The sequence below is a fragment of the Pituophis catenifer genome, unplaced genomic scaffold, assembly GCF_029215685.1.
Source record: "Pituophis catenifer annectens isolate HBS135680 unplaced genomic scaffold, rPitCat1.0.hap2 SCAF_9, whole genome shotgun sequence".
Lineage (NCBI taxonomy): Eukaryota > Metazoa > Chordata > Lepidosauria > Squamata > Colubridae > Pituophis > Pituophis catenifer.
Window position 1 is genome coordinate 3,962,968 of NW_027256889.1, and position 143,004 is coordinate 4,105,971.

Here is a 143,004-nt window from a genome sequence, read left to right on the forward strand (position 1 = left end):
ATATAAGGAGCCACCTTCACCATTTTCCTTGCTTCTATCTGTGAATATTCAGTGAATATAGAATGCCTGTTATAATTAAAGAGAAATATATTTAAACCTCTAACTCTTATTATCATTATTGAGTCTGATCCTGAAAATATTGCAACACTTAGCTCCTCAAAGGATGAGAAATTGCTTCCCACTTTAAGCAAACCCTCTCGGTCCTGCCTGCGTCTCACATCTTTAATCCCTTCTCCCCCCACCACTCCAATTTTTTTTTTCCTTAAAAAGGAATTGTGTTTTGATGCTTTCTTCCTTTTCCCAAAGCTGAAGTGCTTGGGCAACGGAGCTGTTTCCCCTGGAAAACCAGTCAAAGAAGACAAAATGTAATCAGAGATGCCAAAAAATTTTTTAAAAATCCTTTTTTTTTTCCTGCTGAACAGAAAGGACTTTGATCCTGGGGGATTGAAAAACTCCCAGATTTTGGGGGTGGGAGAGTTACTGGAAGGAGAACAAGGCAAGATTGTCTTTGGCTTTCCAGTTATAGGAAATCAGAAGGACGCAGCAACTCGCTCAGGGTTACAGAATGATTCAGAAGAATCCTTCCCTTCCCCACCCACTCACCCAAAACAGAAACCTGGGGAGCAGAAGTCAAATCAAGAAACCATTCACAGCAATGAGTTTAGTTTTTACGATGTGCGTCGACTCCTTCTGGGGGGTCTTGGAGTCCCAAATCCATCACTCCCTGCTGAGGTGGCCCTTAGTGAGGGATGTTCTAAGGCAGGGGTCCCCAACCGTTCGAACCTCAGGGACCACTAAATTCATAAGTTTAAATAATTTTCTCTCTATCTCTTCTTTCTTTCTTTCTTTCTTTCTTTCTTTCTTTCTTTCTTTCTTTCTTTCTTTCTTTCTTTCTTTCTTTCTCTTTCTCACTTTCTTTTTTCTTTCTTTCTTTTTCTTTCTGTTTCTCTCTCTCCAGCTCTCTTTTTTCTTTTTCTCTTTTTTCATCTGTCTCTATTTCACTCCCTTTCTCTCTCTCTTTCTCTCTTTCTTTTTGTCTATTCATTTTCTCTATCTCTTCTTTCTTTCTTTCTATTTCTATTTCTATTTCTATTTCTTTTCTTTCTTTCTTTCTTTCTCTTTCTTTTTTCTTTATCTCTCCCTCCCTCTTTTTTCTTTTTCTCTTTCTTTCATTTGTCTCTATTTCACTCCCTTTCTCTCTCTCTCTCTTTTTCTTTTTGTCTATTTCATTCATTCTCTATCTCTTCTTTCTTTCTTTCTCACTTTCTTTTCATTCTTTCTTTCTTTCTCTTTCTTTTTTCTTTATCTCTCCCTCCATCTTTTTTCTTTTTCTCTTTCTTTCATTTGTCTGTTTCACTCCCTTTCTCTCTTTTCTCTCTCTTTCTTTTTGTCTGTCTATTTCATTCATTTACTCTCTATCCTTTCTTTCTCTTTCTCTCTCTTTCTTTTTCTTTCTCTCTTTCCTTTTGTCTGTCTATTTCATTCATTTTCCCTCTCCTTCCTTCCTTCCTTCCTTCCTTCCTTCCTTTCTTTCTTTCTTTCTTTCTTTCTTTCTTTCTTTCTTTCTTTCTTTCTCCTTCTCCCTCTCCCTCCCTCCCTCCCTCCCTCCCTCCCTCTCTCTCTGTCTCTGTCTCTGTCTCTGTCTCTGTCTCTCTCTCCAAACAAATATAAACACCAGACTAAGACACACTAAAAAAAATAAAATTTGACTTTTCATATCCAATCCTGTTCCTCTTTCTAACCCAACAGTCTGGGTCGCACTGCCACCAAATCCTGCCGAGGCATGGGGGCACTTCCCCAGACAGCTATATTTAGAAAGCAGAACCATGGGGGGTGAGGGGGGGGGGCGGAAGGAGATGACTTGCGACCATCCATGTTAACCACAGGGGTTACAAGTTTAACTGGAGGCCTTTGCTTTCCATGGTGGCTTAATAAGCTGATAAGAGCGGTCTTTTATGTATGTCAAAAGTGAAAAGAAGAAAGGAGGGGTTGAGAAAATGAAAAGCAATGACCAACTGCAGATTCAGTTCTGTTGAGTAATGCTGGACAGAGATTACAGGACTAGAAAAATTGGACTGACAGAGGAAAATCCACCATAGATAAGTCAGTACTGGGTCAAAGTTCTCCTCCATGTGAACAGAAAGCACGATAGATGCATTTTCTGGGACTTTACAAGAGGGATGTGACTTTTAATACAAGCTACATATAGTTTACCTTCAAAAATTTTAGCAAGGGGTTCTCTGCCCGGTTGCTGGGTGGGTGTGGCCTAGTTGGCCTCCTGCACCACGGCAGAGGGGGCATTTTTGCCCTCCCCGGGCTCTGGAGGCTTTCCTCAAGCCTCTGGGAGGGCGAAAACGGCCTCCCCAGGCTCCAGGGGCCCTCTGGAGGCTGGAAACGGGCCGGTTTCCAGCCTTCCAGAACTTCCGGTAGGCCCGTTTTTCACCCTCCCTGACACACACCCGCACTTACCTGAATTCAAAATGGGGCCGCGTGGGGACTCCTGGGAGGGGAGGGGTGGGCGGGGCCAGACAGGAGTGGGATTTGGGGGTTCTCCAAACTGCACAGAATCTTAGCTAGAGGTTCTCCCGAACCCCCAGCATTTACTCCAATGTTCTTAAACGCTTGGCAGCTTTTAGATGTATAGACTTCAATTCCCAGAATTCCCCAGCCAGCCATGCTGGCTGGGGAATTCTGGGAGTTGAAGTCCACATGGCTTGAAGTAGCCAAGGCTGAGAAACATAGGCCTATTCTAAAAAGATTTTTTTAAGGATTTAAGATTTGTTTTGCTCTATAAGTGTCCCAACACACAAACTTTGGCCTGTTGAGCAGAATTACTCAGTAGCTTATCCATTGTTTTTCTTGGCAATCTCATTTCTGGATGAGTCCCCAGATTGCTGGCACAGCACCTACATTTTCTATACCCCCCCCCCCAAAAAAGCGTTATGAAATCAACTTTACAATCTAGCTAAGACTCCTGATAAACAAGTCAATAAAAGGAGTAATTCATAGCGGTCCTGAATAGATTTTTAGTTGTTATCAGCTGATAGCTGGTAGATCTTTCTAGATGGGGAAACTTCCTGCCAGACAGAGAAGAAACCACACATCGCAACCCTGTTAGGCAGTTTCTGCCTTGCAACAAGACTAAAAAGAGAGGTGGCGGAACCAGAATATTTGACTAAGCAAAAAACAGCTTATTTTGCGTGTTATATTGCAGTTGTGAATAAGTTTCATTGCCTCATTTTCGGCTGAGAGGGTCCTGATAGGTGACCAGGGATCTTCAAAAGCAGAACTGGAAAATCAACGCAAAATGTTTGAGGTGTTTAAGAAAGGGGCCAAACGATTTTGTACATTGACAATTTCTTTGCTAAAAAAAAAAAAAAATTGTGAACTTTCTATTTTGGGAGGGGATGTGTGTCTGTTCCGTTGTCTCTAATATGTACAGTTCTGCCATCTATGATATGATATGACGAACAGAGTTGGAAGGGACCTTGTAGGTCATCTAGTCCACCCCCTCACCCACCCAAGCAGGAGACCCTACACCGTTTCTGGCAGATGGCACTCCAGTCTCTTCTGGAAAGCCTCCAGTGATGAAGCTCCCACAACTTCTGAAGGCAATTTTTTTTTTTTTAATTTGATTTATATGCCGCCCTTCTCCGGAGACTCAGGGCATCTTACAATGCACTAAGCAATAGCCTTCATCCTTTTGTATATTTATACAAAGTCAGCTTATTGCCCCCACAAACTGGGTCCTCAATTTACCCACCTTAGAAAGGATGGAAGGCTGAGTCAACCTTGAGCCTGGTGAGGATTGAACTCGCAGTAATTGCAGGCAGCTGGATGTTAAATGCTGCCTTAGGAGGCATTAGCCTCCTACGCCACGCAGGCTCTTCTTTTCCATAGGTTGATTTCTCTCACTGTCAATTTCTAGGTTGAATCTCTCCTTGGTCATTTCCATCCATTATTCCTTGTCTGGCCTTCGGGTGCCTTGGAAAATAGCTTGACCCCCTCCTCTCTGTGGCAGCCCCTCAAATATTGGACTGCTATCCTGTCTCCCCTAGTCCTTCTCTTCACTTGATCAGCCATGCCCAGTTCTTGCAATCGTTCATTGTATTTTTCAGCCTCCAGTCCCCTAATCCTCTTGGTTGCTCTTCTCTGCACTCTTTCTAGAGTCTCAACATCTTTTTTATAGTGTGGTGACCAAAACTGGATGTGGTATTCTAGGTGTGGTCTTACTAAGGCTTTATAGAGTGGAATTAGTACCTCTCTTGATTGTATCCCTCTGTTAATGCAATTTAGGATTACATTGGCTTTTTTGGCTGCCGCTGCACACTGCTGGCTCCTATTTAACTGGTTGTCCACTAAGACTCCAAAATCCCTCTCACAGTTACTGCTATTAAGCCTGGTTTCACTCAGTCTATATTGTACTTTTGGTTTTTCTTGCCTAAGTGTAAGTCTTTACTTTTCTCTACACTGATTTTCATTTTGTTAGATAGGGCCTATCAATGTAGCTCAGTGCAGTTTTGGGCATTTGTATGCAGTTTTGCTTACAGCAAGGTTTTCCAAACTTAACAATTTTAAGATGTATGGGCTTCAATTCCCAGGATTCTCCAGCCAGTATGTGACTTTTGTTCTGCTATTCAGCTACCATTTTCATTTTTTTTTCACCCTGACAAAGAGATTATCTCAAATGTCATCTGATATTTGCAAAGCAGTTTCCATATGTCTGTCCTTGGATTAAACTGGATTCCATCCAGGCAGTATGGAATTAACTCTTGCAAAATATATAGTTCAATTCCCAAAATTTCCCCTGCCAGCATCCTGGCTGAGGAATTCTGGGAGTTGAAGTTCACAAATCTTACTATGCATTAATATAGTCAATCCACTGGTATTCCATACAGTCACAACCACTTGGGGTTGAAGGCTTTAAATATATATTTTTTGAAATAAATAGAAATAAAATGTGTATAGAAGGCTAATAAAGAAATGAGGGGAACTCTGGTATATTGAGGCAGGATGACCTCAGTCTTCAGCGCCCTCTGGTGGTGGATAGCTTAATTTAACATTCAATTTATTTAAACAATTTTTAGAAGTTCTCAGGTGCGATAACAATTGAGCCCCAAAGTTCTGTGGCCAAGTTAGACATTTGTTAAGTGGGGTTTGCTCCATTTTACGACCTTTCTTGCCACAATTGTTAAGTGAATCACTGCAGTTGTTAAGTTAGTAACATGTTTGTTAAGTGAAACTGGCTTCCCGGTTAACTCTGTTTGTCAAAAGGTCTCAAGAACTCTTGACATGACCCCGGGATTCTGCAACCATCATAATTACGAACAAGTTGCCAAGTGTTTGAATTTTGGTCACCTGACCACAGGGGTGCTGCCACAGTTGTAAGTGTCCTTGTGCCATTAGGTAAAGGGAAAGGGAAAGGTTCCCCTCGTGCATATGTGCTAGTCGTTCCCGACTCTAGGGGGCGGTGCTCATCTCCGTTTCAAAGCCGAAGAGCCAGCGCTGTCCGAAGACGTCTCCGTGGTCATGTGGCCGGCATGACTCAACGCCAAAGGCGCACGGAGCACTGTTACCTTCCCACCAAAGGTGGTCCCTATTTTTCTACTTGCATTTTTTTTTTTACATGCTTTCGAACTGCTAGGTTGGCAGAAGCTGGGACAAGTCACGGGACCTGACCCCGTTACGCGGTGCTAGGGATTCGAACCACTGAACTGCCAACCTTTCGATTGACAAGCTCAGCATCTTAGCCACTGAGCCACCGTGTCCCTTTTTGTGCCATTAGACCTTACACCAATTTCCCCATCCCAGGGGTGAAATCCAGCAGGTTCTAACAGGTTCTGGGGAACCGGTAGCAGAAATTTTGAGCAGTTCGGAGAACCGGCAAATACCACCTCTGGCTGGCTCCAGAGTGGGGTAGGAATGGAGATTTTGCAATATCCTTCCCCCAGGAGGGGAGGGAATGGAGATTTTGCAGTATCTTTCCCCTGCCACGCCCACCAAGCCATGCCCACAGAATCGGTAGGGAAAAAGTTTGGATTTCACCCCTGCCCCATCCCCTATCTGTCGAACTGAGTGGCCCTTCTGCAATTATGAGGGCCCTTAGTCAGCAATGGTGGCTTCCAGAAGATTGTTTGTGATGAAGCTCATTGGTTGTATGGAAGATGTATTTGGTGGAATTGAATTCCAGATGGAAGACACAAGGAATCCTACAAATGTTGGTATTTGCAAAGATTGACTCATAAGGTTGATGCTTAACATCTCCAAGGTTATTGCTTGGTGGAGATAGAATGGACAAAGAAGGTGGATCTGTGAAATCCACCTTCTTTGATGTCCTCTTACGTTCCTTATCAAAGATTCTTCTCGTTTATTGCATCCTCTTTTGTATTCCAGTTGTCCTAAGTAGAGAAGACCTTCTACTGTCCCTCATCCAGAGACATCCAGATCCTTGCCTTGTGTTAATGAATGACAGGAAGAAGAGATGGAAGTGTTCATTTAAGCTCCCCCTTGGCACTCCTGCTACTCATACAATATCTGCTTTCCTCTTGGTAAAACATCTCAAGAAGTTCCAGGAGCCACCATGAAGTTCCTCATTCTGGGTGTTGTTGTCTTCTCAGGTGAGTGGAGGATTTGGCCAAGGCTGAAATGCTGAAACTTCTTTTGGCTGGGGTGACAATCTCTTTTCCTGGGTCTCCCCTTAGGAGTTCACGCAGTTGATATATCTGAAATGTTTCATGCTTGTAAAAGTGTGTTTAATCTTTCTTCGTTCCCCCCAAATGCACCAATAACTATAGGGATGACTTTGAAGACCTTTCATGTAATCTACCCATTTTGATAATTAGATATCTGTGTTTTATCATTTCTTTCCATTCTTTTTCTTTGATTTTACTATCTCCAGACATTGCAACATCTACCAACATTCCTCTTTTCTTTTCAGTTGTTGTGTGCTGTGTTGTAGGGGGCAGTCGGTTTGTTGTAAAAATCCAATCGTGGTAGTACTAGTGATAAAATTACGATTATCTCTTTTATTCATTAAACATGAAACTCAGACAACTGAACATTTAAAAATGCATCGCAAATACCATTGACTGGTGCTAACGGTTGATACGGGTTGCTGCCAACATCCCAGGTATCAACCAAGTACCTTCTTAAGATGTACCATGTTCCAAGTAGCGCAGTTTTATGCAGTTCCGTGTTATTGCAGGAAGCTGCAATTTCTTATAAAATTCTTGGACATGGTACCAAATGCCCCGATGACAATGGGTATCACTGGGTATTATTATTATTATTATTATTATTATTATTATTATTATTATTATTATTATTATTTAATCTTTGGTGAGATTCACAGCCTTTGAGGCTGGTTAATAGCTCAGCAGCTCGAGTCCTAAGCAAGGACCTAGGAACTGTTAAGGTATCGTCGGAGGATGTAAGCTGTTCCGCGTAAGGTAGTTTTTTGTACAGTCAAAACGTTCAAGTCCGGTAAATTTAGAATTTCTAAATAGCAGGGTAGCCCTTTGGGTATTGCCCCAAGGGCTCCAATTACAATCGGGACAACACACAATTTCTTTTTCCACAGTCGCTCAACTTCAATTTGCAAGTCCCGGTACTTTGTGATTTTTTTCTTGCTGCTTATCTGCTTATCAATGAACCAAAGTATGGTTCATTGACATTGCAATACCTGGTGATGCACAGATAGAAGAAGAAGAAGAAGAAGAAGAAGAAGAAGAAGAAGAAGAAGAAGAAGAAGAAGAAGAAGAAGAAGAAGAAGAAGAAGAAGAAGAAGAAGAAGAAGAAGAAGAAGATTATATTAAACAATTATTATTATTATTATTTAATTTATTCATTAAACATGAAACTCAGTCAACTGAACATTATTATTATTGTTGTTTTTAAGTGTTTTTATAGTGATTTTTTGAGTGTAATGTGAGCCGCCCTGGGTCTTCGGAGAGAGGCGGCATATAAATTGAATTAATTAATTAATTAATTAATTAATTCTGGGAGTTGAAGTCCACCCACCTTAAAGTTGCTGGGATTTAGAAACTCTGGCCTAACATCTAACGAAATTGTGTATATGTTTTAAGTTAAATTTTTTGAAATATATGCACCCTCTCAATTAATTGAATCAATTTAATTAATTCCAACAAGGATCAAGCGGACAGAGATGTCATACCTGCTCCCAAATCCTCTACTTTTTTTGCAGTTGAAACAAGGTTACATTCATTATTATTATTTTTTTCTCGCGCAGCATCCCAAGCGTACGTTCTCCGAGATGAGCCATATCCTCACCTGGCCAAGTTAAACCAGGAGCTCCTAGAGTACATGCAGAATGTCACCAGGATGGTGAATGAAAAAATGGACTACATCCAAAACCTGGAGCTTAGCCAATCAGTGCTGTAAGAAAACCGGTCGTACCATGCTGGGGGGTGGGGGGGTGGGCTGGGGGAGGAAAGACATAAAGAAAAGCTCATCTTATTCCTTGCTTGCCAGCAAAAAACAGGGCAGTTGCCAACTACTGGCTGGGGGTAAAGCGGTTGCAGTTTGGTGCTGGATTTTTTTTTTTTCTGACAAAGGTATAATGAAAGCTCCTTCCTTTTTGTCCTATCTTCCTTCCTTCCTTCCTTCCTTCCTTCCTTCCTTCCTTCCTTCCTTCCTTCCTTCCTTCCTTCCTTCCTCCCTCCCTCCCTCCCTCCCTCCCTCCTTCCTTCCTTTCCTTTCCTTTCCTTTCCTTCCCTTCCTTCCTTCCTCCCTCCCTCCCTCCCTCCCTCCCCCTCCGTCCTTCCTTCCTTCCTTCCTTCCTTCCTTCCTTCCTCCCTCCCTCCCTCCTTCCCTTCCTTCCTTCCTTCCTTCCTTCCTTCCTTCCTTCCTTCCTTCCTTCCTTCCTTCTTTCCTTCCTTCCTTCCTTTTCTTCATCCATCCATCCACCCATCCATTTATCATATATCTCTATCATCTCTTTACTTATCATCCATGAGCCGCGTTGGCGCAGTGGTGAGAGTGCAGTATTGCAGGCTACTTCTGCTGACTGCTGGCTGCCTGCAATTTGGCAGTTCGAATGTCGCCAGGCTCAAGGTTGACTCAGCCTTCCATCCTTCAGAGGTGGGTCAAATGAGGACCCAAATTGTTGGGGGGTAATAGGCTGACTCTGTAAGCCACTTAGAGGGGGCTGGAAAGCACTGTGAAGCGGTGTATAAATCCAAGTGCTATTGCTATCTATCATCTTCCTTCCATCTATCCACATTATCTATCTATATCTATCTATCTATCCATCACCGCTATCATCTACCTACCTATCATCTACAGTATCTATCACCTTATCCTTCCATCAATCCATCTACTGTCTGTCTGTCTGTCTGTCTATCTAGATATTTAGTTATCTAGCTATCTAGCTATCTAGCTATCATCTATCTATCTATCTATCTATCTATCTATCTATCTATCTATCATCTATCCATCTTATCTTCTATCTCTATCTTCTATCTTCTATCGTCTGTCTGTCTATCTATCTATCTATCTATCTATCTATCTATCTATCTTCTATCGTCTATCTGTCTGTCTGTCTGTCTGTCTGTCTATCTATCTATCTATCTATCTATCATCTATCTAGATATTTAGCTATCTAGCTATCTTCTATCTTATAGTTATCTAGCTATCTACCTACCTTCTATCTCTATCTTCTATCTATCTTCTATCTAGCTATCATCTATCTTCTATCTCTTCTATCTATCTTCTATCGTCTATCTCTATCTATCTATCTCTCTATCTATCTTCTATCTCTATCTTCTATGTATCTTCTATCTATCTAGCTATCATCTATCTTCTATCTTCTATCTTCTATCTTCTATCGTCTATCTATCTATCTATCTATCTATCTATCTATCTATCTATCATCTATCTATCTATCTATCTATCTATCTATCTATCTATCTATCTATCTATCTATCATCATCTACCTCTATCTTCTATCTATCTCTATCTACCCACCCATGTATCTATTCCTCCTTCCCTCCCTTCCACCTTCCTAGGAATAGGAAAGAATTTCCTATTCTGTAAGGTAGCTCTTCTCTCTCATCTGGGTCTCCCTAAAACCATTTTCCCCCCTCTCTCTCTGTCTCCCTCTCAGAGACCGGCTTCGCCACACCTACTTAAAAATAAGCGAGCGCTTGAATTACTTGGAGTCTAAATTGCCTCCTGATGTCCCGAGAACCTATTATATGGCCATTGCGACGTCCATGGGCTTGGTGGAGAAAGGTATCGATACCTTAAACAACTTCAAGGGACATGTGACCCCAGTTACGGACAAGGTGGCCGAATCCCTGTACTCCATTGTGGCTCCCTTTGTGGACTCGGTCCTGGAGAAGGTGGGGCCCTATTCCGAGGCCCTGCGTCGGGCCGTCAGCTCCCCAATTGAGAGACTCAACCCAAGGTTGAGCGAGAAGCTCAAGAAGCTACTGGAAAGGCTGACCAAAGAGCTGGCTCCGTTACTCCAAACCCTCCAGGACGAATTGCAAGAATTCAAGGCTTCCTTACAACCAGCTACGGACCACGTCCAGAAGAAGATGAAGGAAGGCATGGAGAGAATCAATCAGCAATTACAACCGTATATCGCTCCAATTCTTGAAACCCTTGAAAAATACACCAAGGGCTCTCCAGACGAATAGGGATTGCGTTTCTGCAAGCAGAACCTTGGCTGATCTCTACGGAGAAATTAGTAGCTAATAAAATATACGGATATGGCCATTTTGATTACGGCGGTTTGTAATTCCCCACTTTTTCAGGCCCTTAGAGCAGGGGGGTCAAACTTTATTTCATTGAGGGCTGCATCAAGGTTGTGTTTGATTTTGGGATGGGGTGGGGGAGGGGCATGGCCAGCCCGCTGTCACTCATGTCGGGGGGCACCTGTGGAGGCCCGAGCGCTCTGCCAGCGAAAATGGGCTCCTGAGCTGCGTTTTCGGGTGTGACGGCCTCCTGCAACCCTCTGTTAGTGAAAACGAAGGCCGCGTGTGGCCCGCCCGAACTCCGTTTTTGCTGGCAGAGGCACCATGGCCTGGTCTTTTGCTGCTTCCAGGGTGGCCCCACGGGCCAGATCTAAACACCTCGCAGGCCAGATCTGGCCCCCGGGCCTTGAGTTTGAAACCCCCTGCCATAGAGTAAAGCAGGGGTGGCAAACGACGTCCTGCTTTTATGACTTGTGGACTTCAACTCCCAGAATTCCTGAGCCAGCATGGAATCCTGGGAGTTGAAGTCCACAAATCATAAAAAGGGCCATCGTTCCCCACCCCTGCAGTAAAGGAATTATATCCAGAAATGACGAGCTGGTGCTGCGGTTACAAAAGTCGTGTTTCTTATTCCGTGATGAGCGCTACTACCCTGTTTCCCCTGAAAATAGGACCCAACCGGAAAATAAGCCCTAGTGTGATTTTTCAGGATGCTCGTAATATAAGCCCTATCCCCAAAATAAGCCCCAGTTAAGATTGTCAGCCAGATGAATGCATTTAGTACTGTATTTCCCCCAAAATAAGCCCTAAGCAGAAAATAAGCCCTAATGCGTCTTTTGGAGCAAAAATTAATATAAGACCCGGTCTTGTTTTCGGGGGAAACACGGTATTGGGTAGACACCTAAGCAAATTGGAACAGCATGAGATAACAGAGCAGGATTTCCTCCACCTGATGTCTCCTCTCAGATGTAACAGTAATAGAGTTGGAAGGGACCTTGGTGGTCATCTAGTCCAACCCCCTACTCACGCAGGAGATCTATACTAGGGATTCGAACCGCTGAACTACCGGCCTTTATGATCGACAAGCTCAGTGTCTTAGCCACTGAGCCACCTAGCCAGGTTATGTGTGAGGACTACAACCCTGCAAAGGCTCTGCTGGTGGTAACCCAAACACTTCAGGAGGCCATCAGCTTGGAAAAGATTGTTCTACGTTTTTCCTATCTTATTCTGCTTCTAAGTATTTTCTATGTACTAACTTAATACGTAGGGTAACCTCTCTTCTTTAGACTGCTGTGTGTAGTTTTTGCAGAGTTCTTTGTCTTTGCTGATAAATATGTATAGATAGATAGATAGATAGATAGATAGATAGATAGATAGATAGATGATAGATAGATAGATAGATAGATAGATAGATAGATAGATAGATAGATGGATGGATGGATGGATGGATGGATGGATGGATGGATGGATGGAATAGATAGATAGATAGATAGATAGATAGATAGATAGATAGATAGATAGATAGATAGATAGATAGATGGATGGATGGATGGATGGATGGATGGATGGATGGATGGATGGAATAGATAGATAGATAGATAGATAGATAGATAGATAGATAGATAGATAGATAGATAAATAGATAGATGTTGGATGGATGGATGGATGGATGGATGGAATAGATAGATAGATAGATGATAGATAGATAGATAGATAGATAGATAGATAGATAGATAGAAGATAGATATTTTATTTTATTTATTAGTCATATTTCTATGCCGCCCACTCTCTGAGGACTCTGGGCGGCTTACAACAATCGACAGTATACTAAATAGCATATTGCCCCCAACAATCTGGGTCCTCATTTTACCCACCTCGGAAGGATGGAAGGCTGAGTCAACCTTGAGCCAGTGAGATTTGATCCGCTGATCTGCTGAACTAGCAGTCAGCTGAAGTTGCTGCCATACTGCACTCTAACCACTGCGCCATCTCGGCTCTATGATAGAGAGAGAGAGAGAGAGAGAGAGAGAGAGAGAGAGAGAGAGAGAGAGAGAGAGATGGATGAAATAGATAGATAGATAGATAGATAGATAGATAGATAGATAGACAGACAGATAGATAGATAGATAGATAGATAAATGATAGATTGATGATAGATTGATAGAAGATAGATATGATAGAGAGAGAGAGAGATGGGATAGATAGATAGATGATAGATAGATAGATGATAGATTGATAGAAGATAGATATGATAGAGAGAGAGAGAGATGGATGAGATAGATAGATGATAGATAGATAGATAGATAGATAGATAGATAGATAGATAGATGGAATAGATAGATAGATAGATAGATAGATAGATAGATAGATAGATGATAGATTGATAGAAGATAGATATGAGAGAAAGAGAGAGAGAGAGAGAGAGATGGATGAAATAGAGATAGATAGATAGATAGATAGATAGATAGATAGATAGATAGATAGATGATAGATTGATGATAGATTGATAGAAGTTAGATATGATAGAGAGAGAGATGGAATAGATAGATAGATAGATAGATAGATAGATAGATAGATAGATAGATAGATGATAGATAGAAGATAAATATGATAGAGAGAGAGAGAGATGGGATAGATAGATAGATAGATAGATAGATAGATAGATAGATAGATAGATAGATGATAGATTGATAGAAGATAGATATGATAGAGAGAGAGAGATGGGATAGATAGATAGATAGATAGATAGATAGATAGATAGATAGATAGATAGATATAGAGATGTTCATCATTCTACGTTGGTGAACATTGGAACCATTCCCCTATCCTTTCCCAGAATAACCAAGAACTGCTGCTGATGAGCACACAGGTCCCTTGTTTTGGCAAACTGGAGCCCTGTTGGCTTCAGCAGCGTCAACTGAGTTGGCCATTTAGGGCAACATGACCAAGAACCTCAAGGACATAACGAAAGCCGTCCACATTACCCTCCATTAATGATTGACAGAAGGTAGGCATGGAAAGGACATAGCTTATCTTCTCTGGAGCCTTCAGAAGCTCAGAGTCCATTGTGCCTTCAAACAAGCAGATCCTGTTGGGTCATTCAGCCCAGAAAAGCACATACAGTAAGCTAAGGGTACACCATATTTTTATCTGAAATAAGGCTATATATATATATATATATCTTTTTTCTTTTTTCATAGGCTTTTATGTGCATATTCTCTCTAGCCAGGTTTTACCTAACTAAGTTTACATAGGTAAAACCTGGCTAGAGAGAATATGCATATATATATATATATATATATATATATATATATATATATATATATATATATATATATATATATATATATATATAAGGCAGGGTCTTATTTTCAGGGAAACGCGGTATGTCTTTAGTCTTTTGTATCATTTTGCCTGAAAAATATTTTCAGAAATATTTCAGTATTCAATATTCAAATATTTCAGAATATTTGAAGAAAAATGCCATTCCGAACTCCCCAGTTCTCTCTAGTGTGTTTTTTTCCCCCCACTGGGTCAAACGATTGTAGTCTGTTCTAACTGGAGATCTTGCCACGTCAGCAATCAAACACTGATTAGTTGATATTTCTTGGGTTCATCTTTTAACCTGGGAAGGCAAAAACTCACTGGATGTGAGCTCTGTTGACTCGGGGTCTCCTAACTTGGCAACTTTAAGACCGGGGGGACTTCAACTCCCAGAAATCCTCAGCCAGTTTGCTGAGGGATTCTGGGAGTTGAAGTCCCTCGGTCTTAAAGCTGCCAAGTTAGGAGACCCCTGCTGTAGACGCACAAACATATCAAAATGCCCATTGCTAAAGCATTGTGCTATTTTAATACAGTGTTCCTCAATTTGAGCAATTTTAACATACGTGGATTTCAACTGTCAGAATTCCATACTAGTTGGGGAATTGTGGGAGTTGAAGTCCACATACCTTAATGTTTACTAGCTTTCTGACTGGGGAATTCTGGGAGCTGAAGTCCACACACCTTAATGTTTACTAGCTTTCTGGCTGGGGAATTCTGGGAGCTGAAGTCCACACAACTTAAAGTTTACTAGCTTTCTGGCTGGGGAATTCTGGGAGCTGAAGTCCACACAACTTAAAGTTTACTAGCTTTCTGGCTGGGGAATTCTGGGAGCTGAAGTCCACACAACTTAAAGTTTACTAGCTTACTGGCTGGGGAATTCTGGGAATTGAAGTCCGCACACCTGAAAGTTTACTAGCTTGCTGGCTGGGGAATTCTGGGAATTGAAGTCCGCACACCTGAAAGTTTACTAGCTTGCTGGCTGGGGAATTCTGGGAATTGAAGTCCGCACACCTGAAAGTTTACTAGCTTGCTGGCTTTGGAATTCTGGGAGCTGAAGTTCACACACCTTAAAATATACCAGCTTGCTGATGGGACTATTCTGGGAGCTGACGTCCGCACAACTTAAAGTTCACTAGCTTTCTGGCTGGGGAATTCTGGGAGCTGAAGTCCACACACCTTAATGTTTACTAGGATGAGTTTGCTTTTTTTTCCCCTCATGTAGAAATTCAGGAACAACGGAATTTCCCTCAACAAGGAGAACACGGAGACAAGGCTTGTGCATGTCACGTTATGTTTATTGTTCCAGGAAGTGGATAATGGTTACAATAAGGTGCAGGGCTGGATCGGCAGACCCATGCCACGCTTCTTCCTCAAGCCTCCCCATTGTTACCCAAGTTTACCATGCCCTATGGCCACGCTCTCATGGGAAACTTCAGAGGCTGAACTTCTTTTGCACCATGCTGGTCACGCTAGCAATGCTTTGGTCACCCATCCAGTTGGCAAACCCTTGGCACCTCTTAAGGAGAGGGTTGACCATTTCCTCATTCAGCGCCACCATAGCGGGATGCTTCTTCGCCTCCTCTAACATGTCCATCATTTTCTTATAATGATCCTTTATTGCTTCCTTGCTTTGACCGACAGCATTGTGGCTAAGCCCTAGAATATCCCTTAAGATCAGATGGAACTTGCGGTTCGTGTTTTTCGACGAGCTGAGTCTCTTCATCGAGTCCACAAAGTCAGAGGCGCTCTCTCTGTGGAAGAGAAGACTTAGAATAACTTTAGCGTCACTTGAAACGGACACCAATCGGCATACATTAAAATTGAAAGTTCGTTGCTTTCAATGTCAGCTTTGGGAGCCATATTAAGCCGGAAGCTCCAATGCTGCCACCTTCTCATGTGTGGGAAAGTAGGAGAGGGGATTAAGGAGAGGGGTTGTTAGTAGACATAATAGCATTCTTCCTGTCGGTCAAGGTCAGCATCTGGAGAAGGAGTGGTCAGGGGACTGGATCGAGATGGAACGGACGTTGATTGGAGCATGTGATCGACTGGGGAGAAAGGGGATAGTTTTGGGAGCTTTGACTTACTGAGGGAAAACCCGGGCTTTTCAGATTCGGGTTTTCTCAGGTGTGCCAGTTTACCTATTCTAGTAAAGAGAACTTTGGAAAAATGCTTGCTTCCACGCCTTTACTTGGAGTTGGGGTTTTTCTGGAACGCTGACATTCAAAGGATCACCACCTCCAATAAACACTACATAACCATGATGAAAATATCAATCAACCAACCAACCAATCAATCAATAAAATAAATAGATAGATAAAAGATTATACATATACCCACATGCCTACATATACTGCTTTTCCCTGAAAATAAGACCCAACCGGAAAATAAACCCGAGCATGGATTTTTTCAGGACATATAAGCAATACCCCAAAAATAAGCCCCAGTTAAGATTGTTAGCCAGACGAACGCATTTTAGTACATCCGTTGCAACATAAAAATAATAAGACATCACCTGGAAAATAAGCCCTAATGTGTCTTTTGGAACAAAAATTTAATATAAAACCCGGTCTTATTTTCAGGGAAATACGAGTGGTGCATTGGCCTAGAGTTGGAGCTCTTGCCTCACAATCAAGAGGCTGTGAGTTCGATCCTGGGTAGAGGCTGATATTTGTCTCTCTGGGCACAGTGGGAATATACAGTATCTGCTGAACAAAATTCCGCATTGGCGACAGGAAAGGCATCCGGCCATTTATTAAAACACTCTGCTAGCTCCATTCAGTTGCCCAGACTCTACCCCACAAGGGATTATGGGGTCATTAAAAGAAGATGATGATGATGGTATTATTTGACACAGAGAAATACCACAGTCTCGTTCGGTGGTATACGTGCACATGGCAAGAAAAACGAATCTTGCAAGGTTACCACACGGATGGAAAAGGGAACAAAGCTGGTACAGCATCTGGTAGTCCTGCTAGAAATGCTTGGAAACCTCCTCTCAGAGGGAAGCAACAGAAACAGACTGTGAAGTGGGCGTGTGGGGTCTCTAGCGATGATTTGAGCATTCAGCACATAGCGCTTATAAGGCACAGATAAGCAGAGAGGAAGGGGCAAGATCAGGGGTGGGCTTCAAAAATTTTAGCAAGGGCACAGAGGCTCCAAAATCACATGTGACACGCGCACACGCGCTTCTGAACCAGTAGGGAAGATAAGTAGATTTCACCCCGTCCCTAAGTGAACTGTTGGAAGTCGAAGTCTACCTGTACCTGGTTTCATTTGACGGACTCCCAAACGTTCTGAAAATATTTGGGGGTGGGTCATAAGACAGGAGAAGGGAGTGGATCAAAGCCCCCTCCCTCCCCTCTGGAAGTTAATTCTATCCTTATCGAGGTCATCATGGCCTTTTGGGGGCGGGGGGGATGCCAAATTCACTCTGGGTCAGAACAACCTGTGACATCAAGCGGAGGGCAGGAGATAAAGAGGGAAGCTCTTGCACAATGTTTGCTGGTGAGATGTTTGCTCACTTACTTTATCTTGTCCAGACCTCCGTTTACGGTGTTGGTAACTTGGGTGGAAACTTTTCCAAGATGCTCTTGCAACTGTTCCAGAATGGATTGGTTAGGCTCCGGGATTGGTGGAGGAGGCTCCTCACTGAGGACAGCGGCTTGAAAACCTAGGAAGGGGAGGGAAGCACGGATGAGGGCCCCCCAAAAAAACAAGAAAGAAAACCGATCCCTTTGTAACAGATGAACAGAGTTGGAAGGGACCTTGGACTGTATGTCCTCTGGTCCAGAGGTCTCCAATCCTCCAATTCTGGGAGTTGAAGTACACAAGTCTAAAAGTTGTCAAGGTTGGAGACCCAAAGTGGGGGGAGCGCGGGGGGGTGGGGTGTCGAGTGTGCCCACACCCATAATTCAATGCAGCCCCCCCGTGCATATGCGCAAGACCCCCCTGCACTCCCCCCGCTTTTGGCACGCAATAGCATGGTGGGCCTGGTAGGCCCATTTTTTGCTCTCCCCAGGCTCCAGGGCCTCTCTAGGAGCCTGGGGAGGGCGAAAACAGCCTTTCCTACCCACCCGGAGGCCCTCCGGAGGCCAGAAACAGCCTGTTTTCCTACTTCTGGTAGGCCCAGAAGGACCAAAAATCAGCTGGCTGGCACGTGTATGCCCGCTGGACCTGAGCTCACGTGCCCACTGATAGGTTTGTCATCACGTCCCTACACCATTTCTGACCAACCGCAGCCCAATCTCTTCTTAAAAGCCTCCGTTGATGAAGCCCCCCCAACTTCCCAAACTCTTTTTACTGTATGGAAGTAACGTACACAGGGGATCTTGGACTTACAACCACGACCGAGCCCAAATCCCTTCCGTCGCTAAGCGAGACAGTTGTTAAGCGAGTCTTTTCCCCATTGGGAGACCCTTCTCGCCTAACCTTTAAATGAATCGCCGCCGTTGTTAAGGTAGTCACCCGGTTGTTAAGTGGATCTGGCTTCCCCATTGACTTGGCTTGTCAGAAGGTCGCAAAAGGGGATCGCGTGACTCCAGGATGCTGCAACCATCATAAATGTGAGTCGGTCACCAAGTGCCCGAATTTTGATCCCCAAAGCATGGGGATGCTGCAACGGGGCTAAGTTTGAAGAATGCAAGTCACTTTTTTTTAGTGCTGTTATAACTTTGAATAACTACTGGTAGAATTAAATAAAAGCTTCTATCTATTTCCAGAAATCTTAAGTATTGATCAGTCCTTTTTTCGCCTTAGCACTGAAAACAGCCAAAGCGAACAAAGAGCATTTGCTTCCAAGCTCTACACTCCATTGTCATTCCACCGACAGTTACAGGTAGTGTTGTGGCCCGTACGCAGCCTGTGCAGCTAGTAGCTGATTCCGACAGTGAGGAGGCTGGTGTGGTGCTGCGCCAGCAGCCTGTGCAGCTGGCACTCGAGTCAGACAGTGAGGAGGCTGGAGAAGATGTGGTGCCAGAGGCAGGGATTCAGCCAGGGCCCTCAGAACCTCCAGAAGCTCCCTTAAGTGAAGAGGACGAAGAGGAGGAGCCTCTTCTCGATGCACGGGCGCTCAGAGCTGCCAAAAGGCAGGAGTGGCTCCTCAAGAGGAAGTCTCCTCAAGAGTAAGACTTGGGGCTAATTGGCCACTCCCTTAGCCTATTTAAGGAGGAATGCCAACTGAAGCAATTTGCAGGGAACAACTTCGTTCACATACCTTCCTGTCTTGTCCTGCTTATCTTATCAGCTTCCTGCAAATTGCTTCTGGGCATTCTGCCAATCATAGTAAGCTTTCAGTTATTATTCTTTGAATTCTTGGCGGAATTAACAGCCATTGTTGTAAAGACTGGTTTATTTAGTAAACTAAGGTTTGAAAAGACTTTGTGTGTGCTGCATTCTTTGGGGTCCGTAGCTGGGGCAGAACAGGTAGTCCTCCACTTACAACAGTTCATTTAGTAACGGTTCAATGTTACAACAATGCTGGAAAAAGTGACTTACGACTTATTTTGTCACAGTTAGGACCAGGGGTGAAATTCACTTGCCTTTCCCTAGTGGCTCGCAAATGTGAGCGCACGTGCCTCCTCCACCCATGTGCAGAGAGGGTGAAAAAGCACATGTAGCTCATTCTCCCTTTTTTCCCCGTTCCCCCTTTCTAGATTCCTTGCAAGCAAATGTAGCTCAGTCTCCTTTTTTCCCCCGTTCCTCTGCTGACCAAATTATCGAAACAAATTTTACTTTACGGAGCCTCCCAATTTGCTCCTTAAATTCGGATGCTTTATGAAGCAACAGCTGGCGAATCCATTCCTTATCAGCTAAGGTAGCTAAGCCCAGTTGACAGAATAAATCAAAACCATTACCAATTATTAGAGCCCCGGGTGAGCCTTAGCTCAATCTTTGGTATCCGTGCGGCAGGCTGAAATACAACAGGTGCAGAGCTTTTTGAACCCCGTGCCTGGCAAAAAATATTCTCTACCTTAAGAGAATTGGGGGGGGGGTTCTGTAAGATTTAGGGGCTGGAAAAGGATTTCGGAAGGTTGATCTGTAGGATTTAGCAAAGTGGGTCACCATACCTGTATGAAAGTTCTCCTACAGCTGTCTGGTAGCATCTCCTTCTGATCTTGGGCTACCCAGAACCAGAACCTGGTTCTCCTCCTGCAACAATTGCAGGTAAGGAAGAGATGGGAAGCCACCTGAGAAGACTTACCTGTGAGGAAGACCAAGGTAAGGAAAATTGAAACAGACTTCATGGTGGTATCAGCTCAGGTTCTTGTGAAGAATGAGAGCATTAAGACAGCTTGCCAGGGAATTAAGGACCAATTTATGCATTGTAGGACAAGGTGACCATCTGGTGCTATAATTTATTAACCTGGGCTCCGGAGTGGTGGGACAACGAAGGGGATTTTTTTTAGATGTTTCCCTACCTCTTCCTTGCCAAATCATGGTTTCATAACCCGAGATGTATAAGCACACATACCGTCATTGATTCTCGGAAAGAAAAGCCACACGAAGCCCTCGATGTCAAAAGAGTTTTGTTTCAATTTTTTAACCACCCCTCGAAGTCCGCACATCTTACAGTGCTGATGGAAGAGAATCTTTGCAGCTCGGGGGTGGGCTGGAGCCTGGAGGGGGTCCTTGGTGTTCTCTGAGCTTGGTGGTTTCCTTGGAGACTTTTCATGACTCAACTAGGGAGCATCATCAGTGTTAGAAGAGAGAGGGGTTTGCAGAATGGAGGAGGAATTTAATTTAATTTAATTTAATTTAATTTAATTTAATTTAATTTAATTTAATTTAATTTAATTTAATTATTTAATTTAATTTAATTTAATTTAATTATTTAATTTAATTTAATTTAATTAATTTAATTAATTTAATTTAATTTGATTTAATTTGATTTAATTTAATTTAATTTATCGCATTTCTATGCCACCCAACTCCCAAGGGACTCTGGGTGGCTTACAGCAAAAATAATGCGAACAATGAACATTAAAAAACATTATAAAAACATTAAAAGCCCATTCACACCATTCATGGCCGGATCTCACAAGATTGCAACAGCGAGATCAACGGCCCCAGGCCTGCTGAAAAAGCCAGGTCTTCACCGCTTTCCGGAAGGCCAATAGGGTGGGGATGGTCCGGATCTCAGGAGGTAACTGGTCCCAGAGAGCTGGGGCAGCCACAGAGAAGGCCCTCCCTTGCGAGCCCGCCAGCCGGCATTGTTTAGCTGATGGGACCCGGAGGAGACCAACTCTGTGGGATCTTACCGGTCGCTGGGAGCTATGCGATAGAAGGCGGAAGAGGAGGAAGAAGATGATTGTGGGGTCCTTGGTGCTCTCTGAGTTTTGTTGTATTCCCACAGACCTTTCATTACCAAACTAGAGAACATTATCAATGCTAAAAGGGAGAGAGATTTGCAGAGAGGAGGAGGAGGAGGAGGAGGAGGAGGAGGAGGAGGAGGAGGAGGAGGAGGAGGAGGAGGAGGAGGAGGAGGAGGAAGATGATGATTGTGGGGTCCTTGTTGCTCTCTGAGCTTTGTTGTGTTCCCACAGACCTTTCATTACCAAACTAGGTAACATCATCAGTGCTAGAAGACAGCATGGTTTCCTCTCGTTTTACATACTAGCATAGAAGCAAAACTCATTCTTTTCTAGCGCTGATGAAATCCACATATCTTAAAATTCAGATGCTTGACAACTGACTCAACTTTATGACGGCTGCAGGGTCCCGGGGGGGAGGTCACGTGATCCCCTTTTGCGACAAAGCAAAGTCCAAAGGGGAAGCCAGACTCACTTAACAACCGTGTGACTAACTTAACAACTGCTGCGGTAATTCACTTTTAACAACGGTGGGAAAGAGAGTAAAACGGCCCAGGACACGGCAAATGTCATAAATACATGCCAGTTGCCACATGTTGTGTGCTGCAACAGTCATTAAGTGTGAAAAACATTCTTTTCAGGGATGTCGTATCATTGGACATCACTATATGATTGGTCATTAGCCAAGGACTACCCTCATTGATGCCACCTAGGATCAGGACCTTGCTCAATCCAATTTAGGCACAGGTAAGTCGTCAATTTACAACGGTTCATTTAGTGGCTTTTGGACTGATCTAGAAATGTGCTCGAACAAGAATAACAGAATCGGGAGGGACCTCAGAGATCTTCTAGTCCAACTCCCTGCTCAGGCAGGAAACTCTATACCAGTGATGGCTAACTGGTGGGCCCGGCAGGCCTGTTTTTTTTGCCCTCCCCAGGCTCGAGAGGCTTTCTTGGAGTCTGGGCAGGGTGAAAACAGCCTTCCCCACTCACCCCGGAGGCCGGAAACAGCCCATTTCCTGACTTCCGGTGGGCCTGGAAGGCCTGAATTTCAGCTGGCCAGTGCGCGCAGGTGCACTGGAGCTGAGCTAGGGCAATGCTCGCGTGCCCACAGATATGGCTCCATGTGCCACCTGTGGCACACGTGCCATAGGTTCGCCATCACGGCCCTATACCGTTTCAGACAAATGTTTGTCTAAATCTCTTCTTAAAAACTTCCCGTGTTGGAGCATTTACAACTTCTGGTGGCAAGTCGTTCCACTGATTAATTGTTCTGTTAGGAAGTTCCTCCTTAATTTACAGGTTGGTTCTCTCTAGAGAAGCTTCACTAGAGGGTTACTCCAATCCATTGGTTACTAATAGGATTAAGTCCATTTTCTGGACGCCTGTTCCATAAATCAACCAGATTAACTTGCCTGCATCCATCACGTGTTTGCGGCGTTGTAACCTCAAGCCAACCAAATCTTGCAGGCTTTGTCAAACATAGACAGAGTTGTGTACCCAGACATTGTACAATCACTAACACAATTAACTCTGGGCAACTTGGAATTTTGACCGTTCATCTCCGGGACCACTGTGACTTTATTTACTTAGCTTATCACCTGGACGGCTTCCATTTGAAGTTTCACACTCTACCTTTGATCGAGTCTCAAAACATTTTGAAAGCGAGTGGGAGGGAGGGCGATATTATTATATTATTCCACAAGTCCATCCGAGGATAATGAAATAAAGAGCGCGGTTATCATCAGCTGCGGAATATAAATCGATGCCCTGCTTGAAAAGTGGGCCTTCAAAAGCCAGCTTGGATTACCATCTAAGCCAGGAATGAAACTAGGGTTTGTTTTCGGTAGGATCTGGAGACAAGTCAGTCCAGAGTTGGCCCTTAACCCCAACGACACAACATCGTTTCTCACTTGCTACTGTTCTCTCAAGTCAAAATTGAACACCCAAAGGTGCTTTTTCCAAAAGGCATCTGAATTTCCTTGGTTTTTTTTTCTCTTGGAAGACATTTCGCTTCTCATCCAAGCAGCTTCTTCAGTTCTGAGTAAAGAAATCGCGTCAGAAGTTCACTCAGAAGTGAAGAAGCTTCTTAGATGAGAAGCGAAACCCCTTCAAGGAAAACAAAAAACAAAAAACAAGTCCAGTTGCCTTTTGAAAAAAAGCACCTTTGGGACAACCGTGACCTGGATGACTGAGAATCTCCCCAGATTTTCTCCTCAGCCCCCGAGGTACCCCGAAAATCAGAACGAGGGAAGGACCAGACGGGAAGCGTTGTAGACGGGTTTTATTGAAACCAGATATTCTGAACTTTGCAGAGGAAGGCGGCAGCTCCTCTTTTGAGGTTGTTTTGTTTTCCATTTGTAAAAGATCCTTTTTTTTTCTTTGGCCCCCCCCTCCCCATAACTTATAAACATGATTTACACGCAGTCTCTGGTGGCGGGAGGGAAGGGCAGTGCAGACATTTCCCCCATAAACTCCGTAGGGCCTGGGAATAACAGCAGGCAAGGCAGCTCTCTCGCACTCTCTTGCTCCGATGGTCCCTTAAAGCTCTTTCATGCACAGGACAGAGGCTTCTACTGAAGAGGGGTGTGTGTATCGGGGGGGAGGCGGGGGAGGTCGGAGAAACACTGTTTTTGTACATCCAGAAAATGCAGAGAGACCACGGCAGTTCCTGCACAACTTGAGGGCTGAGGGAGGGAGGGAGGGAGGAAAGGTGCCCCCAAAACAGGCCTGATAAAATCACAATTGCTGTTTACCTTTTGGCAAACTCAACAGAAAGGGGGGGAGGGAGGAAAGGAGGGAGGGAAGGAGGGAGATTTTGAAGAGGGAGGGAGGGAGGGAGGGAGGGAAGGAAGGAAGGAAGCCCCCAAAACAGGCCTAATAAAATCACAATTGCTGTTTACCTTTTGGCAAACTCAACAGAAAGGAAGGAAGGAAGGAAGGGAGAGAGGGAGGGAGGGAGGGAGGAAGGAAGGAAGGAAGGAAGGAAGGAAGGAAGGAAGGAAGGGAGGGAGGGAGGGAGGGAGGGAGGGAGGGAGGAAGGAAGGAAGGAAGGAAGGAAGGGTGTCCCCAAAATAGGCCTGAGAAAACCACAATTGCAGCTTACACCTTTTGGCAAACCCAACAGGAAGGGAGGGAGGGAGAATGTAACCGGGGGCCCACAAAACAGGCCTGACAATACCAGGATTGCCCTTCATCTTTTGGCAAATCCATCAGGAAAATGAGAACCCTGCCCCCCCTCCCCCCAAAATATATCCCCAATAGACAAAAACAAGGGAAGGTTCTGTAGAGTAGGAACGGAAGTTTTTTTTTTTAAAAAAAAACACAGGTCCGATGGATTTTTCTCTTTGGAAAACCGTCAAAGTTCTCTCTCTCTCCTTCCTGGATGGAGGGGGGAATAATGGAGGGGGGGGGGGAATGGGAAATAGGGGGGTGGGTGGGGCTAAGCTCCCCTCAGCCTCAGACGTCTGGCGCCCCCATCCCTGGGAAAGGACGCCTTTCCCCATTTCCAATGCTAGAGCGCCCCCTGGTGGCAGGAGGCAGCCAAGCATTGCCCCATAGATCTTGGGAACCGTATTTTGGGCCAAAGCCCCCTCCAGTTCCTCCAAGAACTGCCAGCCTCTCCTTGTGGGTGGGAGGAGGAAGGCATCCTTCCTGCTCTCCACCCCCCAGGCGACCTCCCTTCCCTTCCTGCCCCACCAAGGGCTACCTCTGGCCAGACAAGGATGCGGGTGGGAGGAAAACGGGGCCACGAACTGCACTGAAGGTGGTGAAGAGGAGGAAAGAGGAAGGAGGAAGGAGGAGGAGAAGGGCAGTTTAACCAATGGTCAGGCCAAAGCCGCACTGGAATTTGTTCTTGCGGTGGTTGAGGAAGGCGCCCATGGCTAGCGTTAGGGGCAACGGAATCAGCTTCTTTTCCAAGGCAGCCCCCACAATCCAGTTGCTGTCGATGGAGCCTGGAGACGGAGAGGAATCGGAGTCAAAAAAAAATAAAAATAAAAATATGCGGGGAGAAGGGCCCCTTCCCCGAAAGGAAGGAACGTGTCACGAAGCAGCGATAAATGATTACAACAAATAATTGTCATAAATGTATTCTTATTGTATAATATACTAAAATAAAGGGGGGAGATAGAGACAGACAGACAGACAGACTAGATACGATAGGCAGACAGACGGAGATGGATGGATAGATAAAGATCAATGTAGATAGACAGGATAGGACAGGACAGGACAGGACAGGACAGGACGGACAGACGGATAGATAGATAGATAGGCAGGCAGGCAGAGAAAAAGAGTGGGAGATAGATAGATGATAGATAGATAAAATAGATTAGATGATAGCTAGATAGCTAGGCAGGCAGAGAAAAAGAGTGATAGATAGATAGATAGATAGATAGATAGATAGATAGATAGATAGATAGATAGATAGATAGATAGATAGATAGATAGGCAGGCAGAGAAAAAGAGTGGGAGATAGATAGATAGATGATAGATAGATAGATAGATAGATAGATAGATAGATAGATAGATAGATAGATAAATGGGTGGATAGAGATGGATGGATGGATGCATAAATGGATAGTCAGATAGGAGACAGACAAAGATGGATAAACAAAAAGAGATAAATCAGTGTTTCTCAACCTTGGAAGCTTGAAGATGGGTGGACTTCAACTCCCAGAATCCCCCAGCCAGCAGTCCACCCATCTTCAAGCTTCCAAGGTTGAGAAACACTATGATAAATAGATTAACACAGATAGATGGGATAAACAGACAGAAAAACAAAGATAGATGGGTGGGTAAATAGATGGATGGACAGAGAGACAGACAGAGATTGATGGAGGGATGCAGGGGTTGGCAACCTTAAACATTCAAAGAGCCACAAAAGTCCTAACCGGAACCCTCCCGTTTAATTCTGGAGCCGACCAGAAGTCCGGTTCCCCTACCATAGAGTCTCCTCCTAGCGTGGTGTCCTTTTTCCTCTACCTGTCTAACTGAAAGCCCTATCAACTGTGGAGCCGACCGGCGACAGGGAGCCGCAGAAGAGGGATGAAAGAGCCACATGTGGCTCCAGAGCTGTGGGTTGCTGACTCCTGGGATAGTCAGATACATAGGAGACTATTGTGGCCCATCAGCAGCCTGTGCAGCTAGTAGCTGATTCTGACAGCGAGGAGGCTGGTGTGGTGCTGCGCCAGCAGCCTGCGCAGCTGCCACTCGAGTCAGACAGTGAGGAGGCTGGAGAAGATGTGGTGCCAGAGACGGGGATTCAGCAGGGCCTTCAGAACTTCCAGAAACTTCCATGGGTGAAGAGGAAGAAGAGGAGGAGCCTCTTATCAATGCACGGGCGCGCAGAGCTGCCAAAAGGCAGGAGTGGCTCCTCAGGAGGTCTCCTTGAGAGTAAGGCTTGGGGCTAATTGGCCACTCCCTTAGCCTATTTAAGGAGGAACACTGACTGAAGCAATTTGCAGGGAACAACTTTAGTTCACTCTCCTTCGCGTCTTGATCTTAGTTCTCTGCAAATTGCTTCTGGGTTTTCTGCCAACTATAGTAAGATTAAGATTATTTATTCTTTGGATTCTTGTAGGCTGTTAAGAAAGTTAATTAACAGCCTTTGTTTGAAAAAGACTGATTTAATTTAGTAAACTAAGGTTTGTACAGGCTTTGCGTGTGCTGCGTTCTTTGGGGTCCATAGCTGGGGCAGAAGAGGAGACAGACAGACAGGGATGGATAAACAGAGAGAGATAAATGGAGAGAGACGTGGATGATCAGAGAGATAAGATAGGCAGATAGAAAGACAGAGGTAGATGGATGGACGGACAGACAGACAGACAGACAGATAAAAGTGCCTTTTTTTTAAGGGTCTCCCCTCTTTCAGTAGCCCAGCCTGGCCATTGTACAGGTGAGCCAGTTGCCTGGATTTTGATCATATGAACTGTAACAGTCCTAAGTGTGAGGACCAGGTTATTAAAAGCCCTTTTTGCCAGGGCCGTAACTTGGAACGCTCACTTAAAAAAAAACGGTGATAAGTCGAGGACTGCCTGCCGTTATCGTTTTGTTTCATTTTACTGAAGAAATGGAAAAAAAAAACCCTTCAAAAAAAAAAATCAATCCCAAAGAGTTCCATACCTTTGAAAAGGAGGTTGGCTTTGGGTAGATCCAGCTGGTACCCAAAGGTTGCACTCGTGTCTTGCATGCGAGAGCTGGCTTCAAATTCCACCCCCACCTGCAACTGGAAAGCCGGACCAGAGAGAAGATGTGAGATCCAGGTCCGTGACGCCTGGGTCCCACTGCGGCCCTCCCCTCCCCTGCCCTGCCCTCCCCACCCACCCCCAAAGGCACGTCCAGCTAACTTTCTGCATCCCTTCAGACCACAGGCCTGATGAATTTCAATCAGAGATTATTGGAGCCCTGGAGGAACGGAAACGACGATGTTATAGGGCCGTGATGGCGAACCTACGGTACCTATGGCGAACCTACGGCACCTATGGAGCCTTATCTGTGGGCATGCGAGTGTTGCCTTAACTCAGCTCCATTTTTGGGCCTTCCGGGCCCACCAGAAGTCAGGAAACGGGCTGTTTCTGGCCTCCGGGGGAATGGGGAAGGCTGTTTTCGCCCTCCCCGGGCTCCAAGAAAGCTTCTGGAGCCTGGGGAGGGCGAAAAAACAGGCCTACTGGGCCCACCGGTAACCTTTTTGCGGTCGTATGCTAAAAGCAGGGGGAGTGAAGGGGAGGGATTGCACACGCATGTGCAGGAGGGTGGGGGGCATTGAATTATGGGTGTGGGCACGCATGCGCGACCCCCCCGTGCTCCCCCCCCGCTTTTGGCAAGCAACAGCAAAAAGGTTAGCCATCACTGCTATAGGGCACTGTATGCCAAAACAACTACACTCAAGGACAGTTTTTTCCCCCCATGCCATCACTCTGCTAAACAACTAATTCCCACAACACTGTCTTATGCCCTGGGAAGCCAAACCACCTAATTAGTAGGACCGTATTACTATTATCTTTCTCATAGTAATAGCAAGTAGATTTATATACCGCTTTACAGTGCTTTATACAGCCTTCTCTAAGCGGTTTACAGAGTCAGCATTATTGCCCGTGACAATTTTGGGTCCTCATTTGACCCACCTCGGAAGGACGAGTCAACCTCAGGATCGAACTGCTAGCAGTCAGGCAGAATTAGCCTGCAATGCTGCATTCTAACCACTGCGCCACCGCAGCTCTCAACAGATCAATTTGTACTAGGAAACGGATTGATTAGGACACTGGAGTGCTAAATGTTAAATTTAATTACAGTTTTTCCTTTTTTTTTTTGTACAGTTTCCCTCCCCCCCCTTTGTTGTTGTTCTTGAAATTCATTTAATTTTTTTTTTTAAAAAAGGACACTGGAGTGCTTTGGATTCGGATCATCATTGCGTGGGATGCTTACAAAACGATGAGGGATTTGACCGCAGCTCTTTTAAAAGCAAGCTGCACCTTATCCTGGGATGATTCAATTCTACAATCTCCCTTGGGGGTGGGGGTTGGGGTGGGGGAGGAAAGACGCAGCTGCTTTAAAGAGAGGGCTTCCACCTTGTTCCAGGTGCCGTCTCACCTGGTCGCTGGCTTTGTGGTAATATGTGGCGTGGGCTCCAGCCTGTCCTACTGTCAGCGTCGCGACCCAGTTTGGCGCTGTGAAGGGTGGAAAAGGGAGAAGATCTTCCTTGGAGATCTGCCTTGATCCCCCCCCCCACTTTCCACAGACCAGGGGTCTGCAACCTTAAGCACTCAAAGAGCCATTTGGACCCATTTCCCACAGAAAAGAAAACACCGGGAGTCACAAAACCTGGGTGGGCGTGGCCAACTCGATGTCACTCACTTCCACCAGTCACATGACCTCCTAGCCACACCTACCCAGCCGGTCATTAGGGCAAAGAACCAGTTGTTAAAAAACACCGGGAATGACAAAACACTTTTGACATATCTCTCTCTCCCCTCCCTCCCTCCCTTCCTCTCTCTGTATCGCTCTATGTCTCTCTCTCTCCCCCTCTCTCTCTCTGTACTTCTCTGTCTCTGCCCTGGCTGCTTCTCCATCCCCTTATCTTCTCAGGCCAGGCGAGGTGTGACTGGGACTGGGAGGGCCAGCCAGTGGTGGGATCAAAAGGGCCCAAAGAGCCGCATTTGGCTCTGGAGCTGCAGGTTGCTGACCCCTGCCCCAGACTGAGTGGCCTCCCTACTATAAGTAGTCCTTGATTTACAACCATAACAGGGACCGGAAAATGTTTTCATTAAGCGAAGTATTATTTATTTGTTAGGTCTCCATCCTAGTTTTGTTGAGGAGCTCAGAGTGGTGTAACAGAGGGTTCCCTGGAACGCCAACCCTGTCAGGTAGACTAAGCTGGCCCGGAGACAGACAGGGAGTTCCCTTGGCTAAGCAGAGCCTGAATATGTTAACCTTCCCCATCCGACCCCTCCTTCTTGTGGAACGGGACAACTCGCTGCGGCCAATTTGCCACGGGACAATTCAACCAAATTCAATTAATTTGAAAAGGAACGGTGGCATATAATCATAAAAAGAAAGGAAGGTCAATCCAGAAAATATAGGTAGTCCTCGACTTACGACAATTGAGTCCAAAACGTCAGTGTGCTAAGCGAGACAGTTGTTAAAAGTGAGTTTTGTCCCACGTTACGATTTTTGAATTTTGATCACGTGACCCTGAGGATGATGCAGCAGTCATTAAGTGTGAAAAGCTGGCCATCGGTCACTTTTCGGTGCCGTCGTAACTTTGAACGGTCACTAAATGAATTGTTGTAAGCCGAGGACTACCTGTACAAGAGTTACAATCATTTCAAGTAAAATGTGGTCACCAGTAATAAAAGTAACTGAATGAATAGTATATACCATGTTTTCCCGAAAATAAGACCCTGTCTTATATTTCTTTGAACCCTGAAATAAGCACTTCGCCTTATTTGCAGAGAGGTCTTATTATTTTGGGGCGCATTGAGCAAAACAGAGCTCCTCTTACTGTCTTACCTGATTTCCAGCTCTGTCTCCCTAATCCTTACCAGACCTACCCAGCACTGTTTTGGGCACCTGTGTTAAAATTAAGCCCTACTCCCCAAATTTGGCCCTATTTAAACGCATGGACGGCCAGGCTTGCCGGAGTGGACGACGGCAAGCTTTTTCGGGTGGACAGCTACCGATAGCTGGAGTGACCGTAACAGCTAGGCAAGGGTGCGTGAGGTGTGTGGGTTGTATCGCTCTCTCTTTTCGGCCGCGAAAAAAGTGGCTCGATGGCCAGGCCAGGTGCGTGGGGGAAAAATTAAGACACCCCTCGAAAAGAAGGCCTAACCGTTTTTTCGGGGCTCAAAAGAAAATAAGACCCGGTTGTATTTTCGAACAAATCATCAACACCATAAAAAAAAGCAGAAGTTAGAATATTTCGGACAGGTGATGTGACACCCGGAAAAACACGTCATCCTTTACTTAATCTTCCAAGGAAAGATGGAAGGCGAACGAGGTCCAGGCAGAAGAAGAAGAAGAAGCTCGTGGCTTCAAAATCGAAGGGACCGGTTTGGACAAAACTCAGCAGCCCTTTTTCGTGTGGCTGTTGATAAAAATAGGATTGCCGACAACATGATCGCCAAAATCTGGTGACCAATATGGCACAAGAAGGAGAAGAATAGTATAGGGTTGAATTGTCCTGTGGCACGTTGGCTGGGGCGAGTTATTCTAGATCCCCATTCTTGGGACCTCTTGGGAGACATTAATCCCGCTGCCAAATTCCACTTCCCCACTAAACCACAAACGTATCCTGAACCCCCAAAGTCCACAAATGGCTGGGTTCAGGCAAAACACCCCAAAAATTGTCGTCGGTACCTGTGTATTTTCCAGCCAAAGACACGACGGTTCCCTCTTCGCCTGCCCGTCGATGGTACACCAGCTCCCCGCCCAGTGCCAGGCACGGCGTAATGCTCTGAAGGTAATGTGCCACTAGGATCCCTGTGGAATGCAGATGGGGAGGGGGGGGCTGTTTAACACCATTCCTGGGGGGGGGGCTTTCTTGGCCCCCCACTGGGCAGCCCTGCCAGGAAAGGAATCAGAGGGTGGAGTTTGCTCACCTGAGCCTACTAAAACGTCGGGGTTCCCTAGCGTGACGGCAGCGGTGAAGTCTGTACCTCGGTATTCGCTGTCCACTTGCCAGTTCACAAATTTGGCTTGCTGCGTCTGGAGAGGGTAAGCAAAGACGGCTTGTCGGCATTTGAAGGTTTACAGGGAAGAATATCTGGAGCTCAGGATTAAACTGTGGGGTCCTTGGTGCTCTCGGGAGCTTGTTGTTGTTTTCTTAAGGGACGTTTCGGGACCCAACTAGGTAACGTTATCAGTGCTAGAAGAGAGTGGGGTTTATGGGGAGGAGAAGCAGGAAGGAGGAGGAGGAGGAAGACTGTGGGGGTCCTTGGTACTCTCGGAGCTTGGCTGCTTGTTTGAAAGATATTCAAAAATTGACCAGCAGGGGGTGCCAATTAGACGTCTTGCAATAAACAATTAGACACAATTACGAATGTACAGTGCGATTCCCGCAGGTGTTTCGGAAATGGAAGGTGGCACTTGTGTACAATCCTGGTGAACAGCCCCTGCGGCTTAGAAGGGACGAAATCAGCGTATCTGGAAGAAACGATCCTCGTGGCTAAATTTTACAGGAAAGAGGGGATCGGCCCGAAGGACACGTACCTGAAAAGCCACCTTTGACCGAATTTTATTTGTGAGCTGGTGGATAATCTGTGCATTAAGGCTGCCGCTGTTGTCCATGTCACCCACTAGTACCGGGAAGGCCTGAGAGAAAGAAGCAGCAAATTTGAATAACGGAGTTGGAAGAGACCTTGGCAGTCTTCTAGTCCTCAAGGTCCCATTTTAAATAGAATAGAATAGAAATAGAAATAGGATTAGGAATAGAATAGGAATAGGAATAGAATAGAAAGAGAATAGGAATAGGAAATAGAATAGAATAGAATAGAATAGAATAGAATAGAATAGAATAGAATAGAATAGAATAGAATAGAATAGAATAGAATAGAATAGAATAGAATAGAAATAGGATTAGGAATAGGAATAGGAATAGAAATAGGATTAGGAATAGAATAGGAATAGGAATAGAATAGAAAGAGAATAGGAATAGGAAATAGAATAGAATAGAATAGAATAGAATAGAATAGAATAGAATAGAATAGAAATAGGATTAGGATTAGGAATAGGAATAGGAATAGGAATAGGAATAGGAATAGGAATAGGAATAGGAATAGGAATAGAAAGAGAATAGAAAGAGAATAGGAATAGAATAGGAATAGGAATAGGAAATAGAATATAGTAGAATAGAATAGAATAGAAAAGAATAGAATAGAATAGAAATAGAAATAGAAATAGAAATAGAAATAGAAATAGAAATAGAAATAGAAATACAAATACAAATACAAATAGAGAATAGAATTCTTTTATTGGCCAAGTGTGATTGGAAACACAAGGAATTTGTCTTTGGTGCATACACTCTCAGTGTACGTAAGAAAAAATAAAATACATTCTTCAAGAATCATAAGATACAACACTTAGCGATAGTCACAGGATACTAGTAAGCAATCAAATCATACTAGGAACCATTTGATATATCGATATTTGCGATTGATTATAATCCATGATTCTCCAGGACAGGGCCTAGAGCAGAGGTCTTCAAACTTGGCAGCTTTAAGACTTGTGGACTTCAAGTCCCAGAATTCTCCAGCCTGCATAGCTTAACGTGCATCTTAACATGACCCAGGTTGAGAAATACCTATAAGAGGCTGGCTGGGGAATTCTGGGAGTCCACACATCTTAACGTGACTCAGGTTGAGAAACATTACTCTGAAACTGAAATGAACAGACTGGAGGAAAAAAAAGAGATGCTAGCACAAGGGAAAACAGACATCCAACTAAGATACTCAAAGTAGCATAAATCACATCCTGATTAGGTATTATATCGACTTACCTCTGTGGGGCTTAGTTGCTTTGTCCCGACATACGTCGCCCCGAAGTGATAATTGGAGTCCCCGACTGTGCTGAGGGCCACCGTATGATTGACCTGAAGAAAGAAACAGAAAAGGTCAGAAAAGGACACCTAGAAGCAGGGTGTCTAAGCAGACATGCACCAGGTTAGCCGAGGCGAGGAAGAAACACCACCAGGTGATCGCACAGCAAGATCCTTGAAACGAAGCGTTGCTTACGTAATAAGCGGATGCGCCCAAAATTGAACGACGTAGACAAACACGCTGGGGGGGGGAAAAAAAAGCCCCAACGATTTGCTCACAGCAGTGTCAGCGCAGAGATGTAGCCGTGTCTACATCGGAGCTCGCCAATTCCTTCGTGACTTGCTTCCGAAAAAAAAGCGGTGTAAGTGTCAAAAGAAATTAAAATGGAGGGGAAAAACCATCTGAGACTGGAAACCATCACCTCTGTTTTGAACTCCCTGGCCACGTGCGAATACTTACTTGTGAGTAAAGCCACCCTAACCTCATTGGTTTTTTCAGTAATTGTGCACAGGAGTCCACTGGCACGTTATTTCCCCCGTTGTGCAGTGTAAATGTGGAACCCTGAAAGCAGAAATGGGCAATGCATGGCCCTCCAGAGTTGGATGGCCAAGCCTATCGTCCTTCTAGAAGACCTCCAAGGTCCTTTCCAGCACTATCCTGATTGACGGATTGATTGAAATGGTGTAGGGTCTCCTACTTGAGCAGAGGGTTGGATCAGGAGATCTCCAAGGTCTCAGAGTTGGACTACCAAGCCTATCATCCGTCACCCCTGCTTGTGCTGACTACAGCTGATAAGATATAAAAATAATATACCAACTGGCATTGAATAAATGAATTTATTTATTTTATTTATTTGTTTCAATTTGTATACCGCCCTTCTCCAGCAGGACTCAGGGCAGTGAACAGCCAGAATAAAACAGAACATACAAAATTTAAAAACAGTTTAAAAATGATTCAATATTTTTGGCCGCAATTTAAAACAACCCAATTAAAATCAATTAATTTAACCAAAAACAGTGGGATCGAGCCAGCCTGGCTAGGTGAAATAAATAAGTTTTCAGGGCCCGACGAAAAGTCCGGAGGTCTGGTATTGTACGTATCTCTGGGGGGGAGGTTGTTCCAGAGGGCGGGCGCCGCCATAGAGAAGGCTCTCCCCCTGGGGGTCGCCAGCCGACACTGTCTGGCGGACGGCACCCTGAGGAGGCCCTCTCTGTGCGAGCGTACTGGCCGGTGGGAGGCTATTGGTGGCAGAAGGCGGTCTCGTAAATACCAGTGAATGAATATACCAGCTCTATTCTGATTGACTGATATGATGTAAGGGGGTTGGACTGGAACAGGGGTCTCCAAACTTGGCCGCTTTTAAGACTTGTGGACTTCAACTCCCAGAATTCCTCGGCCAGGAAAGCTGGCTGAGGAATTCTGGGAGTTGAAATCCACAAGTCTTAAAGCGGCCAAGGGTGGAGACCCCTGGACCCGAAGACCTCCAAGGTCCCAGAGTTGGGACTACCAAGCCTATCATCCGTCACCCCTGCTTGTGCTGGCCAGAGCTGATAAGATATAAAAATAATATACCAACTGGCACTGAATGAATGAATGAATGAATGAATATACCAACTGGTTGGTGATATATCATTGCATTCGCTTGCTTCACTCTGTTTTCGTTCTTTTAAATAATTTTCCTGGCCATTGATGGAATAAATATTATTGGTTGATCAATGAATTGAAGGCCTTGGTCAAAAGCCTAGAGGGAAGGGAAATATTAAGGAGAAGGAACCCGGGGCCGTTTTGACGACACTTTTTAAGAATGCTGCGTTTTTGTTGAGTTTACGAGGGATTGTTGATCCCAGGCAGACAATTGTAAGGAAAGCAAGACTATTCCAAAGCTGAATGCAAATAGGGAAAGAATTTAATCCTTCCTCCAGGCACTGGGAGCCGCGCCCCTCTAGATCTTGCAACATCTGCTAAGCCCCTGGTGGGGGACGATGGGCGGAACTGAACATCTGGAGAGCTACAGGTTGCGCACTCTATCACTGATTTGTCACGCAGTCCCACACTCTTACCTGAAAGTGATTGCTGAGACCTTTGTTTACCGTTAATTTCACCCCCTCCATTTGGATAGGAAACAATTCTGCAAAGGAAAGAAGGAACTGCTGTCAGCAGTTGTTTTTCTCCCGCTGAGCTCTTTTCTTCTACAAAATCAGGTCTTGGTTAAAACTAGAGGAAAGGAGGATCAGTGGAAACTGGAAGTAATTGCCGAAATGCCTACCCTATATATAGTCCTCGACTTACAACCACAGTTGGAACTAGATTTTCTATTCCCAAGTAAGGAAGAATTCCGGCAGTTGAAGTCCACACCTCTTAAGTGGATTGAGGTTGAGAAAGGCTGTGGCTGAAAATCTGGAACTTTTCAACACTCTGTTGTTCGATTCGAGAACCATCAAGCAGGATGCTAGGCAGGCAGTCCTCAACTTACAACAGTGGTGGGATTCAAATAATTTAACAACTGTTTCTCTGCCCTAATGACCGGCTGGGTGGGCGTGGGCGTGGTGGGCGTGGCCAGGGATGTGACAGGCAGCACTCGGCCTCCAGCACACACCCCCGGGAGCCAAAACGGGCACATGGGGACTCCTGGAAGGGGCAGGCCCAGCCAGCAATTTAACAACTGATTTGCCCGAACCGGCTGACTTACAACAGTTCGTTCAAAGTTACAAGGGCACTACAAAAAGTGACTTATGACCCGTTTTCACAGTTACAACCTTTGTAGCATCCCCGTGATCACACAATCAAAATTCAGATGCTTGGCCACCGGTTCATACTTACGACCGCTGCGGTGTCCCAAGCTCACGGGATCCCCCTTTTGGCGATCTCCTGACAAGCAAAGTCGGTGGGGAAGCCAGATTCACTTAACAACCGGGTTACTAACTTATCAATGGCAGTGATTCGCTTAGCAACAACAGCAGCAAGTAAGGTCGTAAAATGGGACGCGACACGCTTAACAAATTGTCTTACTCAACGACAGAAACGTTGGGCTCGATTGTGGCCGTAAGTCGAGGACAACCTGTAGTCTTCTGTTTCCTGACCTGGTTGACCTCACAAGATTGACACATACAGATTTGCTTCCCCAGCTCTGTAAGAAGCACAAGAGCTTCAAAAAGCAAGTCAATCTTTTGCTCTTGAGATGTGTGGACTTCAACTCTCATCCTTCTTTTTTTTGTTTTGTTTTTTTTTAATTTGATTTATATGCCGCCCTTCTCCAGAGACTCAGGGCAGCTTACAATGCGTTAAGCAATAGCCTTCATTCTTTTGTATATTTTATACAAAGTCAGCTTATTGCCCCCACAAACTGGGTCCTCAATTTACCTACCTTAGAAAGGATGGAAGGCTGAGTCAACCTTGAGCCTTGGAGAGATTCGAACCAGCAGAAATTGCAGGCAGCTGTGTTAATAACAGGGTGCACTAAACCCCTGTACTATCAAGGCTTCTCAATCCTGGTTGCCACTGCCGAGAATTCTGGGAGTAGCAATAGTACTTAGACTTATATACAGCTTCACAGTGCTTTTACAGCCCTCTCTAAGCAGTTTACAGAGTCAGCCTCTTGCCACCAACAATCTGGGTCCTCATTTGACCCACCTCGGAAGGATGGAAGGCTGAACCAACCTTGAGCCAGTCAGGATCGAACTGCTGGCAGTGGGCAGAGGGAGGGAGGGAGGGAGGGAGGGAGGGAGGGAAGGAAGGAAGGAAGGAAGGAAGGAAGGAAGGAAGGAAGGGGAAAAGGAAAAGCAATAGCACTTAGACTTATATACTGCTTCACAGTGCTTTACAGCCATCTCTAAGCGGTTTACAGAGTCAGCCTATGGCCCCCAACAATTTTGGGTCCTCATTTTACCCACCTCGGAAGGATGGACGGCTGAGTCAACCTTGAGATGGTCAGGATCGAACTCCTGACTGTGGGCAAAGTTAGCCTGCAATACTGCATTCTGACCATTGCACACCACAGAAGGGAGGGAGGGAGGGAGGGAGGAAGGAAGGGGAAAAGGAAGAGCAATAAGCACTTAGATTTATATACCACTTTACGGTGCTTTATAGCACTCTCTAAGCGGTTTACAGAGTCATTATTACTGCCCCCAACAATCTCGGTCTTCATTTGACGGTCTAAGGCCGAGTCAACCTTGAGCCTGGTGAGATTCGAACTGCCAAATTGCAGGCAGCCAGCGGGCAGCAGAAGTAGCCTGCAGTACCGCACTCTAACCACTGCGCCACCGCGGCTCAGAGAGGTCCATGCATCTGGATAAAGTACGTTAAGGTTGCGGTTGATACAGCTGTCGCGCTGCATGACACCCAAATGCGATTTACCTTTGCATTTCCGATGACATTCCTCAAAAGTGCCGGGGTTAGGGAGCTGGTCGCATTTTTCTTCTGCACTGCGATCTTGCACGGGGGGAACCAATCCGGTGACAGGAGGCATGGTGAAACCCGGCGGGTACCGATACTAGGCCCGAGCCTGGCCCTGACACTGTAGGAGGGGGTGCCGGAGAGCTGGCAGCCAGGACGTTGCCCATGGTGTAAACTGGAGAGTAGGGAAAGAGTGGCTTATTATTACATGGCAGATGGTTTAGGCCAAGGGTGTCAAAACTCCATTTCATTGAGGGCCGCATCAGGGTTGTGTTTGATCTCGGGAGGGGGGGGACAGGGTGGGCGTGGCCAGCTCGATGTTAATCATGTTGGGGGCGCCCGTATGGCCTGAGTGCTCTGCCAGCAAAAACTGGCTCCCGAGCTCCGTTTTCGGCTGTGACGGCCTCCTTGTTGTGGCCCGCCAGCGGCCAGCAGCAGATCTGGACAGAGAGGAGGTTGGGGAGGAAAGTGGGCCAGTCCTGCAGTCTGGGGAGGGCTCTGCGTTGGAGGCAGAGAGGGGGCCAAGGCCATCTGGTAGTTATTATTTTTTTTTTTTAACGGGACGTGAGCTTTTGCAGGAAGCAATTAGTTCATCTGGTCGCTTCAAGCTCTGGAAAAGTTCTGTTTGACTCTGTGCTAAGTTTGGCCTTGCCCTGCTAGTTCTCTGGCAGCATTCCAAGAGAGATAAGGTGGGTGTTTATAAACATTCCCCTGAAAGACTGTTTGTGAAGCCTTGCGGACTGTGAAGGACAATAATTCACAGCCGTGTAAATAAAAGAGGTTTTACCTCTTTTATTTATGCTTTCTAAGGAAGCCTAGATCAGAACACTCCTTGCAACCCTCTGCCAGCGAAAAGGGAACTTGGGAGGGTCGCCCGCAGCCTTCCCGAGCTCCGTTTTCACTGGCAGAGGCACCGCGGGCAGATCTAAGCACCCCGTGGGCCGGATCCGCCCCCCCCCCGGGCCTTGAGTTTGTGACACCTCTGGTTTAGGTCTTCAGAAGAGCCCATGGTTTTGTGCCTTCCACAATGTGGGTCTTAAGCGCCATCCTTTTTCAGCTAAAATCACTTCATGCAAAACAACGGAGCAGAGACCGGCTTGGGAGCAGAAAGCATGGAGCCCCCTTTCTTTACTCTCGTGTGTGCAAAGCAGATTGCAAAGGTCCCCCCCCTTTCTAAAAAATGCCACAAGGATGCCGCACTATTGTCAATTTTGCATTGGCCCATCAAAGATGCAAGACGCTTATGCTGTACATTCAGGAGAAACGGCGGCCAAGGGCTGCCAATCAACTTAACTTCTCTGAGTTATGAGTTTTGAGATTTTTTTTGTGTTTTTTTTTTAATTTGATTTATATGCCGCCCTTCTCCGGAGACTCAGGGCGGCTTACAATGCGCTAAGCAATAGCCTTCATTCTTTTGTATATTTTATACAAAGTCAGCTTATTGCCCCCACAAACTGGGTCCTCATTTCACCTACCTTAGAAAGGATGGAAGGCTGAGTCAACCTTGAGCCTTGGAGAGATTCGAACCAGCAGAAATTGCAGGCAGCTGTGTTAATAACAGGGTGCACTAAACCACTGTACTATCAAGGCTCTTGTTTGTTCCTTCATTTTTGTTTCTGGGTAAATATAGAGGGGTGTGTGTGTGTGTATAGCGATAACAATCAAAGTGCGTGGACTCTGTGAAAATTACTTACTAGAAGCAGAACTGGAACGAAGGGCAAAAATCAAACTGGGAGCCTATTCATGAATGTGGCAGCCCTTCAAACACTGAAACACAACTATGTCAAAGAGATTCACCAAAGCTTTAAAATGCATTTGTGACCCTGAGAAACAGCTTTTGTCCCAGACTTGCTTCCAACACACCGCAACCACCCAACAGAATCTTAAAAACAATTAAAACGCACCATAAAACGCAGAATTGGACGGGCAGTCAAAAAGCCCAGCAGCAGATATTTTGCGCTGTATTGTGGTCGTAAATCGAGGATTATCTCAACATACAGACCTCTCACATCCTAGACATAAAGGCAGTGGTGGATTCCTCCTGGTTCTCTCCGGTTCTTGTAGAACGGTAGTAAAAGTGGCAGGAGGCTCTGCCCACCTGCCCAGATGTCATAATTGACGCTCTGTTCATGCGCAGAAGCGTGCGTGCACGCTCCCGTTGCAAACTGGTACTAAGGGTAAGTAGAACCCACCCCTGCATAAAGGGTTTCCACCACTCCTCCTGTTGGGATGCCACTATAGGGCATTGCATGCCAAACATCTAGACAGAGGGGCAGCTATTTCCCCTCATGCCACCACTCTGCTGAACACTTCATTCCCATACCGTTTTATGTCTTAAGGATATTTACCCATGGTGTATGGCTGTAGTATTATTTTTATCCTTCTCATCTTTCCTACTACCCCATTGGTATCATATTTTCCAAAGCACCAGAAGGCCAGGACAACAAACAAACGGATAGAAACTCATCAAGGAGAGAAGCAATTCTGGAATTAAGGAGACATTTCCTGACCGTGAGGATAAATCAATCAGTGGAACGCCTTGACTCCAAAAGTTGTAAATGCTCCAACACGGGAAGTTTTTAAGTAGAGATTGGACAAACGTTTGTCTGGAATGGGATACGGCAGTGATGGCTAACCTTTTTGCCATCACGTGCCAAAAGCGGGGGAGCGTGGGGGGGGGTCGCGCACATGCGTGTCCACACCCATAATTCTATGTGCCTCACCCCCTCGCGCATGCACGCACGACCCCCCCCCACGCTTCCTCCGTTTTTGGCACAGTGGGCCCAGTAGACATGTTTTTTTTATTATTATTTTTTTATTTATTTTTATATGCCGCCCTTCTCCAGAGACTCAGGGCGGCTTACAATGCGTTAAGCAATAGCCTTCATCCTTTTGTATATTTTATACAAAGTCAGCTTATTGCCCCCACAACTGGGTCCTCAATTTACCTACCTTAGAAAGGATGGAAGGCTGAGTCGACCTTGAGCTTGGTGAGATTCGAACTCGCAGTAATTGCAGGCAGCTGGATGTTAAATGCTGCCTTAGTAGGAGGCATTAGCCTCCTATGCCACTCAGGCTCCACTCAGTTTTTTGCTCTCCCCAGGCTCCAGAGCCTCTCTAGGAGCCTGGGGAGAGCAAAGAATTGGCCTTCCCCACCTTCCAGAGGCAGGAAACAGATTATTTCCCTACTTCCGGGTGCGCGCCAGAGCTGAGCTCGTGTGCCCACCGATATGGCTTCATGCGCCACATAGCTTCGCCATCACGGGTCTCCTGCTTGAGTAGGGGGCTGGACTACAAGACCTCCAAGGTCCCTCCCAGCTGTTATTCTGGAAAATCATGAATAGGCTCCCAGGGTGGTTTTTTGCCCTTCATTTCCAGTTCTGCTGCCAGTCAGTAATTTGCAAACCTTTTCAGAGACCCCAAACCCTTTGATTTTAATCGATATCGCTCTGCACGCACCCTCCCATTGATATTTAACCTGGAAAGAAAAGATGAAGGAACCAACAGAATCCCTGGCATGGAGGCTCTCGAAACTCATAACAAGATAGCTTTGTCGCTCCATCACTGGAGGCTTTTTAAGAAGAGAGAGGGCAGCCGCTCGTCTGGAATGGTCTAGGCTAGGGCCTCCTGCTTGAGCAAGGGGTTAGAGACGAGACGACCTCCCAAGATCCCTTCCAGCTTTATGCTGATTGATTGATATGATCGTAGAGTCTCTTACTTGTGCAGCGGGTTGGACTGGAAGACCTCCAAGGTCCCTTTCAGATTTACTCTAATTGATTTGGTCTAGGGCAGTGTTTCTCAACCTTGGTAGCTTGAAGATGGGTGGACTTCAACTCCCAGAATCCCCCAGCCAGCGCTGCTGGCTGGGGGATTCTGGGAGTTGAAGTCCACCCATCTTCAAGCTACCAAGGTTGAGAAACACTAGTCTAGGGTCTCCTGCTTGAGTAGAGGATGGACTAGAAGACCTCCAAGGTCCCTTCCAGCTCTATTCTCATTGATTTGATCTAGGGTTGAGCAGGGGGATGGACTAGACGACCTCCAAGGTCCCTTCCAGCTTTATTCTCATTGATATGATCTAGGGTCTCCTGCTTGAGTAGAGGATGGACCAGAAGACCTCCAAGGTCCCTTCCAGCTTTATTCTCATTGATTTGATCTAGGGTCTCCTGCTTGAGAGGGGGATGGACTAGACGACCTCCAAGGTCCCTTCCAGCTCTATTCTCATTGATTTGATCTAGGGTTGAGCATGGGGATGGACTAGACGACCTCCAAGGTCCCTTCCAGCTCTATTCTCATTGATTTGATCTAAGGTTGAGCAGGGGGATGGACTAGACGACCTCCAAGGTCCCTTCCACCTCTATTCTCATTGATTTGATCTAAGGTTGAGCATGGGGATGGACTAGACGACCTCCAAGGTCCCTTCCACCTCTATTCTCATTGATTTAATCTAGGGTCTCCTGCTTGAGTAGGGGGATGGACTAGAAGACCTCCAAGGTCCCTTTCAGGTTTACTCTGATTGATTTGATCTAGGGTTGAGCAGGGGGATGGACTAGACGACCTCCAAGGTCCCTTCCAGCTCTTTTCTCATTGATTTGATCTAGGGTCTCCTGCTTGAGAGGGGGATGGACTAGACGACCTCCGAGGTCCCTTCCAGCTCTATTCTCATTGATTTGGTCTAGGGTCTCCTGCTTGAGAGGGGGATGGACTAGACGGCCTCCAAGGTCCCTTCCAGCTCTATTCTCATTGATTTGGTCTAGGGTCTCCTGCTTGAGAGGGGGATGGACTAGAAGACCTCTAAGGTCCCTTCCACCTCTATTCTCATTGATTTGATCTAAGGTTGAGCAGGGGGATGGACTAGACGACCTCCAAGGTCCCTTCCACCTTTACTCTGATTCCTCCGGGGCTCTGCATGACCGCTTTCTGCACCCACAACCCCCCCCCCCCTTTGTGGCTCCCCTCAGACCCCCCTCTGGGCCAAACGAAGCATCCTCCCTCTCTTATCCGTTCCAAAAGCAAAGACGTTTTTCTACGCTCCGTTCCCGCCAAGGGGTCGCGCAAAGGGATTCCCCGACTCGGTGAGCCGATCTCCGGGCCGGATTCCGCGCCAAGGCCGCCAGTTGCTGACCCTTCCCCCGCGGCTGCAGGGCGGCTCGGCCCGGCCTTCTCGGCTGTCCTGAGGGCTTCCTGCTCCCTTCCCGCCCCGGGGCCCATTTTGGCTTCCTCTCCCCTCAGCTCCGCCTGGTCCCTGAGGGCTCCTCGGCCCCTGCAGGGCCTCCTCCGCTTCCCCGAGGGTGAGGCCTCCCTTCCCCGTCCAGGCCGGGCCGTCTCCCCCCCTCCCCGCCCGCTCGGATCCTCCTCCCCGGGCTTCCCCACTCACGCGGCGGCGGCGGCGGCGGGAGCAGCGGCAACGAGGGCTGGAGCCGGGAGACACCCGAACACGCTTGCTTCTCGGGCCCCGCCCCTCCGCCGCTGCCATTGGCCCGCGAGGCTCTCGGCCCCGCCCTCTCCCAGGCTGGCTTAATCGCTATTGGCCGCCTTTCCGTCTAGCCGCGCCCCTTCTCCGGGACCATGCAGCCCTCATGGAGTTTTTTAAGGCCTCCGCCGAAGGTCTCACCGCTTCCTTCCTTCCAAGCGGGGTTCCTATTGGTTGGCTGCCGGGAGGTCACGCGCCGCCGAGGCTTGGTCTCGATTGGGCAGATTGTGGAATAAATCTGGTTCCTCTCGGGCGATTGGTGGCGCCGGGCTGCGTTTTTCATTGGTCGCTTTACATGGCGGAGGGAGAAGTTGGGGCGCCACTCGGAGCTTCGCCTCAGAAAGAGGCGGGGCTGAAGAAACAAGGTCAGCGGTGAAGAGCGGGCGCAAGGTCAGGTGGCTATCCCGAAGTGCAGCGCGGGAACCAGTGAGTTTTTGGGCTAGAGGCGCCCCGCGGAAACCATAGAGAAGTGGGTTGCTCACTCTTTCGCCCGCTCCAATGGTTTCCATGGAAACCCTTTTAGACGGTTTCTAGGCTCCTCCTTAGGAGGAGCATCCAGGCTAAATATGCTTTTCTTTAGGAAATAATTTCTCTCCCGTCAATTTGATTGCAGCAGGTCTCATATTTGCAACCGCACGTGCAGTATGGGACTTTCACGGGGTTCTTCCACCCTATTTTCACTGCACCCCAGAAAATGATGGTTTCTAAGCCCCCCTTTGGGGGAATATCTCTATTCTAGTGCATCCTGCCCTCAGGGCAAGACCGCCACTCTCTGCCTGGCCCTTAGTGGAGGCAAGCCATCCTCATTTTATTTATTAATTCAATTTATATGCCGCCCCTCTCCGAAGACTCAGGGCGGCTACATGAGGACTACAACTCCCATCACTCTCAGCCAGACTGTTTTTTTAGGACTAGCTGTGCTTCCTTTCCCTATCAAAAAAACACATTGTGACAGCCACAGTAGATTTGGAAAATTGTATTTATTTATTTTTTTAACAAACATCCATCCAGAGTATAAAAATTTCCCTCTGTGTCCCTGCTGAAATTCAACCCCTCAAGGGTATCGGATTGAGGCACGTAAAAGAAAGCAGGGAAAAAAAATAAGGCATTAGTGTGCTTGTGTGCGACAATTGTTCCCTCCCGTTGACCCTGAGATTCAGGTCTTGTTAGCAGGATAGGTGAGCAACAGCTATGACAACAAAATCATAAACACAATTTAAAAAATCCCACAGTGCCAATTGGTACCCGCTTCTAGAAAAAAAACAGCAGCAGTGGCAGAGCGTAATAAGGCTTTGCCTCGGAATGCTAAATCAACTCATTTTTAAAAATTCATTTATTTAAAATGTAGTTTTAAAAACATCCAACTCGAGAACAGCGATCGGGAAAAACAAACAAACAAAAAAAAACCTTTCACATTTTCAGGTCAGGAGCCCAAAAGGATTAGAGTATTAACGGAGCAGAACCGAAGATCTGAGGATGTAAAAAAATCACAATTCAAGTAACGACCGGAGCCTGTGTCAGAATGCTAAAAAAAAGTCCAAAGGCAGGAACAGTTTGGCACACCCAATTTTACTAAATGGAGCAAGCTCTCCATTTAGAAATTTGGAAGGCTCTCCCCCTGGATTGGGAACCGCAGTGAGGGAGCATTCAGGTCAGACTCAGTGCCTTACAAGTGTCAGTGTACAAATCCCGTGATTTTTATATTTTTTTTGGCCACTTTTCTGCAATATGCAGGCAACCTTGCTATCTGGTTAATTCCCAACGATTTGAGGAGTGTATATGCTGGTGCCTCCAAGGAAATTTTTTCAAAGCTGCATCTTTAGGGTAAGCCTTTCCCTAGCCGAGTTTAATTGTGCTTTTAGCTTACTCCAAACACAACATCTCCATGCAATGCAGTAGAATTAGGGGCAGGATTAATAAGCAGTCTTACAAAACTATTTCTACATGATTCATTTCAGAATTCCCTCAATGCATCTGTTTCCCTTTTTTGGAAATTCTCCATGCATGGTCAGCTTGATGCTGGAAAGGCTCAGATGTAAGCTTTCTTCATATGACTTTTTTTTTTTAAAAAAATGTTTTTTGAAGGGTTCAAGAGTTAGTCTTAACCAGTGGTGGGATTCAAGTAATTTAACAACCGGTTCTCTGCCCTAATAAATTCTTCCAACAACCAGTTTGCCAAACTGCTCAGAAAGTTAACAACCGGTTCTCCCGAAGTGGTGCAAACTGGCTGAATCCCACCACTGGGCTTAACTCTTAGTTAAGCTGAGCCATCTTTTACAGAGATTTGGGTGGGGGGGCGAAAAAAGCCTGATGTCTGTGATTTCATGGCAGCTTTTAAAGATGCTTTGCTCAACCCTGCGATTCGGAGCATCGGAGTCCAGAATTAGTTTAGGCTGTGAATCTTTTAACAAGATTGCCTGGAGCTTCATGGTAGGGGATAAAATCTGGGGAAGATGGGAGACCCCCACTGAGGTGAAGGTGCAAGACACTTACAGGGTACAGAGCCTCACAGTACATATCAAGAGAGAGTGCTTCTACCTCACTGTAAACAGATTCACAAGTATTCAACTACATTCCCCGGATGGCAACATCCTTGTAGTGTTCAGAAGCAGCACAGGTCGGATTGGAAGATCAACTAGATCTCTGCCCTGGAGCCCTCTCGAGGAAAGATCCGCAACTGAAAGTCCCAAGAAGTCCAAAGCACAGATTGGTCAAGCTACTAGAAGGCTGGAAGAAATACTGATCCTGGCTGGATTGAAGTGGAAGGCACAAAGTAGTGAAAACCGTTCGGAGCAAGATACGGTCATGCCCACTTAAGGCATGTGTGAAAGCTGGAAGGTCCAGGAGATGGGTACCTAAGAGGATATGATGGAGAAAGAAACTGCTTCTCTCCCGGACCAACACAGGATATCTTTTTTAGCAGCATCCCCTTTTTTGGAGGGGGACTGTGGCCGTTGAGATTAGCCGGTAGATTTAGACATACATGGCTCTGGACATCACGAAGGCCTTATCGGTGGGCAGGGATGTCAAAGCCTCGTCTTCCTCCGTGGCCGCAAAGGAGAGGGCGTCGTAAATGGGGTTGATCTGGTCTAAATATTCATCTTCCAGACTGGGGCCGGCCTCGCCAGCCGTCTCTCGTTCCTCCAGCGTTGGTAGCTCGTGGTATCGCGGCACCTCCTGCAGAAGGGGCAAGGGAAGAGAGAGAGGGAAGGCGGTCACTAACCGGGACCGTAATGTAGTCCTACTAACGACGGGCAGCAGAGTGGCGCTGCTGTTTGTAGCACGGTGAAGATGGAGCACTCGGAGGTTACGTTCCCACAACCTGACATTTGATTATTTATTTCTTAGATTTTTTTCCTATCCCGCCTTTATTTTATAAGTAAGTCAAGGCGGAGGAAATACCAAATACCCCTTCCTCTGCCTCTTCCCCCCCCCCCGCACAACAACAGCCCTGTGAGGTGGGTTGGACTGAGAGAGAGAGAGGAAGTGTCCCCTAGCTGGCTTTGAGGGGTAAGACAGAACTAGAATTCACTGTCTCCTAGTGATTGGCCCGAAGTCACCCAGCCGGCTTTCAGGTCTAAGGCGGGACTAGAACTCATAGGTACCTGGTTTCTACGCCAGCACCTTCCCCACGACTCCCAGAAGAGCCTATGTCTGACCCGACTGTACTTGGCCTGGTTCACACAACCTCCTAAGGCAATGGCAGAAGTGTCGCACATTACACTGAACTACAAGGTACCCAATCACATTTTACCATGGCCAAGTGCGTTGTGTGAACCCGCCCAGCCCCACAGTGGCCTGGCCTGAACTGCAGAAATGCAAAATAATCCTTCTACAGCCTCTACACATACTTGGCAGAGGTAGATCTTCTTTCCCCCTGTCATGAGGACTAGAAACTTGTGTTACATAAGGAAAAAAGGACAGCCAGGCGTCTCCAAATTCTTACCTGCGCATCCCTGACTCCCCACACTTTTGAGGATTTGATTCCTGATGCGCAAGATGAAATTTGGGAAGGCTACGTTTATGTAGCGTTTGATGTAAAGATTCTCGGCGTAATGCCCACCCAGCTGTCTGCATTAAAACCCGTTTCAGGTATGATTTGTTCACCAGCTTCCCCCTCACCTCTTTCGTGGTGGTGGTACCGACCCCTCCAAAGAGATTGTCCGTGGCGTTGGGTTCAAAGTAAGGCGCTTTGAATGGGAGACTTTCAGCCCCAGCGGCGTTAGCAACCTGGAATAAACCAGAGAGGTGGTGAAAAGACAGGATCGCGCCTACGCTGTCAGGATACCGCTTTGCCTCGGAGAGTCTGACGGCTGCTGAAGAAGACCCTGCCTCGCACCCTATCAAGTCACTTCCGAGGAGGAATTTTAAAATGATGATTACATTTATAATGCGCACTGGAGATGGCATTTAATTTCATTGTATGAGGTGCAAACTAAATCAGGGGTCTCCAACCTTGGCAACTTTAAGACTTGTGGACTTCAACTCCCAGAATTCCTCAGCCAGCTTTGCTGGCTGAGGAATTCTGGGAGTTGAAGTCCACAAGTCTTAAAAGTTGCCAAGGTTGGAGACCCCTGAACTAAACTACAGGTAGTCCTTGACTTAACAACCCACAATCGAGCCCAAAATTTCTGCGGTTAAGTGAGACATTTGTCCCATTTTATGAGCTTTTTTTGGGGGGGGGGGGCACCGTTGTTAAGCGACTCATGGCAGTTGTTAAGTGAGTAACGTGGTTGGGGAGTGAATCTGGCTTCCTCGTTGACTTTGCTTGTCAGGAGGTCGCAAAAGGGGGATTTCGTGACACTCCCTGGTCCACCGCGACCGTCATAAAGATGAGCCAGTGGCCAAGCGTCTGAATTTTGTAGGAATTGGGTACGTCTACTTTAACCAAAAGAAGACCTAGGGGGTGACATGATAGCAGTGTCCCAATATTTGAAGGTCTGCCACATAGAAGAGGGGGCTTAACCTATTTTTCAAAGCACCAGAAGGCAAGACAAGAAGCAACGGATGGAAACTAACCAAGGAGAGAGGCAATCTGGAATTAAGGAGAGACTTCCTAACAGTGAGGACAATTAACCGGTGGAACTGCTTGCCACCAGAAGTTGTGGGTGCTCCATCACTGGAGGCTTTTAAGAAGAGACTGGACAACCATTTGTCTGAAGAGATTTCTGCCTTGAGTAGGGGGTTGGACTAGAAGACCTCCAAGGTCCCTTCCAACTCTCGTTATTTCGAAAGCAGATGTCTGCAGACCATGCTGGGAGCAGGGTTGATACTTACCGGCTCTGTTTCTTCCGACAGTTGGCAAGGAGGGGGCGGCTTGTACGCTGGGGGTCCTTCCAAACTGAAAAGACAGCAAGAAACGAGAGCCCGTTTAGCAATCTCTTTTGCATTTAGGCACGGTGGCAACCGATAGAGTGAGGTTGAGATTGGAGTGTTTGCTTTCAGGGGATGTGAGAATTGGGGGAATCTCAGATCTTCCCCTACTTATTTGAGCCTTTCGGGTTTCGATTGGGAGGATGCAAGACTTGTCCCGCCTCCTTTTGGCCCCACCCCTCCTGTTTACAGCTGAAGCCCCACCCACTCATATTAGGCAGCTCCACTCCAGGGTTTATGCTAGGAGTGGGCAACTGGCAACTTTGCATCTTTTGGACTTCAACTCCCAGAATTCCTGAGCCAACCGGGAGTGGGCAATGATGGCCTCTGTATGACCTGTGGACTTCATCTCCCAGAATTCCTGAGCCAATTGGGAGTGGGCAATGATGGCCTTTATATGACCTGTGGACTTCATCTCCCAGAATTCCTGAGCCAACCGGGAGTGGGCAGTGATGGCCTCTGTATGACCTGTGGACTTCAACTCCCAGAATTCCTGAGCCAACCTGGACTGGGCAATTATGGCCTTTATATGACCTGTGGACTTCATCTCCCAGAATTCCTGAGCCAACCGGGAATGGGCAATGATGGCCTCTCTATGACCTATGGACTTCAACTCCCAGAATTCCTGAGCCAACCTGGAGTGGGCAATTATGGCCTCTGTATGACCTGTGGACTTCAACTCCCAGAACTCCTGAGTCAGCCATGCTGGCTCAGGAATTCTGGGAGTTGAAGTCCACAATTCATAAAGGTGCTATATATAGCAATGCAATCTTTGACCGAAAGGGGGCCTGTTCCCACTGCAAGGAAATTCAGGGTGGGTGGGTGTCCCCTCCCCCCCGCCCCTCCCCCCGCCCCCACTATCCCCTCTTCCTGGTTTCCCCAGAGCCAACTGGCTCACTTACTCGTCCTCCTCAGGATCCATCCGGTTCTTTTGCTGCTGCCGACAGATCAGGATTCCGGTGGCCAGCACCGCCAAGGCCACGATGGTTGCTATGAGGCCTCCGATGATGCCCCCTGTGGTGCCTGCGCCAACCGGGTTGGGCTTCTCTGGACAAGGGAATAAAAGCATAAGCTCAGTAAAAGACAACCCAATTCTGCTCAACAAGGAGTCTGGGACCTATACATAGCATATTACAGTTGTAGTCCTTGACTTACAACTACAACTGGGAATATATTGTTGCTAAGCGATGTGGTTGTTAAGTGAGTCACGTCCAGTTTTACAGCCATGGCCGTCGCTTAATGACTGCCAGAACAAACATCATAAAATCCAAGTCAGTCCCTCGGCTGATCCTTTTTTTATGACCGCAATGGGCAAGGTCTGTGACAGTTGTAACTAGAGGATTACCTTGACTCCCAAGTTCCCTTTCTTGAAACCATGCCATCTTCAGGTAGTCCTCGACTTATGACCAAAATTGAGCCCAACATTTATGTTGCTAGGCGAGACAGTTGTTGTTAAGTGAGCTTTGTTCTGTTTTACGACCTTTCTTGCCACAGTTGTCAGGCGAATCACTGCAGGTGCTAAGTTAGTAAAATGGTTGTTAAGTGAATCTGGCTTTCCCCCATTGACTTGGGGGAAGGTCGCAAAAGGGAATCACGTGACCCCCGGGACACTGCAAACTGTCATAAATATGAGTCAGTTGCTATTTGATCGCATCACCATGGGGATGCTGCACCGGTCATAAGTGTGAAAACTGGTCATAAGTCACTTTTTTCAGTGCTGTTGTCACTTTGGTCACTAAACACACTTGTTCCATCTAGCTGGGCTGGCTTGATCCCATCCTCTTAGTTTTTTTAATCGAAATTCGGTTTTAATTGGGTTGTTTTAAATTCGGGCCAAAATTATTTAATTGTTTTTTTTAAATGTTTTTAAATTTTATATACTATGTTTTATCCTGGCTGTACACCGCCCTGAGTCCCGCAGGAGAAGGGCGGTATAGAAATATAATAAAATAAATAAATAATAAATAAATAAACGAACTGTTGTAAGTCGAGGACTACCTGTAATGGGTCCCGGGAAGCCAGCCTCCGTGGTCCTGGGGCCTCCCCACCAGAATATCTCCTTCCCACCCCCAACAGACTCACAATGTCCCACCTCTGCTGTCCATTAAGCGAGTCTGCCTCAGTTTCCCAGAATCCTAGACTTATCAGGGTTCACACCTGCCTGCGAGATTGTTTATCTGGCGTCGCCCAGAGTCAATTAAATTGGGCGGCTTTCTTAATTTGATTAGTTAATTCTTTCCTTCCCCGAGTATTGAGCTGTCATGCAAAATATTTCCGGCCGTTTCTTCACTGGCGCTGGGTTCAGCTCTCACGAAGCGTGTTTGATTCATAGCTAAACATGTTGGGTGATCTCAGATACTATGGCATCTCAGAATAACAGAGGGACCTTGGAGGTCTTCTAGTCCAACCCTCTGCTCGAGCAGGAGACCGTATATCAGGGGTCCCCAAACTTGGCAGCTTTAAGACTTGTGGACTTCAACTCCCAGAATTCTCCAGCCATCAATGCTGGAATTCTGGGAATTGAAGTCCACAAGTCTTAAAGCTGCCAAGTTTGAAGACCTCTGCCGTATACCATTTCAGACAAATGGCTGTCTAATCTCTTCTTAAAAATCTCCAGTGGAGATATAATTTAAACAAGTGTTTTTCAACCTTGGCTACTTTAAGATGGGTGGACTTCAACTCCCAGAATTCCCCAGCGAGCTATGCTGGTTTCAAGGTTGAGAAACAATGCTGGCTGGGGAATTCTGGGAGTTGAAGTCCACCCATCTTAAAGGGGCCAAGGTTGAGAAAAAAAAAATCCTGGCTGGGGAATTCTGGGAGTTGAAGTCCACCCATCTTAAAGGGGCCAAGGTTGAGGAAAAAAAATGCTGGCTGGGGAATTCTGGGAGTTGAAGTCCACCCATCTTAAAGGGGCCAAGGTTGAGAAAAAAAAATGCTGGCTGGGGAATTCTGGGAGTTGAAGTCCACCCATCTTAAAGGGGCCAAGGTTGAGGAAAAAAAATGCTGGCTGGGGAATTCTGGGAGTTGAAGTCCACCCATCTTAAAGGGGCCAAGATTGAGGAAAAAAAAATGCTGGCTGGGGAATTCTGGGAGTTGAAGTCCACCCATCTTAAAGGGGCCAAGATTGAGGAAAAAAAATGCTGGCTGGGGAATTCTGGGAGTTGAAGTCCACCCATCTTAAAGGGGCCAAGGCTGAGAAAAAAAAGCTGGCTGGGGAATTCTGGGAGTTGAAGTCCACCCATCTTAAAGGGGCCAAGGTTGAGAAAAAAAAGCTGGCTGGGGAATTCTGGGAGTTGAAGTCCACCCATCTTAAAGGGGCCAAGGTTGAGGAAAAAAAATGCTGGCTGGGGAATTCTGGGAGTTGAAGTCCACCCATCTTAAAGGGGCCAAGATTGAGGAAAAAAAATGCTGGCTGGGGAATTCTGGGAGTTGAAGTCCACCCATCTTAAAGAGGCCAAGGTTAAGAAAAAAAAAGCTGGCTGGGGAATTCTGGGAGTTGAAGTCCACCCATCTTAAAGGGGCCAAGGTTGAGGGAAAAAAAATGCTGGCTGGGGAATTCTGGGAGTTGAAGTCCACCCATCTTAAAGGGGCCAAAGTTGAGGGGAAAAAATGCTGGCTGGGGAATTCTGGGAGTTGAAGTCCACCCATCTTAAAGGGGCCAAGGTTGAGAAAGCCTGTTCTGGCTCGCCTTTTGCATTTCCTGCCACTAGATGGCGCTCCAGCTCTGCATGGCAACCTTTCAGCTTAGTTCCCAGCAGAGTTCTGGTTGAACCTGCCTTGAATATATATCAAATCGTCTATTATTCACCACTTTGCAAACAGGGAAGGCGAGAGAGTGGGCACAGCATGGAGATATGGTTTTTATTGGCTGCCTGCATCCTTTTACAACTTCAGCTGCTGGGCGTTGGGTGGCTGTCTGGTGAGAATGGGAATTCCCTAAGTGAATACAGATACCGTTCTAGAATACGACAGGCAAGGCGCTTTGGGAATTCAGAGGGAATCAAGTTTCCTAGTTTCTAAGCAACTGTACCACGCGCGAGCCAGCATTGGTGCTGGACACAGAGGTTGACATCATGCAATAAAAACCTCAAAACATAAAGCTTGCATTTTTCCTTTATTGAAATCAAGTTTCTAGTCCTTAAGATATACGTCAGCAGGGGAGGCATACTCCGAAAGCATAGATCAGTTCCCAGCTATCAGAAAATAGGGTTTCAAGTCGCCAAGCCATCTTTCGTGCCAAGGGCGGAACTAGAACTCACCGTCTCCTGGTAATTGGCCGAAGATCACCCAGCTGGTTTTCATGCCTAAAGAGGGACTAGAGCTCACCATCTCCTGGTGATTGGCCCCAAGTTACCCAAATGGCTTTCATGTGGGACTAGAACTCCCAGTCTCCTAGTGATTGGCCCAAAGTCACCCAGCCGGCTTTTCTGCATGAGGCAGGACTAGAACTCTCTGATTCCTGGCCCAAAGTCGCCAAGTCATCTTTTGTGCCAAGGGCGGAACTAGAACTCACCGTCTCCTGGTGATTGGGCCAAGATCACCCAGCTGATTTTCATGCCTAAAGAGGGACTAGAACTCACCGTCTCCTGGTGATTGGCCCAAAGTCACCCAATGGCTTTCATGCGGGACTAGAACTCCCAGTCTCCTGGTGATTGGCCCAAAGTCACCCAGCTGTCTTTCATGCCGAAGTGGGACTAGAACTCCCAGTCTCCTGATAATTGGCTCAAGATCACCTAGCTGGCTTTCATAGCTAAGGCAGGGCTAGAACTCCCAGTCTCCTGGTGATTGGCCCCAAATCACCCAGCCAGCTTTTATGTCTAATGCAGTACCAGAACTCCCCCTCTCCCGCTTTCAACCTGATGCCTTAACCACCCAACCAGGTGCAGGAACAGATACCTGCAAAACAACTCTTAAGCTCTTAAGTAACCGAAGACTATTATTGCACATCCCATTTCCTGTCACTCATCCAAGCCCCAGAAAACCAACGAAGAGCAAAGACAAGCGTCCCGAGGTCCATCCGAATTTCCCCTTTGCACGCGAAGACTTTCAGAAACTGCCACCTGGCACACCTGGAAACTGAAAGGCGACCTTTCCTGTGCCATTCGACCGCTTGCCAGCTTGGCATGTTCATCCCAGCAACAGATTCCACCCCCCACCACACACCCCGCAGTCCTCCTGGGGAAAAAGCCGTAATTACACACAGCCCCATACATTATGCATGGAGGCGCTGGGAGCAAATGGCCTCTCTCGCAGGCAGCTCCGAATTCTTATTTTTAGATTCGAGAGGAAGGTTTCCGGTGGAATTCTTTTTGACGCCAGCTCGAATGCCAAGAAGCTGAGCCGGTTAAGGGATACCGAAGAAAGAAGAGAAAGGGGAAACATGGAATGGCGGAAGACAGGTGGAGAAATAATTGCTTCCCTTGGTAGAAGAAGGATTTGACTATTTTTCTTTTTTTTTCTCCCCTAAGTCAAGAAATGAAGAAAATTGGACAGGCTGGCACATCTGGGCTACGAACCTGCAAGATCAGGGGAATCGCCCTACAGATGTGAGGGGCTTCACTGAGCCACCCTGGCTCCATCTAGGATGTCTTCATACAGCACATCTATCTGGGCCGGTAAAAACCCCAGTCTGTGTACAGCAGAGGTAGTATTAGCTGGTTCGGGCCGGTTCGCTCAAACTGGTAGCGGAAATTGTCCAATTTAGGCATGTTTTTTGAGGCCGGGTGCATGCGCGGAGGGCACAGACGCTCACATTTATCCAGTCTCTTCTTCAAAACTTCCAGTGTTGGAGCATTCACAACTTCTGGTGGCAAGCAGTTCCACTGCTTAATTGTTCTCACTGTCGTGAAATTCCTCCTTAATTCTAGATTGCTTCTCTCCTGGTTTAGTTTCCATTCGTTGCTTCTTGTCCTGCCTTCTGGTGCTTTGGAGAATAGCTTGACTCCCTCTTCTTTGTGGCAGCCCCTGAGATATTGGAAGACTGCTATCATGTCTCCCCTAGTCCTTCTTTTCATTAAACGAGACCAGGGGTCAGCAACTTGCGGCTCCAGAGCCGCATGCGGCTCTTTGGGCCCTCTGCTGTGGCTCCCTGTCAGGTGATCCCACCACTGGCTGGCCCCGCCCCTTGCCCTCCCCTCCCAGTCACTCGTCACCTGTCCTGAGAAGGTAAGGGCGACGCTGGGGGATGGAGAAGCGGGCAGGGCAGAGACAGGGAGATACAGAGAGAGGGGGAGAGAGAGAGGGAGGGAGGGAGAGATGTCAAAAGGATTTTGTGGTTCCCGGTGTTTTTTAACAACTGGTTCTCTGCCCTAATGACCGGCTGGGTGGGCGTGGCTAGGGGGAGTCATGTGACTGGTGGAAGTGAGTGACATTGAGTTGGCCACGCCCACCCAGATTTTGTGGCTCCCGGTGTTTTCTTTTCTGTGGGAAACGAGTCCAAATGGCTCTTTGAATATTTAAGGTTGCAGACCTCTGAACTATTTTTTTTTATATTTATTTATTTATTTATTTATTTTTATATGCCGCCCTTCTCCGGAGACTCAGGGCGATTTACAGTGCGTTAAGCAATAGCCTTCATACTTTTGTATATTTTATACAAAGTCAGCTTATTGCCCCCACAAACCGGGTCCTCATTTTACCCACCTTAGAAAGGATGGAAAGCTGAGTCGACCTTGAGCCTGGTGAGAATCGAACTCGCAGTCATTGCAGGCAGCTGGATGTTAAATGCTGCCTTAGTAGGAGGCATTAGCCTCCTACGCCACTCAGGCTCCTGAGAAACTAGACGTACCCAGTTCCTGCAACCGTTCTTCCTATGTTTTAGCCTCCAGTCCCCTCATCCTCTTTGTTGCTCTTCTCTGCACTCTTTCCAGAATCTCAACATCCTTTTTTTTTGGATTCAGTGTTCCGGTTTCTCCCAGTTTGTCCTCCCCAGCAAACTGGTCCCGAAAGGAGAGGTGCGTGCACACCTGCATTGGCGGTGATGTCATTTCCCACCCTTCCTTGTTTTCTGTCCTCATTGTCGACTTTCACCTTTCAGCATCTGCCCAGCATAGCTTCCATCCAGCTGGGCAGAGGAAAGGAAGAGAAGGAGGGAAGGAGAGAAGGGAGGAGAGCTGAAAGGGCAAGGCTGGTGCAGGTGACTCAACCAGCTCAAAGGCCATCTGGGAGGGACAGGAGATCATGCGTCAAGAGTCTGATCTGCTCTCGGCCTGCAAGAGGAAGCAAGGTCAATCCGCGGAATGATGGCTTTTAGCTTCCTGGACCCACCTGGGGGAAGGAGGGATGATGAGCTGGTCAGTGGCAGGAGGAAACATCTGCCTGGCATGTCTCTTCTTCTTCTTCCTCTTCGCATGATTACAGATAGTCCTCGATTTACGACCACAACGGAGCCCAAAATTTCTGTCGTTAAGTGAGTTCTGCCCCCCCCATTTTACGACTTTTCTCGCCGGCGTTCTTAAGTGAATCACTGCAGTTGATAAGTTAGTAACCCGGTTGTTGAGTGAATCTGGTTTCCAGATGTCAGAAGGTCACAGAAAGGGGATCGCATGATCTCCGGGATACAGCAAAGGTCATAACAATGAACCCGTGGCCCAGCGTCTGAACTTTTGATCACACATGATCATAGGGGAGGGCTGCAAAGGACTAGGAAAAACGATCACGAGTCACGTTTTTTTCAGTGCCGTTGTAACTTGGAACGGTCACTAAACGAAGGAAAACCTGTAGTTGCCTTTCCTAATTTGGGTGTTTCTCGACCCCGGCCACTGGAAGAGAAGTGGCTTTCAAATTCCAGAACGACTGTTTGTTTAAGAGACTATTCCAAGTCACAACGAATCGGTCGTGAATCTGAATTGAGATTTTGCTATAATCTTGTATATAAAGCAAGGGCGAAATCTAGCAGGTTCTAACAGGTTCTAGAGAACCGGTAGCGGAAATTTTGAGTAGTTTGGAGAACCGGGAAATACCACCTCTGGCTGGCCCCAGAGTGGGTTGGGAATGGAGATTTTGCAATATCTTTCCCCCAGGAGTAGGGTGGGAATGGATATTTTGCAGTATCCTTCCCCTGGAGTGGGGTGGGAATGGAAATTTTGCAATATCCTTCCCCCAGGAGTGGGGAGGGAATGTTGATTTTGCAGTATCCTTCCCCTGGAGTGGGGTGGTTTTGCAATATCCATCCCCCAGGAGGGGGGAGGGAATGGGGATTTTGCAGTATCCTTCCCCCAGGAGTGGGGAGGGAATGGGGATTTTGCAGTATCCTTCCCAAGGAGTGGGGTAGGAATGGGGATTTTGCAATATCCTTCCCCCAGGAGTGGGGAGGAATGGGGAATTTGACATATCCTTCCCCTGCCATGCCCACCAAGCCACACCCACAGAACCAGTAGTAAAAAAAAAATTAAATTTCACCACTGGAGCAAACCCACTGGCACTGATGACGGTACCTAGCTGGGTAACGAAACGTCTGCAAGAAAACAACCCAGCTCAGAAAGCACCACTGGGGAAAAAAAAAAGGACTTTTCTCCATGTTTCACACTTACAACCCATAGCAGCAGCCCCCATGGTCACGTGATTAAAATCCGGATGCTGGGCAACACATATTTATGACAGTCGAAGCATCCCGGGGGTTACGCGATCCTCTCCTGCGACCTTCTGACGAGCAAAGTCAACGGGGAAGCCAGAGTCGCTTAACGACCGTGTGACTAAGCGATTCGCTTAACAACGGCGGGAAGGAAAGGTCGTAAAATGGGAGGAAAACTCTTAACAACTGCCTTGCTTAGCCATGGACGTTTTGGACTCAAATGTGGACGTAAATCGAGTATACACTGGGGAAGGGGGGGCTTCTCTCATCGCCAAGCTTTGGCCCCCTCTGTAGGGGTTCACAGGTCCTCCGACGTGCCTCCCTGCGGTGCAGGCCGAGGCCCTGGCAAACCGGTTCCCTGCCCAGAGGAGCCGTTGGGTGAGCTGGGATCGAAAGGAAGCCTTTGGCTGCAGGAGGAAAAAACCGCCATTGTTGTCAAACAGGACAGACCGGAGCGATTAATTCACTTTATCTGCCCGGATAATCCACTCCTGTCAGGTGGTTCCTAGGAAACACGTTTTGGGAAGTAGAGTCAGGAGGGACTTGGGGGCCAGAGAACCAGGTGGGGCACGGGGAGAAGCCAAGAGATAGGTGAGTCAGACAGGTGGGGCAGGGAGGGAAGGAGGGGGAAAACGAACGGGAGCGAAACCTGGCCATAAATCCTGGCCGTTCTGGGAAGAGAAAGAGTTTCGGAGAAAGGTAGAAGAAAAGAAAGAAAAACGAGAAAGTCCGAAGTTCATTTCCGGGAGGGAGCAAGCTCAAATTCTCCAGGCGTGACAACATGCGTGTGCTGGAAAAGTTATGCCGATGCCCACCCACGCCCCAAACTGGGCACTAATGGGAAGGAGGGAGGGGACGGGGGGGAGAGAACCAAATCTTGGCTCCAGTTGCAATCTGCATGCTTTATTTTATTTTCTGTTTTGTTTTTGTTTTTTTGCTGCTTGCCCGCCCCGATGTCTGGCAGGGCTCCCAACGTGGCACCTGCCAAATTCTTTTCTTTTTTATGTTTTATTTGCATCCTGCTTGGTTATTTTTTTATAAGCAACTCAAAGTAAATATACCCAGCACGTCTTCCTCCTCCTATTTTGTCTGCAACAACAACCCTGTGAGGTGGGTGGGGATGAGAGAGAGATGGACTGGCTCAAGGTCACCCAGCTGGCTAAGGAGGAACTAGAGCTCTTAGTGATTGGCCTAGTTACCCAGGTGGCTTTCGTGCCTAAGGCAGAACTAGAACTCACAGTCTCCTAGTGATTGGCCCAAGGTCACCCAACTGTCTTTCATAGCTAAGGCAGAACTAGAACTCACACTCTCCTAGTGATTGGCCCAAAGTCACATAGGTGGCTTTCATAGCTAAGGCAGAACTAGAACTCACACTCTCCTAGTGATTGGCTCAAAGTCACATAGGTGGCTTTCATACTAAGGCAGAACTAGAACTCACACTCTCCTAGTGATTGGCCCAAAGTCACCCAGCTGGCTTTCATAGCTAAGGCAGAACTAGAACTCACACTCTCCTAGTGATTGGCTCAAAGTCACATAGGTGGCTTTCATACTAAGGCAGAACTAGAACTCACACTCTCCTAGTGATTGGCCCAAAGTCACCCAGCTGGCTTTCATAGCTAAGGCAGAACTAGAACTCACAGTCTCCTAGTGATTGGCCCAAGGTCACCCAACTGGCTTTCACAGCTAAGGCAAAAACTAGAACTCACACTCTCCTGGTGATTGGCCCAAAGTCACCCAGCTGGCTTTCATAGCTAAGGCAGAACTAGAACTCACAGTCTCCTAGTGATTGGCCCAAGGTCACCCAGCTGGCTTCCCTGCCTGGTGGGACTAGAACTCCCAGTCTCTAGCCTTGTGCCTTAACCACTGGACAAACTGTCTCTCTTCCTCCCAGACCATCATACCACCTCACTGCTATTTGGGAGGCTGATGGGAGAGACAGCCTAAAACTTCGGGAAGGGACCAGGTTGAAGGAAGGGGAAGATGCACTGGCCGGTGGTACACCTCGTTCTTCATTTAACCCTCACCCCCTCCCCTCAATTCTGAATTTCGTTTCATGCCAGCCCCGCGAGAGAAACCCGGACGAGGATCTCCCGGCAGTGCCAACCCTCCTACGGGCACGCCAGATAAAGCTGGATTCTTGCTGCATTTCCTTCCAGAGTTTCTGCCCCTCCCTCGGGAATGTCTTTGCCCGTGTTTACACGAAACTAGACAAAAAGAGGATAAAAAAGAAAAAAAAACAACAGGCTCTACTTTCGGCCTCTGGGAGGGAAAAATGAGCTCATGCGGCCACCGAACCTGAGAACTCATAAGCCTGAATCGAAAGCAACAAGTCCTTTCCCCCCCCCCACCTGCAATCTCAGTATTTTTTATTTTATTTTATATTTTATGGCCGTCGCAGAGGCAAATGATCCTACCCTGCAGAGACGATACGAGAAATATAGATAGATTGTGCATTGTTTAATGTGGCTTTTTTGGGGGGGTCGGGGTTGAGGAGGGGATGAGGAGAGGGAAGGATTGTTACTGGGTGCAGAATTTTCTCGAAGAGCCGTATTATCCCCCTTAAATAGCTAAGCCACAAGCAGAGAGGGGGGGAAGGAAAAAAAAAAAGGAAAGAAAAGAGGATGTATAGTCTATTCCTTTTTTTGTGTGTTTTGCCATGCCGCCGAGAGAATCCCTTTTAACCTGAATGGTGGAAAATAATCAGAAAGCAGCACTCAACTCATAATAGGATCGGGAGATCTTTATCTGAGCTCTTTGGAAATAGCGACGGGGACAAAAATAAGTTGGCTGTCACTAGGCAGGAGCGGAAAAATATTCTGCTTGGCCTACTCGTCACCCTTCAGAGGGGAAAAAAAAAAAAAAAAACCCAGCGTACAAATTAAGATTCTCCAACATGGCTTCCTTCTTCTCACCAGTTCAGCTCCGTCTGTCTCCAAAATGTTCAGGGCCAGGATTATGATTATGATTATGATTATTATTTAAAATCCTGATTTAAGAAAAAAAAAAATCCCAGTAATTTCACCTTTGCAATCCACCTTTCCGAAATCCGGCGTCAACAGTAGACTTCAGTTTTTGCAAAGAACGCCATTAAAAATTAACTTTGTGCTATCTTTTTTTTTTTTTTTTTTTTTTTGCCTTTCCAAATCTCGACCGGAACATTCACCGGGGTTGAAGCGAAGGAAAATGGCGTGCTTTGTAGATTTTTTTTCTGAACAACGGAGTTGGAAGGGATCTCGGAGGTCTTCTAGTCCAACCCTCTGCTCCAGCAGGAAATTCTATACCAGTGATGGCAAATCTTTTCGGCACCGAGTCCCCAAACCAGAATGCACATGCATGCATGCATGCATGTGTGTGTGTGTGTGCATGCTGGAGCGCCGGAAACCTGAAGACCAGCTGGATAATGCGCATGCCTGTTTTGGGGCTGGGTTTTTGGCCATTTTCAGGGTCATTTTTTTTTGGCCGTTTTCTGGGCCATTTTCAGGTCTGGTTTTTTGGGCTGTTTTCAAGGCCATTTTTGAACCGTTTTGCGGCCCATTTTTTGGGCTGTTTTCAGGGCTGCTTTTTTGGGCCAAAAAACAGCCTGAAAATGGCCTGAAAAACAGTCTGGTTTTTGCCCGTTTTTCGGGCCATTTTCAGGCTGTTTTTTGGGGCTGTTTTCAGGCCATTTTCAGGCTGTTTTTGGGGCTGTTTTCAAGGCCATTTTCAGGCTGTTTTTGGGGCTGTTTTCAAGGCCATTTTCAGGCTGTTTTTGGGGCTGTTTTCAAGGCCATTTTCAGGCTGTTTTTTGGGGCTGTTTTCAGGCCATTTTCAGGCTGTTTTTGGGGCTGTTTTCAGGCCATTTTCAGGCTGTTTTTGGGGCTGTTTTCAAGGCCATTTTTGAACTGTTTTGTGGCCCATTTTTGGGGCTGTTTTCAGGGCTGCTTTTTTGGGCCAAAAACAGCAAAAAAACCGGCCAAAAAACAGCCTGAAAATGGCCTGAAAAACAGTCTGGTTTTTGGCCGTTTTCAGGCTGTTTTTTGGGGCTGTCTTCAGGCCATTTTCAGGCTGTTTTTTGGGGCTGTTTTCAGGCCGTTTTCAGGCTGTTTTTTGGGGCTGTTTTCAGGCCATTTTCAGGTCGGTTTTTGGGCCAAAAACAGCCCAAAAAAGGGACTGTTTTTTGGGTATTTTCTGGCCCGTTTTCTGACGCTCCAGCACTTGTGAAGACCAACTTGCCGGTGCGCCTGTGCACACTGGAAACCAGAAGAGCAGCTGGCGGCAGCGCACGTGCCCACAGAGAGTTCTCTGCGTGCCACCTCTGGCACGCGTGCCATCGGTCCGCCATCACAGCTCTATATCATTTCAGGCAAATGGTTGTCCAATCTTTTCTTCAAAACCTCCAGTGATAGAGAACCCACAGCTTCTGAAGAAAAGGCATTCTACTTGATTAACTGTTCTAAATGTCAGGAAATTTCTCTTTAATTCTGCTGGGAGAAGTTTATGATAGACAATTCCTTAGCATAATGTTTAGGCTACTCTTCATATGTTTTCGTTCACCACACAGCTATGATTTGCTTTAAACCGGCGTTCTCAATACTGGGCGAGTTTGAGGCAGGTGGACTACAATTCCCAGAATTCCCCAGCCAGCCATGATGGCTGTGGAATTCTGGGAGTTGAAGTCCCTCCCTCCCCCCATTTCTAAACTTACCAAGGTTGAAAAACACTGGTTTAAGCCATTCTTAGTTGAGTTCACCAACTCTTAATCGACAGAGCACAAAGTGCCAAAGTTGTGCACTTTGTCCAGAGTTGCAAACTACGCTGTGTTGATGTACATTATATTTATTTATTTATTTATTTATTTATTTATTTATTTAATTAAATTTCTATACCGCCCTTCTCCAATAGGACTCAGGGCGGTGCACAGCCTAAGTAAAAACAGAGCATACAAAATTTAAAAACAGTATTAAAATAATTAAATATTTTGGCCGTAATTAAAACACCCCAATTTAAAATCAATTTAAAATTTAGCTCAAGCCAGCCCAGCTAGTTGAAATAAATAGGTTTTCAGGGCCCGACGAAAAATCCGGAGGTCTGTTATTATCCGTAACTCTGGGGGAAGGTTGTTCCAGAGGGTGGGCGCCGTCACAGAGAAGGCTCTCCCCTTGGGGGTCGCCAGCCTACATTGTCTGGCGGACGGCACCCTGAGGAGGCCCACTCTGTGGGAGCGTACTAGCCGGTGGGAGGCTATTGGTGGCAGAAGGCGGTCTCGTAAATACCCCGGCCCTAAGCCATGGAGCGCTTTAAAGGTGGTCACCAACACCTTGAAGCGCACCCGGAAGACCACCGGGAGCCAGTGCAGCTCGCGCAGGAGAGGTGTCACATGGGAGCGCCTCGTCGCCCCCATAATCCCCCACATGGCCGCGTTCTGGACCAGCTGGAGCCTCCAGGTGCACCCCAGGGGGAGCCCCATGTAGAGAGCATTGCAGTAGTCCAGGTGGGAAGTGACTAGTGCCTGAGTGACTGTGCGTAGAGAGTCCCGATCTAGAAAGGGGCGCAACTGGCGTATCAGGCGAACCTGATAAAAAGCCCCCCTGGCCACGGCCGTCAAATGATCTTCTAGAGACAGCCGTGCGTCCAGGAGGACGCCCAAGTTGCGAGCCCTCTCCGTGGGGGCGAGTAATTCGCCCCCAATAGCCAGCGATGGCGTCAGCTGGCTATATCGGGACGCCGGAAGCCACAGCCACTCGGTCTTGGAGGGAGATATATAAATACATCTCTTTAAGACAACTATTGGATGGCAACCAACAGGACGTGGGAGGTGAAAATCCAACAGATAAATATTTTGGAGACGTTGGGAAGCTTGCAATTTCACTTCCCCGTCCAAAAAACGTGAGAGCCTTGGCAACAATTTTCAATTCTTTTCAGCACGTTTTTCTCGACTGCCATATAGGCGTCAACGCTAAGAATTGGAAACCGTGCAAAAGAAATTGGGAAACTGTCTTTGAAAATCTTGATTCCTTCTACAGTGGATGACTGCACACTTACAGGAGTGACTCATATTAAGAGCAGACTCGGCCACTGCAAAATTGTCACCACAGCTTTCGTCTGCCCGTATCAAAAATCCATGTAAACATTGGTAGGATTTTTTTTCCAAGTCAGATTCCTAGAAGGGGCTGTGTTTGGAAAATCTCCAAAATCAACCTGTTGCCGGCTTTGCGATGACACAGGGCTAATTATAAACGCCCTCCTGATTTGGCTATTAATATTCCGTGAACTGTGCCACGCTTTGAAAGAAGAGGCCTGATTTCTTGTAAGTGGCCCACATGATACCCAATGAAATGCCACTGCGAGTGTTTATTACTCATCTATGGTGTTTGCATGCTGAGCCAGCCATGCATGGGGCTTAATTTTAGTTTCCTGGTGAGTAAATGCTGCTGTTGTTGGTGAAAGGGCACTTTCCTAAGATTTCAACTTTTCCTCCCGAGACATGAACCAACTCAAAATTTGCTTGTGAAGATTGGAGAGATTTTTTTTTTAAATGGACTGGGTTTATGCTTCACACTAAATTATCCTTGGTCGATCAAGTTTATTTAGTGGTTCAGGTTTGCATGTACTAAACCATGCACCAGGTTTTATAAATCACAGTGAGTGACTTGACGGACTTCTCCTCTTTGCAAATCCCACTCCCTTCTAGAACTGATGATGTTACCTAGTTGGATAATGAAAGTCTGCAAGAAAACAACCAAGCTCAGAGAGCACCAAGGACTCTGCAGTCCTCCTCCTCCTCCTCTTTGCAAACCCCACTCCCTTCCAGCACTGGCCCTGACCTTATTACAACCCCTCTCCAAAATTTAGGACTGTAAAGCCATTTTAATGGCCTTTTAAGCAGCAACAGCTGGTAAGCGTGTCTTCCCAGACCACAGCCCGGATGGGCCAAAGGAGGAAAATCATCGGTTTCAACAACACATCCAGAAATCTGTGGAAGGATTCACGATTCACAAGAAGGGTTTAGCGGGACACACACACACACCCCGATGTGGAAAGAGATATCAACAGCTGGGTGAGAAGGAGCAACTGGACCACATACATAGCACATTAGCCAAAACCTCCGGCCAAATCCTTCATAACAGGGATGCCTTTCGCCGGCCAGCAATTATGCTGAATTTCCCAGAGCTTTTTCCTGGTGGCAATTGCTTACAATGGGTATTTAAGATAACTGGATCGAGATCAGATGTAAAATAATCCACCGGGAATCTGCAAAGAAGGTTTTTTTTCCCGCACCCCCCAAAAAATTGCAAGCCATCAAAATCTTGGGCGGGGAGGATTTCTTCCGCTTCCATCTAAAGCAGTGTTTCTCAACCTTGGCCGCTGGACGATGAGTGGACTTCAATTCCCAGAATTCCCCAGCCAGCTCTGCAGAGCTGGCTGGGGAATTCTGGGAATTGAAGTCCACCCATCGTCCAGTGGCCAAGGTTGAGAAACACTGATCTAAAGCTTTCATCCCACCACCCAAAGTCCCGCCGACTGGGGTGACAGATAAAAACTTGAGAAAGAAACCAATAGGGAAGTCAATAAAAGAGGCGGTTTTCCTTCAATCACGGGGGAGGCCATGCTGCGAAGTGGAAGCCAGAACGGTTCGCCAGGCCAGGAAGGCGTGGAGAGAGCTAGGGAACGAACAGTGGTTAAGTACAGAGAGTCCTCGACTTACAACACTTCACTTAGGGACCGTTCCAAGTTGTAACGGCGCTGAAAAAAGTGACTTACGGCCATTTTTTTTTTTTTTTTACAGTTGCAACCTTTGTAACATCCCCTAAGTCACGAAATGAATGGCTATAAATCAAGGATTATCTGTGCTGTCCATTTTCTACCCTGTTGGACTGTTCGGGGATTTCATTTTGAGCCAACCCACTCATCCGTCCGTCCGTCCACCCATCCATCTACCCATCCATCCACCCCTTCATCCATCCATCCACCCATCCATCTATCCATCCATCCATTCATCTACCTATCCATCCATCCATCCATCCATCCATCTACCTATCCATCCATCCATCCATCCATTCATCTACCCATCCATCTATCCATCCATTCATCATCTATCTACCCATCCATCTACCCATCCATCCATTCATCTACCCATCCATCCACCCACCCATCCATCTACCCATCCATCCCTCCATCTACCCATCCATTCACCCACCCACCCACCCACCCATCACCTATCTACCCATCCATCCACCCATTCATCTATCCATTCATCTACCCATCCATCCATCTACCCATCCATCTATCCATCCATCCATTCATCTACCCATCCATCCATCCATTCATCTACCTATCCATCTATCCATCCATCCATTCATCTACCTATCCATCTATCCATCCATCCATTCATCTACCTATCCATCCATTCATCTATCCATCCATCCATCCATCTACCCATCCATCCATTCATCTACCCATCCACCTACCCATCCATCCACCCACCCACCCACCCATCCATCCATCATCTATCTACCCATCCACCCATCCATCCATCCATCCACCCATTCATCTACCCATCTATCCATCCAACCACCCACCCATCCATCCATCCATCCCCATTCATCTACCCATCCATCCATCTACCCACCCTCTGAATTTTCCCTGATCCTGTACCTCTCTCTTCCTTCATTGCATCACGCAAGAAAACTGGGTGACTCCAACTGTTCCTCAGCTGTTAACTCCAAACATCAGCCTTCACCCCTAACAGTGGGAGATGCTGGGTGGAAACAATTTAACATCTGGAGCCCTACAGGTTTTTTCAGCCCCACTTGTCCCCCTGCCACCTGTTAAGATCCCCCTTGCAAAAAAAACAAAACACAAAAAACACCGAAAAGGAGGCTTCCTAATTACGACGGTCGGTAAGCACAAAAGAGGTGCCACCCCCCACCCCTAATGGCTCCGTGTCTCTTCAAAACAGCCTCTCAGTCCCCCCCACCTGCCGATAAGACAAGAGCATTCGGCTGGCTGCTTTGAAGAAACGTGAGCTCCTTTCCGAGGCGAGACAGGTGGTCATGGAGACATGTTGGGAGTCGACAGCTCCGACGGTTCGCAAGCCACGGGCACCTGCTCTCGCCAACAGAAGGTGTTCTGAAGGTTGCTTAGATGTTGCTGTCATGTAATGTTTGAAGAGGGTTTGTTCAAGGCCCAGAAATACAGGAACGGGGGCGGGGGAAGGTAACTATGGCTTCGGCAGCCAAGGAAGAAGCCAAGTTGCGATTTATACCTTTCCAAGTTCTTTTTTTAAATTTAGAAAAAGATCTGCCAGCGAGTTTTAATTGGAAGAACAGACCGGCCTGTTCCAGAATTAAAATAAAGGTAAAGGTCCCCCTCGCACATATGTGCTAGTCGTTCCCGACTCTAGGGGGCGGTGCTCATCTCCGTTTCAAAGCTCAAGAGCCAGCGCTGTCCGAAGACGTCTCCGTGGTCATGCGGCCAGCATGACTCAACGCCAAAGGCGCACGGAGCGCTGTTCCCTTCCCACCAAAGGTGGTCCCTATTTTTCTACTTGCATTTTTTTTTTACGTGCTTTCGAACTGCTAGGTTGGCAGAAGCTCACCCCATTACCCCATTAACGACCACAATGGAGTGGAGATCTTCCACTGCTAAGCAACGGGGTTGTTAAATGAGTCACACCCTATTTTACAGTCGTAAAATTGACTTTGACTCACTTAACAACTGTCTTGTTTAGCAACATTAATTCGGATCCCAATTGTCATAAATTGAGGACTAGATACATACAGTTAGTCCTCGATCTACAACAGTTCATTTAATGACCGTTTGAAGTTCCAACGGCACTGAAAAAAGTTGACTTATGGCCACTTTTCACACTTATGACTATTGTTGCATCCCCCCACGGTCACACAATTTGCATTCAGATGCTTGACAACCGATTCACATTTATGACCGGTTGCAGCATCCCAGAGTCCTGAGACTTCCCCTTTTGCCGACCTTCTGACAAGCAACATCAACGGGGAAGCCAGACTCACTTAACGACCACGTGACTCATTTAAGAACGGCGGCGATTCGCTTAACCAACGTGGGCGAGAAAAGTCTGGTGGCGCAGCAGACTAATAGCCTGTTATTAACATTCAGCTGCCTGCAATTACTGCAAGTTCGAATCTCACCAGGCTCAAGGTTGACTCAGCCTTCCATCCTTTCTAAGGTAGGTAAATTGAGGACCCAGATTGTGGGGGCAATAAGCTGACTTTGTATAAAATATACAAAAGGATGAAGGCTATTGCTTAACGCACTGTAAGCCGCCGTGAGTCTCTGGAGAAGGGCAGCATATAAATCAAATAAAAAAAAAAAAAAGTCGCAACATGGGGCAAAACTCCCTTCACAACAAACATCTCCCTTAACGCCATAAATGTAGGGGGGCTCAATTGTGGTCGTAAGTCGAGGAGTCCCTGTATTCATCTTGTTTCGCATCGTGGCGGGGTGATGGTGGAGAGAAACTGCTCGGCTTACTTTCCTGCAGAAAGAAATAGCATTCGGGCATCTTAATGTCAGACTGAGGGCTGCATCAACTGGACTGCCACGGCTCCCAGATGCCTGGAGGACATTATTAAATACATGCAGAAAATGTCTATTCATATCACATTAAGGATTACAAAATCTGTTGGCAACCTTGGAGAGGTTGAGAGAGAGAGAGAGAGAGAGAGCTGCATCCAAAACCATTTGGGAGCGTGAGCAGGCCCAGGTGGTGAAGTAATGAGACTCCCTGTCAGTTCTGTACGGTTGTTGAATGAAATGTAAATGTGTGTTAAATCAAAGTTGGCTTTTTCTACTGTTATCGATCGGCCTTTCGGATGGCAGCCTTAGTGTCCGTTTGCTCCCCATTCCCCCCCAAAAAACGACCTGCACTTTTGAATCTCTATATCTCTCTCTGGACACAATGAGATTATATCTGCCGAACAAAACTCCGCATTGGCGACAGGAAGGGCATCTGGCCAGTAAATACTCGGCTTCGTTCAGTTGCCCAGACTCCACTCCTCAAGGGATTATCGGGTCATTAAAAGAAGATGTTGATACAGGTAGACCTCGACTTACAATTACAAGTTTATTTAGTGGCCATTCTAAGTTACAACGGTGAGTAGCAGCGTTGTTAAGTTAGTAGCACGGTTGCTCAGTGAATCTGGCTTCCCCATTGATTGTGCTTGTCGGAAGGGTTCACAAACGGGAATCGCAAGGACTCCGGGACACTGCAACCGTCATAAATACGAGTCGGTTGCCAAGCGCCTGAATTTGGATCGCGTGACCACAGGGAGATGCAGCTGCAACGGTCGTAAGTGTGAAAACTGGCCGTAGGTCACGTTTTTCAGTGCTGTTCTAACTTCGGACACTAAATGAACGATTGCAAGTGGAGAACTGCCTGTATTGTATACCATACCTAAACCTGAAGAGACATTAGATGCAGGGGTGGGCTGCTGGGGGTTCGCAGGGATTCGGGAGAACCTCTAGCTAAGATTCTGTGCAGTTTGGAGAACCCCCAAATCCCACTCCTGGTTGGCCTCACCCACCCTTCCCCACCCCTCATGCGGCCCGTTTTGGATGCAGGTACGTTCAAGGCGAGCGTGGAGGCTCGGGGTGGGTGAAAATGGGCCTACCGGAAGTTTGGGAAGGCCGGAAATGGGAAGGGCCTCTGGAGCCTGGGGAGGCCGTTTTCGCCCTCCCAAAGGCTCAGGGAAAAACCTCTGAAGCCTGGGGAGGGCAAAAACGCCTTCCCGCCCCACCGTGGTGCAGGAGGCCGACTAGGCCACACCCACCATGGCCACACCCAGCCAGCAACCAGGCAGAGAACCCCTTGTTAAAATTTTTGAAGCCCATCCCTGATTAGATGTTTTCCTGTCACCAAAATGTCATTTTCTCTTATACCAGAGATGGGAACTATGGCTCCTTCAGGACTTGTGGACTTCGACTCCCAGAATTCCTCAGCCAGCCAGCCAGCCAGCCCTGGCTGGCTCAGGAATTCTGGGAGTCGAAGTCCACAAGTCCTAACAGGGCCACAGTTCCCCACCCTTGTCTTACCCAGACAATTGCCATTTCTCCAGCTGACCTCCCAGGTCATCTCGTTTGCAAACGATCCTGCACCGCCGCTTTCGAAATCCAAGTTCATCCGCCAAACATAATAAGGTCGAGACAAGAGCCTCCTTGCCACTCTATTAAGAACCATTTCAATTTCACCTCCAGCAATGCTGATATTTATTTTTACACCATTCCAGGCACCCATCCAAGCCTTGCTGGCCAAATCGAAGGAGAGAGCGAGAAAGATAAGAGGTAGGTTTTTGAGACAGCATTTAATTACACACAAGCAAAGGCAGAATTGATGTTGAGATGGTGGGGGGTGTGGGGAGGACAAGGGAAGGCACAGCCAAACCTAGTATGAAAATATTATCTCTTTGTGCTTTTGCTGTTGTGGTGTTTTTTTTTTCTTTTTGTTTTAAATCTTGGGTATTTACAGACAACGGAGAGAGGATATATAAAGTGGAGCACAAAGGTAGCATGTGAACATGGATGACCCAAGAAATGGCTCGGTCCCCATTATGGGAGAGCCATTCCTTTCAGCCTTCCACCCGAGATCGTTCCAAGAGACGGAAAGAGGACGTGGTACACACAGCCAAACCACGGAATCCACAAGACGGACAACCTCAAGCAAATTCCTGGATCATTCCTTAACCCAAGAGTTTTTTTTAAAAGAGACCTCAGGGGGGAGGGGGGGCTCGCCGCCGGGCCCCCTCATTTCACCCAACCCTCCAAAGATGCTAGAAGACACCACAACAACAGGACATTTGAAGTCCCAGATTCCTGGAGCAAAGGGACGGCCGAGGGAAGCCTGGCCTTTGAAAGCAGCCGAGTCTCTTGCAAATCAAAGTCGAGAGCACCAATCTCAGTGGAGTCCCGTCAGAGAGGGTATCAAAGTCTCCATCCCTCACCGGGAGTCCCGTTTCATTCCTTTCCTGCACTGCTCGCAGTACCAGGTATTACCATCCAGTTCGCATCTCCTCCAACATTAAAAAGACAAAAGATTTTAAAATCCTTCTAAGGCAGTGGTACCGAAAAGATCTCTCCAGACGGGGCAGTTTCGAAGGCCTTGATAGTTTTCTCCTTAGTTTTTCCCTTTTCCCAGGGACAAACCCCGTTGGTTCTCCCTCCGATGCCCACCTGCCCTGACAGCTGCCTCTCGTTCCTTAAGCAGGGCTACTGTCGGCAGAGTCCGTAAGTTTTAAAATAAGACATTTAAAATCCTTCAGAGAGTCTTTGGAAGGGAGCACAGTTTTCTCGCTGTCCCCAGAACGGCTCACACGTAGACAGCCGTTTTGGAGATGATGGAGCCGTCGTGCTGCGATTCCATGTCGTCGTAGTCGTAGCCGTGTGGGTCGGGGCTGAACCGCAGGATCGGGCCCAGTTGGTCGAATCGTTCCTCCTCATCTTCCCGGTGCCGCGGGGCATAGCCGTAGGGAGGGTGCCGCCGTTCTTCGCGCTCCTCCTCTCTGTAATCGTCCTCATCCTCATCCTCCTCCGGTTTTCGCCCCGTGGCGGGTTTCAGCGGCCGGTCGAGTTCGGTGAAGTCGTGAGTCGGGGGCTGAGCGGTGCCGTTGCCAAAGGCTCGAGTCTTGGGGTCAAAGGAGCCTTTGGAAGCTCGGGGGTGCCGGCGGCGCAGGATGAAGAAGACTATGATTCCCAGAACTGCCAGGGCCAGGATCCCCCCCACGATACCCCCGGCCAGGGCTCCAACGTTGCGGCTCTGACTCTTCACCGGCTGGTCTGAGTAAAGAAAGGAAGACGGGGAAGTCACTCCGAGAAATGCCAGTTGTTAGTAATACCAGCACTGGGGAAGGGGCAGAGCCTCAACTGGATCCAGGAAAGAGAAGACCGGGGGGGGGGGGTCCTCTGGGACCCTGCCATCCACCACCACCATCATCAATTATCACCATCTCTTGCAGGGGGCCAAGAGGCCCCGAACGTCCAAAGAGAAACTAGGGTATCAGAGGGTTCAGAAAAGCACCATTTGTCCCATATGTGAGGCGCCCCAGATATCCTTCTCCCCATAAACTGTTCTACACCCACAATGCATCTCTGGCTCCGGGCCTATCTGAGCTCAGGCCTTTTTAACCGCCATGCCTTGGACTAGTTAAACCTCACAGTGCTTCCCGACATCCTTTTTCGCAAAGCACCACGCGCTGAATTTGTGACAGAAGAGGAAGAATTCAAATATTCGGTCCCCCCAGATTAGGTTAAAAAAAAAAGACACCGATTATTCCACCGTGCATATGATGAGACTCTGGACTCGCGCATCAAGATGGATCGGCTTAACATGTCTGCCCTCCCACCCCGAGCAGCAAAGCGGCACCGAAAACCTTAATTCATCTTCGTCCCACACATACACCATTAGCCCCACAACATATAAATTTAAATAAATAAATAAATAAATAAATAAACAACACATTGAGAAGGTTGCAAAAGCCCACAGCTCTTACCCCGGACGAGGATGATTTGCTGCGTCGAAACCTGCCCCACGCGATTGGTGGCTTGGCAGATGAAGGTGGTATTCACAGAGTAATCCACTTTTTTGACGAAGAGGCGCTGACCTTGAACCTCTACCGACTTCGGGAGTGGGCCATTGGACCTGGGAAATCAAGCAAGGCCGGTTAAGCCATAAAGAAAATCCGGGAATCAGACAGATAAGGTAGGTAGATAGGTAGGTAGGTAGACACACAATCAGATGATAGATAGATAGATAGATAGATAGATAGATAGATAGATAGATAGATAGATAGATGATGGATGTATGATAGGCAGGCCAGCAGATAGACAGACAAACAGATATAGTATATAGAGCAGGTTTGTCAAACTCAAGACCCATGGGCCAGAGCGGGCTCGCAGGGTGCTTAAACTGGACCACGGGGTGCTTAGATCTGGCCCACGGGGCTGCCCTGGAAACAGTGAAGGTCCGGCCCATGGTGTCTCTGCTCGTGAAAACGGAGCTCTGAAGGGCTCTGCGTGGCCCTCCCGAGCTCCGTTTTCAGCTACGTGAGGCTCCTGCAGCCCTCTTCCAGCAAAAATGGAGCTTGGGGGAAGCTCTGTTTTTGCTGGCCGAGGGCTGCAGGAGCCTGTTGCAGCCTAAAACGGGAGCTCGGGAGGCCATTGTTGCTGGCAGGGAACTTGGGTCACAGGCGTCCCTGACATGAGTGATGTCAAGCTGGCCACGCCCCCTGGCCACGCCCCCCCAGGTCAAACACAACCCTGATGTGACCCTTAATGAAATCGAGCTTGACACCCCTGATATACTGGAATGGATGGATGTTGGATGGATGGATGGGTGGGTGGGTGGATGCATGGATAAGGAGGGACATTCCCTTCTGGTTCAAAGTAAATTCTCGGGGGTGGCGGGGGGGGCTTCTGTACAGGTAATTCTCGACTTACAATCGTACCCGAGACCAAAGTTTCCACTGCAGATGAGTCACACCTGATTTTACGACCTATTTTACCATGGTTGTTAAGCGAAACATTGGCAGTCGTTAAGTGAATCCCACGGGGTTCATTAAACGAATCCCGCTTCCCCCACTGATTTCGCTTGTCAGAAGCCAGCTCGGAAGGTAGAAATTGGGGATCCCATGACCTCGAGTTGCTTGCAACTGTCGTAAATACACGCCAGTTGCCAAGCACCCGAATTCTGATCATGTGACCTGGGGGGGGGAGGCTGTGTCAATTGTAAGTGTGAGGACTGGTTGTGAAACCACTTTTTTCAGCAACATTGTAACTTCGGACGAATGTATTTTCATTCGAAAAATACATTCGAACTACCTGTATTTTCAATGCAAAAACCAGAAATAAAGACATAAACAATTGGCATGTTGGGATCGGTTTGGAGGTGCCTAGGATCGTCCCAAAACATGGGATGCCGAATTAAAAACGGTAGGAAAAACATTTGCTCTGATCCAGCGGTGGGCAACTCTGGCCCCTTTACCACCTGTGGACTTCAACTCCCAGAATTCCTCAGCCAACTCCCAGGACCAACTTCCATGCTGGCTCAGGGATTCTGGGAGTTGAAGTCTATTACCCTGTTTCTCCGAAAATAAGACCCTGTCTTATATTTTTTTGAACCCTGAAATAAGTGCTTGGCCTTATTTTGGGGGAGGTCTTATTATTTTGGGGTGTGTGGAGCAAGACGGGACTCCTCTTGCCGTCTTATCTGATTTCCAGCTCTGTCTCCCTAACCCTAACCAGAGGAAATGGCCGAGACCGGCTGCGCATGTGTTTAAATATTTTTGGGGAGGGCTTATTTTCGGGGAAACACGGAATGTAGTGGGCTGCAGCAGGCAAGAACAGACAGCATAGATACAAGAGCATTTATTGACTCAACTGGAACTCTCTAACAACAGGCAAATTCCTGTAATTTATACTCTGGGCCCACAAGGCCTCAACCAGTCAAAATACTTGAAAAAGCCCGCTCACATATGAATGTTCTAAGTTTCCCTCTAAAACAGTTGAAGTTATCAGTTAGGGTCATCTAAAGGTTAGTTTCACTTTAGCCGGGCTTAACACAACTATACATATTCAATACATAACAAAGTCCACAGGTGGTAAAGGAGCCAGAGTGGCCTCCGTCCCTGCTCTGGCCGACAACTGTGTTGTATTGGGATGGTGTTGACGCAGTAGTGGGTGTCAATTTCAGTCGCTACCGGTTTGCTTGCATGCATGTGCGATGCTTTTGCACGTGCGGGTGGGTGGACGGAGTCTCCCGCCGCTGCCGCTACCAGTTCGCCCGATCTGGGGCGAACTGGTAGCAACCTACCACTGTGTGTGACGAGGGAAAGCAGGAAAAGATTAGGTAGGACTCACGTGGTCCAGGAGAAGTCTATCGGGGTGGGATTCCCCCTCGCGCTGCAAGTGAGTGTGGCGTCATTGCGGGTCAAATACCAGTTGCCGTCGTAGCCGTCTATGGCAACCTCAGGAGCATCTGCAGAGAAAGCCATCAAAAAAAAAGCTCACACTTGGCTGAAGGCATGCCCACGCACAGATGCACCCACCCACGCAGCCTTCCTTTTCTGTCTGTCTCAACCTTCTTGAAATATGAGCTAGGGGAGATAGTCTAGCTCAGAGTTCCCCAACCTTCCCAGCTTTACGGGGGAGGGGAGAATTATTGCGACCCGGTTCCAAATGGTTCAAGGCTCATAGTGGGCTGCGGCTCAGGGATTGGGGAGCCCTAGCCTGGCTGCTGACTTTTCTCCACACCAAGCATCCTTAACTCCTGCTCTGCACACGGGGTGGGCGTGGCCAGCCAGGGGTGGCATTTGGGGGTTCGCTGAACCCCGGTGACCCTTGGATAGAGGATCGCCCGAACCCTACCGAACCCCCAGGAGCCCACCCCTGACCCCTAGTCCTTCTTTTCATTAAACTAGACATACCCAGTTCCTGCAACCGTTCTTCGTATGTTTTAGCCTCCAGTCCCCTAATCCTCTTGGTTGCTCTTCTCTGCACTTTTTCCAGAGTCTCAACATCTTTTTTTATAAAGAGGTGACCAAAACTGGATGCAGTATTCCAGATGTGGTCTCACTAAGGCTTTATAAAGCGGTACTAATACTTCACGTGGCCTGGATTCTAGCCCTCCTCCTCAGCCGTAGAAGCTGCTGGGAGGACCTTGGACCAGTTCTTCTCTCTCTGTCTGCCTATGTCTGTCTCTCTCTGTCTCTCTGTCTGTCTCTGTCTCTGTCTCTCTGTCTCTCTGTCTGTCTCTGTCTCTCTCTCTCTCTCTCTCTGTCTCTGTCTCTCTGTCTCTCTCTCTCTCTGTCTCTCTCTCTCTCTCTGTCTCTCTGTCTGTCTGTCTCTCTCTCTCTCTGTCTCTCTCTCTGTCTGTCTGTCTCTCTCTCTCTCTCTGTCTCTCTCTCTCTCTCTCTGTCTCTGTCTGTCTCTGTCTCTCTGTCTCTCTCTGTCTCTCTCTCTCTGTCTGTCTCTGTCTCTCTCTGTCTCTGTCTCTCTCTCTGTCTCTGTCTGTCTCTCTGTCTGTCTCTGTCTCTCTGTCTCTCTCTCTCTGTCTCTGTCCCTCTGTCTCTCTCTCTCTCTGTCTCTGTCTCTCTCTCTCTCTCTCTCCAGCCCATCACACAGGATGATAATTGAAGGGCAGAAATACAAGTGAGGAGCGTAACACGTGTTGGCTTGCGCCCCTAAAGATCTAACCCAGAAATAAACTCCCAGGGACAACCTCCCTCAGTCCCCCAAAGCCGCGACACCCCCACCCAACTCACACAATATGGAAAGCTGGACAGGGAAGGACTCGGTTTGTGGCAGGGCCACGTGTTCCACGAGGCAGATGATCTGCTGCTCGTTGGCTTCCTTGGTAGGGATCAGGTTGTAGCGGTTTATGACGGTGACGGTGCCGTCGGAGTTGTTTATCTGTTTGACGCTGGAGTTGCCGTTCAGCTTCGACTGCCAGGTGACGCGAGCCGGCGGCTTCCCGTTTGCGGAGGTGCACACGGCCACGGGCTGCTCCACGTTGCTGGATTTGACCTCCATGGCCTCGGCGCTGCTTGTGGGCTTGGCTGGAAGAGAAACAGAGGTAATGGTGGGAAGGTGGCTTCGACTGCTTCTGGGAGTTGAAGTCGAAGCATGCTGACTGAGGAATTCTGGGAGTTGAAGTCAAAGCAAGCTGACTGAGGAATTCTGGGAGTTGAAATCCAAGTATGCTGGCTGGGGAGTTCTGGGAGTTGAAGTCAAAGCAAGCTGACTGGGGGATTCTGGGAACTGAAGTCCATGCATGGTGGCTGGGGAATTCTGGGAGTTGAAGTCTAAGCATGTTAACTGGGGAATTCTGAGAGTTGAAATCCAAGCATACTAACTAGGGAATTCTGGGAGTTGAAATCCCGGAATGCTGACTGGTGAATTCTGGGAACTGAAATCCCCAAGTCTTAAAATTGCTAAGTTTGGACACCCTTGGTTTAAATTATGGGGATTATGCCCCCCCCCCTGGCCAGGAGTTATGGGTTATAATTGGAGGCTAATGTTTTCTTTGCATCACCCAATCTCTCTGAAGAGCCCTGCCCCACTTCAGGCATAGGGGGAAGGACCCCCAATGCTAGTTCTAAAGCTAGTGTCTGGGGACCTTTGTTTGCAACTATTTATTTTATTTTATTTTATTTTATTTTGAATTTGTATACCGCCCTTCTCCCTGAGGACTCAGGGCGGTGAACAGCCAAGTAAAAACATCAAGTACAAATATTAAAATACAGTTAAAAATATACATATATAAATTTGGCCCTGTTAATTAAAAACAATAAACAAAACACTTAAAAACACTTAAAAAATTAGGCCAGCCCGGCTTGCTGGAAAAGAAAGGTTTTAAGGGCACGGCGGAAGGCACCGAGGTCTTGGATTCTCCTTATCTCTGGAGGCAGTTGATTCCAGAGGGTAGGTGCCCCCACAGAGAAGGCCCTCCCCCTGGGGGTCACCAGCCTACACTGTTTGGCTGATGGCACCCTGAGGAGGCCCTCTCTGTGGGAGCGCACAGGTCGATGGGAGATCGTCGGTGGCAGCAGGCGGTCTCGAAGATAGCTAGGCCCTATGCCATGGAGCGCTTTAAAGGTAATAACCAACACCTTGAAGCGCACCCGGAAGACCACTGGGAGCCAGTGCAGCTCGCGCAGGAGCGGTGTTACATGGGAGCGCCAGGCTGCTCCCGTCACTACCCGCGCTGCTGCATTCTGGACCAGTTGGAGCCTCCGAGTGCTCCTCAAGGGGAGCCCCATGTAGAGAGCGTTGCAGTAGTCAAGGCGAGAGGTGACGAGGGCATGAGTGACTGTGCACAGGGAATCCCGATCAAGAAAGGGCCGCAACTGGCGGATCAGGCGAACCTGACAAAAGGTCCTCCTGGTTACAGCCGTCAGATGTTCCTCCAAGGACAGCTGCCTATCCAGGAGGACTCCCACTAATTTGCACAGCGTAAACACATCATTTTTGAGGGGTGGGTGGGAGGAAAGGAGACTACAATAGACAAGAGTCTGAATTTTGACATCCTTTGCCAGGTCTCCCCAGCCAGAGGTGCCATCTATTTCGGAGAGAAAGTTCTGTAATCATAAAGCCCTGGAGGGGGTTGCCATTCTTGGAGCTAAAATGAATGGGATTTCCAGATAAAAGAGAAAGGGAGGCGTTTGGAACTTTCCCACCAATTCCCCTGTAATCATAAGAGCCGGAAGAAATTCTGTGTAGAATGCACAGCGCACAGGGCAAAAAAAAAATCCCTATAATTTTTGTAATTGCAACGTATGCAAAATCAGTCTCAGGAGGTACCTTAGTTTTGCCAGCCATAAAAAAAAAAAAAGAAAGAAAGGGAGAAATAAGATGGAGGTTGGGATTCTTATCAGTGGCGGAATTCAATTTTTTTTTACTACCTATGGGCGTGGCTTAGTGGGAGCAGTGTGCGTGCCAGCCAGCTGATCGTCTGGTGCGCGTGCATGTTAGAACCCGGATTTTTGGCTTTTCCATAGCGCAACCCCGACGAGCGCGCACACGATGTTTCCATGCGACCTTTTCGGCACTCGGTGCCGAAAAGATTCGCCATCACTGCCCTGAGGTCAAGCCGATAAACTCCGTGTCTAATAAGACCCACAACTAAGAAAAGGGAATCGTCTTTTTTCCCTCCCATAAAGTCCGTCAGTGTTCGGAGTTCTCAAAATCCGGGAACTTGAAAGTACAACACCTTTATCAAATCAAATCTTTCTGCAGATTTTGGAGAGTGAAACCGAAGAAGGGTTAGATCTGAGCAGAGTCAAGTCTTTGGGAGCGGGATGGTATTTTGCTCCGCAAAAGAACCTTTTACTAAGTGTCATTAGCCTAGTTCATTCTACCGTCAGCTAAACAATGTCGATTGGCGGCCCCCAGGGGGAGGGCCTTCTCTGTGGGGGCACCCACTATCTGGAACGAGCTCCCCCCAGAGATACGGAGGATCCCGGATCTACGCACTTTCCGCCGTGCTCTTAAGATTCTCCTATTCCAGCAAGCCGGCCTGGCCTAATTTTCTCCCCTGTTTTAAAATTCTTTTAAATTGAAATTTTAATCTGTTTTAAATTATTGGGATTTTTTAATTGTCTCGGGCTAAATTATTTAATCTGGTTTTAATTATGTTTTTTAATTTTTGTATCTATGTATTTTATTGTGTGCCTGTTCACCGCCCTGAGTCCTTCGGGAGTAGGGCGGTATATAAATCTAATAAAACAAACAAAACATAAAACAAAGAAACAATAAATGAGTGGCCCGTAATTAATTGAAAGAATGGGGACACGGCCGCTATCTCGCAATCCGAGGATGCATGACCTAGCAAATCTGCTTAAGCGCACCACAGCCTCTGGGAAGTCATTCAAAACCGTCAGGAACACTTGAGTACCAGATGTAGGGGGCACAGAAACAGATGTGGTTTGGCTTCGCTCGTTGAGTATTCAGGGGGCTGAAGGGCCCACAATGCCAGAGGACTCGGGCAAAATTGGGGTAGTTCAGCAAATAAATAAATAAATAAATAAATCTAAGGCTGAATGAGGGACACGGTGCAACTCCACCCAAGGAGTGGACCCCCCCCCCACCCCCACCCCTTAAGAGCTCCTCCAACTCAGCATCTCACAACTTCATTTGGGGTGGGGGTGGGGGGGGTGAACCCTGCAAAGTGTTAGCCAGAGGGCTTTCACCAGTGTTTCTCAACCTTGGTAGCTTGAAGATGGGTGGACTTCAACTCCCAGAATCCCCCAGCCAGCGCTGGGGGATTCTTGACTTCAAGCAGTCGCTAAGCGAGATGTTGTAAATTGAGGAGTGTGTGTGCCCACAAAGCAGGTGGAGAAGAGGCTTTCTGGTTGGGCTTCAGAAGGAGCTGTGGTGGCCTCCTGGATTGGGAGGATGTAGAGCAGTGTTTCTCAACCTTGGTAGCTTGAAGATGGGTGGACTTCAACTCCCAGAGTTGAAGTTGAAGTCCACCCATCTTCAAGCTACCAAGGTTGAGAAACACTGTGTTAGATGGAAAGCAAGTGCTTGGTTCTTACCTAAGACGATCAGGTTAGTAGTGTTCAATTCATTGCCGTTGGGATAGGTGGCAAACTCGCAAGAGTAGGTGCCCTCGTCCGACATGAGGAGGTGCTCGATGACCAGCGTGGCGTCCGTCAAGGAATTTACGGCGAAACGGATCCTCCTGCTGTTCTTCTCCATCGGGTAGCTCTGTCCATGCGTTGGATGGTGGACGGCCACATTCTGCCTCCGGCCTCCGACTTCCTTCACCCAAGTCACTTGGCTGACCTTCATCTCAGGTCCAGTTACCGCAATATTGCAGGGCAGAACCACTCTCTTCCCCAGGTACCCGGTGACCTCATGTTTGACCGTTACTTGCTGGGCAAGTACAACTAGAGAAGGAAAATACAAAAATGCTGAGTGACAGGTCAGTTCCTGAAGGTTGTCACTTTCTGGTAACTGAGATGCACTTTTAAAGGCAACCTAGGACATCTTCTTTTTTTTTTTAGGGGAGGCTCGGTGGCTAAGAGGCTGAGCTTGTCGATCGAAGTTCAGCGGTTCGAATCCCTAGTGCCGCGTAACGGGGTGAGCTCCCGTTATTTGTCCCGGCTTCTGCCAACCTAGCAGTTCGAAAGCAGGTAAAAAATGCAAGTAGAAAAATAGGGACCAATTGGTGGGAAGGGAACAGCGTTCCGTGCGCCTTTGGCGTTTAGTCATGCCAGCCACATGACCACGGAGACATCTTCAGACAGCGCTGAAACGGAGATGAGCACCGCCCCCTAGAGTCGGGAACGACTAGCACGTATCTGCGAGGGGAACCTTTACCTTTAAGACATCTTTCACCACAGAATTTTCTTTTCTTTTTTAAATGAGCAACGATTTGGCTGCGCTTGCCAAATCTTGACACGGATGGGCTTCATACAACACGCTAAAACCCCAAAGCGGGTCGAGCAAACAACTGCTAAGTTCATCTCACCAGGGGATTGAGTGGTATGGTAGCCTAGAGGTGGAGCTGTCTCCTCACAATCAGGAGGCTGTGAGTTCGATCCTAAGTAGAGGCAGATATTTCTCTCTCTCTCTCTGGGCAGGATGAGAATATATCTGCTGGGGGAAAAACTCCGCATTGGTGACAGGAAGGGCATCCGGCCAATAAATACTCAGCTCCATTCAGCTGCCCAGACTCTACCCTGCAAGGGATTATGGGGTCGTTAAAATATGATGATCTCACCAGGGATGCCCAAAGAAATAAAATTCACGACGGTTTAAAGTGATCGTCCAGTTCGCACCACAGACTAAGACAGTGGCTACTTTCCTACAACATAGAGAAACCCACAAACCCCAAAAGCTAGTTTTCAGCCTAGTCTAGAATGTTGTGTGAACCCAGCCAGTGAAAAATTGAAATGGGGAATGGCATCCTATCAGAAAGGAAAAATATTTAAAATGAAATAGGTTGAAGTGTAAGTACCTTATGCTCAATGTACATCCTGTACATTTGGAGTGTGGGGTGTAAAAGCACCCCTCTGGTAGGTGGCAGCAAAATTCACATTTCTTGTTTAAAAAAATAATATTTAATTTGATTATCTTGTTAATTTTTAACAAGATAAAAACAATGCAAATATTTTAAAAAGCAACGAAAAAAATAAGAAGGAATGCCTAAGAAAGGAAGTAGAAACAGAAATAAAGGGAAAAAAAATGATACAGAACCAGCTTACAATCTTTTTGAGTGATCACACATTTATATTTTTACCTTTTCTCTTTAAAATTACATCTTAATTTCCTTCTTTCCAGAACTACCCTTTCTAATATTCAGCATGGCTGGTTGGGGAATTCTGGGAGTTGAAGTCCACATGTGTCTTAAAATCACCCAGTTTGAATATCACTATACCTTCAAACTATCCTGTTTAGACACACGCGTGATTTGGGTTCGTCCTATAATTCCCTTTATGGTCAATAGCTTTTCTGTGGCATAGAAAGAAGCTTTAAGACATATTGATGTGATGCTGAATTAACATACTGAAACCGTAGTAAATTAGGAAGAACACTGAATGCCCTAAGCATAGAGAGCAATTAAAAAGAGTGCTTCATTTTATATTGCAAAGACGGGATCTAAGCTCTCGATTTGAAGGTACAGGATCAGTCCCGCCCTTCAAACCAACTTTGTTATTGTCATAAAAGATTTATGAAGTAGTCCTCAACTTACGACAATCGACAATTTCTATTTTTGTTCATCTGCTTCTTTCTATATTGTTTTGCTTTTCCCCACCCTTTCTCTTATTGATAGAAATATTTTATGTATACCAATGGAAATAAGAACACTATTCATTGAAATATATATAAAAGCAACGTTAAACTGACCATGTATATCAGGGCCTTCTCTGCGGTGGCCCCCCAATGCTGTGAAATGTGCATCTTTGGATCCCTTTCTTCTGAATTTTAGAAAATGGCTCCGATTTTCCATATTAAACAGGTTTTTGATGCCAAAATTAAGGAAGAATAGAATAGAATTCTTTATTGGCCAAGTGTGATTGGATACACAAGGAATTTGTCTTGGTGCATATATGCTCTCAGTGTACATAATAGAAAAGATACATTCATCAAGAATCATAAGGTACAATACTTAATGATAGTCATAGGGAAACAGTCAATATAAATCTTAAGAAAGCAATGACCATCTCATTTTTTTACCACCTGATTTGTTAAAAGTTCATTTAAATACATTGGCAGATGGTTTTATGCTGCAATTTTTCCCTAATAAGGCCAGAGTTGTTAATAATGTTATGCCTCCTGCCTCCCAAGGACTCCATTGTTAATTGCAAATATTAATTAAAAAAAAAACAACAACTTTCAGGCTAATATGTACATGGGCTAGCACATCTGAGTCAATCAACTAACCTGCTTTTCAACAATCACCACCCTGAGAGAGAGTTTGGGCTGACCCAAAGCCATTCCCTCCATGAGAATGGATTTGAATATGAATCTCATATAAGCCGAGTCTTTAATTATGACCATGTTCTTTTAGTGAACTTTTTTCTCCTCCTTTCGGCACTGTTACCTAAATTGAAATAATGGGTGTTTCTCCAGCTACAGGGACAAATTAAGCCACTGATGCTATGCCATGCTTTCAGCAGAGATGTTTAATGAAGGCTAGGCTTTTTAATAAATTGCAATAGGACAGCTTAATAGGTTGCTGCTTACCGGTATATTTATTCATTGGTTAAATCAATGTTTTTCAAACGTGGACACTTTAAGATGAGTGGACTTCAACTCCCAGAATTCAAATCTCTCTGGAAGTTGAAGTCCATACATTTTAACTAGGCCAAGGTTCAGAAACAATGCTGGCTGGGGAATTCTGGGAGTTGAAGTCCATCTATCTTAAAGGGCCAAGGTTGAGAAACAAGGCTGACTGGAGAATTCTGGGAGTTGAAGTCCATCTATCTTAAAGGGCCATAATGGAAAAACAATGCTGGCTGGGGAATTCTGGGAGTTGAAGTCCACCTATCAACAGGCTAAGGTTGAGAAAACAATGCTGGCTGGGGAATTCTGGGAGTTGAAGTCCACCCATCTTAAAAGGCCATAATGGAAAAACAATGCTGGCTGGGGAATTCTGGGAGTTGAAGTCCACCTATCAACAGGCTAAGGTTGAGAAAACAATGCTGGCTGGGGAATTCTGGGAGTTGAAGTCCACCCATCTTAAAAGGCCATAATGGAAAAACAATGCTGGCTGGGGAATTCTGGGAGTTGAAGTCCACCCATTAACAGGCTAAGGTTGAAAAAACAATGCTGGCTGGGGAATTCTGGGAGTTGAAGTCCACCCATCAACAGATCAAGGTTGAGAAAACAATGATGGCTGGGGAATTCTGGGAGTTGAAGTCCACCCATCTTAAAGTGGCCAAGGTTGAGAATCCCAAGAGAAAACAAGGTTTCACACCCACCTCCCCATTGCAGCCTGGATTACAAAGCAACTTTTAATTTTGGCACTTCCTGAATTAAAACCGGTAAGATTGTCACTTAAGAGTGACATCATCGCGCGAAAGGCAGGCAGCTCAGCCAGCTGAGTAGACCTGCCCAATTCTCGAGAAAGGCATGGCGGCGTGGCACAGCAGCTTCAAACAAAACCCCGCATTGTCCGGGCTCTGCATGGAGCCATGGGTTCAAGGAAAGCAGGATGTCACCTCCGCAGAGTCAAAACAAACCCTTGGATTGTTTGTCAGGTTATGGAAGTAAACATCTGGCAGGACGTTTTTTGTTTTTTTTTTCCTCCCCAGCTATGGGTGGAAAAGCAACTCGCTCTCCCAACCCTGATTAGCAATAAATGTTTATTTATTTCAAATATTTATACAGAGGCCCCCTCCGATATCGAACTCACGGTCTCCAGCTTTCTAACCCTGGTACCCTTAAAACCACTACCGTAGATCAAACTGGCTTGCATCGACGCTAGAAGCTGGCTTTGCAGCAGGCAGCTTCTCAATCCATCGAAAGAACCTTTTCCGAAAAATCTTGGTGGGCCAGGGAGTTTGGGCCAGAGCAGTGACCTGCCACATGAAACCTTCTCCACTTTGCAGGGAAGTGGAGCACAGCTGCCCGTCTGGCGTCTGAACGAGCCCAAGGAGAATTTCGGGCTCTTTGCAAAGTATTTAGCATGCTGTGTCCCCAGGAGGGTGACGGAGCAAGAAGGACTTGCAAGGCGAAGGATCTCTTAGCACTACTATTTGGGTCCCATTATTACAGTAACGGATCAGGCCGTGCTCCATTTAACACACAAACACACACACACAATGCCCATTTCGTTTAGCACCACTGGCTTGTATAGTGAAAATGGAAGCTTGTCCCAGAAAGTCTGAAGCCGCCATTAAAAAGAGAGAGAGAGAGAGAGGTAGAAAATAAGATGGTAAGAAATGTTTAAGTCCCTTCCTTCTCTTCTCTTCAGGTGGTGGGGGCCTGCTTCTGCCCTCCATCCTTGTCAAAAGCAATCTGCGCGTAAGCCTACTCGGCACCAGCGAAACCAATTTGGGTCGTTCATTAAAATTAATGCCCGCACATCCAGGTTTTAATCTGGAGGGACAGATTCGACAAGGAACGGGGGGGGGGGGCGGGGAAGGGGGAAGTGGTTACTAAATCATGCACCAATTGAGCATCTCCAGCCTTGGTTCAAGGAAGGTTGCGAGAGTTACACAGAAATGGTTGTGTTCCCCTTTTAAAGCAAAGGTGAGGGACTATGCCCCCTTTAGGAATTGTGGACTTCAACGCCCAGAATTTCTCAACCGGCATGGCCGGCTGAGGAATTTTGGGAGCTGAAGTCCACAAGTTGCCACATTTGGAGACCCCTGGCCTATTCCATGCGTTAAGGAATTCTTCCGCAGCAGCGGTCACTTGATAAAATTGGCAGAGATGTTCTGATTTGATGCCATCCCAAAGTCCTTAAACGGCATTTTTTCCCCCCCAAAAAAATGAAACGGGCCAAAGAAATAGGATAACGCCAAGGGGGATGATCAGAGAGCTGGAGGCTCAAATCTATGACGGACAGTCGCAGGAACTGGATATGTCTAGTCTAATGAAGAGAAGGGCTAGGAGAGACATGATAGCAGACTTCCAATATTTGAAGGACTGTCACAAAGGATGAGGTGGCTCAGTGGCTAAGACGCTGAGCTTGTCGATCGAAAGGTCGGCAGTTCAGCGGTTCGAATCCCTAGCGCCGCGTAACGGGGTGAGCTCCCGTTCCTTGTCCCAGCTTCTGCCAACCTAGCAGTTTCGAAAGCAGGGTAAAAAATGCAAGTAGAAAAATAGGGAGCACCTTTGGTGGGAAGGGAACAGCGCTCCGTGCGCCTTTGGCGTTGAGTCATGCCGGCCACATGACCACGGAGACGTCTTCGGACAGCGCTGGCTCTTCGGCTTGGAAACGGAGATGAGCAGCGCCCCCTAGAGTCGGGAACGACTAGCACATATGTGCGAGGGGAACCTTTACATTTATCACAAAGGGCACAACCGATTCTCCTAAGCAATTGAAGGCAGAAGAAGAAGCAACGGATGGGAGATTATCAAAGAGAGACCCAATCTAGAACTAAGGAGAAATTTCCTGATAGTGAGAACAAATTAACCAATGGAAGGTCTTAACTCCAGAAGTTGTGGAGGGCTCCAACATTGGAAGTTTTCAAGAAGAGACTGGAATGCCATTTGAAACGGTATAGGTTTCTTGCCTGACCAAGGAGGGGTTGGACTAGAAGACCTCCAAAGTCCCTTCCAACTCTGTTATTATGTTACTGAAGAAAAAGACGGCCAAGCTTAACATTTCAGTACCAAATGCTTTTTAGAATGGATCTCTTTGCTACAGTCAAAACCTTCTCAGATTTGCCCTTTATTCAGCGTTCTCTCTCCTTAGCCGAAGGATTTCGACACTCGATGCAAGCAGAATTGGGGGAGGCAGCGAGCAAGAAACGCGTAGCTTAATTCACGACTTGTTTACCCTAATTTACAGCTCTCGCCAAGAGCGATTTGCAAAAAAAGTCCAAGCCAATTTGAGGAAAGGAGGGGGGGGGGAGAAAATTGCAGGAGATGTGCAAGTCGGCGCATACGAAGTCCAGTTGTGAATGTGGTTTTCCCTGCATTGCAAAATAGGGAGGAAAGCCATCAATCTGCACCAAAGAAAAGAGAAGTGAATTTGGGGTCCGAGAACACCTGCGTGTTCCAGGATAGCGAAGCTCAAAGGTTACCTGGCGGATGGTGCAGAGCCTTTAGGAAAGTCTGTCCCATTCGGCAGTTTTTTAAAATATATATTATTAATCTTCTATTGTTCCTCGCCCTCGCTCTCAAACAGATGGTTTCCTGTTTGATTCAGAAGATGCTTTTCAAAACAAAAGAAAAACAGAAAGCTAGAACAATGGCGAGAGCAGGAAAGAGGAGGAAATAAAGAGAGGCCCGAGGTTCGGTTGGGTTTTTTTTTTGATGTTTTTGAGGGAGAGAACGAGAAAGACACATCAAGGGCAGAACATCTGGCGGGGTATAACCATCTCCCGTATTTTCGGATGGGTGGAGAACGGAGACAAGTGAACCCACAGGATGAAGAATGCTGCCACTGCATTATCAGCTCAGCTCAAGTTTTGGGACCCCCGTCGGGGTTGGGTTCTGCGAAAAAGCACAGCTCCGGTTTCCCCCCCCCACACACACACATACACAAATGTCCTTACCAGAGACAAGAACTGGGCACGTTCACACATCAGCAGAGGTCAGGAAAGGCACCCTAAGGAGGAGACGCTGTTTATTTATTTATTGGTTGGTTGGTTTCTATCCCACTTTTATTTTTGCAAATAGCTCAAAAGTGCTAAAGATAGCCAACACACCTTCCTCCTCCTATTTTACCCGTAACAACAACCCTGTGAGGTGGGTTGGGCAGAGAGAGAGAGAGAGAGAGAGAGAGGGAAGGAGGGAGGGAGGGACTGGCTCTAAATCACCTAATTGGCTTTCATGCCTAAGGCGGGACTAGAACTCCCAGTCTCCTGGTGATCGGCCCAAAGTCACGCAGCCGGCTTTCATGCCTAAGGCAGGACTAGAACTCCCAAACTCCCAGTCTCCTGGTGATCGGCCCAAAGTCACGCAGCCAGCTTTCATGCCTAAGACTGAACTAGAACTCCCAAACTCCCAGTCTCCTGGTGATCGGCCCAAAGTCACGCAGCCGGCTTTCATGCCTAAGGCAGGACTAGAACTCCCAAACTCCCAGTCTCCTGGTGATCGGCCCAAAGTCACGCAGCCGGCTTTCATGCCTAAGACTGAACTAGAACTCCCAAACTCCCAGTCTCCTGGTGATCGGCCCAAAGTCACGCAGCCGGCTTTCATGCCTAAGACTGAACTAGAACTCCCAAACTCCCAGTCTCCTGGTGATCGGCCCAAAGTCACGCAGCCGGCTTTCATGCCTAAGGCAGGACTAGAACTCCCAAACTCCCAGTCTCCTGGTGATCGGCCCAAAGTCACGCAGCCGGCTTTCATGCCTAAGACTGAACTAGAACTCCCAAACTCCCAGTCTCCTGGTGATCGGCCCAAAGTCACGCAGCCGGCTTTCATGCCTAAGACTGAACTAGAACTCCCAAACTCCCAGTCTCCTGGTGATCGGCCCAAAGTCACGCAGCCGGCTTTCATGCCTAAGGCAGGACTAGAACTCCCAAACTCCCAGTCTCCTGGTGATCGGCCCAAAGTCACGCAGCCGGCTTTCATGCCTAAGGCAGGACTAGAACTCCCAAACTCCCAGTCTCCTGGTGATCGGCCCAAAGTCACGCAGCCGGCTTTCATGCCTAAGGCAGGACTAGAACTCCCAAACTCCCAGTCTCCTGGTGATCGGCCCAAAGTCACGCAGCCAGCTTTCATGCCTAAGACTGAACTAGAACTCCCAGTCTCCTGGTGATCGGCCCAAAGTCACGCAGCCGGCTTTCATGCCTAAAACTGAACTAGAACTCCCAGTCTCCTGGTGATCGGCCCAAAGTCACGCAGCCGGCTTTTATGCCTAAGGCAGGACTAGAACTCATGGTCTCCCAGTTTCTAGACTGGTGCCTTGACCACTAGATCTGCCAGTTGCCAAGAATCCAAATTTTGATCACATGACCGTGGGGGAATCTGTGCGACAGTCCTAAGGGTGAGAGGCCTGAGTGTAAGGCACTTTTTTCAATGCCCGTTGTAACTTTGAACAATCGCTTAAACGAATGGTTAGGAGTCAAGGACTCCCTGTACAGCAGACGGGATGGAAAGTTCTTGGGTGACAGGCAGCACCCACTTAGCATTTGGTGGGGGGGGGGAGGAAGCTCATATGAACTGGCTGAACTGCGGGACAGGAGTTTTCTCTTTGTTTTGACATTTGGAGCTGGAGAGAATACTTCTAATTTTGCAAAATAAATATAAAATATTCTATTTTTTAAAAAAAAAAAAATCTTATGTTTGTTACAGGGTTTTCCCTCCGGAAACCACATTCACACAACAAATGAAACTGGGCTAATTTGAGGCAGTGTTAATATTTGGCCGAGTGTCTTACGGGAACTCCACCGTCATTTCAATAAAGCAACGTTATGCCAGCTGGAGGTTCAGGTTCAGGGTGGGGTTTTTTGGGGTTTGTTTTTTTTTTTGGAGCCATGCCACTTTAAACTCAGGGATTTGAAGTTGAGTTAACTCTCCCGGGTGGTGGTTGCTGGATTTTGCTCTCTCATCCATCCACGCTGGCTCGGCCAGCCAAGCATGCTAGGCAGAAAGGAAGGAAACTGAAAGAGAAAAGGAAAGGAAAGGAGGCCAAAAGGTCACCTACGTTGCCCCGGGACAATCAGACATGGTGCATGGTGCTGCTGTTTCTCATTTGTTCTAAAAGTTGTGAATATTTTATATCTGGGATTTAATGGGAGGAAGGGGTAGTTTTGAAGCGTATAGGGACAAATTTCTCCCTGAAGGGAGGTTTCTAAGGTTTAACACAGGTGCCTTAAAGCAGCCGTTGCTCCTGAAAAAGCAGCCGCATCCAGGGGTGGAATTGAAAAATTTGAGCAAGCGGTTCTCTGGCCAGTTGCTGGATGGCTGGTTTAGTTGGCTTCCTGCACTTGGGGGAGTGGCGTTTTCGCCCTCCCTAGGCTCCGGAGGCTTTTCTCGAGCCTCCGGGAGAGTGAAAACGGCCTCCTCCAGGCTCTGGAGGCCCTCAACTTCCAGCAGGCCCCTTTTTCGCCGTCCCAAAGCCTCCGAGCGGGTCCTGCACTTACCTGGCATCCAAAATGGGCCACATGGAGACTCCTGTGAGGGCATGAGTGGGGTCAGGTAAGAGCCTGAGTGGCATAGGAGGCTAATGCCTCCTAAGGCAGCATTTAACATCCAGCTGCCTGCAATTACCGCGAGTTCAATTCTTGCCAGGCTCAAGGTCAACTCAGCCTTCCATCCTTTCTAAGGTGGGTAAATTGAGGACCCGGTTTGTGGGGGCAATAAGCTGACTTTGTATAAAATATACAAAAGGATGAAGGCTATTGCTTAACGCATTGTAAGCCGCCCTGAGTCTCCGGAGAAGGGCGGCATATAAATCAAATAAAAAAAAAAATCGCAACTACCAGTTCGGCGAACCAGATTAAAATTAACATCCGCTTCTCCCGAACCGGCTGGATCCCATCCCTGAGGCCTGCATCCCATCCGGTTAAGATTGCCCCACCAAAAATCCCCCCGCCCCCCATTAAGGAACGGCATGGTCTAAATTATTTCTGGAAGGCCAATTAAGCAGGTAATAAACACTGGAGGAAGGGCCCCTTCGCTCCCAACCTGTGCCAATGATAAAACTCGGTAACCACGATTCACAAGCTGCCAGCCTCTAACGCTGATAGACCATAATTGGCAACAGAAGATGGTCTCCCTTTGCTTTGCCCCAGCAGTCCTGGCTGCATCTCGTTTCTGCAAGGATCGTTTTAAAAATAGACCGTAATTATGTTATTCTGCATTCCAGAAGTGGGGGGGGGGGAAACCAGAGAAGAAAAGCTTCGGGCAGGTTCCGCTAGACGATTTTGCTCTGAAGGGAAGGTTTTGCTAAGGAAGCAGACGAGTGGCACTTTGGATTTGTGTTTTTTATAAAATATAAAAATAGTCACCGAGTCCACCCACCGCTTCCCCCCTCCCGTCCCAGCCTCTCTCTTCTCAGTTTCTGCAATCCGGAACGGGTTGTTTTTTATTTTAAGCAGGGCCCATCCCAGCTCAGGACAATTTTATCCCAGAGAGCCGAACGCCAGAAGTGTTCCTAATGGGAAGTGACATTCCCATCCCAAGTCCTGTGTTTCAGTCACGGCAATTTGAAGAGCCCGAATGAAGGCCGCTTAATTTGATAAAGAAACAGATCGAGTGTGAAGTGGAAGCATTAAGAATTCAGCTTACGCAGGTTGTCTATGGAAAGGGCCTCTTTCGCGCCCCCCCCCTTTTTAAAGGAACAAGTTAAAACGAGGGCAGATGTGGGAACGTTTTTCCTGGATCTGCTCTTTTCCAAACAGGGCTCGCTCCCTCGTTTCTCCACGGTGGGGGGGGAGAGAGAGAGAAAAAAATCCATATTTGAAGGCACAATTATGTTAATGTGGATCAGAGAGCGGCTTGGCGTGCGCGCTGCAGTTTTGCAAAAGGGCAGGGAGAACGCAACTTTAATTAAAAGGGACTTGGCAAGTTTCTAGCCCTCAAGATCTGTCAAGATAGGCAACACCTGCCTCCGTCTTTTGCCTACCCGAACCTGAGTGAGCTTCAACTCACACCACTCACCGTGTTTTTTTTTTTATGGTTTCTCGGAGGAACCAAACCAGAATAAGGGATGTGGCCTTGGAAGTGGAAGAAATATTTGAATCAAAGGCTTGTCAAAACCGGAGAGCCCTAATATGGAAGATTAAACGAGGCATTCTTTATCTCACTCCTAACTCAACAACATTGGAGGATGTTATTCTTCTGGAGTAGCGTTTTCTCAATCTTGGCTATTTTAAGATGTATGGACTTCAACTCCCAGAATTCCCAGAGCCAGCTCACTTCACTCGCGTGCGCCCCATCCACGCATGCGCCTGGCCTTCCACACGTGTGCTTTGCTGGCACACGCACCTTCCACGCATATGCCTGGCCTCAAAAACGTGCCTAAATAGGATGACATAAACCAGGAGTCAGCAACCCGCAGCTCTGGAGCCGCATGTGGCTCTTTCAGCCCTCTGCTGAGGCTCCCCGTCATCAGTCGACACCACAATTGATAGGACTTTCGGTTAGGACAGGTAGAGGAAAGAGGACGCCGCGCTAGGAGGAGACTCTATGGTGGGGGAACTGGACTTCCGGTTGGCTCCAGAATTGAATGGTGGACTTCCAGTTAGGACCTTTGTGGCTCTTTGAGTGTTTAAGGTTGCCGACCCCTGATATAGACCCAGGGCGGGTAGGCCCACCCATGATTTCTGCTACCGGTTCGGGCGAACCGTCTGAATACCACCTCTGATTTGTGTGGCCCGGTTTCTGGCATGCCACAGACTGGGGATTGGGCACCCCTGTTGTATTCTATTCGAGTAGAGTTTCCCAAACTCAGACATTTTAAGATGCGTGGACTTCAACTCAACATGGTGGCTGGGGAATTCTGGGAGCCGTAGTCCTCCCATCTTCAAGTGGCCGAGGACGAGTCTAGACCTCCTCAGGCTGTAGAGTCCAGATGTCCCAAATTAAAAGAAGGATTGAGAAAGAGGTCAAGGTACACTTCTGTTAATATTTACGGAAAATATTTATGGTGGATAATTGTCTTTGACAAACATACCAAAGCATTTAGCTATCCACTCCGTCTGGGAATTTAGCTTCCCTGCCTAGATTACACCCTTGACTTTCCGGGTAAACTCTGATTCAAAGTTTAACCAGGTCCAGAGGATGAGTAAGCATTATAATCGCCTCCTTCATCTGTTCCACTCCTTGCTTTTTAAAATCATATGACGCCAAGACTGCTGCAATCCCAGAACCCACCTCAAAATCCACCTTCAAGAGCGATGAAGAAACAACCAGCCCACATTTTTTCAACTACAGAAAGTCCTTGATCTACAACGGTTCACTTAGTGACCGTTTGAAGTGGCAACAGCAGTGAAAAATGTGACTCATGACCAAAGGTGGGAGGGTGACCCAACGACTTCACCACACCAACAATATATACTCCCACCTGGCACCGGAGGCAAAAAATGAAAATGAACTAGTCCAAAAGGGCAGAGAAGTCAAGCATGAAACACTGAGGCTGATCTAATTTTAGGCAGCGCTAAACAGAGGAATATTGATATCAAAGTTTTTACTGACAATTCGGTAGCCTTTGGGGGCAGAAGTTCAAAAGGCAAAATTTTCCCCAAGATGACAAAAATATGGACGAGGCTGGGCACTTCTGTTGCCTGGCAGAGAGATGGAGGGAGGGAGAGAAAGAGAGAGAGAGGAGAGGGAGTGGGAGAGGAGAGTGAAAACCGAGAGGTAGATGGAGAGAGACATAATTTACGAAGAAGGAAAGAGAAAAAGAGAGAGAGAGAGAAAGAGAAGAGGTACATAGGAGAGATACGTAGCGAGAGGGAGGAGGGGGGAAAGAAAGAAGAATAGAGGTACATAGAGGGAGAGAGACGTAGCTAGATAGAGAGAAGGGGAGAGAGAGGAGAGTGAGTGGGAGAGGAGAGAGAAAACAGAGAGGTAGATGGAGAGAGACATAACTAAGAGAGGAGAGAGAAAAAGAGGGTGGGAGAGAAAGGGGGATACATATAGGGAAAGATACGTAGCTAGATAGGAGAGATAGAAAGAGAGGGGAAAGAAAGAGAGGAAAAGAGAGGTACATAGAGGGAAAGAGACGTAGCTAGAGAGAAGGGGAGAGAGAACAGTAAGAGAGAGAGAGAGATGAAAGGTAGATAGAGATGGAGCGATAAAGAGGAAAGAGTGAAAAATAGAGGGAGAGCTACTGAGAGAAAGAGGAGAGAGAGACAGAGGTAGTTAGAGAGGAGAAAAAGGAAAAGAGATAGAGAAGGCAAGAGGGAGAGAAAGAGGTAGATAGAGATGGAGCGATAGAAAGAGTGAAAAAGAAAGGGAGAGAGCTACTGAGAGAAAGAGGAGAGAGACACAAGAGGTGGATAGAGAGAAAGGAAAAGAGACAGAGAAGGTGAGAGGGACTGATTTTCTAATCTAGTTTACGGCTTCTTTTTGTGGTCTCCTGTCCAAGAATTAACCAACTCTGATTCTCCTTTTCCAACATCACTCAAAGCCTGTTTTCCTCCCCCTCTTTTTGCTGCCCAATTCAGTTCTTTCCCTTCCAATTTTCCCAGCTTTTTTTATCACCAAATTAAGAAACATTTTTTCCCCCTGCCTGAAAGCCCAAGAATAATAATAGTAAAAAAAAAAAATCCTGGCCTTAAACCTGCATAGCCAGCCAGCTACTAGCATTTTCACCCAAGAACGGAGATTCTATATGTGAGCCAGAGACTCGCTTGTCAAGGAAGGAGGATGGCAGCTACAAAGGGCTGAGAGACAATCAATAAAATTTAATCAGAATCCCAAGTATCCCTGCAGGGGATGGATTTTATATACCCTTAATATACATGCAAATTTGTCTGGGAGAATTAAGTAGGTCACCCAACCACCCTGATCCTTACAGGCTGTGCAAAGAAACCAAAATATGGGAAAGCAGGAGAAATAAAATTAAATAAAATAAAAATCTACCGGCTTGGTAGCGCAAAATGGGGGGACTTGCATACCTAAAGTGATGTTTGGAAGAAGCAAAAAAAAAAAAAACTCCACAAAATGATGCTTCTAAATGCAGCAAGCTGTCAGGGAGAAATGGGCATTTAGAGTGAAGGAGCTAGAAAAACCCTTGCAGCTTCTGGGCTCTGCGTTCAGACTGCAGGCAAGGAAGGGGAAAAAAAAATGGAAAAAGCAACTGGTAAAAATCACCTTTGATTGGAAGGGTGGGAAAAAACACCTGGTGGGCTGCAAGACTGCAGGAATCCTAGCAGGGGTTAGAAAGTCCTTCCCAAGTGTTGTCTTATTTCATTGGTATTATTTTTATCAGCCTCCCCTGGAAAAAACCACAAGAGATGATTCACGGAGCCGAGTCGATGAGTTTTGCAATGGGGTAGGAAGTGGTTGCTGAGACTATTTTCCAGGAATCTGGTTTTATTCTAATATCCTTGGGCCCTTTAAGACGTGTGGACTTCGACTCCCAGAATCCCCCAGCCAGCCACGTCTTAAAGGGGCCAAGGTTGAGAAATAATGCTGGCCATAGGGATCCTGGGAGTTGAAGTCCACCCGTCTTAAAGAGGTCAAGATTGAGAAACAATGCCTGGGGAGGCCATTTTTGCCCTCCCGGAGGCTCGAAGAAAGCCTTGAGAGCCCCCGGAGGGCAAAAATGTCCCCCCCCCAGCAGTGGTGCAGGAGGCCAACTAAGCCACCTTGGCCACGCCCAGCCAGCAACCAGGCAGAGAACCCCTTGCTAAAAAATTTTAAGCCCACTCCTGGCAGTGTTTATTCACCCACCCAAGCCCACCCACCTGGAGGGCAAGATGCCAGACAGTACTCCCTGTAGTTTCAAAAGAGTTGGCACCGTGTGGATCCCTCTCGTCACCCAGCTTCTGTGTATATATATTTGTTTTTATCCGGTGGGCACTCCAGATTTTAGAGCGGTCTTCATCAACCTGTATTAGGCTTCTAACACGCAGAAGGAAAAGGAGAAACATTTGTTGGGGTCTAATTAGTCCCCCAAGATCCATCGGAAGAGATTATTGGCAAAGCGTTCTCTTCTGCCGAGAGATTGATGCCATCTCTACCCAGATAGAGTCATTACAACCTACAGGGCTCTACTACGGAGCACTGTATAGTAATCTGGTACTTTTATGACTTCTCCGGTTGCCATAGGCGACCAGGTTCTCCCGCTGGATGAGCGAAGATGCTGGCAGATGGATTTTACATTTGCTTTCTTCTCTATGCCCACCTCTGGTTTCTGCATTAAACTGGCCAGATGTTTCTCCCCTGCATCTGCTGTGGACACCCAGGAGTCCAGCACGGACAACCGAGCCACTCAGTCCACCGTCATCCAAGTCATGGTTGTCCCAAAGGTGTTTTTTTTTAAAAACTGGACTTTTGTTTTTCCTTGAAGAGGTTTCGCTTCTCAACCCAGAAGCTTCTTCCGTTTCTGACTCGAAGGGTGGAGAAGGGAAGGGTTTCTATTTAGAAGAGAAGGATTTACCTTATTTTTTGGAGTATAAGACATGCCTTTTTACGCAAAAAGAGGGTGAAATTCTGGGTGCATCTTTTAGTCCGAATGTAGCCCTGCCCAGTCTCTGAAACCTCCATTTGAGAGGCTGGAAAAAAAGCCTCTGAAACCTCCATTTGAGAGGCTGGAAAAAAAGCCTCTGAAACCTCCATTTGAGAGGCTGGAAAAAAAGCCTCTGAAACCTCCATTTGAGAGGCTGGAAAAAAAGCCTCTGAAACCTCCATTTGAGAGGCTGGAAAAAAAGCCTCTGAAACCTCCATTTGAGAGGCTGGAAAAAAAGCCTCTGAGGTTTCAGAGGCTGAAAAAAAAAGCAAGGCACAGAGCTCACAACCAACAACCTGTTGCTAAAGTTCACCTCTGAGAACAGCTAATTGGCGGTATTCTGGGAGGCCGATCCACCCCCAATCAGCTTTTTTCTTATTTTCCTACCCAAAAACTAAGGTGCATCTTATATTCCGGTGCGTCTTATAGTCCAAAAAATACGGTATATTCCTTGCAGGCATTCCATTCCCCACTATTCGGTCAGAACTGAAGAAGCCTCTAGGATGAGCAGGGAAACCTCTCCAAGGAAAAACAAAGTCCAGTTGCCTTTAAAAAAAAAAAAAAGCACCATTGGAATGAAATAGGGATCCAGTGGTGGGGAAGAGAACTGGCGTGCAGGTTTTACGTAGCCTGAGTAAAACTTTAGCTCTTCCACGTCCATAGGAATTACTCTTCTCCGGAGCCCAAGGCACCGCAGTCGACGGGGAAGATTTTGACAAGCAGAGACAGTGCTTCACAGTTCATCTTTTCAACTTCCCGTTCTTGCACAGAGCTTTTTGATCGTCTTCTCCTTGATTGCCTGCCTGCCTGCCTGCCTCCTCCTCTTCCTCCTCCTAAGAGGAGACCTAACACCGGTGGAAGCAGCAAATCAAAGCTTCAGAGCTGGCGTTGTGATCATTTCAACACAAGATGAGGTTTGCCCTAAGCGCCATCCTTAAACCACAAACTCCACATGTGTGTGAACCCTGTCATCCAGCTGTGCGATAGCTTTGTCTGTTGAAAATGACCCGTTGATGTGTCCTGGGGGTCGTGTGATCTCCTTTTATGGCCTTCTCACAAGCAAAAGTCAAAGGGGGACATGCCAGATTTGCTTAAGAACTGGGTTACCAACTTAAGAACTGCAGTGACTCACTTAACAACTGCAGGAGGAAAGGTTGTGTAGGAAGTTAGCACCCACCCCTCTCCTAGAAGAATGAAATATTCTAGGAAATATTTAAAAAGGCAGAATATTATACCTACCCTGGATGAGAAATGGAGAAACGTGTTTTTTGAGGCAGGAAGCAGACTCACTCTTAATAGCCCCTGCCCTCTTCAATAGCCCACAGCAGATGTCAGCACTTAAGAGAGATAAAAAGATAGCTAGGTCTATTCATAAGCAAATGCCTTCACCCAAGATCCAACAAAGGCAGGATTAGCCCTTAGCCATAATAGGAATTGCCCTAAACCCTCTTCATTACATCAGCACCCAGCCAGATTCAACCAAGCCTGGGACTCAAGACAATCTACAAAGTCACTCCTGCATGGCCCCATGGGAGTCTGACAACCAATCAGGATACCTGCCCTTACACAGGAACAGGAAGCTCTAAGGTGAGGCCCAAGAGAGGATAGATAGATAGATGGATGGATGGATGGAAGGGTAGGTAGGTAGGTAGGTAGTAGATAGATAGATAGATAGATAGATAGATAGATAGATAGATAGATAGAGATATGTTTCCAGTGTCTTTCTCCCACTTGGAACTGAACCCAGATGGACATTTCTTCCAACAGTTGTAAAATGGGAACCAAACTCACTGAACAAATGTCTCCCTTAACAACAGATATTTTGGGCTCAATTGTGGTCGTAAGTTGAGGACTCCCTGTGTTTCCTTTCTTCTTGGAAAAACTGACGTTTCACTTCTATCGTGGCGAGATCCAGGTTCTTCTGGTGGGACTTTTTAAGATGATCACAGCTTGAAAAGCACTACGGTAAAATTTTAACTGTGTTGGGAGTCTTAGGGTTAACAAAAATCTTGCCACACAAAACACGGCAAGGCAAAACACCACCATCTTCTGTTTAGAAAACAGGATCATTTGGTGTTGGAGTGGCCATCTGCAGCCCAGGGAGATTAGTGAAGAAATTCTGCATTTGCAATGCAGATATGGCAACCCCCACCATCACCCCAATTTTGCTAATCCAGGGAGGAGCTGCCCTTTGCACAAACATCATTCCAAACAATTGGAAGAGGAGCTCCTTAATTATCCTATTAGCAAACTCCACTGAGCATAAAAGGATAATTACAACTGGGGAACAGCAAAGAGTAAGTAAAACATTTCCAACAGTGTAACTGAGGATATCGCTTCTTTTGAGTGGGAAGCGTTGAATTTCCAAAGATGGAACATCTTGAAGCAGATAAGAGGAAACGGGTCTCTCTTAGTGCATTTAAATCAGGGTCTCCCAACCTTGACAAGTTTTAAGAGCCGTGGACTTGAAGTCCCAGAATTCCCCAGCCAGCCGGAAAGGCTGGCTGGGGAATTCTGGGACTTGAAGTCCACGGCTCTTAAAACTTGTCAAGGTTGGGAGACCCTGATTTAAAGCACAAAACAGAGATTGGGGTTATGGGACTTATGTTACTTATAAAGTAATAAAGGCAGGCTTTAAAAAAAAGTCTAATTAAAAAAAATCTTCTTGGAGGGGTATTCCACAGGCTGATTTCTTTCCATCATGTGAAGAAGTATTTTTTTTTTTCCCTTACGAGACATGAACCTGTTGCTTGACACGTTCCATGGTTAGCCTCTAGTTCTAACATGACAGGAAATGAAGAAATCCAGCTCTCACCCTTGTTAGGATTGAAATTCTTTGTGGAGACCTTGGAGCCCTCCGAGCTTGGCAGCTGCCCTGCCGATGTTTCATTACGCAGCTGATGATGCTCCCGGTTGAGTCATGAAACATCTGCAAGGAAACCACCAAGCTTCGAGAGGACCAAGGACGCCACACTTCAACCCTGAGCTACAAATATTTCTCTTTTGTTGGGACTGGAATTCTCGCCCATCAAACATTACGTGCATATGAAGCAAGTTAGGAAATCAAGCTCTGCCTGAAGGGCATCTCTGGGTTATTTTCCTATTCAAGTTCTCTCTTCTTCTTCTTGTGCCACATCCGTCATCCGATGTTGGCAATCATGTTGGCGATCCTATTTTTATCATCATCATTGGCATCTTCAGTCTCAAAAGACTATGGTATCGTGCTCTGGAAAGAGGTCCTAAAACAGCATCTGGTGTGACTAAAAAGGCCGATTCGAGAGTGGCCATCCCTTCCACACTGAGGGCAGATACCAGGGTGGATAAAAATCAATGATTTTTTTTAAATTTTTTTTAAAAAATCAGTTTTTTTAAATTTAAATCGGATTTTTTTGATTTTTATCAAGTTTATTTTAATAAAAATCTTTTGGGGTAAAAAATCTATCATAAGATAGTTTTCTATTTAAGATACATAAATAATTTAGTTTATTCAGCATGAAATGCAGCTTAGTTGCGTAGCACGAGGCTGTATATTCTGCAACACCGGGACTATCGGTAAGTCAACAGTGGGTCAAAGGAGTAGCAGAGATGACAGTTGCTCTTTAAAAATTATGATTTAAATCGAGTGGATTTAAATCAAGCCTTTTTACTAGTGATTTAAATCATGATTTAAATTGTGATTTAAATCAACTCGATTTAAATCAAATCCACCCTGGCAGATACATTCGGTCCCCTGCCCAGCCCCCAGATTTTGTTGGTTCCTGGACCGCCTCTTTGCCTCGGCCTGTCGAATAAGGGTCTCTTCGAATTGGAGGAGGCCATGCTGCGTCTTTAGCCTCCAAGCTGAACGATCGGAGGTCAAGGTTTCCCAGTTGTTAATGTCCATTCCCAGAGCCTTTAGGTCCCTCTTGCAGATATCCTTATATCGCAGCTGTGATCTCCCTCTGAGGTGCTTTCCCTGCACTAATTCTCCATACAGGAGATCTTTCGGAATCCGACCATCGGCCATTCTCATGAGATGCCCAAGCCAACGTAGACATCGCTGTTTCAATAGTGTATACATGCTAGAAATTCCAGCACGTTCCAAGACTGCGCTATTTGGAACTTTGTCCTGCCAGGTGATGCCAAGAATTTGTTGGAGACAGCACAGACCCAGTTTGTGGGGGCAATAAGCTGACTTTGTATAAAAATATACAAAAGAATGAAGGCTATTGCTTAACGCATTGTAAGCCGCCCTGAGTCTCCGGAGAAGGGCGGCATATAAATCAAATTAAAAAAATTAAAAAAAAAATGAAATTTTTATCAACAGCCGCACGAAAAAGCACTGCTGAGTTTTGTCCAAACCGGTCCCTTCGATTTTCAAAGCCACGATGTTCTTCTTATGCCTGGACCTTGATTGCTTTCGATCTTTCCTTGCAGGATTAAGTGAAGGATGGCGTATTTTTCCAGGGGTCGCATCACCTGTCCAAAATATTCTAACTTCCGCTTTTTTTTTTATGGTTTTGATGATTTCCCTTGGCTTTCCCAGGTGGCTTATCACCTCCTCCTTTCTGATTTTGGCAAACCAGTTGATATGTTAATAGCCGTCTGTAAATCCACATTTCAAACTCTTCTAATCCGGTGACGGCTAAGCTTTTTGGCACCGAGTGCCGAAACTGGAGCGTGCATGTATGCGCCGGAGCACCAAAACCCAGAAGACAGCAGCTGGCGATGGCACGCGTGCCCACGGAGAGGGCTCTGTGTGCCACACCTGTCACGAATGCCATAGATTCGCCATTACGGTTCTAGTCTCTTCAAGTGGCTTTCTGTCAGAGATCAACTCTCCGCTCCGTAGAGCAGGATAGAAAAGACGTAACATCTAACAAGCCTGATTTCGTGACTGCAGAAAAACCTTTTTCATTTTGAAGGATGCTGGTTGAGCTTTCTCCATCCTTGTCTTTACTTCAAGGGGTCATATCCCAGCTTTCATGTCAATTAAAACCGAGGTACATGATCCTTTCAAAGTTCTCTCTACATCAGTGTTTCTCAACCTTGGAAGCTTGAAGATGGGTGGACTTCAACTCCCAGAAACCCCCAGCCAGCGCTGCTGGCTGGGGGATTCTGGGAGTTGAAGTCCACCCATCTTCAAGCTTCCAAGGTTGAGAAACACTGCTCTACATCCTCCCAATCCAGGAGGCCACCACAGCTCCTTCTGAAGCCCAACCAGAAAGCCTCTTCTCCACCTGCTTTGTTGGCACACACACTCCTCAATTTACAACATCTCTTGAAGTCACAACACTGAAAAAAAGCGGATTACAACCATTTTACGATCACTCTTAACGACCATGGCCAGCTTCCCTATTGTCACGTAATCCAAATTCAGGTGCTTGGCAACCGACTCATATTTGTGACGGTTGCGCAGGGTCCCAAAAGTGTGATTCCCTTTTGTGACCGTCTGACAATGGAGGAGCCGGATTCTCCTCACAATCATGTTACCGATGTAACGACGGAGGTGCTTTATTGAATAAGTTCTGGCAAGAAAGGTTGTAAGCCACGGTGGCGCAGTGGTTAGAGCGCAGTACTGCAGGCGACTTCTGCTGACTACCTACCAGCTGCCTGCAATTTGCCAGTTCGAATCTCACCAAGGCTCAAGATCGACTCAGCCTTCCGTCCTTCCGAGGTGCGTAAAATGAGGAGCCAGATTGTTTGGGGGCAACAGGCTGACTCTGTAAACTGCTTAAAGGTGGCTGTAAAACACTGCGAAGCGGTATATAAGTGCTATCGAAGACTAACTCTGCCCACTGCAAGGAGTTCGATCCTGACCGGCTCAAGGTTAACTCAGCCTTCCAGCCTTCCGAGGTGCGTAAAATGAGGACCCAGATTGTTTGGGGACAATAGGCTGACTCTGTAAACCGCTTAGAGAGGGCTGTAACAAAGCACTGTGAAGTGGCATATAAGTCTAAGTGCTAAATGCTAAAATGAGGCAAAACTCTCTCCACAAGAGAAATGTTGGGCTCAATGATCGTCGTTAAGTCGAGGACGACCTGTAGCTGCATAACAAGAGGCCTCCCGATGGAGCCTCCTCTGCTGCCTGCCCGAGAAACGCAGCCTTTTCCCAATCTTTGGCTGGCCTTTGCCCTCGACTCAAATTCTTGGCTGCCGGCCTGTGAAGATTAGTTGCAAAACCATCCAATGCAGGATGCAGAGTTTTATTGTTTGCTCTGCTCTTAGGTCAAACCAGAGACAGCCCCCCACCCCATCTTTCTCCTTTGTACTTTACGAGGAGGGGGGAGTTTGCCCCTGCAAAAGGGTCAGGGGTGGGGGGGCTGTCAGAGGCCAAAGTCTGGCTCTTCTCCGCCTGCTTTTGACTCTCTCTCCAAAATCACTACTTTGCAGGCAGCCAGAATCTCCAAACCTAGCCTGCTTCTCCCCCAGCCCCACTCCCAGACTCGGGAAGGCCAGTGCCAGGCCCCTTACTCATCAGGAAGAATGAGAGAGGGGAGAGGGACGAGTGGGTGGATTCCTCACCCCCCACATTCCTTGAGGAATTTTATCCGCAAAATAAGACAAAGCCACCTTTAGCTGGTGGAAAAACAAAAGAGGGGTGAAAGAGAGGTGTGGGGAGGAGAAAGGGGCAGACCCTGGCCCATCCCCTCCGGGGAATTTTCCTTGAAGTCCAGACCAAAGGAGAAGATATGTGGATTTCGGCTCCCAGAATCCCCCACCCACATATTGAAGTCCACATATCTTAAAGCATGCTGGCTGGGGGATTCTGGGAGCTGAAGTCCACATATCTTAAAGCATGCTGGCTGGGGGATTCTGGGAGCTGAAGTCCACATATCTTAAAGCATGCTTGCTGGTGGATTCTGGGAGCTGAAGTCCACATATCTTAAAGCATGCTGGCTGGGGGATTCTGGGAGCTGAAGTCCACATATCTTAAAGCATGCTGGCTGGGGGATTCTGGGAGCTGAAGTCCACCCATCTTCAAGCTTCCTAGGTTGAGAAACACTGGTCTATATCATTCCAGACAAATCTCTTCTTTAAAAACCTCCAGTGTGATTCCATCACAAAAACAAATACACACACACACACACACACAACTGGCTCAAAAAAACATAGATCTGCATTGTGCACCGGGACACCAATTTTGTGCACAAATAGTTCTTGACTTCAACCGTTTTGTTTAGCGACCCTTCGAAGTTACAACAGCCCCGAAAAAAAGTGGAATGATGACCGTATGATTTCACACTTAACAACCCTTGTGGCATTCCCCCGTGGTCGCGCGATTTAAAATTCAAGACTCCTGGCAACTGGTTCGTCTTTACGACGGTCGCCGAATCCCAGGGTCGTGTGATTTTTGTGACCTTCCAGCAAGGGGGGCAGCCCAGATTCACTTAACAACCTTGTTAATTACTTTAAAAAGAAAAAAAAACAACTGCCCTTAACAAATTACAAGCAAGAAAGGTCGTAAAAAAGGGAGGGAAACTCACTTAACAGCGGTCTCACTTGGCAAGAGACATTTTTGAGCTCAATTGTGGTCGTAAAACGAGGAGCACCTTTAATTGTTTGGGTCCCTATGCACAGGGGAAGGGAACAGGGGTAGGAAAAGACTACAACTCTCTCTTGGGAAGGCACGTTATAAGGGTTGGGACTCAGCCCAAGCGTTTTTTAACAAACCGGCAGCCCGGCTGGACAATCCGGTTTTAAATTATAGTTTAGCTGCATTCCTGCAACTGCATTGCCAAGTTAGATTCATAGCAGCCGGTCAGTTTTAACTGCTACAGAGGGAAATGTGTTTTTTCTTTACCTTCACTCCCATCTGTTAATGCAGGTTTTCTTCACCTGACAATACTTCTCACTTGAAAGGAATCTCGTTATGTGGATGACTGTAGGTCGTCCTCATTTTACGTCCCGCTTGGAAGACAATGCCGTATGTGCAGTACAAGTAGTCCTCGACTTACGGCTGCAGTGGAGCCCAACATTTACGTTGCTAAGCGAGGAATTGGTTAAGCGGGTCTCGCCCCATTTCACAACTTCTCGACACCTTTGTTGAGTGAATTTCACTGCGGGGGTTAAATTAGGAACATCGTCGTTAAATGAATCAGGCTTCCCCATTGATTTTGCTTGTCAGAAGGTCGCAGAAGGGGATCACGTGACAACTCCCCCCCCCCGGGACGCTGCAATCGTCATAAATATGAGTCGATTGTCCAGCATCTGAATTTTGATTGCATGACCTTGGGAAATTGCAACCGTCATAAATACAAACCAGTGATCTAGTATCCGAATTTAAATCACGTGATCGTGGCAATGCTGCAACGGTCATAAATGTGAAAAATGGTCCTAAGTCACTTTTTTCCAGTGCTGTCGTAACTCGGGGACTTGCCTGTACAAGTAGTCCTAGATTCACGACTATAACTGAACCCGGAATAATGGCTGCGAGTTTGTGGCAGTTGTAAGTCAAGGCTGGCATCCTGTGACCGGGACACAATTTCTTGGCATTTTCTTTTGTGTCGGTTGTTAAGTGAAATGTGATGGTCGCTAAATGAATCCACAATACCCAATGAATACTACCTGTATTCGTTTGACAGGAATTTCTCACTTCCTGTCAAGCGGGGGCAAATCAACTGCTCCTGATTTATTTATTTATTATTTATTTATTAATCAAATTTCTATACCGCCCTACTCCCGAAGGACTCAGGGCGGTGAACAGCCAAGATAAAATACAGATAATACAAATATTAAAAAAATCCCTTAAAATTATTAAATATTTCGGCCGAAACACAGATTAAAACACCCAATTTATAAAATCACAAATTAAAAAATTTAAAAGATGGGAGTTAGGCCAGGCCAGCTTGCTGAAATAGAAAAGTTTTGAGAGCACGGCGAAATGTGCGCAGGTCCGGGATCTTCCGTATCTCTGGGGGGAGCTCGTTCCAGATTTGCCCCCGCTTGACAGGAAGTGAGAAATGGCCATATTGGTGAGTCGCTAAGTACCCAAAATATAAATCACATGACCACGGCGCTTGTGTGTGCGGGTGGGAGTGAGTGCACACGCAGTCATTGTAACTTCAAAATTGGACTGTAAACTCTTAGGGTGGGGTGGGAGTTTGTCGTAGCCAGAGGTGGGATTCAGCTGGTAGTGGCGATTGCAGGAGGCATTGCCCACCTGCCCGGATGTAATGCCATCCTATTTAACCACGTTTTCGAGGCCGGGTGCATGTAAGGAAGGCGCTCACGAGAGCAAAGAGCACGCACGCACGCTCACCTTTGCAAACAGGTAGGGAAGGTAAGTGAATCCCACCTCTGGTCGTAGCGTCGGACAGTCGCAGACGGAGCAATACCTGTCAAAGTTTAGTCAGGCGATATTTGTGCAAAGGAATAAAAGAACCAATAAAGAAAGTAATTACCAACCTAGGATCTCTTTTTATGCAAATATTGTTTCTTGGGTATTTATAGCCCTTTTTCTTCCCACTCAACGGGGTGTGTGGAGAAGGATATCAAGATTCCAGTTTTTCTAAGGATTAAAGAAATTCCTTCTGTTGTCCTCGCTAAGCTGGGGGTGCGCCCTCTTTCAGAAAACGCCACTCTACTTTTAATTCTTAAATGCACCAGGTCATAATCCTGTTAATGGACAGAAGCAATTAAGTTAAAATCAAATTTAAATGATGACCTAGCCTTTCCACTTTCTGGAGTATGTATGTCCCCCCAAAACCTATCCCAGATCCATCCCATTCTCTGATTGCGCAAAACCAATTCTCTTTCCCTTCTAAAATGCGTGTTTTTGGCACAGGATCTGGCTTTATGGAGCTCAGGATTCTAATATAAAAAAATAGGTAGATCAGGAATGTCCAATGTTGGCCACGTTTAAGACCTGTGGAACTTCAACTCCCAGAATTCCCCAGCCAGCATGAGATGAGAGATGATGTAAAGCTTCCATATGCATTTTAAGAGTTTCTGGATGATTATTGTTATTTTTTCACTGCCTCCCCTTCTTAAAATTTGGAGACAGTAGCACACCAGGTGGGATGCAAAGGAAAGCTCATAATTGGGAGAAAAAGAGTGAGGGAGAGAGAGAGACATAGGAAAAGACTTAGAAGAGGTTCCCAGTTACCATAGCGATGGGAAGATGAAAGCAGCGGTCCTGTTTCCCAGGACAAAATTGATGTAAGTCACTTGTCAGAATACAAATCCAGAAAAAATCCTGTTTCCAAAGGAATTGCACACTGCCGCCTGCTTAGTTTGCAGTGTGATCTAGTTAAAACCGTTTTTACCGACTGAAGTTACAACAGATGCTGACTCTGTAAATCGCTTAGAGAGGGCTGTAAAAGCACTATGAAGCGGTATATAAGTCTCTAAGTGCTATTGCTCAAATGGGGCAAAATTCATGGAACAGCTGTCTCACTTAGCAGTAGAAATGTTGAGCTCAACGGTAGTCGTAAATCGAGAACTACATGTATTTCTCATACCCATAAATAAATAAATAAAATCTTTGCGTTTCTCACAATCCAACAGACCTCTCCGACTCTCGAAGCTTTGCCAGGGAGAGCTAACCAACCAAATCCACCCAGGGCAGAGAGGGTTAACTCTACCGGGACAGTGGTTTGCAGCCAGCTTTTCTTATGCTAATGTCAGCTTCTGTCTCCTAGGCAGACGGCTGGGCTGGGCTGGGGAGGGGGAGGAAGGGAGGGATGCATTCAGACAGATTTGGAAATAAGCATGTGTATCTCCCACCACATTGGCTGGGGGAGGGAGGGCGGGAGGGGGAGAGAAGGACTAGGCAGGAAGAGTGGGGGTCCAAGGAGAAGGATTTATCAGTCCTGTTCAAGTGTGTGTGTGTGTAGATAGATAGAAGATAGATATGATAGAGAGAGAGAGAGAGAGATGGATGGATGGATGGATGGATGGAGAGAGAGAGGGAGATAGTAGAGATAGATAGATAGATAGATAGATAGATAGATAGATAGATAGGCAGGCAAAAAGAGATCAGGAGATGGATGGAGGGATGATGTAGATAGATGATAGATATAGAAGATAGATAAGAGATAGAAGATACTGTAGATAGACATATAGATGATAGAGATAGATTGATAGATAGAAGATATAGATCGATATAGATGATAAAGATAGATGATAGATAAGAGAAGATAGACAGTAGATATAGATGATAGATTGATAAAGATAGTAGATAGATTAGATAGATAGATAGATTAGATAGATAGATAGATAGATAGATAGATAGGCAGACAGGCAGGCAGGCAAAAAGAGATCAGGAGATGGAGGGAGGGATGGACGGACGGAGGGATGATGTAGATAGATGATAGATATAGAAGATAGATAAGAGATAGAAGATACTGTAGATAGATAGATAGATAGATGATAAAGACAGATGATAGATAAGAGAAGACAGACAGTAGATATAGATGATAGATTGATAAAGATAGTAGATAGATTAGATTAGATAGATAGATAGATAGATAGATAGATAGATAGATAGATGATAGATAGATAGATAGATGATAGATAGATAGATAGATAGATAGATAGATAGATAGATAGATAGATGATAGATAGATAGATAGGCAGACAGGCAGGCAGGCAAAAAGAGATCAGGAGATGGAGGGAGGGATGGACGGACGGAGGGATGATGTAGATAGATGATAGATATAGAAGATAGATAAGAGATAGAAGATACTGTAGATAGATAGATAGATAGATGATAAAGACAGATGATAGATAAGAGAAGACAGACAGTAGATATAGATGATAGATTGATAAAGATAGTAGATAGATAGATAGATAGATAGATAGATAAGATAGATAGATAGATAGATAGGCAGGCAGGCAGGCAAAAAGAGATCAGGAGATGGAGGGAGGGATGGACGGACGGAGGGATGATGTAGATAGATGATAGATATAGAAGATAGATAAGAGATAGAAGATACTGTAGATAGATAGATAGATAGATGATAAAGATAGATGATAGATAAGAGAAGATAGACAGTAGATATAGATGATAGATTGATAAAGATAGTAGATAGATTAGATTAGATAGATAGATAGATAGATAGATAGATAGATAGATAGATAGAAAGAAAAGAGGGAGAGAGAGAGAGAGAGAGGGAGGGAGAGGGAGAGAGAGAGATAAATGCTACTGCTCCTTTGCTGGGTGGGCAGGCACCATTAATAGATGAAGCCAAGTCTGGAATGCAGACAGTTTGAACTATATTTATTCTCCAAGGGGGATTTAAGCCCCCACCCCCTCTCAAATAGTTTACTTGAACAGGAGGGGGGAGGGTCTTCTCATATAGGTCCAGAGTAGGGAAATGGAAGTTAGGAGGGAGATGGCCTGTCCTATGTTCATTTTTGCAGGGAAAGAGTATTTAAATTCAGAGCCCACCAATTTTACACCCCCCCCCAGGAGAGAAGTTGCAAGAAGCACAAATATCTAGGAGACACCCCCCCCCACCCCCCCAAATTATTTTGATCACATTGTCTGTCATTCAAAGTTACAACTTTGATTGATCGTATGATTGTTTTTCACGCTTAACCACCATTGCAGCAATCCCCACGGTTACGTGATCAAAATTCAGATGCTTGGCAACTGACTTACATTTATGACGGTCTCAACGTCCCAGGGGTCACGTGATCCCCTTTTGGTGACCTTCTGACCCAACGAAGTCAACGAGGGAGGCCAGATTCACTTAACAACGGTGTTCCTAACTTAACAACCGTAAGTGGTTGGGTTCACAACTGCGGCAGGCAAGGTTGTAAAAAAATGGGACAAAGCTCACTTAACAAATGTCTCACTTAGCCACAGACTAATTTTGGCCTCAAGCTGTGGTCCTAAACTGAGGAACCAGCTGTGAAAGTTTTCTTTGGAGAAAGAAAGCCAATTTTCTCACTTCTCATTTTTTTTTTCTGCAGAGTTTGAAGTGAGCTGACACTGAGAAGCCCCCCCCCCCCCCATCCCCAGGGACAACGGACTTCCAGGGAAACTGGGTTTTTTATTTATTTTTTTTTTTAAAGGCTATTAATAAACTTTTTTTAACTACTTGGGAATGGGGGCAGCCTGTGAATAGCTTATAAAATTTACTAGACAGCCAGCCCCGAGCTTTATTTGCACATAATCTCTGCACCTTGGAGACTTTTCTAAAGTTATGCGCCGCGAGCAGACGCCACACCATTGTTCTCACGTTGTCGTCGCCGCCGTGTGCAAAAAAGGAGCAAAGCCGTTAGCCAGGGTTCTCACATGAATTCGGCTTTCTATTTTAAAAGTTTTGTCTTGTGGCTGATGAAAATCTAGCACAGTGTTTCTCAACCTTGGAAGCTTGAAGATGGGTGGACTTCAACTCCCAGAACCCCCCAGCCAGCAGCGCTGGCTGGGGGATTCTGGGAGTTGAAGTCCACCCATCTTCAAGCTTCCAAGGTTGAGAAACACTGAAGATTGGGGTGCAATCTGCTCTAGAGAGATATTAAAACAGACTTTGGAATGTAGAATTTGGACCCGTATTTCTGTTAGGATTGTGATAGTGAAGAAGAAAACAAGGAACCTGCAAAACAACACGAAGAAGAAGAAACTCCAGAAATTAGATATTTGAGGTTTCCTCACACTTCTTCTGTCTATACCTCAGCCTGCCCGCTGATGCCCGAATTCCAAAAAAAAACCTTTTGTGGTACATTTCTTTTTTTTTTCTTTTGGAGTTCAAATAAGAGCACTAACCAAGTGCAAATAAGGAGGTTGTTGACTCACGGAATGCCAGAGCGAATCTTTGTGTGTTCTTTCACAAAAGTGCTATTCATGGAAAGGGGTGGGGGGGAGAAATAAAGATCCTTGTCAAGAGCAGCCTTGAGAAGTTCACAAAACTATCCGAATTTGGTTATTTCCCTGCAGTTTAGAAGAAGTACAAGGGCGGACAAAATGTGGCAAACAAGGAAAACTCCACACCCACACGATTAACTCTTAAAGGCAGTTTTAAAGGGCAAAGGAAAGGTTGGAAAGTGTGACCTGCCTAACCAAGCTCTCCGCAGCAGCGGCTGAGATTTTCAAAGAAAAGATCATAAATTGCTTCTTTTTTCAACTAGATTGGTCATCAAGATCACCTCCTTTGAAATTAGAATAACAGAGTTGGAAGGGAGCCTTGGAGGTCTTCTAGTCCATCCCCCTGCTCAGGCATTCCAGGCAAATGACTGTCCAATCTCTTCTTAAAAGCCTCCAATGATGAAGCACCCACAACTTCTGGTGGCAAGCTGTTCCACTGGTTCATTTTTCTCACTGTCAGGAAATTTCTCCTTAATTCCAAGTTGCTTCTCTCCTTGGTTGGTTTCCATCCGTTGCTTCTTGTCCTGCCTTCTCTTTGGAAAATAAGTTCGAACCCCCCCCCCCCCTCTTTGTGGCAGCCCCTCAAATATTGGAACCCTGCTATCATGGTTCACCCCTAGTCCTTTTTTATAGCATCTCTGAGCATGCACAGAGTAGATTTCTCTACTCTTTGGGAAGCACTTGTGTCTTAAATGATTTCAAAGGGATTATTTTTAAAAAAAAAAATAGATTAACTTTTCCCAAGAGGCTGTTTTCCTTTTGGGAGACAAAACGAATTTTAAATTTCAACAGGAAGAGCATTTTATTAACATTATTCAGTGTTGCTGACATCTTTTCTCCGGGCTTCCCTTTAAAACAACCTGTCATCTCCCCCCCGGGGGAGGGGGGGTTGGAAATACATTTTGGGTGACATCACCGAACTTCAGAAAGGGGAAAAGGACACCCAAATGAAGATTAAAAACATTTTCACACACACACACACACACACACACACACACACACAGTCTGTACCAGCATTTCTCAAACTTAGCAACTTTTAGGACATGTGGGTTTCAGCTCCCAGAATTCCTCTAAAGCAGAGGTCCTCAAACTTGGCAGCTTTAAGGCTGGTGGACTTCAACTCCCAGAATCCTCCAGCCAGCATAGCTGGCTGGAGAATTCTGGGAGTTGAAGTCCACCAGCCTTAAAGCTGCCAAGTTTGAGGACCCCTGCCCTAAAGGAATCACTAAATAAAATGATTGTAAATTGAAAGAACTATCTGTAACCCCCTTCAAGGGGTTGAGTTTGCTTCCCAATAATTCTGTTGTCACGTCAGAATTTTTTAACGTGGCAGGAGGGGAAAGAATAAGTTATTAAGTTTATATCCCTCCTGATACCCAATGATTCTAAAAACCGGAACCTCTAAACAGCACTTAATTTACAGTAATGAAAGCATCCTGGAAATGAGGAATTTTCTGACAGTGACAACAATCAACCCATGGAACAGAAGTTGCCTTCGGAAGTTTTGGGAGCTTCATCCCTGGAGGCTTTCAAGAAAAGACTGGACTGCCATTTGTCAGAAATGATGTAGGGCCTCCTGCTTGGGTGTGGGGTTGGACTAGATGACCTACAAGGTCCCTTCCAACTCTTGTTAAATCTGTAAAACGCTCATATCCGAAACCAGGATCTTAATTGCCATCTGACAAGCGAAGGTTTTAAATAGGTAGACGCAAACATCCATCAGCAAGGACTTATTTGCCAAGACGCAGTTAATCTTCTCCCAAAGGGCTGGGCCAGTGAAAGGATAATAATAACTATTATTTTCGAGCCACAGGAAACAGAATAGAATAGAACAACAGAGTTGGAAGGGACCTTGGAGGTCTTCTAGTCCATCCCCCTGCTCTCAGGCAGGAAACCCTACACCATTTCAGACAAATGGTTGTCCAATCTCTTCTTAAAAGCTTCCAGTGTTGGGAGGAAATAAACCACAAGCTCACTGAATTTCCAAAATAACCAAGCTGGTGGGGGGGGGGGATAAAAACCCTCCCTCCAAAGTAGGCAGCGCCCGTCAGGAATTGTGGGTTTCCTCGCAATGCTTCCTGGTGTCCCAGGGAAGGGTTTGCCAGGATCCCAAAACCGGATGAGCGATCCAAAGACAAAACACCTTTCTCTTTGGAGAAGCACACAGAGTCACCCCGTAATTATCTCTGCCCAAAAAAAAGGAAAGGAAAGGCGTAGAGAGGCATCTGCACAGGATATCCCATAATGATACCACTGCCCAAAAATGCCAAACAGGTATATGTCACCTTACACTCCCTTTCCCCCCTCCCCCCCCCCATTTCTTCCTTTTCCGTAGAAAAGAGCATTTCGAATGGCCTTTCCTCCTTATTGGTTTTGCAAGGGGTCGATGATGGGGAATTGAAAGCATTATAGGAGAAAAGTCACCTGTTTGAATTCTTACAGGTGACCCTTCCTTCCTATTCTTCCTTCCTTCCTTCCTTCCTTCCTTCCTTCCTTCTTTCTCTACTCCTTCCTTTCTTTCTATTCTTTCTTCCTTCTCTCACCCTCTCTTCTTCCTCCTTTCTTTCTCTACCTTCTTCTTTCCCTGTCCTTTACTTTCCTATTCTTTCTTCTTTCTCCCACTCCCTCTATCTCTCTTCCTCCCTTTTTCCTTCCTCCCTTCTCCCTTTCTCTTCCTTCCTCCTTTTTTTCTTGCTTCTCCTTTCTCTCCCTTTCCTTCCTTCCTTCGATCACTTTTTCTCTCAACCTCCCTTCCTCTCTTCCTTCTCCTTTCTCTCCTTCCTATTTTCCTTCTGTCTTCCCTTTCCTTACCTTCCTATCCTTTCTTCTCACACCCACACCCACTCCCTCTCTTCCTCCCTTCTTCCTTTTCCTTCCTTCCTTCCTAAACCAAACAGTGAAGGCATGGAAAGTGAAACTCACAAAGCAAATTCCAATTCAGTGTAGTTTAAGTTTATTTGGGAAGGGCAGGCTTTAAAAATTCTGCTTCTGATTTGATAAGGCAGCCTGTACCACTAAATACATATATCCGGTTTTTTAAAACTATACAACGGGTTGGAATGCAAAACAAACAGATTAACGTGTCCAATTGTTTTAATTAGCAATTCCAAGTTTCCTTACTGAATTAAATCCATCCAGCCCCAGGCACTTCCTAACAAAACGCGGTGATGCAACTGGACCTCACAGGAAATCACAAAAGAAAGTGCAAACTCTCGCAACTTGTACCACAACCAGCAGCAGAGTTGGCGCATCACGCCTAACCATAAGCCATATAGTTTATAGACCACCACACCTGGGGTCTCGCTAAGGAGGGAACCAGATACCGAGGGCTCAGCAGGATGCGTGAGCTAGGCCAAAATAACTTTCTTTCCAGAAAAAGAAATTCCATACATAACACGAATGGTTATCCAATGCCAGCTTTTAAGAAAAATCAACAGCTCAGCTATGTAGACTTGCAACAATATGAGAAGAGAATGTTCCAGGAATTAACTCCCTTGAAAAGGCTGCAAGGAAACAGAGACCTTAGATCAAAGGTCTGCAACCTTGGCGGCTTTAAGCTTGTCGGACTTCAACTCCCAGAATTCCAGCTTTGCTGGCTGGGGAATTCTGGGAGTTGAAATCCGCCAGGCTTAAAGCTGCCAAGGTTGGAGACCCCTGTCTTCGATTAATGTCTAGAACAGTATTTCTCAACCTTGGCAATTTGAAGAGAGATGTGAGGGCTGGGGAATTCTGGGAGTTGAAGTCCACCTGTCTTTAAAAGTTGCCACGGTTGAAAAATACGGTCTTTTGAGTATTTTTTCTGAGAAAATACCATTCCACAATCCCATCCTCTCTCATAATGGTCCCCTACGGGATGTAATTTAGCTTCCGTGACCTGTTTTCCCATAAAGAAGAGATGGGGCGGATATCCTGAAGCTAAGGATTCGAATCTGGAACCCTTTCAGACACATTGCATTTCAACACCCGAGAAAGCATTCCGGAATTCTCTGCTAGGATGTGATGGGAAATGTGAGAGGGTCCTGCAGAAAATAGGCATCATTTAATCATAGAAAAAAAAAACATTGGAAAGGATCTTTAGAGATCATCTGGTTCAGCCCGTTAGTTTAGGATACAAGGAGGGAGGAAAGGAAGGAATGGGAAGGGAGAGAAAGAAAGGGGGAAGGAAGGAAGGAGAAAGGGAGGGAGGGACGAAGAAGGGAGAAAGGGGGAAGGAAGGAAGGAAGAAGGGAGAGAAAGAAAGGGGGAAGGAAGAAGGGAGAGAAAGAAAGGGGGAAGGAAGAAAGGAGGAGAGAAAAAGGGGAAGGAAGAAAGGAGGAGAGAAAGAAAGGGGAAAGGAAAGAAGAACGGAGAGAAAGAAAGGGGGAAGGAAGAAAGGAAGAAGGGAGAAAAAGAAAGGGGGAAGGAAGGAAGAAGGGAGAGAAAGAAAGGGGGAAGGAAGAAAGGAGGACAGAAAGAAAGGGGAAAGGAAGGAAGAAAGGAGGACAGAAAAAGGGGAAAGGAAGGAAGAAAGGAGGAGAGAAAGAAAGGGGAAGGAAGGAAGAAGGAAGAGAAAGAAAGGGGGAAGGAAGGATGAAAGGAGAAGAGAAAGGGGGAAGGAAGGATGAAAGGAGAAGAGAAAGAAAGCGGGAAGGAAGGAAGGAAGGCCACCTGCAGGAATTCAAACAGGTGGCTTTAGACTATTCAGAAGCAGTCCCTTTACCCCCCTTAATACCAAGCAAGTCCCAGAGTGCGGCTTAAGGATTTCTTACTACATGATGTAAAATAATTCTTCCTGAACTGAAGAAGCTTCTTGGATGAGAAGCGAAACGTCTTCAAGGAAAAACAAAGTCCAGCTGCCTTTTGAAAAAAGCACCTTTGGTATGCCAAGGAAGAGCACCCCAGCTCACCAAAGCTTCTACCTTTTAATAAAACACCTTCCTCTGAAAAAGGGATGGTAACCAGATTCCTCCCCTCGATTCCCACCCCCTTCCAAGGAGCCCTGGTTTAGACACCTAACAGTGGCCAGCTACTAAACCTGGATTAACGGAAGACAATTGCTGCTCCCCTGCAACCTGGATTTCCCACAATACCCTTTACCCCATCGGTGCAATAAGCCCACCTAAGCAGGAGTTAGCAGGTGGTGTGAACTGAGAGCCTCCAGTTGACCCACAAGGTCTGAATTCGAAAGCCGGAGCGAGCAACAGCCGGTGGGCTTAGTAAGGGCATCTTCTCCCCTTCGACAGATGCAAGAGGGAGCAGCTTAGCAACTACTTAGTCCAGGGGCTGAGAAACACGGGGGGGGGGGGGGCAAAGACCCCACAAGGCAGAAGGGTGCCAACCTCATCACTGCCGGAGACACCATCCTAGGCCACACCGCATTACGAGGGGTGCCTGCCTCTTGTGTACGTGCGTGGAATAAATGCCGCTTGGGGAAGAATGAAAAGCTGGGCAAGATAGAAGGAACCCCTAACCGTTGAAGCTGGGGTGTGGGGAGAGAGGAGAGAAACATATAGGGTGGACTCTTTATGGTGTGTGTGTGGGGGGGGATGTTTTAGAAATGAATGGATTTTGGGTGTACCATTGGGAGATCGTGGCTGGTTAAGTGCCAGGGATCCGGTCTGAAATGAATGGATTTTAGGGGCCCCACTGAGAGATCATGGCTTGTTAAATGCCAAGGATCTGGTCTGAAATGGATGCTAGATGCCTCATAGATCGTGGTTTGTAAGTGCCAGGGATCCAGCCAGAAATGAACGGATTTCAGGCACCCCACTGGGAGATCATGGCTTGTTAAATGCCAGGGATCCGGTCCGAAATGGATTTCAGGTGCCCCACTGGTAGATCGTGGCTTGTAGGTGCCAGGAATCCGGTCTGAAATGAATGGATTTTAGGTGTCCCGCTGAGAGATCGTGGCTTGTTAAAGTGCCAGGGATCCAGCCTGAAATGAACGGATTTCAGGCACCCCACTGGGAGATCATGGCTTGTTAAGTGCCAAGGATCTGGTCTGAAATGGATGTTAGGTGCCTTGTTGGATTGTGGTTTGTAAGTGCCAGGGATCCGGATTTCAGGCACCCCACTGGGAGATGGTGGCTTGTTTAGATGCCAGGGCTCCAACCTCAGAGTCCCTTAACCACCATTATTTCTAAACCACCCAACTCCCTATTCAACACTGATCCGAATAGAAAACCAGAAGACTGGGGGGCGGGGGGGGGGGGGAGAGAAAACGGCGGATCCCCTTATCTATCCATCATCCTTCCTCCCGATTCCTGGGCATTGCTGAAGCAAGATCTCCCCCCCTCCTCCTCTTCCTCCTCCCCTTCCTCTTTTTTTTTTTTTTGCATAAGGCAGCCAAGCGGAGCAGGGAAGCAACTCCGCCGGCTCCTTCGAGGGGAGGTGGGGCGGAGGGGGGGGGGCAAAGGATCGCAAGAAGAAGAAGGAGGAGGAGATCCCCACAGCCAGCTCTCCGCTCAACCAGAGAAGGGAGGGGCGGGAGAGGCGCGATCCCCTCCCCTCCCCTCCCCCGTCCCTCAGTTTCGCCCGAAACTCCCCCTTTTCTCCTCCCTGCGGGGGTCCGCCTTGCTTGCGGAGCGCCCCGTCCAGGTGAGAGAGAGCCGCGAAAGGGCGTCGCCTCCTTGGCCGCCGTTGCCTCGCTCCCTTCCCCGCCCCAAAGCCCGGCCGGCCAAGGGAAACAGGTTCTTGGGCCCTCGGCCATCTTGGCGGGGCAACGGAGGGCCGGAGAAGGCAACAACTTCGGCCGCCCATTGCGGAGGGGCAAGAGGGCGAAAGGCGCGCGTGGGGGAAAGAGAGCGCGAGCGAGAGAAAGCGCGAGAGAGAGAGAGACCACCGTCCGTCCGTCCGTCTCTCTGTCCGTCTGTGAGGCGGCTGAAGGAAGAAGACCCCCCTAAACCGCCCCCTCCCCTCCCCTCCAACCCAGCCCGCCCCCTCACTCACCGGAGAGGCAGCCCCAGAGGAGGCTCGCCCAAGCGCACGGCCGCCGCGCCGAGCCCATGGGGCGGAGGAGGAGGAGGAGGCGAGCGAGCAGTTGGGTCCTCCGCTTGCCGGTTGTGTGGGGAGGGGGAGCTCCGTCCGTCCGACAGACCGACCGACCGACTGACTGACTGACCGACGCTGGGCTTGAGCCGCGACTTCGTCTCGGAGCCTCCGCTGCTGCTGCTTCTGCGGCTGCTGCTTCCCCAGCTGGGCTGCTGCCTTCCACCTCCGCCGCCTTCTTCTTCTTCTTCTGCCTCGCTCCCCTCCGCCAGCAACTCCGGCCGCCCAGGGCGCCTCAGGCACCCCTCCGCCAAAGGGGGCGGGGCGGAGCGGAGCAGCGGACACGCCCACCCCCAGGTGCCACCTCCCACCCCCCCCACCCCCTCTGGGTATATATATACCCTCCCCTCTCCCGCCCAGCGGCGCCAGTCCACCTGGGCAGCCCGAGAGGTGAGGTGGTCGGCCGGTGTGGAAAGGCGCCTCGATCCGCGGTGCTTTGGACTTGCCTTTCTCCAGGGGGGTGGGTGGGGGTGGCAAGAACAATAGGACCCCGACTTATATACCGCTTTCTTTCTTTCTTTCTTTCTTTCTTTCTTTCTTTCTTTCTTTCTTTCTTTCTTTCTTTCTTTCTTTCTTTCTTTCTTTCTTTCTTTCTTTCTTTCTTCTTTCTTTCCTTCTTTCCTTCTTTCTTTCTTTCTTTCTTTCTTTCTTATTTATTTATTTATTTATTTATTTATTTATTTATTTATTTATTGAATTTCTATACCACCCTTCTCCCAAAGGACTCAGGGCGGTGAACAGATTAAGATTTCATATACATTTGATTTTTTTTTTTTTAATAAAGCTTTAGAGGGCTTTACAGCGGTTGATTATTATTATTATTATTATTATTATTATTATTATTATTATTATTATTATTATTATTATTATTATTTTAATTTTAATTTTAATTTTAATTTGATTTATATGCCGCCCTTCTCCGGAGACTCAGGGCGGCTTACAATGCGTTAAGCAATAGCCTTCATACTTTTGTATATTTATACAAAGTCAGCTTATTGCCCCCACAAACCGGGTCCTCATTTTACCTACCTTAGAAAGGATGGAAGGCTGAGTCCAACCTTGAGCCTGGGGAGAATTGAACTGCCAAACTGCTGGCAGCCGGAGAAATAGCCTGTAGTACTGCATTCTAACCACTGTGCCACCTTGGTAGGTGGGTTAGCCCAGGGGGTGGGGCCGTTGCAGGGAAACGGAGGCTGCTGCCCCCCCCCCTGTCCTCTGTGGTCACATCCTCCTTTCCTCCCCAGGTGTGCACACAGGTAAAATCACCTGCCCACAGAGGTGTTAATGTCCCTCTGCCGTCCCCCTCCCCACATTTGTCTAACTAGCCATCATTTGGGGTCTCCTGGCCCCAGATGCGTTTCTATAGAGTTTGGGGCAGAGATAGTTTCTTCCCTCCTCCCTCTTCGGTTGTATTAAACCATAGTTTGTGGAATAAAGGAGCCATTGACTGAGTTTGCATGCTAAGCCACAATCAATCATGGTTTATGGGCCAACAGAATGTGTTTCTACCAGTGAAAAGACATACAGGTCAGCCTCGATTTACGACCCCTCGTTTAGTGACCTTTGAAGCACAGCTCGCTGGGGAATTCTGGGAGTTGAAGTCCAGATATCTTCAAGAGGCTAAAGCTGAAGCACATGGTGCAAAACTTACCTGCCCTTCACCAAGGAACGTTTTCCAAGATTTACAGGCTTGGCAGCGTCTCCTGACAACGTTCTTACGAGATAAACCAAGTTGCCCTAGTTATATACTATGGAGAGTAGCATTTTCTAACCTCACGTCGCTGTTTCCATTTCCCCGCAAGTAGAAAACTAGCAGAGCAAGGAAACTGGATGAAAGATCAGTGTTTTCCCTGATAAGCTAGATTTCGACACTGGGACTTATTTTCAACCCAGGGCAGTTTTCAGAAATGCTTGGAGGGGGGGGGGGAGAGGCGGGGAGAGGGATCTGCAGGTCATTTTCTCAGAGTATTAATTTTTATTTCCGGAATCTGAATAAAATCATTTTTCCACCTTTTTTTTTTGGTCACTCTGGAGAGATCTTGCTGGTTTTACAAGCATCCAGCGCCCCCTAGTGGTCTCCGCCTTCTCATGCATGCATGCATAGATGCACAAGCTTGGAAAATAATTACATCCTCAATTATTTTTAGAATATTTTTAGAATCGCTTTCCTCCACCTGTTGCTCTTCAGAGGAGGGAGTTTCCCTGCAAACAGCAAAGGGGGGGTGGGGGAAGAAATAATGTGCTTTGTGTGTGTGTGTTTGTATTTGTGTGTGTGCTGTTGAGGTCATCCTCCAGGTGTTTTGCGAATCATATTTTTTATTTATATTTCATACTTCTAAACTGCCCATCTGCCTGAGCGATATAGGCTGTGGGTGGTGTACAATACAATCAATAAACATTCAAATTAAAATCAGAATAATTTAGGGGTGTTTTTTTTCTTGCAACTTCCACAATGATGTCATTGTGGTTTCTCCCTCTCTCTCCTCCCTTCCCTCCCTCCCTCTCTCTTTCTGTCTCTCCCCCCTCCCCAGTTTGTCTATTCCCCTGTTCCTCCTGATCACCCAGCCTCTCTCCCTCCCTCCCTGCTACCAACCTGCCTTCCATGGAGGACCTGCATACTGCACGAGTCAAAAAGAGGGCTGTGAAAATATTTACAGACCCCCTGCCCTCAAAACAACGCTATAGAGCACTGCACACCAGAACAACTAGACACAAGGATAGCTTTTTCCTGAACGCCATCACTCTGCTAAACAAATAATTCCCTATATATTGATATTGTTTCCTGATTGCTCATTTGTACCCTATGACTTTCATTAAGTGTTGTACCTTATGATTCGTGATGAACGTACCTTTTATGTACTCCAAGAGCGTATGCACCAAGACAAATTCCTTGTGTGTCCAATCACACTTGGCCAATAAAATATTCTATTCTATTCTATTCTATTCTATTCTATTCTATTCTATTCTATTCTATTCTATTCTATTCTATTCTATTCTTTTTTAGATTTTGTATGTTTTGTATGTATGTCTTGTTTTTACTTTGGCTGTTCACCGCCCTGAGTCCTACATTGGAGAAGGGCGGTATAGAAATTTAAACAAACAAATAAATAAATAAATAAATCACCCAGCCTCTCTCCCTCCCTCCCTCTCTTTTTCTCTCCCCCCTCCCCATCTTGTCAATTCTCCTGTTCCTCCTGATCACCCAACCTCTCTCCCTCCCTCCCTCCCTCTCTCCCCCTGCCTCCCCCTCTCTCTCCCTCCCTCCCCCCTCTCTCTCCCTCCCTCTCTCTCTCCCCATCTTGTCAATTCCCCTGTTCCTCCTGATCAACCAGCCTTTCTCTCTCTTCCCCTCCCTCCCTCTCTCCCCCTCCCTCCCCCTCTCCCTCCCTCTCTCTCCCCCATCTTGTCAATTCCTCTGTTCCTCCTGATCACCCAGCCTCCCTCCCTCCCTTTCTCTCTTCCCCTCCCTCCCTCTCCCTTCCCCTCCCTCCCTCTCTCTCTCTCCCCCCCCCCATCTTGTCATTTCCCCCTGCTCCTCCTGGGAGGAGCAGGGGGAATGGGAATCTCTCAAAACAGGAGGCATCCACATGACTACTGTAGAATGAAGCTGGCTGGCATGTTTTGCGGGCAAGAGTCTCTCTATTCATGTGCAATTCGAAACCTCACATTCCTTTCACTTCCTCAAAACCGGCTGTTTTTCTCCCCCAATTTGGTTTCTTGAGGCTTAAGTCACCAGTTCCTTCCATTCGCCTGGCCTCCCCTCTCTAAAACCCTCTCCCTTAAAATTACAGGGGAAACCAGGGCTATCAGCTGAAGAAAGATTTTTTAACTTTGACTTATTATTTCTATCCTGCCTTGATTTTTGTTAATAACTCCCAAACAGTGAACATGCCTAATACTCCTTCCTGTTTTCCCCATAACAACAACCCTGTGAGGTGGGTTGGGCTGAGAGAGGACTGGCTCAAAGTCACCCAGTCAGTTTTCATGCCCAAGGCGGGACTAGAACTCACTGACTGCTGATGATTGGCCCAAAGTCATCCAATGGGCTTTCATGCCTAAGGGAGGGCTAGAACTCACCGTCTCCTAGTGATTGGCTCACAGTCACCTAGCTGGCATTCATGCATAGGGTGGGACTACAACTCCCAAAGAGCCTCGGTGGTGCAGCGGACTAAAATGCTGTTAAGTACTAGCACTTAGCTGCCAGCTGCCTGCAATTAGTGCAAGTTCGAATCTCACCAGGCTCAAGGTTGACTCAGCCTTCCATCCTTTCGAGGGAGGTAAATTGAGGACCCAGATTGTGGGGGCAATAAGCCGACTTTGTATAGAACAACACTGCTTGGGGGGGGGGGGCCAAAAGCCCTAATAAGCAGGTATATACAAAAAAGTATGCAGGCTATTGCTATAATGCATTGTAAGCCGCCCTGAGTCTACGGAGAAGGGTGGCATATAAATTGGACTAATAATAAACTCACGCTCACCAGGTCCTTCGCCACTAGACCAAACTGGCTCTAATTTAATTCTACAGGTAAAGTATCCAAACAGACACAAGTAGAAATTGGGAAATATTAAAGGAATAAAGCAGAAATGAGTAAACAGGAGTTCAAAAAAAAAAAAAAAAAAGTCAAGAAGCTTTTCTGATACATGATAAGTAAACAATTACGAATGATTAAATGCAACAGGTTGCTTTAAGCGTCTCAAATCCTCATTTAAGCTCCAAGCAAGGGAAAAAAAATCTACAAATGTGATCAAGGAAGTATAATCATCACATAAAATGATGGCCTAGGACCGTGATAGTGAACCTATGGGACAGGTGGCACCCGTAGCCATATCGGCTTGCATGCGAGCTCAGCTCTGGTGCGCATGTGCACGATGGCCAGCTGATATATGGGCCTTCTGGGCCCACCGGAAGTAGGGAAACAAGCTGTTTCCTGCCTCAGGAGGGACTCTGGGTGTGGTGGTGGGGAAGGCCCATTTTTCTCTCTCCCCAGGCTCCGGAGCCTTTCTAGGAGCCTGGGGAGGGCAAAAACGGCCTCTCCCCCCCAGGAGGCCCTCCGGATTCCAGTGGGACTGGAAGGCCCGTTTTTTGCTCTCCCCAGGCTCCAGAGCCATTCTAGGGACTTCTATCTGTATAAGCTATCATTGTGGGACTGGAAGTTTATTTATTTATACAAGTCGTTTCCGGCCTCCGGAGGGCCTCCCGGTGGGGGGGGGAGGCTGTTTTTGCTCTCCCCAGGCTCCTAGAAAGGCTCTGGAGCCTGCGGAGAGAGAAAAACGGGCCCACCGGGCCATCACGTTCCAGGAGCAGGGGGGCATGTGGGGGTCGCCCTCCCCAGTTTGTCAATTCCCCTGTTCCCCCTGATCACTCAGCCTCTCTCTCTCCCTGCTACCAACCTGCCTTCCACTGAGGACCTTTATCCTGCAAGAGTCAAAAAGAGGGCTGTGAAAATATCTACACACCCCTCACATCCTGGACATAAATTGTTTTAACTCCTACCTTCAAAATGATGCTATAGGGCACTGCACACCAGAACAACTAGACACAAGGACAGTTTTCCCTGAATGCCATCACTCTGCTAAACAAATAATTCCCACAACACTGTCAAACTATTCACATTAGGCTGCATTATTATTGCTATTGGTCTTCTCATCATCCCTGTCGCCCATCTCCTCCCACTTGTGACTGCATGACTGTAACTTTGTTGCTTGTATCCTTACAATTTATACCAATTGTTTCCTAGTATGATTTGATTGCTTATTTGTACCCTATGACTATCATTAAGTATTGTACCTTATGATTCTTGGCGAGTGTATCTTGTCTTTTATGTACACTGAAAGCGTGTGCACCAAAGACAAATTCCTTGTGTGTCCAATCACACTTGGCCAATAAAGAATTCTATTCTATTAAGAGTATTAAGTGTGAACATTTTTCTGGGAAAGGGGCGGAAATTCAGCTTGGGTGAAGAATTTCTCAATCCTTTGCAGTCTGCATTCCGACCACACGAGGGCGCAGTTGCTCTAAATATAAATGTTGCATATAAATTTTCCCTTCTGAATAGAATAGAATAGAATAGAATAGAATAGAATAGAATAGAATAGAATAGAACAGAACAGAACAGAACAGAACAGAACAGAATAGAATTCTTTATTGGCCAAGTGTGATTGGACGCACAACGAATTTGTCTTCGGTGCATATGCTCTCGGTGTACATAAATAAAAAATAAAATATATTCATCAAGAATCATAAGATTTAAAACTTAGTGATAGTCCTAGGTTACTAAATAAGCAATCAAATCATACTAGGAAACAATAAAAACAATATAAATCGTAGAGATACAAGCAACAAGGTTATAGTCATATGCGGGAGGAGATAGGTAATAGGAAGGATGAGAAGAATAATAGTAATACAGTCTTAGTAAATAGTTTGATGGTGTTGAGGGAATTATTTGTTTAGCAGAGTGGTGGCATTCAGGAAAAAACTCTTCTTATGTCTAGTTGTTCTGATGTGCAGTGCTCTATAGCGTCATTTTGAGGGTAGGAGTTGAAACAGTTTATGCCCAGGATGCGAGGGGTCTGTAGATATTTTCCCAGCTCTCTCTTTTTTTAAAAAAAAATTTTTTGATTTATATGCCGCCCTTCTCCGGAGACTCAGGGCGGCTTACAATGCGTTAAGCAATAGCCTTCATTCTTTTGTATATTTATACAAAGTCAGTTTATTGCCCCCATAATCTGGGTCCTCATTTTACCTACCTTAGAAAGGATGGAAGGCTGAGTCGACCTTGAGCCTGGTAAGACTCGAACCTGCAGTAATTGCAGGCAGCTGTGTTAATAACAGGGTGCTTTAAACCACTGTACTACCAAGGCTCTTTTTGACTCGTGCAGTATACAGGTCCTCCATGGAAGGCAGGTTGGTAGCCATGGTTTTTTCTGCATTTCTAATGATCCTCTGAAGTCTGTGTCTGTCTTGTTTGATTGGTAGTTTAGTGGCAGTTTAGTTGTCTTAGTGGTAGTGATAAGTCAATCGTAGGAGCTATATTTATATTAGTGTGCAGATAGTCCTCGACTTATGACCCCAATTGGGTGAAGGGTATCTGCTATAGATCAGCCCAGCTGGCTCCAAACGCCCCTCCTTGGGGCCATAGAAAGAGCATTGCAATGTTCTGATGCTTGCCTCCAGGGCTGTGTGCAATTGTTGGCTCAACGTTTATGGCTTTCTATCGGCTGGGGTCGCATAGACCTGTTTTGAAATCCAAACAGGCCCTTGTCTTAACCTTGTTAAGAGAAACCTTGAAAGTCTGCCTTTCCCCCTCCAGGCCCACCTGGGCTAAGGGAGTGTGTTGCATCCCTTTGGGGAACAGGTGGCCTTGAAGGTTATGCTTTTATTGCTTTCTCTCCCTGGATATCTATGGTTCTTTTCTATTGCTTAGATAGGTTCCAACTGTTTTTATTGCAGGATGGAGGGAGACAGAGAATGAACGAGAGAGAGAGAGAGAGAGAGAGAGAGAGAGAGAGAGAGAGAGTGAAAGGGGTGGGAAGGAGGGAGGGAAGAAGGAAGGAAGGAAGGAAAGAGAGAAATAGAGAGAGAAAGGAAGGAAAGAAAGAAAGAAAGAAAAAGGAGGGAAAGAAGGAGAGACAGACAAGAAAGGAAGAAAGAAAGAGAAAAAGGAGGGAGAGAAGGAAAGGAGAGAGATAAGAAAGAAAGGAGAGAGAGAAAGAAATAGAGAGAAAGGAAGGAAAGAAAGAGAAAAAGGAAGAGAAGGAAAGAAGGAGAGACAGATGAGAAAGGAAGAAAGAAAGAAAAAGTAGGGAGAAAAGGAAAGGAGAGACAGATAAGGAAGGAAGGAGAGAGAGAAAGAAAGAGAGAGAAAGAGAGAAAGGAAGGAAAGAAAGAGAAAAAGGAAGAGAAGGAAAGAAGGAGAGACAGATGAGAAAGGAAGAAAGAGAAAAAGTAGGGAGAAAAGGAAAGGAGAGACAGATAAGGAAGGAAGGAGAGAGAAAGAAATAGAGAGAAAGAGAGAAAGGAAGGAAAGAAAGAGAAAAAGGAAGAGAAGGAAAGAAGGAGAGTGATGAGAAAGAAAGAAAGAAAGAAAGAAAGAAAGAAAGAAAGAAAGAAAGAGAAAAAGGAAGGAGAGAAGGAAAGGAGAGACAGATAAGAAAGAAAGGAAGGAGAGAGAGAAAAATAGACAGAGAGAAAGGAAAGAAAGAAAGAGAAAAAGGGAGAAAAGGAAAGGAGAGACAGACAAGAAAAGAAGAAAGAGAAAAAGGAGGGAGAGAAGGAAAGGAGAGAGATAAAGAAAGAAAGAAAAAAGGAAGGAGAAAAGGAAGGGAGAGACAGATAAGAGAAAGAGAAGGAAGGAAAGGAAAAGAAAGAAAGAAAAGAGGGGAGGGGAGGGAGAAAAAAAGAAGAAAAAGAAAAGAAAGAAAAGAAAGGATAGAAAGAAAAAGAAAAACAGGGAAAGAAAGAAAGAAAATAAAGGCAAAAGAGACATTCCTTTGATCACAGGAAGTTTAGTAACCTCAACCACTTTGCGTTTTCTCCCTCCGACCTTCGCCAACCACATTCAACGTCAGTGAGAAACTGCCGTTCCGCAAAAGCCAAGACCAACTCCTAGACAGTTACAACAAACCCACCTATTTCTTCCTCAATTCTCACCAGGCACCTGAAGGAGCCCCCGGCTTGTGCAAAGGGGTGAGAACTGAGCGCGAAAGAAAACTTCGCTTCTCAAATTTAAGAGACTCGATGGCAAATACGCAGCCAGTTATTTCGGACCCCTGTGTGAAATTTGGCGTCCTCTAGCTCAAGTGTTTCTCAAGCTTGGTCCCTTTAAGACCGGGGGACTTCAACTCCCAGAATTCCCCAGCCAGCCATGTTGGCTGGCTGGGGAATTCTGGGAGTTGAAGTCCCCCGGTCTTAAAGGGACCAAGCTTGAGAAACACTGATCGATTTCTTCAGAATTGTACCACTAACTTTGCACCAATGTCCAAAGTTTCGCCCGTCCCATTTTCCCACCACCCCGAAGCCAAATTCTTCTCAACTTTTCGGAGCGGGTGAGTTTTTCCCCTCACATCTGTAACTCTGTGCTTTCTGAGCATGGATTTCCAAAGAGCAGCAGGTGCAAAAGTGATGAAAACTCGTGGCTGGAATCCAGAGAGTCACTTTGGAGTAGACGAAATCCGGCGGGATTTGCTTCTCTCTCCCTGAAGAGACGTTCCGATATTTTTTTTTTCCATCAACATATCACAGACTGTTCTGGAAAGGCTGCCCTGCTCACCGCGGGCTGTTCCCAAACCGGGATCCTCTCGAGAAGTCAAGAAAACAAGGAACATCAGCAATTCCGTGGGTCACACACGTCCAAACGAATAAACCAGGTTGTAGCTCGAGGTGAAAACCTGGTTTACCCAACAGGTTGGAGGCACCCAACATCTCATTGAAGGATTTTGGCCTAATCTGGAACGCTGTGTAACTGAAGAATCAATGCAAGGAATAAAAACAAATTACAGGCATTATAGAAAATTCCTTTTCTTTTCTTTCTTTCTTTCTTTCTTTCTTTCTTTCTTTCTTTCTTTCTTTCCTCCCTTGCTCCTTTCCTTTCTTCTTTCCTCCCTCCCTCCCGTCCTCCTTTCCTTCCTTCCTTCCTCCTTTCTTTCCTTTCTTTTTTCCTCCCTCGCTCCTTTCCTTCCTTTCTTCCTTCCTAACTTCCTCCCTCCCTCCTTTCCTTCCTTCCTTCTTTCCTTCCTTCCTCCTTTCCTTCCTTTCTTTCCTTTCTTTTTTCCTCCTTCACTCCTTTCCTTCCTTCCTTCCTTCCTCCCTCCTTTCCTTCCTTTCTTCCTTCTTTCCTTCCTTCCTTCCTTCCTTTCCTTCCTCTTTTTCCTCCCTTACTCCTTTCCTTCCTTCCTTCCTTCCTTCCTTCCTAACTTCCTCCCTCCCTCCTTTCCTTCCTCCTTTCCTTCCTTTCTTTTTTCCTCCCTCCCTCCTTTCCTTCTGTCCTTCTTTCCTTCCATCTTTCTTTCTCTTTCCTCCCTCCCTCTTTCTTTCTTTCTTTCTTTCTTTCTTTCTTTCTTTCTTTCTTTCTTTCTTTCCTCCCTCCCTTCCTTTCTCTTTCTCTCTCTCTCTCTCAACTTACAACCGCAACTGAGCCCAACATGTCTGTTGCTAAGTGAGACAGCTGTTAAGTGAATTTTGCCCTGTTTTATGACCTTCCTTGCCACAGTGGTTATGAGAAGTGCTGCCGTCGTTCAATGAGTAACACTGTTGTTAAGTGAATCTGGCTTCCCTGTTGACTTTACTAGTCAGAAGGTCGCAAAACATAATCCGGCCAGGACACTACAACCGTCATAAATACGAGCCAGTTGCCAAGCGTCTGAATTTTGATCACATGATCCTGGGGGTACTGCAACGGTCATAAGTATGAAAAAAGTTCCTTTTTGCAGTGCCCTTGTAACTTCGAACAGGTCACTAAACGAACTGTTGTAAGTTGAGGACTACCTGTGAAAACAAGTTATCTTTCTTTCTTTCTTTCTTTCTTTCTTTCTTTCTTTCTTTCTTTCTTTCTTTCTTTCTTTCTTCCTTCCTTCCTTCCTTCCTTCCTTCCTTCCTTCCTTCCTTCCTTCCTTCCTTCCTTCCTTCCTTCCTTGTTTTGGGCCCTGCTTATTCGTAGCCAAACTCTTCTTCTCAAGATTCAGAATGTTTTGATTTTGCAGGTAATTTTAGAAACCCCAGATGGAAAATGGCTTGCAACCCCCTCCCTGCCCTGCATAAAGTCTGTTTGTCTGTATTTTGCACTATCAGAAAAACGGAACACTTGGTCTCCGGCCCCCAATCCTATGGACTGCTAATTAAATCATAAATGAGGATTTGGGGGGCGGGGGTGAAGGAAGGCAAAGATTTTCTCAGAAAACAAATTATGGATCCGATTTATACGTCTGGACGTGGCACTTCAGCCAGAGACACGAAGTCCCAATGGATCTCTTTTTGGGGGAATCAAGTTTCCAATAATTCTCGTTTTCCAGCTCCGCGTATTGAAAAAAATCCGTCCATTTAAGGGTATAAAATGCAAATTGTCTCGGCTGCCACTTTGGTGTCTGTGTCTCAAAAACGCATCGAAGATGTTTTGTCTGCGTTTGGGGGTGGGAGGGGAAAGTTTTTCATCTTTTTTACCTTTTTAGAAGGATTTTGTTCTTTCTGGCACCTGCCCCTTCTCCTTTGCAATTTTTCCACAGATGCTTTTGAGTTCTCTCTGATGGGATATGAAGGGATTATGGTGATTAATATTATGGTTCATCACACAGTCAGCCAGATGTTCAGACTGGAGTTGGCATTTTTTTTAATCCATCTATTGAGTCCTTCCCAAGGACTTGGGATATGCATTGTCATTCAAGAGTATTAAAAGTATTATTGTGGGATGCAAAGCATTATTGTCACTACGATGGAAAAACATTCAACCCAACTCCTAAAAGTAAGTTTCTACACAGTGGGGAAATCCAAATTTTTTTACTACCGGTTCTGTGGGTGTGGCTGCTTGGTGGGCGTGGTGTGGCTTGGTGGGCGTGGCTTGTTGGCCTCATGTCACCTTTACATGTGACCTGAGCCTTGGTGGTGCAGCGGACTAAGTGCTGTTAAGTAGCACTTAGCTGCCAGCTGCCTGCAATTAGTGCGAGTTCAAATCTCACCAGGCTCAAGGTTGACTCAGCCTTCCATCCTTCCGAGGTAGGTAAATTGAGGACCCGGATTGTGGGGGCAATAAGCTGACTTTGTAGAAACACGGCTTATGGGGGGGGGCAAAAACCCTACTAAGCAGGTATATACAAAAGAATGAAGGCTATTGCTATAAGTTCATTGTAAGTCGCCCTGAGTCTTCGGAGGAGGGCAGCATATAAATTGAACTAATAAATAAATAATAATAAATAAATGAGGCTCAACCATAGATAGCTGAACAGGCTGCTTCACGCCTTGCAATTAAGCCAGGATAGAGAAACCAGGATTGCTGAAAATCTGGCCATTTTCAAGGTGTTGAATCCATGAATGCCACAGTGTCCACACCAATGGTGAAATCCATTTAACAAAGACTTTCTCCTTGTTAGACTACACATACCTAGTTCCCACAATCTCCAGGATCTCACAGATAGGTTCACCCAACTAGCTAGTTCCTTGATTTCGAGGGTCACAAAACACCATACACACACAACTAATCAAACAGGGTTTGCAAATGTGAAGCAGCCAAAAAGCTTCAAAGCTCATTGTCCAGTCTCTTCTTGGAAACCTCCAGTGTTGGACCAGTCACAACGTCTGGTGGCAAGTTGTTCCACTGGTGAATTGTTCACCCGGCCAGGAAATTTCTGGTTGCTTCTCTCCTTGATTAATTTCCATCCGTTGCTTCTTGCCCTGCCTTCAGGTGCTTTGGAGAATAGGCAGCCCCTCAAATATTGGAAGACTTCCATCATGTCACACCGAGTTCTTCTTTGTGGCAGCCCCTCAATTATTGGAAGACTTCTCTCATGCCACCCCGAGTTCTTCTTTGTGGCAGCCTCTCAAATAATAATAATAATAATAATAATAATAATAATAATAATAATAATAATAATGATAATGATAATGATAATAATAATTTATCTCTATACCGCCCTTCTCCCGAAGGACTCAGGGCGGTGTACAGCCTATTTAAAAGCACAAGACAAAACAACGGTTAAAAATTTAAAATTATTAAATAGATTTGGCTCAATTTAAAACCCCAGAAATTTAAAATACCCCAATTTAAAATTATTAAGTTTCAAATATTGGAAGACTTCTCTCATGTCACCCCGAGTCCTTCTTTGTGGCAGCTCCTCAAAATATTGGAAGACTTCTCTCATGTCACCCCTAGTCCTTCTCTGTGGCAGCTCCTCAAAATATTGGAAGACTTCTCTCATGTCACCCCGAGTCCTTTTTTGTGGCAGCCTCTCAAATATTGGAAGACTTTAACATGTCACCCCGAGTCCTTTTTTGTGGCAGCCCCTCAAATATTGGAAGACTTCTATCATGTCACCCCGAGTCCTTCTTTGTGGCAGCCCCTCAAAACATTGGAAGACTATCATGTCACCCCAAGTCCTTTTTTGTGGCAGCCCCTCAAAATATTGGAAGGCTGCTGTATCTCTTGCCGTGAGAAGCTCGTTTCGGCACCTGACTTCTTCCCCAATCCAAGGTGTGGAATGTGGTGGAGCTGAGAGGCGCCACTACGCTCCATCCATCCATCACCCGGGGAACCTGGTCTCGCTCACGGCACGCCGGCAGCCGCTGACAGGCCTGGCTCGGAGGGGAAGGTGGATACCAGGCAGATCCACCTCGTTGGGGCAGGGCCGGGTCTGCGCTCGGAAAGAAACAACCCACCCACGGAGAGAGGCTGGGCGCCTCCGGGCCAGGTTGGACGATCTGCAGGCAGATAAAAGTGAAATTAAGTGGGTGTGTTTGCACAAGGCTGCTCCGGACGCTGCAGGGCAGCTCAGCAAGTGTCACGCACAACCGTGGGGCTCCCCGACAATTAGAAACCACAAGTGACGCACGATCCTGTTGGTTTCTGAGGGGAAGTGGGGGAGGGGAGAGGGAGGTAAGGTCTGGATATATCGTGTGACTGTGGGGTTATTGTTGTTGTTGTTGTTTATAAGACTGTTGGATGCTTCCTTTATTATTTTTATAAATGACTCTTGAGGCAGTGAGCCTAGCTAATGCTCCTTCTTCCTCTGAGTTTTCCTCAAAACAACAACAACCTTGTGAGGTGGGATGTGTCAGGTATAAATGCTCTGCCCGTGCCAGGGATCAGCTATAGTGCAGTAGTGCAGGGGTTAACCCAGACTCCCACCTGGTCAGCTCCTCCCATAGGCCCCTCCTTACCTGAATCCCCGCCCACAGGTATAAAAGGTGGGCACACCTCTCCTCACCCCAGTTCCTGATGCATTCAAGTGATGATGTGATGAACCTGCAAATAAAAGAGTTATATTTTACCAGATGACTCAAGTCTCTTTATTGGGCCTGATCCACCATTCCTTGTAACACAATGGTAGCAGAGGATGGTTGGTAAGGCCCAAAGATCCCAAGCCACAAAACAAGGACCCATACCTACCTGCAGAATGGCGACACCTCCGAAGCAACGGGAGAGCAACCCATCGGACTCGCCAGGGAAGGCAGGAACCTCAGCCACCCCCAAAGCCACAGCGACGGAAGAAAGGGGGGAGATCGAAAAAGGAAAAAGGGCCCACCACCACGACCAAGAGGAAGAGAAGCTGCGACTCGACGTCCTGCAGCTGCTGAAAGAGCGAGCCGGTGACAAGAACCTCCTTGCCGACCTGCGGAGCTTCATAATCAACCGCGAAGTGGCAAGGAGCGAAGAGGGCTCGGACTCTGAACTTGAGGAGCTGGACTCGGTGAGTGGATCGCCCAAAAGGGCACTTCCAACGGCCACCGAGCCCCAAAGCCCCGCTCTAAATTTGAAACGGCGGCCATCTTTGTCCACATGGTCAGACAAGATGGCCGACCCCCAACCAATCAGCGATCAGAATTTAAAATGGCCGGCGCGCGAAAAATGCCGGACCATAAACAATGATGAAAGTGACCAGGGAGAGGGAACCGAATCTGACTCCGACCCCTGGTACACCCCCAGCGAGCGGCAAGTCGATAGGGCCATGAAGACCCTTGCCGCCGCCTTCGGCCCAGGCCTCAAAATTACCAAAGAGAAGCCGGAGAGGCCGAAGCAGAAGGGAAGACGAGGAGAGGGACAGCGGAGCGCCCACCCAAGAGCCACCGACGCCCGCGGCGATTCGCCAGCCCACCTTCGCACCCCAGGGACACCGCGCCTCCGATCGCCCAGGCCGCGCACCCCGGACCGCATGGATTGGGGCAGCTACTTACAGCCGTCACCGGAGCCCCAACGCCGCCAGGATCTTCACTCGGGAGAAGCAGCCGCTGGACGACGCCCCCAGGAGCACATCTGGACCCCCAAGTACGAAGCCGAGGCCTACCCGACCGGCAGAGGCCTCCACAGCGGAGCCGCGATGAACAGGTCCTTCCTCGGCGACGGCGGAGCTGAAATGGACTTCGCGCATGCGCTCTTCCGTCTAGAAGAAGAAAAAAGAAAAAAATTACAAAGCGGGACTTTTAAATTACCGGCAAGCGTTCCTATGCCCTATTGCTGCTATAGAGACATAAGGAACCATGGACAGCAGCCAGCAGTAAGTAATTTTACTACTAGTGCTGGGAACTTACCTGTTGACTTTCCCAAGTTGAGGATGGATGGGGGCAATATCCTAGAGTGGTCACAGCAGCTCCAGGTGGTATTTCTGAAAGAAAACATGTCTCATTTTATTAATGACCCCCCTGAGAGACCATGGACTTTAGAGCTAGATTGCATGCACCATAAGGCATTCTACCTTTTAATTGCCAGTATTTCCCCCACCATTTACCACTGTATTGGCCACAACCTCACAGTATCCGAAATCATAGGGAAAATGTTTGGGTTGTTTTATAGTGAGAGTGTGTCCACCACCACACAAATTTCCAAGGAATTCTTTTCCGCCAGACTTAAGCCAGGGACACCCATGAGTGAGCACCTAGTGTCCTTAAGCGGTACCAGAGCAGAGCTACATCTTAGGGGAGAAGTTATTTCTGACCAAATCATGAAGAGTGTGATAATCAACTCTTTAGATCACTCATGGAATAGCTTCCTGACACACTTAGACACCGTCAGCCTAGGGATGCTGTCTGTGGAGAGGCTATCCAACAGGCTCATCGCAGAAGATAATCTGAGGAGGGGCCGCCCCGGCCCTCCCAGAGAACACAAGAGTGAGAAGAGAGTAGTCTTCCAAGAGAAACAACACAACACGCCTGAGTGCTACATCTGCGGGTCGAGGGGACACATCAAAAGGGACTGCCCCAAGAACTATAGGGAGAGAGGCAGGCCAGAGCATAGGTACAGACAAACAGAAAGGCACACATCCGAAGATAGGTATAGGCGTAGAGACTCACCCATCCCCAGGGATAGGAAGGGAAACAGGGACAGCTCACGCGACAGCAGGACAGGGTCCCTATATGGGATAGGGGAGCACACACACACCACACACCAAAACAAAGACACCAACTCTTGGCTCCTGGACTCGGGAGCCTCCAACCACACCACATACAATCAGAAACTACTCTCATCATTCAAGAGAGAGGATTTTTCTATCAAAGTTGCAGACCAAAACCAAGTTAGAGTAACAGGCAAAGGGGCAATTACATTACCAGGCGTAGGGAAAATAGAGGGGGTACTACTAGTCCCGGAGATACCCCACAACATCCTGGCTGCAGTAAAACTTAGCAGGGAATCAGGGATTGAGATGATATTCTCAAAAGGCAACGTGAAGGTTAGCAAGGACGGGAAGGATATAGGGAGAGTAACCGTTGACCAAGGGTTACCATACATAACTTTCTGTGAGGATTACGCCCACAGCATAAACACCAGCTCAGAGAATGCAGAAGACACTGACCAAGGCAGGGCTGAGGGTGAACAGGTAGACGGGAGGGAGGTAGATAACAATGACAACACGACACCAGAGACACAACACAACAAATACACCCAAAGGAGACCCTCAATAGGCAAACCAATGCACGACAACTGTGCCCACCTGCTGCATCGCAAGCTTGGACACGCCAGTTTTCCTGTGATACAAAAAATGGCCAATTGTACCGAGGGTGCCATAATAAAAAACTGTGAAAACTACCTCGAGTGCTCGGTGTGCAAGTGTTCAAAACTAAAAGTAAAACCCAGACCCAAGAAGTCATTACGCGCCGCCAACCAAATATTCGACCTAGTACACATGGACCTGGTAGGGCCCCTAAGGCCATCCATAACTTATAAAAAAAGGTACTTCCTCACCATAGTGGATGACCATAGTCGATATGGCTTCGTCTACACCTTAAGAAAAAAGGATGAGGCCTTCCAAAAATTCAAAGAATTCTATAAAAGAGTAGAAACCCAAAACAACAAACAGATCAAACAGATCATGACCGACAGAGGGTCTGAGTTTCTATCTAAGGACTTCTCACATTGGCTCAGGTCCAAAGGCGTGATTCACTTTACGTCGTCCCCGTTTTCCGCCTTTCAGAACGGGGTCGCAGAACGACGGAACTCCACGCTGCAAACAATGGTCAGGTGCGCCCTAGAGGACGCGGGCATTGGCCAACACTTCTGGTCTGAAGCCCTGGTCTACTCCAACTATACATTAAATAGAACATGGTCCAGTGTGATAGACAAAACACCCTACGAGGTCATGTATAACAAGAAGCCGCAGATAGCACACCTACATGTGTTCGGTGTAACGGCTGATGTACACATACCCAAGCAGTTGCGCAAGAAAGGGGATAAGGTGTCCAGAAGGCTCAGGTTTATGGGGTACGAGCCAGGAACCAAGGGCTTCAGGTTTGTGGACAATAATAATAGGTTTGTGGTCTCCAGAACAGCGGCATTCCATGAGCAAGCCAACTGGTCCAGGTTACACCTAAATGAGGTACCCACCAAGCAGGAGGATAGCCCAATCGAGCAAACCCAAAACAAAAACAAGACAGTGAGTAAACAGGAAGGGAGCAGGCCCAAGCCCGACCTCCAAGGCATCAAGGTTGAGGGATGGAAAGAGAATCATCCCAAGATAAGTGTCGAATCACTGACACAAAGAGAAGCCAGATATCTGCATGACACTGAGCAGGCAGCAACCAGGCCGGTCAGATCGACCAGAAACCAGCTGCCAAAAAGGTTAAATGATTACGTGATGCACGTGCATGCAAACCACGTTACGCCAAACTCATACGAAGAGGTGCTAAGACTACCCCAGGGGGAGAGGGCAAAGTGGGAGTTAGCCATGGCCAAGGAACTGGACAGCCTGAGGAAGCTGGAGGTGTACACCCCCACCAAAGTCCCAGAGGGCAAGAACACAATAGGCACCCGATGGATATTCAAAGTCAAGAACTTAGAGGGGGGCCAAAGCCTATACAAGGCAAGATTAGTTGCCCAGGGGTTTGCTCAAAGGTTTCCGGAGGATTACACAGACACCTATTCGCCCACCGTAAGAACAGAGAGCGTCAAAAGCGCCCTGGTCATCGCATCCTTGCTAGGGATGGAAGTACACCAGTTCGATGTGCAGACCGCTTACCTGCACGCCAACCTAGACAAGGAGATATACATCAGAGCCCCCCACAGCAAAGAAACCAACAGAGGGGACACCTGGTTACTTCATAAGAGCCTGTATGGACTAAAGCAATCAGGCAAACGGTGGTACGAATGCCTGGTAGAGGCCCTGAAGTCTATGGGATTCACGGCGACCATAGCTGACAACTGTTTCTTCACCAGGAAAGAGGGGGACTCACCAGAATACATCCTAGTTTACGTGGATGACATTCTATACATCAGCAAACACGAAGCCAACCGCAACACCTTTGCCAGCAGGCTGAGCGAGCATTTCACCCTAAAGTACCTTGGGAGGATAAACCGATACCTGGGAGTACAAGTCAACCAGACGCCAAAGGGTTTCCAACTGTCGCAGAAAGAGAAGATAGAAGAGTTGCTCCATAAGTGCAACATGGCAGACGCCAAGGGATGTGATTCACCCATGCAGGCGGACTTTCTAAAAAACATGCATGATGAATCACCCGAATTTGGAGACAACACGCTGTACAGGTCAATCATAGGCTCCCTCCTGTATATCGCCAACTGGACCAGACCGGACATTGCCCTATCCGTTAATTTACTATCCAGGCACGTGAGCAAACCCACCACATACCACTGGGACGCAGTGAAAAGGGTACTAAGATACCTGAAACAGAGTGTCAATGCATGCTTAACCCTAGAGCCTGAAATATCCGAAGAACCCATCCTCTCATGCTACGCTGATGCTGACTGGGCCGGAGACGCCAAAGGCCGCAAAAGCACATCTGGGTACATATTCTACTTAAATAACTGCCCAGTGCATTGGTACTCAGGCAAACAAATCCTGGTGGCAACTTCGACTACCGAAGCCGAATACATATGCCTCTCCAAAGCCGCCAACAACCTCATCTGGTTCGACGACCTACTTGCCAGCGTGTGGAGAGAACCAGCTTACCCAATAAATATATATGAAGATAACAAAGCCGCCATAGAGATATCCATGTCCGACGCTGTAGGGCAAAGGTCAAGGCACATAGACATAAAATATAAGCACGTTAGACAGCTCTCCAGAATTGGTTTCATAAAAGCCATACACTGCGATACAGAGGAACAGACCGCAGACATACTCACGAAACCCCTACAAGGCAAACAACACTCACACTTAGTTTCCAAACTCAACATCCACCCCAGGGTACCAACTAGTCAGTCAGGCCTACAGACACGGGTCAGGCATTTAGAGGGGGATTTGTCAGGTATAAATGCTCTGCCCGTGCCAGGGATCAGCTATAGTGCAGTAGTGCAGGGGTTAACCCAGACTCCCACCTGGTCAGCTCCTCCCATAGGCCCCTCCTTACCTGAATCCCCGCCCACAGGTATAAAAGGTGGGCACACCTCTCCTCACCCCAGTTCCTGATGCATTCAAGTGATAATGTGATGAACCTGCAAATAAAAGAGTTATATTTTACCAGATGACTCAAGTCTCTTTATTGGGCCTGATCCACCATTCCTTGTAACAGGATGCGCTGAGAGAGAGAGAGGGGAACTGGTCCAGCTGGCTTTTGTACCTAAGGTACAAAATTCACAGCCTCTTGGTGATTGGCCCAAAGTCACCCAACTGGCTCTCAGGCCTAAGGTAGGACTAGAACTCCCAGTCTCTGGTGATTGGCCCAAAGTTACCCAACTGGCTCTCGGGCCTAAGGTAGGACTAGAACTCCCAGTCTCTGGTGATTGGCTCAAAGTCACCCAACTGGCTCTCGGGCCTAAGGTGGGACTAGAACTCCCAGTCTCTGGTGATTGGCCCAAAGTCACCCAACTGGCTCTCAGGCCTAAGGTGGGACTAGAACTCCCAGTCTTCTGGTGATTGGCCCAAAGTCACCCAACTGGCTCTCAGGCCTAAGGTGGGACTAGAACTCCCAGTCTCTGGTGATTGGCCCAAAGTCCCCCAACTGGCTCTCAGGCCTAAGGTGGGACTAGAACTCCCAGTCTCTGGTGATTGGCCCAAAGTCACCCAACTGGCTCTCAGGCCTAAGGTGGGACTAGAACTCCCAGTCTCTGGTGATTGGCCCAAAGTCCCCCAACTGGCTCTCAGGCCTAAGGTGGGACTAGAACTCCCAGTCTTCTGGTGATTGGCCCAAAGTCACCCAACTGGCTCTCAAGCCTAAGGTGGGACTAGAACTCCCAGTCTCCTGGTGTTTGGCCCAAAGTTACCTAGCTGGTTTTTGTATCTAAGGCAGGACTAGAACTCCCAGTCTCCTGGTGATTGGCCCAAAGTCACCCCGCTGGCTTTTCTACCTAAGGAGAGACTAGAACTCACAATCTCCTGCTGATTGGTCCAAAGTCACCCAACTGGCTCTCATGCCTAAGGCGGGGCTAGAACTCACCGTTTCCTGCTGATAGGCCCAAAGTCAGCCAGTCAGGTTTCCGTGCCTAAGATGGAACTAGAACTCACCATCTCCTTGTTTATAGCTTTCGGTGCTTTAACCCCTGGACCCAACAGCCTCTGTCAGAGTTATTGGGAAAATTGATTAGCCCCTTTGGGGTCCCCAAGTGGATACTATGGGGTCTTTCTTCCAAAAGTTTTAACTCCACCCCCATCCCCCCAGGTTCTGTTGTTGGCTGTTTTGACTTGGTGCCTTATGGGCACACACATCAGACTACAACTCCCATCTTCTTCCACGTAAAGGATCAGGAGGGCAGCTGAGTCAGCGGAGGAGAACCTGGGAGAAGGTGCAAACTGACGTCTTGGTACATCCAGAAGGTACTTCCTAATATTTTCCCTGAATCCTGTTTTCTTTGTCCTACACACACACACACACAAAAACAACACAGCGTGGAAAATACAGGTTGCACAAACCGGCCTATTGCACAAACTTAACACAACTGCAGGTTGCATTTTCTGAAAACGGGCCTCCTTCCAGGTCCTTCCTTTCATTCACGCATGCCCTGTGGTTTTGGGGTGACCCTGGATGGATCTTCCTGGTGGCCCTACCCAACCCTGGGTCCAGCATGGTCAAAAAAGTCAAAATGGCCACCAGCCCCATGCAGAAGAAGCTCTGCCACCAGTGGGGGGGGGGGGAAATAAAAAACAGGGAGAATTCAGATCGAACCATAGGGGCCTCTACCTTAGCCTTTCTGATCGTGCACTGCAAAAACAGTTTCAAGGTGCTAGTCCCTGGTTTTGTGGCTGGGGTGACCAAAATAGAACAGGGCCCTGAGCGTGTGTGAAACCTCCAATTCAGCTACTGACACTGTAGAAATGGAGGAGGAGGAGGAAACCTTGCGTGGAGAAAAGGGTGCCCAGGGAAGAGAATTTCTTATAAAGAATCAGCTAGAGCAGTGTTTCTCAACCTTGGCCGCTGTGTGGACTTCAACTCCCAGAATTCCCCAGCCAGCTCTGCAGAGGGAATTCTGGGAGTTGAAGTCCACACATCGTCCAGCGGCCAAGGTTGAGAAACACTGAGCTAGGGATTGGCATGCCCCCCTCCCCAGATGTACAAGTGGGCCTCTGCCCAAATATCAGGCATTCCTTTCCTGGGCAGGAACGGAGAAAGGATCTGGCATTTACATACCTTCCCAGGTATACACGTAGTCCTCGCCTTACGACCCCAATGGTGCCCCAAACTCCCCTTGCTAAACGAGACAGTTGTTAAACTAGCCTTGCCCCAATTTAAGACCTTGCCGCAGTTGTTAAGTGAATTGCTGCTGTTGTTAAGTGAGTAACACGGTTGTTAAGTGAATCTGGCTTCCCCGTTGACTTGGCTTGTCAGAAGGTCGCAAAAGGGAATCGATCACGTGATCCTGGCAACCGTCATAAATAGGAGCCAGTTGCCAAGCATCTGAATTTTGTTGTTGTGACCATGGGGGGGGGGGCGCACTGCTGCAACGGTCATAAGTCTGGAAAAACCGTCATAAGGCATTTTTTCCCAGTGCTGATGTCACTTTGAACGGTCGCTAAATGAAACGGTGGTAAGTCGAGGACTGCCTGAAGCAGGTTGGGAGATGGGGCGGGGGGTAGGGGTAGGGAATGGAGAAGGAAGAAATGGCAGTTTTGATTTTGAGGAAACAAAGGAGAAAAGCAGGGCTGCAGAAGAGCTAGAGAAGAAAAGAGACAAAGACATTGTGTTAAAAAAATAAAATAAAGTAAAAAAGCAGAGCTCTTAAGGAATTAGGGGATCAGAACCTGGGAAAATCCAGGCCGGTGAGTGTAAGATCCTAAGCATTTTTGAAATTCCAGCTGAAGACTCACCAGTTTATTCATCTCCGGGATTATTCAAATCCCGACGGCTTTGTGGAATTATTAGACTGTGTTTTCAGCAATTCCACAATGCAAAAGGTGTCAATTATGGTTTATAAACCAGCATGGATGGATTTAGCCGTTGCGCAAGATTCGTTAGCGACTCACTCAGATGGTGGCTTAGCACAAGGCAGGTAACTTGAGGGAGGGGGAGGGGGGTTGAGGGGGAGCTGGGGGTCATTTGGGGACTTTTGAAATTGGGAGGAACACGGGGGGGTGTTGAGAATGGAGAGAAAAATGTTGATCTCGCCTGTAAAAATCAAGTTATAACCACGCAGAGGTTCTCAAACTTGGCAACTTTAAGATGGGTGGACTTCAACGCCCAGAATCCCCCAGCCAGCATGCTTTAAATTGGGTGGACTTCAATGCCCAGAATTCCCCAGCCAGCATGCTTTAAATTGGGTGGACTTCAACTCCCAGAATTCCCCAGCCAGCATGCTTTCAATTGGGTGGACTTCAACTCCCAGAATTCCCCACCTAGTGTGATTTAAGAGGGGTGCACTTCAATGCCCAGAATCCCCCAGCCAGCACGCTTAAAATTGGGTGGACTTCAACTCCCAGAATTCCCCAGCCAGCATGCTTTAAATTGGGTGGACTTCAACTCCCAGAATTCCCCACCTAGTGTGATTTAAGATGGGTGGACTTCAATGCCCAGAATTCCCTAGCCAGCATGCTTTAAATTGGGTGGACTTCAATGCCCAGAATTCCCCAGCCAGCACGCTTTAAATTGGGTGGACTTCAACTCCCAGAATTCCCCAGCCAGCATGCTTTAAATTGGCTGGACTTCAACTCCCAGAATTCCCCACCTAGTGTGATTTAAGATGGGTGGACTTCAATGCCCAGAATTCCCCAGCCAGCAGGTTTATTAGACTTGGTGCCAACACGGAGAGAGACCCATTTTTTTCACAGTCCAGATGGCCTCCAAACCAGTCTGGAAAATGAAATTATTATTATCTGATACCGGAGGTATCTGCAGGGGGGCGGTCAAAAAAGTCAAAATGGCGTCAGCCACAGTGCGCTCCAAATTCCGCTCTTTTTTTTTTTTTTTACATGCCCTGTTCCTAAAATAGGATTTAAATAAAACCTCTCCCAGCCCTGCTCCTACCACTTCCCTCACCAGAAGCAAACATTTCAGCCTGCCAAGAGGGCTGGGTGGGAAGGGACGGGATAAAAGGTATTTTAACCCCGCTTTGACTTTTCAATGATTAATGAATTTTTTTTTTTTTTAAATGTGTAATTGTTGAGAATTATTTTAGGGATGTTGTCAGTTGCCTGGAGCCTTGATTTGGCAAGCCCAAAGGCAGGTTACGAATGACTGTAATAAAGAAATATTTTTTTTAAAAAAAAATAAAGTAATAGGAAAGGAAGTGAAAGAAGAGACAATGGATAACTGTGTAAGCTTCTAAATTTCAGCCCTGCTGTGTTTCAACATGCATTTTTCCTACAACCGAGAAAATTCTTTTCTTCTATGCTCGCATGCATCCTCTAACAGTGATAGTATTTCTATGGAATACTCCACATGTTCAAAACTTTCCACTTAATATTACAGGTAGTCCTCGGCTTACGACCACAAGAGGTGGGTGGGGAGAGAACCAGAATTTCTGTTGCAAAGCAAGGCAGCTGTTAAGTGAATCGTGCCCGATTTTAAAATGGCCTCTTTTGCTCCAGTTGTTTAGCAAATTGCCCCAGCTGTTAAGTTCATCATGCGGTCGTTAAGTGAATAAGCTTCCCCTCCCCCCCAATTGACTTTGCTTGTTGCGTGGGAAGGTCGCAGTTGGCGATCACGTCACTCTGGAACGCTGCAACCGTCGTAAAAAACATGATGGTTGCCAAGTGCCTGAATTTTGAATTTTGATCATGTGACGGTCACAAGTCTGAGGACCGGCTGTCCCTTTTTTTTCAGCGCCGTTGTAACTTCAACAAATGGTTGTAAGTCGAGGACTTTTTTCCCACAGGTAGTCCTCGACTTACGACCCCAATCGAGCCCAAAATTTCTGTCGTTGAGCGAATTTTGTTATTAAGTGAATTTTGCCTCATTTTTACGACCTTCCTCTTGCCACGGTTGTTAAGCGAATCACGACTGTTGTTAAAGTTAATAAAACGGTTGTTATGTGAATCTGGTTTCCACATTGACTTTGCTTGTCAGGAGTTTGCAAAAGGAGACTCGGGAACATGGCAGTCGTCATAAATATGACTCAATTGCCAAGCATCTGACTTTGGATCATGTGATCACGAAGAACGCTGCAACGTAAGTGTGAAAAACATTCATAAGTCACTTTTTTCGGCGCCGTTGTAAGTTTGAACGGTCACTAAATGAGACGGTTGTAAGTCGAGGACTTTTCCAATTTGCAGCCTCCCTTTGAAGCAAAGGTTGGAAGAAAACTGACAGTGAGAACTGAACTTTGGTCTTCGCTTGCATAGATTTTTTTAAATCGATAGGATTTTTTTTTTTTAGGCAGAGACGCAATTAGGCAAAATTTAATAAAAGCTAGAATTTGATCCGTTCGACCTGAATGTTATTGTGAAGGAAACCTTGATCCATTTCCCAAAACATGCTTGACCTATGATCAAGCGGAGATAAAGTTTGCTTTATGGCTTTGGGCCGTGTGGATATTTCCCAAATTTCGGGTTTTTCTGACCACAAAGCTTTTCTCCCTAATCCGAATTGCAGGATGTTTGCATCCTCTCAGTTATTCAAATATTAGCAAAAAGCCTTACCTGGATTTAAGAGAAGGACTTGGTCAGTTTATTCATTGTCGGCTTCACGGAGCAGGTTGAACTATTCAACTTGGTTCAGTAAACCGGGATTTCTGGGTTTTTTTTTCTAATGCAGGGGTCTCCAACCTTGGCCCCTTTAAGCCTGGAGGACTTCAACTCCCAGAATTCCCCAGCCAGCTTTGCTGGAGGACTGGAGGACTTCAACTTTGCTGCAGTGGTGAAATCCATTTTTTTTTTTTTACTACCGGTTCTGTGGGCGTGACGTGGCTTGGTGGGCATGGCAGGGGAAGGATACTGCAAAATCCCCATTCCCACCCCACTCCAGGGGAAGGATACTGCAAAATCCCCATTCCCACCCCACTCCAGGGAAAGGATACTGCAAAATCCCCATTCCCACCCCACTCCAAGGGATGGATACTGCAAAATTTCCATTCCCACCCCACTCCAGGGGAAGCATACTGCAAAATCCCCATTCCCACCCCACTCCAAGGGATGGATACTGCAAAATTTCCATTCTCACCCCACTCCAGGGGAAGGATATTGCAAAATCTCCATTCCCACCCCACTCCAGGGGAAGAATACTGCAAAATCCCCATTCCCATCCCATTCCAAGGGATGGATACTGCAAAATCTCCATTCCCACCCCACTCCAGGGGAAGGATACTGCAAAATCCCCATTCCCACCCCACTCCAGGGGAAGGATATTGCAAAATCCCCATTCCCACCCCACTCCACCGTGGAGCACCCATGATGTCTGGAGACAATCCATTCCACTGATTAATTGTTCTCACTGTCAGAAAATTTCTCCTTAGTTCTAGGTTGCTTCTGTCCTTGAGTAGTGTCCATCCGTTGCTTCTTGTCCTGCTTTCTGGCGCTTTGAAGAAATAGGTTGACCCCCCTCTCTGGAGACCCTCCCTCTGCTTGCTATGGATGTCCTGGCAAAGGAGACCTCTGGAGAGCTGTTGAAGACACTGGCTTCGCTCCAGCAGCTTTTTCCTGACCTCTATCTTCTTGGCCAAAGAGCGTGACCTTTTTTCCAGGTGTCACTGAGAAGGATCATGGCTAATCCCAATGGAAGATCACTGGAATGTGGGAAACGCAGACGGCCGGTGGCGGCCAGCCGGGGAGGGAAGGGGACAAGCGCTGACCTGCAAACAGCAAGGGGAGGTCACGGCTTAGCTGGGGGCGTCCCAGGAGGAGGCCTCTGTCTGTCTCCTGCATCAAGATAAGCCTTTCTCAACATTTTTACCTTTGGCCTTTCTTGAGTGGTCTGCTGGGGAAACTAAATCCTCCTGGTGGGAGTGGGGAATCCAGAAAGAAGTGACACCCCCGTTTCCAGAAGACCCCGTCCCATTTCATCTGCCTAGGTAACAAAGTTGAGATGCCCTGCAAAATTGTCCCCAAGTTGTCCTGTTAGAGTCAGGTTTCCCAACCTTGGCAACTTTGAGATCTGGGGACTTCAACTCCCAGAATTCCCCAGCCGTTCATGCAACTTTTAGATCTGTGGATTTCAACTCTCAGAATTCCTCAGCCATTATGCAATTTTCAGATCTGTAGACTTCAACTCCCAGAATTCCCCCACATGCCATTTGTAACTAGCTTTTGATAATAAGACACATTTTCTTTTCAGAAGTTGTAAAAGTTTGCAAAAAGTGGAGTTTAAGGGCAAAACATCTTAAGAAAAAGCCGGCAGAGACCAGTCTCAATTTAGCCAGCATTTTTCAATGAGCTCTGTTTTGTGTCCCTATATCTCCATTTTGTGCCTCTATTAGCAGGGAAAGTATCCAACCTTGGCAACTTTAAGACCCGTGGACTTCAACTCCCAGAATTCCCCAGCCAGCATGGAGGTTGCTTGTGGAGACAAGCATGGCTGGCTGGGGAATTCTGGGAGTTGAAGTCCACGGGTCTTAAAGTTGCCAAGGTTGGACATACACACATCCCTGTTCTACAGTCAAATGTATTTTCAGTGCCAATTCAAAAGTCTTCTTTGTCTCCTTCCCAGTCCAAAGCATCACACATCCAAAGCAACATGTCCAAGCAAGCAGTCCACTCAGAGGCCTTTTATCTCACAAATATGCCGTCATTTA

The 143,004-nt window shown here is 46.8% G+C and overlaps 3 protein-coding genes across 4 annotated transcripts; 1 reads left to right on the forward strand and 2 right to left on the reverse strand.

Moving 5' to 3' along the window:
* The first annotated feature begins 6,580 nt into the window (after positions 1–6,580).
* On the forward strand, positions 6,581–10,661 carry LOC139321325 (apolipoprotein A-IV-like). The gene is made up of 3 exons (XM_070949996.1): positions 6,581–6,617; positions 8,249–8,396; positions 10,124–10,661. The coding sequence occupies exons 1-3, from the start codon at positions 6,581–6,583 to the stop codon at positions 10,659–10,661; spliced, it is 723 nt and encodes a 240-aa protein (XP_070806097.1).
* Positions 10,662–24,190: 13,529 nt separating this feature from the next.
* TOMM40 (translocase of outer mitochondrial membrane 40) lies at positions 24,191–43,373 on the reverse strand. The gene is given in 11 exon segments (XM_070949776.1): positions 24,191–25,305; positions 27,473–27,575; positions 28,940–29,016; positions 31,205–31,327; positions 31,447–31,552; positions 32,057–32,158; positions 33,342–33,434; positions 35,442–35,509; positions 37,735–37,861; positions 37,863–37,948; positions 43,148–43,373. Coding segments are annotated over 10 exon segments (1,017 nt in total). The 5' UTR covers positions 37,941–37,948; positions 43,148–43,373; the 3' UTR covers positions 24,191–25,165.
* Positions 43,374–44,249: 876 nt separating this feature from the next.
* NECTIN2 (nectin cell adhesion molecule 2) lies at positions 44,250–115,936 on the reverse strand. Of its 2 annotated transcripts, XM_070949674.1 has the most exons (9): positions 115,667–115,936; positions 79,229–79,582; positions 75,455–75,748; positions 74,052–74,169; positions 71,687–71,835; positions 49,519–49,663; positions 48,521–48,584; positions 47,366–47,473; positions 44,250–46,420 (listed from the first exon to the last, which is right to left on the reverse strand). In XM_070949674.1, exons 1-9 carry the CDS (start codon positions 115,722–115,724, stop codon positions 46,217–46,219), a joined length of 1,494 nt encoding a protein of 497 aa, XP_070805775.1. In that variant the 5' UTR covers positions 115,725–115,936; the 3' UTR covers positions 44,250–46,216. The 2 variants fall into 2 exon arrangements, with proteins under 2 accessions (XP_070805775.1, XP_070805776.1); XM_070949675.1 differs by lacking the exons at positions 44,250–46,420; positions 47,366–47,473; positions 48,521–48,584; positions 49,519–49,663 and adding an exon at positions 69,244–70,973.
* Between the last annotated feature and the right edge of the window lie 27,068 nt (positions 115,937–143,004).

Coding starts and splice junctions, on each gene's coding strand:
- LOC139321325 (XM_070949996.1), top strand. CDS start 6,581: ATGAAGTTCCTCATTCTGGGTGTTGTTGTCTTCTCAG. Junction 6,618..8,248: donor GGGTGTTGTTGTCTTCTCAG/GTGAGTGGAGGA, acceptor TTTCTCGCGCAG/CATCCCAAGCGTACGTTCTC. Junction 8,397..10,123: donor GAGCTTAGCCAATCAGTGCT/GTAAGAAAACCG, acceptor TCTCCCTCTCAG/AGACCGGCTTCGCCACACCT.
- NECTIN2 (XM_070949674.1), bottom strand. CDS start 115,724: ATGGGCTCGGCGCGGCGGCCGTGCGCTTGGGCGAGCCTCCTCTGGGGC. Junction 79,583..115,666: donor CCTCTGGGGCTGCCTCTCCG/GTGAGTGAGGGG, acceptor TTCCTTCTCTAG/TTGTACTTGCCCAGCAAGTA. Junction 48,585..49,518: donor ATGGATCCTGAGGAGGACGA/GTAAGTGAGCCA, acceptor CTGTCTTTTCAG/TTTGGAAGGACCCCCAGCGT.